Here is a 144,179-nt window from a genome sequence, read left to right as displayed (position 1 = left end):
TTATTTTTTTTACCATTCTGTGGGTTGAAAGTGCAGTTCTTATGTTCGTCTCTCCTGGCCCCATTCTTGCAGCTGCATCTTGGGCTTGATGCAACAGAATGGCCTCACTTGTGTGTCTGGGGCCTCGGGTGCGATGGCTGGAATGTTGGAAAGAAATGGGCCTCTCTTTCCACCGGCTCTCATATCCTGGACTTCTTCTCAGCATGGTGGTCTCAGGCCAGAATCCCAAGAGGACCAAAGTGGGAGCCGCTAGGTCTCTTGAGACATCACCTCTGCTATGTTCTGGCCAAAGCAAATCAAAAGGCCAGCCCAGATTTAAGGGGTGGAGAAATAGGCTCCATCTCTTGGTGGAAAGAGTAGCAAAGAATTTGTGGCCATTTTCATCCACCACATGATGCGAAGACAGCAGCATCCCCCAAATGCTATGATACCAACTATATAAGAGAGTGTCAGCACAGAGCTAAAGAGTGGATGAGGAACACACGCGTATTCAAAGTTGTTTTTGTTTTTCTGGCTGTGGGGTACCTGGGTGATTTTGTGTTATTTCTAGAAAGAGAAGGTCAAGAGAAGAATCCTGAGGGTGGTGGAGAGAGTTCAGATCACCGAGACACAATAGAAGGAGCTAGAGCTGTTTGTCCTGGTGATGAGAAGGCTCAGAGGGGATGGGAACTGATTTCAAGTGTCTAGAAAACTAGTATGTGTTAGGAGGCTTGTTTGTGTGCTACCAGAGAGCAGAACTAGAATTATAAGCAGATTTGTCTTAATTTAAGAGAGAACTAACAATCAGAGATGTACATAAACAAGATGAACTACCACAAGAGATAACGAACTACTCTCCACCGGGGTGCACAAGCAGATGTCGATGACCACTGTCCTAGAAGGTAGGAGTTATTCATGCATCTGGTGGGACCTCTGGGATTTCTCCCAACTCTGAGATTTGATGATGCCATCCCCTTCTATGGATACCTTGGGCCTCTGTGATATGGGGATTACCCAACTGCCAGACCATTGGGCACTTTCCAGAGCCTCCATGCCACCAGTCACTCCCTGGGCTCTGCACAATCCCCAAGTGCTAGCTGGATGGCACAACTCTGCCCCCATCCTTAATGAAAGCCTCTGACAGTTTCGCTCCTTCACTCTGCTATTGTTCTGCGATTTCCTTCTGATGTTTTCCAGGAGGTGGAAACGATTTGCTTTACCTTGTCTGGGGTGGATGTGTTTCTTGCAGCCCAGAGACAACAGCCAACATTGACTCTTTTGCACTGGTTTATGGTGGGATCATCAGTAACTCTGCAAGGCGGCATCCACCCCATTTTACTTGGTACCTGGCTCACAGTTATGACCAGAAGGGTCAGTGGCAGCATCCAGTGTCACATGGCACCTCTACTTTGAGCTCAGTTTCCTTAAGAGTGCCCAAGGTGTTAACCTAAAGACGCATCTCGTCACTGAAGCCCAGGATAAGGACATGCTTCCTCCGATTTAGGGAACGCACTCCCACCATCCACACAACATGTGGGTGTTTTCTATGAGCCAGTGCTTACATGTATGATCCCAATCCCAGTAACACAATTCTATGGGGTGGCTACAGAGGAGATGATGGAGGCAAAAGAAGTTAGGTAACTAGCTCAGGGTCACACAGTTGCCAAGTGGCAGAAATGAATCCCAGACAGTCTGACTCCAGAGCCTGTAAACTTAACCATGGCACTAGAGGGGCTCCCACTTATTGAGTGCATTACATATTGTGGCAATGTCTTAAGCACTTCACATCCACTCTCTAATTTAATCCTCAGAACAACAGTTTTGTGAGATTTGTGTTATTATCTCCACTGTTCCAGATGAGGAAACTGAGGCTCAAGGATGTTGAGAAACTTGTCCAGGGACACAGAGTTGTGAGGAGCAGTGATGGGTGAAACGTGGCCCCAGACTGTTTGACATTCCTCCCACAGAGAGTGAGATCTCTACTCCCTTCTCTTAAATCTGGGCTGGCCTCGGATTGCTTTGACAGCAGAAAGGGGGCTTTGTGAATTCTAGACCCAGCCTTTAAGAGGACTGGCAGCTTGGTCTCTTGGAGCACTAGCTGCCGTGTAAAAAAATCTGACACCCCTGCTGGAGAGACCACGTGGAGAGGACCTGAGACCACACGGAAAGAGACAGGGGCCCAGCTGAGCCAAGCCATCCAGCTAACACCACGATGCACCAGATATGTGAATGAAATCATCTTGGACCCTTCTGACCTTCAGCTGGTCTTCAGTTGCCAGCTGAAGACCACCAAATGACCCCAGTTAATGCCACGTGGACCAAAGAATTGTCCTGCCAAACCCCGTCTGGATTCCTGACCCACAAAATCATGTGACATAAAATAGCTGCCACTACGTTTCCAGGTAGTTTGTTACAGAGCAAACTGGCATAATAGCAAGATTTGGGGATGAACCCAGGATATCTGGCTCCAAAGCTCACGCAATTCAGCACCAGGCTACGTAGATGACGTTAGCAGCCATCATCAGGCAAAAACCAACCCCGCAAGCGTTCTGCATGTTTTCACAGAACACCTGAATTGGTTCTATATTGCTAGACAGTTCAGAGACTCTGTCTACTGCCCCTCCCTCGGTTCCAGGCACGCTTTCCTGCATGTGATGACATAGGAAGAACCCAGGTGGGCTTCAGTGTTGCAGAATGGACACACGACACCAGAGAAGGTTCACTGTCAAGAGTGGGAGAGAGTCCATCACAACTGCCCAGAAGGAAAGGGAGCCGAGTTGTCCTAATGATAGGGTTCCTAGGCTGGGGTCCAACAAATACCAACCCCCTCCCCAAAAGAACAGGGCCAAGTAGAAAAGTACAAACTATATAGCAGGCCCTGAACAGCCCTGGAGACACAGAGATGACAAGGTAGGGGAAAGAACTGGGAACAGGCAGCCTTGAGTTCAATCCCAGTTCTGCTGATTTCCTGCTGTGCAACCCTGGGAAAGTCACTTAACTTTTCTGACCACCTTCTCCCTTTTAACAGTGAGAGAGAAAATATTTAGCCTTCAGTGTTGCTCTGAAGAATAATATAATCTGTGTGACATATTGTTTGGCATGTAGTAAGAACTCATTAATTATTAGTTTCCCTTGATCCTTACCCAGGGATTCAGAATATCACTTAGCTCTTTTTATTTCTCCAGTATTTCATGGTTTCTGATCATTAGTATTTGTTATCATTAAAAGGGATCAGGGAAGAGGGGGAGAGAGAGGAGAGAAAAGTGAAATCGGAACCGCATCTCCTTTTTGCAACTAACCAAAGCAACTTACTACCCACTGACAGTGAGGAGCTGGGCCTCAGACCTTCATCTGGCCGCCCAAGCCAAGCCTCCTCCGAGTCAGCCACCTCTGCCCAGGCACCTTGTGATGGGGGGGAGGTGCGCTGTGGCCAGGCGGCTCACGTATCTCCTCTCTCCCTGAGCACATTTGCCCGAGACCTGTTTTTAGCAGGCTGCTCAACCGTGCCCTGTTTCAGTGTGAGGTCCGCTTGCTGGTGGTTGTCTGTTGGTCCTGCCGCTGTGGTGTGATGAAGACTCTGCCGGGGGTAGAGAACAGGTTGGGGGACGCCCTCAGTTCAGCTGCTGGAAAACCATTTCCCGACACGGGGTCTGGGCTCTTGCTGCTGCAGTTAATGGGAAACAACAGCTGTGGATCTCACCATCCGTCAGTCAGCAGGAAGGAGGACAGGGACCCAGGGAGCTCGTTCAAGTTCCGTCTTTGTAAGGGCAAGAACTGGGGAGTGGCTTGCACCACCTCCACTTACAAATCATTGGCCAGAACTCAGTCAAGAGACACATCTGGCTGCAGAAAGGCTAGGAAAACCAGGCTTACCTGGTACCTTTGTAATTTTGGAAGAAGGGGAGAATAGATACTGGGGAACGGCAAGAGTCTCCACCCACTCCCCCCTTCCAGTTCATGTCTAATACAACAGTATAAATATGCAAATTTTTGCAAGGAAAAAAACAACAACAAAGTGATACACTCAGAGCAGCAGGACTTTAAAAATATAAAGATCAGCAACTTGTGGTGCCAGAAAGCAAGGAAGCACTCAAAAAACAAAAGGATGTCAGACACAGGGACCAGCTTGAAAGAGCACCCAATGGCTAAAGCTGGGACAATTTGAGCGACAAAATAAATAGCGTGGTACTGGATTACGACCCAAAGTATAGAACATGCATGACATCTTGGTATAAATTAATGATTCAGTATCTGGATAGGGGACAAAAGACAAACCTTCCTTACAGAAGAATTCCAAATAATGCAAGTAGACACTCCACCCTTAGTAGGTGGAGCTTAATTCTCGCCTCCTGTGGGCTGAACTTAATGAACACAGACTGGAAAGGGGGAAAATAGTCACTTTACAGTGGAGAAACCTGGCAAACACTACCTTAACCAAGTGATCAAGGTTAACATCACCAGTGATGTCAGGTCAATATCCTCTACCCCCCAACAGGATGTGATAGGAGGTCCTCCACCTCTTCAGGGTTCTTCCTAAAAACTCATAAGCCCACTCTAATCATGAGAAAAACACAAGATAAAAACCCACCTCTGGATGGTTTGTAGGTTGAGGGACATTCTACAAAATATCTTATACCAATACTCCTCAAAATCGTCAAGGTCATGATAAACAAGGAAAGACACAAACTATCACAGACCAGAGACGGCTAAGGAGACATAGTGACTAAGTGCAAGGCAGGGTCCTGGGTTGGATCCTGGAACTAAAAACTGTAAAAACGACTGAAATCCAAACAGAGTCTAGAGCTTAGTTAATAATAATATACCAATGTTGTTTTCTTAGTTTTAACAAAGCACCATGGTAATGTAAGATGCTAACAGGGGAAACTGGGTGGGCGTATGTGGGAACTCTCTGTATTTTGTCTTCACGACTTTTCTATAAAATCTAAAATTATTTCACGATAAAAAGTCTATTACTATACGTGTATATGTATATTACTATTTGCATATATATGGGTATTGTATATGTTACGACAATACGTGAATACGTGTGTGTGTGTGTGTGTGTGTGTGTGTGTAAAGATGATCCAGGTCCAGATTGAGTACCTTCACATCAGTGCCTTTCAGACTTTTCCAACTGGGACATCTAGTGTAAGAAATTCTGTTTATGTTGTGTACACATATATATTACTGTACCACCCACAGTGCATTCTGATGTTTTCTCTTCTATTCCATTCTGATTTTTCACATGCTGCTCTCACCCCACTAGTGAGCCTCTCCCTGGGACTCTGCCCACGTGACCAGCTCCCCAGCCTTATCTCCCACCCAGCCCAGCACATTGCCAAAGTGCCATCACTCATACCTGGAACACCCATTATACAGATACTGAAATAGTTCAGACCTTCGCTTTATATGAGTCTCTGCCCAAACACCACCTCAGCCCCAGAAAGTCATTTCCTGACTATCCTGTCTAAAGTCACACTTCCTCCATAATCCTGTCACTCTCTGCCCTGTTACCCTGCTTTCTATGTCTTTGTAGCACTGATCACAACCTGATATTATGTCCCATGTATTTGCCATCTATTTGCGTGTTGTGTCTCTCCCTGACAGCCCCATGAAACGTGGACTTGATCTGTTTTGCTCACGCCTGTGTCCTCCTTCCTGGTACACAGCAGCCACTAAGTAAATATCACTTTGTTGACTTCACTAAATTTCTAAATGCAAGGAGAGAAAGCACGGCTTGACTAAACCTTGAATTTTCTTGTCCTCCCTTAACTATGGACTCCAGCCAGCTTCTCTGGTCTCTTGAATTGGTGTTGAGTTCTCTGCAGCCCTGCTGTGACCAGGCCCTGCAACCTATGCCTCTCCTTCTGCCCCCAGCATGCACTCAACTTTTATTGACAAGCTGGCCCCTCTCTGCTTCCATCTGCCTGTGCCTCCAGACTTCTCGGCCATCTTTTTTATTTCCAGCAAGAGTAAGAGAGGAAAGAAAGGATGAGGAGAAAGATGATGCATTGGCCTTCTCTATCACTGTCTCTCTTGCAATTAAAAAAAAAAAAAATGTCACTCTTGGCCATCAGGCTTCTACAGGGCTCACTCATTCCATAGCCTCTGACTCTGGCATTCTCTGCGGATGTCCAAATTGTTCCTGTATAAAATGACTGAGGAGTTCTCTTTAACTACATTCTGTAGCTCAGTGTCTTCTGACTAGATACCAACTGCTTCTGCCTCCTAAAGGGCTGTACGTTTCTTCCCCTTCTGCCCATTTTGCGGGGAGGCTTACTAGTAGTTTCCTCATAATTATGGGTTTTAAAAAGGGGATTCGATTGTTCAGTAGAAAGGACCAGGAGCATGGCAGTGTGAGTGATGTGCACAGTGTCTTAATAGCTATGTAAAGGGGAAAGTTGGAAAGCATGTCTCCAGTTTTTGCTTGTAAATGCAGAAGATACTGGGAAAATACACATAAGGAATGAATAACAATGGTTCCCTCTGGAACATCCCTTGGGAACAGGGAAAAATTTCACTTATTTATTCCAAGCACTTAATCAATCAGTCAATTCTAAAAGATTGGCCCTTGCAGGTGGACAAGAAGGTCCATGCAAGTTTTGTTTTGGAGAACGAAGCAGCTTGTCTGTTTGTGGAAGGCGTGACGTCATAGAGAGTGAAACTGAAGGGGATGAAGTTGATCTTTGATACTCGGGGCCGTTTTAAAAACTTTGTAAGCCCCAGGGACTCCTACTTTTATTATATCAAATATGTTAAAATGCACTCACATCCTACATTAAATATAATTTTGCCCTGAAAATTTGAATGGAGTTTTATAATTTTACTTTAGAAATTATTTGGCTGTAATATTTAATTTGCGATTGGCTACGATTTGTCAGGAGTCATTGTCTCTCCTTGGGAATTCTTAGGAATGAGAAGATCTAACCCACAAATTCTATTCAAATGGAATGAATATTTATAAATGCTAAATTAACAATGAATGAATTTGACATGTTATATTTTACTGACATTTAATTAAGTACATGTTAATTTTGTTTTACTGTTTTCTTTTTGTATTTGGAGCCAATAATTTCTCTTTGGATCCTACAAGATGCAATGGCTTCTTTGATATGTGTCCCACACTTTTCCTTCTGGAACCTCTGGCTCAGGGTAAGGGAGTCCTGAGTCCCCTTCTGCCCTCTCCAATACCCCAACCTCTCCCCAACCTCCCCAGCCAACTGTCTTCAGAACTGTCTCGTGCTCAAGCTCTCCTCCTTTATTCCTTTTATTCTTTTTTTTTTGGTTTTTGGCCGCGCCATGCGGTATACGGAATCTTAGTTCCCCGGACACGGATCAAACCTGTGCCCCCTGCACTGGGAGCACGAAGTCTTAACCACTGGACCACGAAGGAAGTCCCTCCCCCTTTATTCCTTAACCGTCTTCCTTTTATCATCTTTCTTTGCCACCTAAAAGATTTTCCCATAACACTATGGCTCTGAGCTCTGGGCACTGCTGACGTGCTAATGCCCTAAGTGGTTAATAATTCACGGTCCGGGCAACATGATGACATCTTTTCATAGTTACATTTTCATTGGGTCTTTTTGAAGATACATCTGAATTCAAAGGACTTCTTTTAATGATGTAAATTCAGGGTTTATTTTTAGGAGACATTTCTGGGCAGGTGCAAAATCTTTTGGGAGTAAATTTCCAAAAAAAAAAAAAAAAAAAGGAAATCCTTTTCTCCTGGGATCTCACAAATTAGTCAGGGAGATAACGTATGTACTACATAACCGTGCCATAAGGTAGACAGCACCATTTAGGGAAGTGTAAATGAAGGACTGTGAGAGTACATAGTAAAAGGACTTGCTTCCAGCTGCAAGAATCTGGGGAGGCTTCCTGGAGGAGGTGACATTTAAGTTGGACTCTGAAGGATGAGTAGGATTTGAATGAAATTCTGGAGGCCTCCTGCTTTTGGCTCTGTCCCTCTGGACTAGCCGCTGTTCACAAGTCACTCCAGCAGAGGGCAGGCTGAGCAAAGATGGGATGGAAAGTCCAATCTTTTGGCCAAGTCTCTCATGCTGGTCTCAGCACACCCTGAACTGTCTGGACAGCTCCCTAGACTTACGAAAAAGGGTGAGTCCTCTCTATGTGAGTTTTGGAGTTATTTTGACCCAAGTGTGGGCTCCATATTTACACCTTTAGCTTTGCCTGAAATTGATACCGAGTTTGCATTTTCCATCATTTTCCTGTAGCTCAGGGCATTCCAAAGACTGGTGCCTCCTCTCCTTGGCCACTAATGATGCCCCTTCTAGAGAAGCCAGGCCAGGCAGATTTCAGTGGTCCAAGCTGGGCAAGGGGAGAGGAATGCTTCTCTAGGTTGCCATGGAAAGAGGTTCAACTTTTCCTGCCACCCCTTATTTTGTCCCTTCTCCATAAAGAACTGCAGGTTGCTTTGGAGCTTGAACTTTCTGCTATCTTAGGTCAAGTGATTTACTAAAGAAACATTCCCACTTCTGTAAGGAGCTGGGGAAAGCAGAATAGGGAAGGAGAAGCCAGTGTTTGATTTCAGGTGAAGTCCCAGCCTAACCCGGCGGGGAGCTCAGGAATATAATGTGTAGCCCAACTCGGGGCAAAGGGACTCTTCCTTCATACTCCTGCACCCATCAATCACTGGCTCCCACTGACCCAGGGGACGTAATAAACTCACAGGCACTTCTGACTCTTGGTGCCTGGCTGAGACAGCTCCCACAAGCCTTGTTTTACCCTCTGATGACAGTTGTTGGCAGGAGCCCTTAGGAGTGAAGACAAGTAGCCGGCGGTGGACACGGAGCCAGTGAGGGGACCTGAGGGGGTCAGGGGCAGCACCGATAGCACCTGCTACTCTCTGCAAGGTCCCTTCTATTTATCAGTCTCCCCATGACTGAAGACTTTGTCCCCCCAGGCAGAGCTTCTGGGAAAAGCTATGAAGATTTCAAGGCCTCTCATCCTCCCATAAGGGACGTTTCCCAGTATCTCAGCACCTCCTTTGTGGCTCTCAGGAACCTAGATGCTCATTGCAGGCCTTCCCATCGCTGTCCCAGAATCCCTCCTTCCTTAGCTCCTCGAAACTTATCCCTCCAGAGTTCTCTACTCCAGGCAATCTTCACTTCAGAAAGCCCCATGTGCGTATGAATGGCAGAGAAATGCTCCAAGAGGCAGTACGTTTTATCCCGATGACCCTCTATTTCACTGAAGAGTCAGTTCTTTGAGGGCAGGGCTGTGCCCTAGTCACCATCCAGGCTGCTTACTGTGGAGTCTCCACCTGCGGTTCACAGACGTCCAGCGTCAGACTAACAGGATGTGCCTGTAAAAATATTAACCCTCCTTCCCCTCCACACACGCCAAAGAAGCCTGGAAATCTGTTTTTTTCCACAAGCTCCCTACCTGATTATGGTGTGCATTAAAGAATGAGCAGGGCGGGGCCTTCAGAGAACTTTCTTAGCAGTGACCCTGGTGGCCGACTCCCTCCTCTCCATCAAGCAGCATCTCGCCCCACCCAGCACTCGATTCCCTGCATCTGCTTGACTTTTTCTTTTTCCCATCACATTTATTACCTTATTTATTATGTCTGTTGCTTCTAGCCTCTGCCGTGTCCCCACTGGAACTAATAAGCTCCATGAGGGGAAAGATCTGTGTCTCCCTGACTGGGGTGCTCCAGTACCTAGAAGGCAGCATCTACACACTGCAGGTGTTCAAGAAATATTTGTTGCATGAATGAATGAAGCATTTCTGTGGAGAGGCACCAGTGCAGCTGAAGACAAAGATTATTCCACTTCTATCTTCTTTCATCATAGACATTGTTTTGGGGGTTCCCAAGGCCACCCTCAGGCTCAATGATTCACTGGAAAGACCCACAGGACTCAGAAAAGCTCTTATACTCACAGTTATGGTTTATTACCATAAAAGGATACAGATTAGAGTCAGCAAAGAGGGAAAGAGCATGGGGTGAAGTCCTGGAGAAAGCAGGCTCAATCTAAAGGTGTCCCTTCCCAGTGGAGTTATACGAGGATGAGAAACTATGTGTGACAACACATGCAAAGTATTGCCAACCAGAGGAGCATATCCAAGCCTTGTTGAGGGGTTTTATCAGGGGCCAGTCAGGTAGGCATGCACTGCCCAGTGGCTGATCTTAGCTACCCAGGCTCTAGCTCCCTGCCCCATAGAGGTCAAATTGATACGCATGGTCCAGGGCCTCAGACATGCAAAAACAGGTATTCACCAAAAGTCACATTGTTAGCATAAACTATCTGGTCAAACTGATACAGTGTGGCCCAAGGCCTCAGGCATTAAAAAAAAACTCTTGTCAAGCAGGATACTCCAAGGGCTCAAAGCTTATCTCCTAGGAGCCAGGTCAGGGGCCAGTCCAGAACCAAGCCTTTCCTTGGAATGTGCAGAGTTTGAGGAACCCAGGCCTGCTGAGTTAACCTTTCTGCACAGACATCAATAATCAGACACTCAACATGGACCCAACAGAGGCTGTTCTGTAACTGATCTCTTTGGTGTTGATCTGACTTCTACTTAAACGTCATTGTACCTAATTAGCATATACTTGCAGGCTAATTCTGCCTCAGAGTTGGGCTATACGTTCATTTAACAAAGAGTTACCAAGCATCTACCATGTGCTAGATGCAGTGTTTCACTGGGAATGCAAAAATGAGCACAATAGACCTCGTCTCCGTCTTCAAGAAGTTTAGAGTCTAGTCTAGTTACAGGCCAGTTTTTGGACTTTGGCATGTAAAGGATTCTTCTGAGATAATCTATTTCAAAGGTAGGCAGGGAAAAGGGACCATGGAATCAAGATAACAAATATATGAGTGAGAAAGCTCCTCCCATATGGTCAGCTCTGCCCCTTGAACCTGCTGCTGCAAATCTTGGGGATCCTCCGGTGGCTTGTCTGAGGCCAGAGATTTGTTTGAAGCAAGGTTGCCTTCTGAGATAAAGGGCAGCCAGAGAATATCAACGCTGTGTCCATATGTATTTATCAAATACTTTTATGGCAGCTACTGTGCGCAGTACCCACTGCCACCCCATGCCCCTGTCTGCAGCTCCTGCCATGCTCCTGATGCAGGCTGCGTGTCCTGGGAAGGGTATCAGACACCACTAGCTCTGCCCCTGGAGCCCCTTCTGGATCCAGTGCTGTCTTACTCTCATATGCCCATCAGCTTAACCCTCCCATCCCAGACTCATGTCCTCCTTGGCCTCTCCCTAACCGGTCCCTTTCCTTACATCCTTAGAAACCCTCTTTCTCATAGGAACATACTCCCGTTTAGTCTTGAACTTTCCTTCTGTTGCTTCTGGCACTCTGCTTTCACTGAAGCTCAGCTTTCCCCAGATGTATTGGTTCTCAGGTAATCCATGAAGTGGAGATAGAATCAGTCTGAAGTCTGAGAAGCGAGCTAGGTCAGTAATAAAGTTGGAAACAGGAGTTCAAGAAGAAACACCTAAGGGCAGATCTGAAGGTCCCAGAGTCACATTTCAGCGGACGAGAAAGAGGTGAGGAGCTCTAAGACATGTGGGAAGGGATGATGGACCAAGGCGGTAACAGATGAAATTGCAGGAGCTTGGGAAACGCAGAGCCACCATGATTAGCCCTTAGGGCGCCTTTGTGCAAATTTGAAAAAGGTCCTCCTTCCCCCACCCAAATGCAGCCATGTTGGGGCACACAGCATGGTGAGTGGAGTGAGAGCTGGGTTCCAGCTCCCATTCTCCCTATGACCTGGGCACCTTTCAGGGCAACCTGTGTGTGAATACACAGAGTGACCCTAGGAAACCCCAGGGCAGAAGACGCAGCCCTGTCTCCCTTCTCCTTCCCAAGTGAGATCAGCCAAACCAAGTCCAAAGGCGGTTTGGCAAACTTACCCACACCAGGCATTTCAATCCAAGGGGCAGGGCAGACACAGCTGTGGAATTTGGGCTGCAGTAGTTTTCAGAGTCTGGTGGCCATCTGGGTGGTGCCCTGGAAGGGCTCTACCAGGAAAGAAAGACCTTGGAAACTCATCCTGGAACTAGTAGGAATGAGGAAGGTGTAGACTTCCAGCCTAATGCTGGGGCCCAATGGCTGCTGGGCCCCAAGAACAAGGGAGCCAGGCAAGCAGATCTCCATGTCATTACTTGCTGTCCCTGCCCTCACTCCATCCTCCCTGAGATGCCCAAGTCCCACATCAATGCCAGCACCTCAGATTCTGTTACTCTACATCATTTCTGTATCTCTCAGTTCAGCATCAGCTCTGCTCATACGCAGTAAATGCTTGTGGATTAAACACGGAGACTCATTCTCTCTGTGACCATCATTTGTATGATATTTATGCACTACAGAATAAACATTAAATACATAATATGTACATTGTATTGTAGCAGAGTAATTTCAAATATATCATAAAATGATGGGGATGGAAGTGATCTTAAACTCATTGAAATTCAACATCCTCTCTTTACAGAGAAGGAAACTGATACCCAAAGTAGAGGAGTGTCTTACCCAGAGTCGCACGGCTAGTGAGTGGCAGAGCTGGGATGCGGAGATGAAAGAAAAGTCAGATGGGGAGTGGAGTTTGGGCCCGGCAAGCAGGGAGAAGGCTCACTAGTGGTTGAAGTCCCAGGCCTTGCCTTTGCTCCTGACCTGTGTGGCTAAAGCAGAAAGGGAGATTCTGAGTGTGAAATAATAGAAAAAGTGTAGATTGGTCTCTGCTCCCAGTTCCTGGCACAGAGCTCTTAAAAACCTTATAATTTCCTGAGTTACCAGAGCATCTGACACAGAGCTCCTAAATCCCTTGAAATTCCCTGGGTGATGGGAGCATCTTTTGTTCTAATGAGGCGACCCTGGGGGGGCTCCTGGATGGGGGCTGATCACTAGGAAGACCAAGTCACGATTAGAAGTGTGGAACTACCAGTTCCCCCCACCCCCATTCTCTGGAAAGGGGAGGGAGACTGAAAGTTGAGTCAATAATTGATATTCCTAAGTGATGAAACCTCCATAAAAACCCCAAAAGTACAGGGTTCGTAGGGCTTCAGGGTTAGTGAACATATTCATGTGATGATACCTCAGCTCCACGGGGACAGAAACTCCTGTCTTGGAGACCCTTCAAGACCTCACCCTATGTATCCCTTCATATGGCTGTTCACCTGTAGCCTGTAAAATATCCTTTGAGATAAATCGGCAATAGTAAGTAAACTATTTTCCTGGATTCTATGAGCCACTCGAGCAAATTATCAAATCCAAGGAAGGGATCGTGGGACGTTTGTAGCCAACTCGGACAGAGGTTGTGGGTAACCAGGGGACCCACTACTTGTGATTGGCATCTGAAGTGGGGAAGGGGGGACAGTCTTGTGGGACTGAGCCCTTAACCTGTGGGGTCTGTGCTAACGTGAGGCAGTTAGTGTCAGAACTGCCTGGTATGGAAAACCCACACAGCTGGTGTCAGAAGTGATGTGGGTTTGGGTAGAGAAAGAACAGAAGAGCTTTTCCCTATTCACTGAGCATGCCCAGTACTGAACAGAAAATCTCTCGCCTCCAGGATGTGAATCTCAACAGGGAAGCGGGAAGTTGCTCCCTAATAAACTGGTGGTATTCGTGGGAGGGTTTTCCCTAGAAAATGAAGAAGTCCCCCAGAATCTGGGCACAGATTTTCTACATTTTAAAATATTTCTTGAAGTTCCTATTTCTCTTGAAGTGCACCTGTACTGTGCTCAAACAGCAGGTACAACCCTGAAAGTAGGGAACCCACTCTTTCTTTTCTCCATGTTGGGAGGTCTGGAGGAGGCCCTCACCCAGCCTGGCATCCGTTTCTCTGGACCAGGAAAACTTGAGCTTTTTGGCACGGGTTCTGTTGAAGCCCTGGGGGCTGATGAAGAATCTGGGCTACCCCTACCTGTTGCCAGTAGGTGCTCAGTCTGGTGAGGAGACCGAGCTGGAGATCCTGTGATCCTGCTCAGGGAGGCTCAACCATCTCAACTCAACCCAAACCAAGGGGTCCCAAACCATGACCCCACTGCAGCACAGCACATTGCGCAATGGGCGTGCTCGCGCCCTGCCGGGGGAGTATCAGCTGGACTATCAGGCCCGCTCACTCCCCTCCAGTTCAGGACAAACTGAATGGAAGAAGAGTTACTTTCTGGGGAACTTGGGTGCGTTCCAACCAGACAGCCCAGGCAAAGGAGAGAGGAAGGACAGGCTCCTGTTCTCCCCCTAGGACCCCAAGGTCTGTCCTCTTGTGTTTTGACTGATTCCGGTGCATCCCACTCTAAGGCACTGGCAGATAACCTTTCTTTCAGATGCACTCTTGTGGCTGGGTACAGGGGCATTTTGGCTTCTCCACACATGGAATCACATGCCTCTAAAGCGGCTTGTGACCTCCAGGAGCTGGGATGGGGGTGGGGAGAATCTCTTCCTATGAATGTGCACAGCTGGCTCTCTGGGGGGTGGGGATATAGAGTAGGAAAAGGCCTGATTAGTATTATGAAATAATTATGAAATAATTATGAAATAATTATGAATTATAATTATGAATATGAATTATAATTATGAATTATATTATGAATAATAATTATGAAAAATTATGAAATAATTTTATATTTGGATAGTGACCATCTGGTTAAAAGGCTTAAGAAAACTTCCTCTGGGGAATTCCCTGATGGTCTAGTGGTTAGGACAATGCGCTTCCCCTACCAGGGGGCATGGGTTTGATCCCTGATGGGGGAACTAAGATCCCGCAAGCTGCCCGTGCTGTGGCCAAAAAAAAAGTTCCTCTGCAGGCTCTGGGAGGTAAATTAATGTAATGGAAAGAGGAAGGGCTTTCCTCTACTAGGTGGCATATCTGCCACCTCGTAGCTGTGTGATTTCGGGAAAATTATTTAGCATCTCTGATCTATAAAATACCACTGATTATACCTTCTATACTGTGCTCCATGAAAGGTTTCTTTTATTTTAAACTATGTATAGCCCAACAGATCCATATACTTCAGCCAATTCCAGTTCTCTGGTGAGGCTGAGAGTAGTAGGTAGACGGGAGAGCAGCTGGAGGCGGGAGAGGGCTTTGCTGGACACGCGCTGGGGGGAGGTGATGTGAGCAGGAACCAGGAGGGACCCGGAACTGGGCGTTGAAGAGAAGAGTGAGGCCCCATAGTGTCCCCTGAGACATGACACTCCTGGTGTGTTTGCCCTGTGCAAGGGGAGAGGTGGGTGAGAAGGAACCAGTGGGAAGAATGAGGATGGGAGATGTGGGGAGGGGCTGTGTTAGAGGAGAAATAGGTGGGAAGGACAAGACCCGGATGCGGGTGGATGACCAGCTCTCATCACCTCCCCGGGGAAGCTGGCGACATGACCAGTAGTGAGATATTCGTCATGCAGATGATGGAAGGCTGATCTGGAGGGCTAGATCAGTCCCTTCTTCCTCTATGGGTGTTCATTTCCACCCTTTCTGGTTGGGATACTGCCAGTGGGATGAAGACCCCAGTTCCAGGGACTTGATCTGCAAGGCCACAGCGTCTGGGGGTGCGGCTACCACAGCAGTACATAACACAGGCTCCCTCTGGTTAGAGTTTTTCCAATAACTCATTAAAAGCCATACAAAGCTGAGTCTGTGACGACATGAATGGAACTGTGTTCCCTTCTGCAGGCAGATCAGAGGCCACAAATCCCTTATTTTGGACTTTCATGGTGGTCAGTACGCCAAGTCTGGGAGACCACACATGGACATAGGCACCAGGCTGCCCCTAACAGCGTCCCTGAGGGTCTAGGTCCTGTGAGTGACTTCTTCACCCTCGTGCTGCTGCCTCAAGCTTTCACCCACTGGATTCCAGTCTCCAACGTGCCTGGATCCTCCTTGATGTCTCTGGTCCTCTAAACAGGGTTCCCCGGACTTGCACCTGGCCCATCGTCTGGGCTTGTCCCACCTCTGTGGCTCCTGGTTCACCACAGAGTTGATCCTGCCAAGCAATTCCTGCCCTCATTAAAGACTCAGGGGACATCAAACTTGGAAGAGAGTTAAGAAACCATCTAATCGTATTTTCTAGTGATCCCACTCCTGGGCATGAAACCAGAGAAAACTATAATTTGAAAAGATACATGCACCCCAGTGTTCATAGCAGCACTATTTATAATAGCCAGGACATGGAAACAGCCTAAATGTCCATCGACGGATGAATGGATAAAGAAGATGTGGTATATATATACAATGGAATATTGCTCAGCCATAAAAAAGAATAAAATAATGCCATTTGCAGCAACATGGATGGACCTAGAGATTATCATACTAAGCAAAGTAAGTCAGACAAAGACAAATATCATATGATATCATTTATATGGGGAATCTAAAAAAATGATACAAATGAACTTATTTACAAAACAGAAATAGACTCACAGGGACTTCCCTGGTGGTGCAGTGGTTAAGAATCCACCTGCCAATGCAGGGGACACAGGTTCAATCCCTGGTCCAGAAAGATCCCACATGCCACGGAGCAACTAAGCCCGTGCACCACAACTACTGAGCCTGCGCTCTAGAGCCTGTGAGCCACAACTACTGAAGCCCGCACACCACAACTACTGAAGCCCGTGTGCCCTAGAGCCCGCGCATTGCAACTACTGAGCCCACACGCTGCAACTACTGAAGCCTGCACCCTCTAAGGCCCGCATGCCACAACTACTGAGCCCACATGTTGCAACTACTGAAACCTGCGTGACTAGAGCCTGTGCTCTGCAACGAAGAGTAGCCCCTGCTCGCTGCAACTAGAGAAAGCCCGCGAGCAGCAACAAAGACCCAATGCAGCCAAAAATAAATAAAATTTAAAAAATAAATTAAAAAAAGAGAGAAGTAGACTTACAGACATAGAAAACAAACTTATGGTTACCAAAGGTGGAAGAAGAGGAGGGATAAATTAGGAGTTTGAGATTAAAATATATACACTACTATATATATAATTGATAACCAACAAGGACCTACTGTAAAGCACAGGGAACTATACTCAATATCTTGTAATAACCTATAATGGAAAACAATCTAAAAAAGAATGTATGTGTATATGTGTGTGTGTATAACTGAGTCACTTTGCTGTACACCTGAAACTAACACAAAATTGTAAATCAACTATATTTCAATAAAAATTTTTTAAAAACCCATCTAAACATGGCCTCTCATTTATACGGACGAAGAAACTGAAGCCCAGAGGAGGAAACTGAAGCTAGCAAACGGCAGTCAGGCCAGAATCCTGTCTCCTGACTTCCCCTTTCCCAGAGCCATGTGACGACCGTGAGGCTGGGGGTCCTTTACAAAGTTTTCCAAACTGCCCATCCTGTTAGTGAGATCAGCCTCCCCCCTCAGTGTAATGGGCTCATTTGTGTCAGCCCCTTCTAGACCGGAAGCCCCGTGAGTTTGTTCACCGTTGTGTCCCAAGCCCTAGGGGCAGTGCCTGGTTCGGAGTAAATGCACCAGCATTATTTGTTGAATCAATAAGCAAGTCAGTGTAGATATGGCCAAACCAAATGACTCAGCCCTCAAAGTGGTCATTTGGGCCTAGAAGCTGAATGAGCTGAACCAGTGTGGTCAGAACAACGAACAATGATGTGGTTTTGAGCAACAGTGTGCTTTGGACTCAGAAGGATTTGGGTTTGAATCCTAGCTCTGCCATCTACTGGCTGTACATCACTTAACTTTCTTAACCTCAGTTTCCACACCTGTAATAAAGGAATAACAATGCTTACCTCAAAGAATTGTTGTGAGAGTTAAATGAATCATGCATTTAAAGTACTTGGCTCAGTGTTTGACACATCCTGAGTCTTTAAAGTACAGTAGCTTTTTATGTTAGAGATCCTACATGAGCAATGATGTTGGTCCTACCCGGATCTCCTTCCAGGAGCGACCCCTATTTACAGCCTCTGCGTCCCACGTGACCTTGACCTTGGACACAGCTGACTGGACCAGGGTAGGGAATTAGTAGGGGTCAACCTCTTCAGTCCCCCCTCTTTGTGGGACCTGGGCCTTCCAGGCAGTTGCCACCTTGTAATGAATGCTCTCTCCCTTTGGCCACTGGAGGAACCAAGGCAGTTTAGCTTTGGGAAGCCATTGGCGGAGGGTGACTCAACACTGCGAGGAAAGGCTCCCAGCCCTGGATCAGAGTGAGCAGCTCGGCGCTGCTGCCTTGAGGTCCCCAGCGAGCCAATGCCATCAGCACACAAGGGTGCTGGCCCAGCGCAGAGCGGAGCAGCACAGCGTGTCCACAGAAGTGACGGAGGTGGCAGCGGCAGCAGGGTCTCGCTCAGCAGTGGGCGTGCAGCTTGGATATGAGGTTGTCACTGAGGTCACCGTGTTCATGAGCAGACATGAGCCGGTTCTGGGGGTTTTGAGAGGGCCTGGAGGTCCTATAATAGCAGGTGGGGAGCAGGAGGCAGTCAGAAAAATATCCTTTTGTGTCCTTATGGAACCCCAAATTTTAACCTAGACCCACATAATCAGGGACCCACATAACCCAAAAACCCTGCTCCAGAGCGGTGGGGATTCGAAGTGCTGAGGCCCTCATCCTCCTGCTCGGCCTCAAAAGCAGACAACTACATCCCACTCACTCTCTTCCCTGCACCGTTTGCTCCTCCACTCGACTCAGACATCTGTTCCCCACCCACTCCTTCATCACCACCCTCCCATCTCTCATCCTCCTCCCGGGCGATGCTGTCTGTCTGTGGCACCCGCCCTATCCCTGTCACGGAGTCATGGGCCCGCCCGTCCATCCTCCCACACCTGCAGGTTCCTGGCCGGCGTCCACCCTGCACCCCTGCAAGCTGGGCACGCCCTGGCTCCTGAGGCAGCGGATTCCACTCTTGGTTAGCCCTAAGTTCCAAACCTTGAGCCCAAATCGGCCTTCCTAGAAGAGAAGCTGGTTCCAGTTATGTCCTCTGGAGCTCTGTCAAACGAGTTCACTCTTTATGCCTTTTGCTCAGACGTGTGACATTGGAGTGATGTCCACTCCGCCTGTGTGTCCCCCACATCCAGCAGCTTTTTTCCTTCAATTCTGCTCCCTCACCTGCCCTTCCTCTCCATCACCACTGCCCCTCCTGATCCGGAGCCTCACCACCTCGTGCTGGTCCACCCACATCATTTCCCCTCTTCCAAGCCTTCTTCCTCACTGCCACGAGATGAATTTTTCCAAAAAGTCAACGAGCAAACGTCTCCCTTGAGATAGTGGCTTGGAACCTATAGTAAGGTTCTCCTTAACCTGGCGTTCGAGGTCTTCTTTCCTCTGTCTCCAAGTTCATGTACAATTGCTTTCTGACACAAAACGCTTAACTGCAGGCAAACCAGACAAATTCACTGTCATCAAAATATTCCATTAGCATTCTTGCCTCTGGGACCTGATCTATATACAGTCTTCTTTCTCTCCTCTCCTTCCTTCTCTCCTGTATCATCTTTGGAGGCCTCCCTGACTACCTGGGCTCTAAAAGGATCCCCTTCTACATCCCACAGAACACACAGTCCTCACCGCTGTGCTTTGTAGGTCCTCTGAGAACTTTTATTCCCCCACCCTCTTCATTGGTAGGCACTCAACACATGAGTTTTGAGGACCAAGATGAGATCAACCCAGTTGCCAGGACTCCCTGAGTCTCTCCTCCATTTTCTTCAAGTGTTCCTCCTCCTCTGTTTTTCCAGCAGCCTCTGAAGAAGACACAGGAGTCTCTGTGGGGTCTGACCACCATCAGGTACCATGAAACCACAGTTTCCCTGAGCCAAGGTAGGGAGAGGGATGCAGTGGATTATGATGCAGCAATTTGGCCACCAACAATGATTTACCCAGGCTCCCCAAATACTTGATCAGCCGTTGAGTTCTTCACATCTTAACAATGTATCCTAAAGTTCCCCTTCTTGAGAAAATGTTTCCAGTATTGCTCAGAAGTGACCATTTCCCTTGGCCATTCAGAGAAAAAGAAAAAGGAAGGAAGGAAAGAAGGAGGGAGGGAGGGAAGGAAGGAAGGAAGGAAGGAAGGAAGGAAGGAAGGAAGGAAGGAAGGAAGGAAGGAAGGAAGGAAGGAAGGAAGGAAGGAAGAGAAAATGGTTGCATACCTGCCATATCATAGGCACTCTTTCTGGAATTTTTGTTTGTTTTCTCAACTTTGCCTGCTGTTTAAAAGTCACGTAACTGGTATGTTCTCTCATTGCACATTTCTGTAATAATTTTCTCAGTCTGCCCTTGTCCTTTTCTGTATATATCAGGGCATGTGTTTTAGATGCAGACCCCATAGTTGGAAACCTTATGAAGCCTGTAGAGAGTGGCAGCTGAGGGCACAGATTCCACACACACGAACATGGGCTCACTCAAGTCTCTGCTATACCAGCTGTGTGGACTTAAATACTGTAATCTCTGTGAGCTTCCCTTTTCCTCAGCTGTAGGAGAAACAGTACCCATTCCATGTATTGTGAGGATCAGATCACGTACACGTGGTGCATTTAGCCGGGCACGGCACACACACAGAACAGATGTTGGCCACTCTTGCCAGTGATTCTCTGGCGAGGGCTTCAGCCCTGCATGGTAGGTTATGAGGTGGCCAAGGAAGGCTTTTGATGGTGATGATAGAACTGTTAAAAGAGGACACGGAGGCCCCTCTGACTCAAAATTAGAGCTAGAATCACATAGCCCAAAGTTACTAGAAAACTTACCACTACTTTGAGCAGTCAAGGTCTGGGCATCTTCTCTTTACCCACTGTGCCTATTAGGGAAATCAGGTGATAGTTTATTTTGTAATTTCTGAGAGTGCCGAGGGGCTCTGGGGACTCTAGTAAGAATAGAGAAATGGCCATTACCCTTTAGGGCTTGGGAAGCCCCTAGTCACCCCGTCTCTCCCCTCTGCACCTAGCGAGTATACCCCCAAAGGTCTGAATGAGGCTGAATGAGGAACGGATGATCTTACACTGGGCTGGCGCCCTACAGCCCCAGATGGAAGCTGAGCTGGGGAGCATGGCTGAGACCAGGAAGCCTCCTTCCTGCGTTAATACCTATAGACCACACAGACACCGTGACCCCTTTCCCCTAGACTCTAGGGGGCCCACTCCACCACACAGCTGCAAGACCGAGGACCAGGAAGGCAGGAGAGGGGTGGACCCGCTTCTAAAGGAGGCACAGAGGGCGCGCAGGGAGGGGCCGGCCTTACGTGCTTAATTAATTTAGTCTTTGCCATACACCTATAAAGTAGGCGGTATTACTCCCGTTTTGCAGGGAAGAAACTGAGGCACAAGTGAAGCACGTTGCCCCAGGTCACACAGCTGTGAAGGCAGAGCGGGACTTGAAGGCAGGCAGGCTTGTTCCTGGCTTCTTGTCATTTACCCTGCCACTTGCTGGGAGCCTCAATCACACCCCCTTAGCCTCCTGACAGGGAAGCTCTGTACTTCCCTCCACTTGTGAGCCCTGACATCCACCAGACAGGTGAGATTGCGGGGGGGTGTGTTCTGCTAGGGACCTTTGGGGGCAATGGTTGAAGGAAGGAGCAGTGGAATACTTGCCCATTTTTCTTGCAAGCATGTACCTGTGAGTCCCAGTAATTAAACACAACCAAGAGGTAAAAGGGGTGAACTTGTGACCAGGTCTGTAACCCAGGGATCAGCCTTGGACATCATAAGACAACTAGGCACGTCAATTACTCTGTCTCCCTGGCCCTTGTCTCCTTCTAAGAGAAACTGACAAGTCACAGCCCTTGCTGAAGGAACATCCCTCAACTGCCATATTTTTTACTGCTTGACCCTAATTCTCCCCCAGTTGGCCCAGGGGTGGTCCCAGACCCAAAGGCCCCTGATTCATAGGCTGGTCAGGGACCTACCATGTGGCTAAGAAATGATGATCAGAGACCAATTACATTCTCAATCTTGGGAATCTGATTCTGGAAATACAGAGATGGTGAAAGCTGTGAGCCACAGAGATTGAAGCTGAAAGAATCTGGAGATGGTTAAGGCTGTGACAGGTTAGGCAGAGAGACGCTGACATTGCAGAAGGGCTGTAAGGTAGAAGAACATATACAGGGGAGGGTGAGAATGAGCTGGTTTGAAGTGAAGCAGACACAGACGAGCTGAGTCAGGCCAAGTTGAAGGTGAAGCGTAACAGCAGTTGACGTTCAACCCTGCCTGCACATAAGGATCATCTGGAGAGAATTTAACAAACGCCAGTGCCTGCACTTATCCCCAGAGAGTCTATGTAATTGGTGTGGAGTGGGGGCCGGGCATTAGTAGGTTAAGAATCTCCTCAGGTGACTCTCAGGTAGAGGCAGGTGGAGAACCACTGACCTGCGGGGGGGCTCCCAGGCCTCCTGAGGATCCTTGTTGCTGCTGCGGCCTGGCTCCAGCTCTGCAGGAGGCCCCGTGGTTCAGATTCTCCTGGATCCTTTGGCAGACCCTTTTGGATATTTAATTGCTTACAGCTCCTGCCTTATCCCTTGATGACAGAATCCTAATTTTGTACAGGTATTGGAGCAGCAATATGGTCAAGGAAGATGGGCTCAACCCCAGAGGATGAAGACAATTGGTCCTAGCCAAACAGGACAATCCCGTCCCCTTCTCCCATCTTAGAGATGGGTATGTGACCCAGTTCTGACCAACGACATGTTGCGGGGGGAGACCTTCTGGGAAAGGTTTTCCCCTTTAAAAGGAGAGGGAGAAGCTAGTGAAATGCCCCCTTAGCCTCTCTTGTATTGGGGAGTTATGCTGCCTGATGTGATGCCTGGAGCTCCTGGAGCCATCTTGTGACTATGAGGGGAAAACCAAGAGAACTGCAGAGAAGCTGACCAGAGCCTGATGTGACTGCTGCCATTAACCACCCAGGAACCACCCACCTCCAGACTTCTTGTTACTTACTCTACGCTTACTGTGTGCCAGGTGCCGTCCTAAGCGCTTTTCATGTCTTAATGCCAGGGTCCCCAACCCCTGGGCCGCGGACCGGCAGCAGTCCGCGGCCTGTTGGGAACCGGGCGGCACAGCAGGAGGTGAGCGGCGGGCGAGCCAGCGAGCGAAGCTTCATCTGCCGCTCCCCGTGGCTCGCATTGCCGCCTGAACCACACCCCGCCCACCCCCCGTCCGTGGAAAAACTGTCTTCCACGAAACCGGTTCCTGGCGCCAAAAAGGTTGGGGACCACTGTCTCAATGGATGAAAGCTGGCTCCACTCCCTGCACCTTCCCATATACCACCCACTATTCAATGCAATATGAGCACGTCTCTGTGAGACAGAGTGACATAACATGTACAGAGCCAAAGAGAACAAAAGGCCTCAAAGCTGGCTCATCCGGTGTCCACAGCCCGCTTGCCCTGGCTCTCCTTACTGCAAGATCCACACTGGGCTGGTGCTCAGGATGCTTCCATCTGATGCCCTCCTGGTCACATTCCACAAAGCCGGCTGACTGGCTCTCCCCCCACCCTTGCCTTTCACCCCCTCACTCACCTCTCTACTCTTACTGCATTGCTTCCCTCTTTCCCTTTTCTCCATCCCTCCAGTGACTGGATTTGAGAGGAAGAGAAATGGAGCACCCCTGCCCTGCCCCCTGCCCCAAACCAAAACTATCTGGAATGACAGTAGATTTTTAAAATCTGGATTTCTATGCAGCGGTTGAGTCCTTAAACATTAGCAATTGGTCTCATCAGCCTGGTTGTACCTCCAAAGCGGGCGTTCTTTTCATGCTGTCCTGTCCCCCCACCCAAACATAAATCTAAGTGGTCCCCAAAGAAAGGGCCCTCTAGCCTCTTCCATGGCTCTGCCTAGGGACTGCTCAGGGTCTGCACCCAGAGGTGTACCGGCCCCTCTTCAGGCCCGCTCAGCAGACCCCACGCATTCCCCCACCTTCATAACTGCCCTTCCCAAGTTTGGAAGGTGGTCACCTTGGCTCAGCCCCGCGGTTCGAGCTCAAAGAACACCACAGGTGTGAACAGTTACACAGACTTTATTTTTCACCCATTGAGCACAGGAAGGTCTGGGCAGGCAGAGGTGTCACCATCACCTCCCCCGGTTCACAGACACAGGCCGTGAGACTTGGTGGTGAGGGAGAAGGGTCCCATCCCTACCGCAGATCGCTATGGGATTATCACGGCGACGCATTTGTTCTCGGTCCTATTTACACCAGGGAGTGTGGAGAGGGTACATTTCTTACACCAAAAATATATACTTTGGAATCTCTAAAACAAAAATATCTCTATCTCTACAGGACACCTACTAGAAAGAAGAACACAGAAAACGAGGGAAATGTACCAGCACCTCAAGCCGTCCCCTTCCGTGGGAAGGTCGCTCTGCTCTCCACCTGACACCATGTGCTTGGGAGGGCAGCCGTATCTAACCAATCAGACAGACAGACAGACACAGATCAACGAGGGGGAGGCTTATCATCTTGGAGGAGTGAATATGGGAGAGAGGCGTGGGGAGGAGGATTTTGGCCTCTTTTGCAAAAGGAGTTAATTGCATATTCAGTTTGGTACTTCTGTTTCCAACATTATTGCACGTGTGAAAAACCTGCATGTTGGAGTCAACTGCAAACCTGCTAAGAGAACCCAAGCTCTGCTGATTTCTGCTGGGCTCGGGAAAGGGCTGTGAGTGGGCTCGTTCTCTCTCAGAAATATTAACGCCATCAGCTAGAAGAAAACTTCTGTATTCTCCAATGCTGAAAGTGGGTTAAAGAAAATGCTATTCTTTTTCTTTCCAGAAGGATCAGAAACCATTCCATTCCCTTTGAGCACAGAATCTTCTAAAAGAATTATGCCTAATGGATGAATCATGCCACTTTCTGAATTTTCCTCTTGAAAAGATTCACGTGACACTCCTTTCCTCTTTCCAAGCTTCAAGCAATCATATAGTTACTTCACACCTCTTTTGGTGGTGAAAATCAGCCTCCTTTCCGATAAAGAAATGTGAACTGAGTCAACTACCCATTCTCTATAATTAATGCAAGACCCCAAGGGCACCAAGAATCATAAAGAGTAGATTTGGCAGAAAAATCCCTTCTATTTGGTTTTGGAATGTCTTTCTCTATTTACACTGAAATATGGATGACCCTGAGGGCTTGAGAATCCTTAGTCCCTCGTCCTAAATAAGGCAAATAACCATAAAGTCTCACCTTTTTGAGAAGCCCCAGAACCGTCCAGCCTCCTCCCCCTCTCACCAGCCCTAACTGGCCGTGGTGGTTAGGACCTCTGACCAAGAACTTCTTCCCTCCAAGGAAAACTTGAAAGACTGAGGAAAAGGCAGAAAGGACGGGAAAGAGTACACGAAAAAGCTGAGTCAGTACAAGGGGGCAGAACTTAGACGCTGTCTCATTTGGCCAGTCAGGGCCAAAAGGAAGGATTTCTACCTTAGGAGGCCTGGCAGCTACAACCAAAAGAAAGTCAAGAAGCCTGAGAACATCCGATGCATGTTGAATGTCCTGCCAGGATATGGCTTGGAAACCTGAGAAGTCTGAGGAAAATGCAGTAGCAAACTAGCAAAGAGTGATTAAAAATCCTCGGAGGTGGTACTAACTCTCCAGCAAAAGGAGACATTTAGAGAAGCTGATTAAGTAGCAGAGAGAACATGCTAAATAGTATGTCTGATGCTGGTTAAAATGAAAGCCACGGGCCCTGGGCTCAAGCCTTCTCCTATGCATCAGGAAAACGTGGAGACTCCGAACATGGACACTGAGGTCGACAGAGAAGCTCCCGGGAGAATTACTGATTCCTCTATTAAGAGAGAAGACTAGAGCACTGAGTAGGTAGAAAATAAAGTCGAACTGGGAATTGTGTTTTTTGAATGACCAGAAACCAGATTCCCCAAACCAGAGACCTCTTGAAGGTCACAGTTGTCAGCCTGAGATGTCAACAAAACCTAAGACTTAGCATATACCAGATTTTTATCAAATATTTATGACTAATTTAAAAGCCAGTCACATCTCAGACAAATAGAAATAGCAACTATTTATAACATCTTTTTAAAATATATGGTTCCCTACCTCTTTACCCCAAAGGCAAATTTATACCAACAAGGAGAGGGGGATAGGAGCTGAGTGCAGTAAAGGCCAGCCCTCCTGATAATCCCATTATCAGAAGTCTGAAATCATATACAGCTACAAAGAACTAGCCTGCATTTCCTGCAACCAGACATGTTGAGCAATTTCACAGCATATTTCTGCTGGCCTTCACCTCCTATCTAAACCAACCCTTCCGTAAGTCATGGGCTAGGACGTAACCCACCCACTTAGTGATGCCAGTTCTTCTGTTTAGAAGCAAGATTCCACTCACCATCATTTTCTTAAATCCCTGGACTCCCTCCCTTTCTACTCTCCACTGCCAGCCTATCAGGGCATTGCCCTGCCAACACTCAAACGACTCCTGAAATTTCCCCTTGTCAGAAAAGAGGTGGACTACTTCTCTGGCCCAAGCAAGCCTGGGCATGGGAATTACCTAACTACCTGCTTTCTACCCCTAAATCAGTTTCTCCTTAATGTTGAGCTTAAACACCTTTTTCTAAGACTAATCTACCTGTATTTGCCCTCAGGCAATCCTATCAGAATAGAGAGGGGAAGCCCTAGGAGGGAGAGGGACCACGTCCTTTTGATGTCCCCACAGCTTAGGTGCACGAGGTTGTTTAGCAGCAGCAATGAAATCTCACGGATACACTCTCGCTTGTTGGTTGACACACGTGCGTACACACACAGGTACATACGCGTGGCTGACGCTCCACCACCAGTCCCAGTTTCCTACCCTAAACACCCGACCCCCGCACCTGACTCTGCAACCCAGAGTCACCAGCCACTGAGCAGGGAAGCAGCCAGGACCGGGGCTGAGGGACGGGTGGGACTCGGCAAAGATAAGAGACGAAGAGTAGGGAACGGTTCCTACCACGAGATGTAGCACAAACGAGGCTGGCTGTTGTTTGAAGAAAATCTAATAGCCTAAAAAGACTGGCACAGCCTTCCAAAGTGGCTAACGTTCCAAAGGCGCAGTAACCTGGGAGGGTCTGGCTCAGGAAGCGCGCTACACAGAGTTAACAAAGACAAGCTCCCCCTCTCAGGAAGCCTGCCCGCACAGGGCATCACAAGACGTCAGCGTGTGAGTAGAGAGATTTTTTCTGAGTGACTCTGTCACGTAGTCCTGTTGCATGATGGATTCTTCCCTGCTGTATTCCTCGTAGCCACGCTGAGGCCAGGGGAACAGGTGAAGCGGTCACCACCCTCCCTATACAGAAGTGGCAGGAAAAGATGGGCGGGGCAAGATGGGGGAAGAAAAGCGGGGGATGTCCTCAGGGAACAGAGAAGATGAAAAAGGAGGCAAGCTCAAGGAAGCAGAGAGGGACAGGGAAAGTCAGCAAGAAAGCTTTTCCCAGTGACAGGTTGCCTTATGATTTTTCTAAATTAGGTAGGTAAACGGGTACAGTGTTACATTTATCCTAAAGTGATAAAATGTGAAGCTTTGGCTCTCAAAGATTTTAATGCCCATGTAGTTCAAAGAAGCATGCCTGTTCCTGTCTGCACCATATGAAAGGATGCCGAGGCTGTCCCTGAAACAACCTTGTGAGTAGAAATCAGACAAGCCAGGAACAATACCCACAATTCAAAGGGATGTCATTTTAATATTTGAAAGCAGCGTGACGTTCAGCCAATAGGCACTGGTATGGCCACACATACTGCTTGTTTACAGCAGGCATCCGTTCTGAGTGGTTGGTGCCCATCCTGTACCAGTTGTTAAATATTTTGAAGATCATCTGTGTATTAAAAGGACTGACTCTAAGAGATAGGGAAATAGGAAAAGGCAGGATTCCTTCAATATCAAAGGTCCTAAGAGTAAGACTACATTAATATATTTATGAGTCTAAGGAATGCAAAATTCAATAAAGTTACGTAGCCAACTCTTCACCTATGAAAGGAGAGCACACCGAGGGACGGTCCCACTGTACAATTATTTTCCAGGATGGAAACTGAACTGATCAGATCCCCTGGGTACCGACATGCTTGCTAGTCACATTCTGTGCACAAAGGAAGGGAAAGTCTATACACAATGGAGCCCAAACCCTCGATATTCATTGCAAAAGAGAAGAGGAGACAGAAACTATAAATATAGTTTTAAACTAAATACCAAAATTAATTTCACCACTTACAGTTCATTTCCCAGTGTGGCTTTTTACATCTGAAAGTCAGAACATCTGCCAACAAAAAAATCCAGGATGATGAAGGTGGTTTGGTCCATTGGGTTGGTGATGGTTTGCTACTAAGGCAGCTAAGGAGACGTTATGTAAGCACTTGGATCTCTCCAGGAATGGAATCAGAGTGTGTTCTCAAGAGACAGCAGCAGGACATGGATGTTTCCACAACATGGCCAATTAAAAAACCTTATCTCCTTTTCTACTCACAAATGACTACATTCAAACCTTTCCCAGATACCTAGAAAGCAGACACTATGACAAATCTTCAGCCTAGGAAGTCCTTCCTGGTGTCTAAACTAATTCCTTCTGTAGCCACTGAAGCTTGTTCTCTTACTCTATCAATGAAGTCAAGAGGAGCTGCTCATCCTCACTCACCACCACTGATTTTCCCCCAGGCCTTTTCCTGTCTGAGCTAAGCAACTTCAATGTCCCTCTTGGCCCTTTCATCATCCAAGGTTCTTGCTGAGCTATGCGGGCTGCTGTTAGGGAGCGATGAAAATGCACCAGGCCGGAGGCATCTTCTGGCTGTGGTGGTGAGCACTGCCAACGCCCAGGGCGCTGACCCTCCTAGGAGCAGACCCTCCTGGTGGCCTCTGGGTCTGACCAGCATCCCCCAGAGCAGGCAACCAAACCAAGGCCCGGGGCTGCCCAGGACCCTGCAGTCACTATGGGACTGGGGAGGCTTCCTTTTCCTCTCCGCTCTCCTCCTACTTCCTCACCCTGTCCTTGAGCAAGAGGGACCTCACTGAGGAAATCCTCAGTGGCAGAATGGATCCATACGGCTCAGCAGGCCAGCAGAGGGTTTCAGAGGAAATGTCTGGCAAATGGGAAGCTGGGTCTTCAGTGGTGGCAGTCCTGAAGAGAAAGAGAAGGAAGAGGAGAAGTACCAACGGGAGGTGGTCTTCTGCTTCCACACTCATACCAGGCAATGCCCTCCGACGCACACCACCAATAACTGAATGCTCGCGTGGCTTGGACAGGACCAAGGACAGGGCCAGACTTGGGCTCGCTTCTTCTCTGAGACACTCGTCATCTTCTCTGTAACCAGAACTTCCCTGTGGCACCTCACGGCCCACATCCTCCATCTCAGCAAAGACTTTTAGTTGAAGAGACTGAATAAAAGTGTTACAATTAGACAAAAAAGGGAACACATGATTCATTCCTGCTTTTAACACAATACTTTGAAGATGTCACCACAATTTGGATCTGGCTATATTTTAAGTTCATTTACAAGTAGACTAGTTCTCAACTAAAAATAACCATGTGCGTTATACATTTCGACAGCTGCCTGGATTTTCCTCTGAAGGAAACAAGATTCTATATTTCACTCACATTCAGTACAGACTTCTTTTAACCCATTCGATGAAATAGCCCATCACTACCACCCACTGGTGGCTGTGACTTTCCAAAGCACATCAGTTTCTCCTCAGAGCAGCTGTATGAGTGAGACAGTTATTATTACCCCCATTTCACAACTGAATAAACCGAGTACCAGAAACAGTGGTCTACCAGGTTACACATGGAATTAATAGCTAAGCCAAGTCCCCTAACCTACCCTACGGCTTTATTTTATTTTTTTAACTAGAAAAGTTGCCTTTAATAAGACCTAAGATTTTACCTTCGGTTATCTGATGACTTAGTGTTTGGACCAAATTATTCATGTAATTTGAGTACATAGCCTACTTCAGTGTAGGCAAAAATGCCTCAAGTCTTTCCATTTTTTTCATTAACCAGATTAAAAATTGATCTATGCTACTGACAAACAATACTCAGAATTTAGTTTCCAAAGTAAGAAAACCGTTACAATTTAATATTTCAAAATCTTTACTTGACAATAATTCTCATTATGGAATAAGTTAAATAGGTTATTAAAGTCTGTATCAATACTATCAACACTATCCAAATATTTTAAGGATTTTCCAGTTTGTGTGGTTGCAATAACCAAAGAGATGCTCTACAGATTTTGAAATGGGAACTAGAAAGAGGATTAAGGGAACAAAACAGATAAAGCAAATTTCCATTCCAAAATAATTCCATCCTGACTTTGGGCCTGGGTAAATGGGCAGCTCAAACCAGCATATCTGCTCAAATAGTTAGAAAACATTTTTGCTTTTCTTAGGCTTATAGCTATTCTGTGGGGTTAGCAACAATCCTAGATGTGCTATTAATGGATAAATTCAGCTTTACAACTAAAACATATTTTACTTTCAACATGATTGCTAGTTTTAAAAGTCAGAAATAAAAATCAGCAATTATACCTCTTTTCCTTTGTGTTTCCAGAATTCATACTGAGAGCTTTCCAGACTGTGGTTTTAGGCATTTCATCAGATATATTAATCTCAGAGGGGTCACATCTGAAATCAATGCTTAGGACAGTCAATGTCAGACATACAAATAAGGTCTACATCTCAGTCTATGATGCCCGCTACCCACCAGAAGGGAAAAGGTGAGGCGTGAGGGAGCTTGTCGCACAGCTCTCGGGAGCACTGGGAACCAGATGGTCGGAATGTCGAGAAGCAAGGTGGCCCGTGAGTCAGAGCTGAGGGCTGGGCCGGGGTGCCGGCTAGCGGCCAGCCCTGCCCCCCACAGTTCTGCTCTCCTTTGAAGGGCCCCTCTGGGGATGCTGGTGACAGCGCTATGATGCCGGAAGTGGCAGCAACAGGAGCTACCACTTAGGGAGCGCTTGCTGTGTGCCAGGCACGGTGCTAAGCACTCTTTGTTCATTTTCTCATTTACATGGCCGGATCTTTTCCATTTGTAGTTTACAAAGGACTGTTACAATATATTATCTTAACTATCACAGTATCAGAGATTATTAACATCCTCATTTTGAATGTGTAGAAACCAAAGCTCATAGGGTTAAGAGATTGTCCAAGGTCAGACGTCAGTAAGTGGAGAATCAAGACCTTGAATCCAGTCCTTGGTCTCCTAGACCCACCCCCTCACCCCCCACCCCGCCAGTACTCTAAACTCTTCCACATGCCAGACTCTCCTTCTAAAAGGCCAAGAGGGGAGGCAGCACCTGCTAGAGAAGGAACATGAGTCCTGCTTTGCCGTAGAGAATGCAAAGCCTATGGCTCCTTTCATGACAACTTACAGAAAGTTTCTTAAAGATCAAAGATTCCATTTCTTTGGGGTAAGTTAAAAAAAATTGAACTCATAGCAACGGAGAGCAGAATGGTGGTTACCAGAGGCTGGGGGGTGGGCGAAAAGGGGAGATACTGATCAAAGGGTACAAACTTTCAGTTATGAGTAAGTTCTGCAGACAATGTAAGGCAGGGTGACTATAGTTAATAATAATGTATTGTACACTTGAAATTGGCTAAGAAAGTAGATCTCAAGTGTTCTCACTACACACAAAAAAGAATGGTAAGTACAGTAAGTGATGGATATGTTGTTAGTTTAATTGTAGTAATCATTTTACATATATATATATAATGTTACACACCTTAAATATATACGATTTTTAGCAGTCATAAATAAATAAATAAATAACCAAAGAAAAGACTTTCCTCATCTCCCCCTCAGTATAAACCACAATCAATTCAATAACTCAGCAGTAAATTATCTAGCATCTAGATAACCCAGATCCCCTCTCTCTTCCTTTTCTGTACCCTCTCCACCTCTGAGCTTCTTTCAGCTTCTGTGTTCCTCTTCCAAAGCGGAAACAAAACACCAGGAATGAAACCGCAAATGGACCAGTTTAGCTTCCTGTGATTTGTGGTGAGCAACAGGTTCAACAGATCAAAGGGCTAAGATCGCTGGCAGAAGTAAGGAATTTGGGGAATCCCAGTTCGGTTCCCCCTTGGCTCCTAGGACTGTAGCCGCCATGAGCCAAGCTGGAAGGGGCTGCCTCTGCCCAGCCCCCAACGGCTTGCCTAAGCATGGGAATTTCATGCCCACCAGGCTGAGAAGCAAAGACTACATCCTATTCACCTTTGGAAGGTGGCAGAGAGAGGCAGAAGGACCACTGGTTTGGGGAGCACATGGGCTCCCGTAGCTCCGTCCTCCTGTGATTCCCAGCACCTGGCATAGTGCCCAATGCATGGTAGGCCCTCACAAAACCGGGAAAGGAATGGTGTTTTCACAGGCTGGAACCGGGAGGCTGAATGTTTAGCTCTTTATACCAGCAGCTGCATTTGTGACACAGCCCCCATCACAAAGCCAGAACATTTACACAACCACCAAAACAGTCAACTCCTTGGGGCTGGGGGAGTCTTACCTGAAACTGTTGTTCTTTCCAGGACTACTTAGTAACTTCCTGCTCTCTAAGGGGAACTTGTCTCCCCCCATTTCTAACATTTTCTCAGCCTCCTGCAAGAAAAGGAGACATTATTTTATCTTAGATCAAATGAAACCAATAGTCTACACCAGCCCATTTTTCAATCACCATAATTTCTACCTAATTTTCTCTCACATTTATTATAAGAGAGTATAATTATGGTCTTTCATAGATCTGACTCACCACAAAAAGAGAGACAACCCAATATCTGTACGTATGGAATAGTATTAAAAAAAAAAAAAAGAACCTGAATCTGAGTAAACCTTTAAATACAACTACCAATTTACTGGAAACATAGGAGACAGAGAACATGTTAAATGATACCAAAAGTTATATTTAGTAAAATCTAAATGGCAGGAAACCCTGTAGGTCAAAGACAAAAAAGACAGGAGGGGAACCCCAAAAGAAATTTTTAAAATATATCAACCAATTGCAATATATGAACCTTACTGGATCCTGATTCAAACGGATGTTTAAAAATAATAATAAGGGGGCTTCCCTGGTGGCGCAGTGGTTGAGAGTCTGCCTGCCAATGCAGGGGACACGGGTTCGAGCCCTGGTCTGGGAAGATCCCACATGCCGCGGAGCGACTGGGCCCGTGAGCCACAACTACTGAGCCTGCGCGTCTGGAGCCTGTGCTCCGCCAACAAGAGAGGCCGCGCTAGTGAGAGGCCCACGCACCACGATGAAGAGTGGCCCCCGCTTGCCACGACTAGAGAAAGCCCTCACACAGAAATGAAGACCCAACACAGCCGTAAAAATAAATTTAAAAAATAAATTAATTAAAATAATAATAATAATAATAATAATAATAAGGCAATTGGGGAACTATTAATACTGACTGTTCTTTCTACCTTTGTATATGTTTGAAATGTTCCACAATAAAATACACACACACACACACACACACACACACACACACAAAATGGAATACTATTCAGCCATTAAAAAAGAAGAAAATCCCACCATTTACAACAACATGAATGAAATTTGAGGGCATTATGCTAAGTGAAATAAGTCAGAGAGAGAAAGACAAATACTGTATAATCTCACTTTCATGTGGAATCTAAAACAACCGAGGTCATAGAAACAGAGAGCAGAAATGCCTGGTGGTTGCCAGCCATAGGGGGCAGGGATGGGTGAAGGTGGCCAATGAGCTGAATAAGTTCTGGGGATATAATATCCAGCATGGTATCTATAGTTAACAATACTCTATTGTATATTTGAAAATTGCTGAGATTAGATTTTAAAATTTCTCAACACACACACACACACACACACACACACACACAAATGTGAGTATGTGAGGTGATACATGTGTTAAGTAACCCTATTGTGGTAATCATTTCACAGTATATACATATATCGAATCATTGCATTGTACACCTTAAACTTACACTATATTATATATCAGTTATATCTCAATAATGCTTGAAAAAATAATACAAGATTTTTAAAATTCAAGATTTTAGGAAAATAATTGCTTTAAAATGAATTTCAAAGGACACTATTTCAGGCACTAACTGTATTTGGAAATACTTTCAGGCTCATTCTTGGACTGGTATTTTCATTTTGCTACACATCCATTCTTTGCACGTATAGGCCACTGATTGAAGGTCCATTGTGTGGATGGCAGATGCCAAGTGCTGAGGGAAATGAGGAAGGACAGAAAGTCCTATGCAAGTTATCTTTGCGAACCACAACAACCCCTGCAGTTAGGTACGTAACAAATACTCTTGGAAGATAATAGGTTTTGTATACTTGTCAAATTAGACCTTTGGGAGAACATGAACCATTTGCTCTGATAATAAGAGTGGATTCCACGTTCATATTCTAAGTGTGAACCTGATGAGTAGACCGTAGACAAACAGAGGGAAAACAACCGGTTATCAAGTCTGAAGATGAAGGACAGACATCAGCTAAGAATATCTTTGGAGTAATCTTCCCCACTCCTAAACATAACCCTTGCGATTCGAGACATGCTGACTTTTCACGTGGCCCTTCCTATGTTCTGTAATTCGAAGCTGCCCCAAAGTCTGCAGTTGGCGCAAGAACCATGACCTCTTCCTCCTTGGCCTTCTTTTTGGCATCATCCAACTTCTTCTTTTTGCTTTCCGGCATGAGATCATCTAACCAGCTCAGCTCCCGCTTAGAGAAACAGAGATCCATGACTTTCCTGACAAAGACCAAGGCCAGAACCTGAAGAAAAATAAAGAAAGTGAATTAAAGGGGCTCATTTCCTCCCTGGAGTTTAAAAGCAAAGTCTTATTTTCACAGCAGACTAGAACATGTCAAGCAAGATCAAACTCATAATAATCATAATATTTGCCTTTACTGAGGCTCTCTGAACCAGATACTAAGTTAAGTGTTTTCTATACAATAGTTTATTTAACTCTCATCATAACAACCTTACAACTTAATGATTCCCTAACTGAACTAATTTAATTCCTTTATTGAAAAGAGGAACACTTCATCGGCAGATGGCCCTAGGAGCTGCCTTCCCCTGGCCTGAGGCCAGCAGGAAGGGCTACCGGGCAGCCTCAGGGTGGCGAACCTCTCCAGGAGATGGCTTTGGTGGGGCCAGCCAAGCTCAAACCAAACATGGGTCACCAGGCGGTGAGAGGGCCTTGAAGGGCCGTCTGGATTTCCTCTGATCCTCTGCCTATACATTTACTCACAAAATCCTTGCTCTATGCCTGCATCATGGATCTCTAGTGATTTTTGTCTCTGCCCTCTGGCCTGGCTTGACACTCATTTTATAAATGAGGAAACTGAGGCCCAGGGAGAGAAAGTGACTTACCTAAAATCTGACAGCTAATTTCCTCAATGGAAACGACCAGGGATCTCAACTGCTGCCCCACTTTCTCCCCATGAGGGCCATTGCAGCCAAAGGAGAACCAATAATAACCCAGAATGACCTGCCTGGACTGACTGGTATTCACCAGCTAAATTGGGTGACTGGACCAGGCATGGAGCAAATCAGGCTAATTAAACTCATTTCTCCCTAATTTCAATGACTATTTTCCAAAAACAGCCAAAATTGATAGTATCCCTTCCAGGAGTTGCCAGGAATTTGCTATTTCTTTAACCAAACACTCAAGCCCTGAACATAACACCCAAATGCAGAACTCTACAGGTATTCTGACAAAATTGAGAAACCCATCAGGAGGGTATATATCTAGGAGATTAGGGGAAAAGAACCCCGAAGATTCCTCACCCTTGAATATTCTCCCAGTAAGACAGAGTTCAAAAGTACCTAAATGAGTACCAGACATTACCCTCATTGGCTTTTCCCTTTTGAGGCCCACCCTTTGGGTAACTTTCAAACAGCCCACTGAAATCTCAGCATCCTCATGACACAGAGTGAGCCAGCGAGAGGAAGGCATCAAGAGGACAAGATGGAACAGTGAGGTGGTCAGGTGGCAAGAATTTCATCATCACCCTGGTTTTAGAAAACAGGTTGTCACCTGTTGCTGAACCACACAGTTCAGCTTTCCTGCTCTCCTTTCCAAAGCACTTGCTTCAGTTAGAAAAGAGGCAAGGATGTCCCAGTCACTTATCAGTGCTAGACCAACCTCTTCCTCTTTCCCAGTGGCTTGAAATGGTGCATTTCCACCACTATAGACACTTCTGATTGCAGCAAGTTCTAAATAGGAACCATATTGCTTTGAGGTAATATGGAAGTTACTGCAAACATGAAGAGTCCTCTCCATGTCAGACACATGAAAGAAAGAGAGAGAGAGAGAAAGAAATTCAGACAGACAGACAGGCAGACTAGTAGCCTTAAAAGTAAACATGGTAAAAAAAAAAAAAAGTAAACATGGTAAACTACTACACACATGCATCCACCCCTCAAGGTCCCCAAAATAATGCTGCTCCTGCAAAGACCGACCAAAAAACAAAAACTCACCATCAATAAAGGATTAATATCCAGAATATATAGAGAACTCCTAAAACTCAACAAGAAAAAGACATACCACCTTATTTTAAAACGGGCAAAGGACTTGAATAGACATTTCTCCAAAGATGATATACAAATAGCCAATAAGCACACGAAAAGATGCTCAACATCACTAATTATTAGGGAAATCAAAACCACAATGAGATACCAACTCACACCCATTAGGATGGCTGTTATCCAAAAAAACCCGCCATGCCACAACATGGATGAACCTTGAAGACGTTATTACGCTAAGCAAAACAAGACAGTCACAAAAGGAAAAATACTGCGATTCCACTCACATGAGGTAACTAGAGGAGTCAAATTCACAGAGACAGAAACTAGAATGGTGCTTTCCAGGGACTAAGGGGAGGGAGAAATGGGGAGTTATTGTTTAATCGGTACAGAGATTCAGTTCTGCAAGATGAAAAACGTTCTGGAGGTGAATGGTGGTGATGGTTGCACAACAATGTGAACGTACTTAATGCCACTGAACTGTACACTTAAATATAGCGAAGACGGTAAGTTTTACGTTATGTATATTTTATCACTGTTTTTTAAAATAAAGAATAATACCTTTTAAAACTCACCATCATTGGAAAGACAATGGCAGCTGGAGATGCCTTGATGACCCAGAGCAGGATGAGGCAGGTCAGCTGGATGAGGGTGAAGAGGTGCACTTTGCGCAGCGGCACGTGCCGAAGGTAGATGAAGTCTGGCTGGTGCTTTGCAGGCATCCCAAAGAGCTTCAGACGATCAAAGAACTGAAAGGAGGGAACTGGCATTTATTTTCAGGTGGTTTCTCCGGGCCTCGGTAATCCCATTCATATCTCTTATATCACCTGCTCCGAAAGGTGGGCAATACCGTTTCTACCTGACAGAAGGGGAAACTGAGTCTCAAAGAGAACAGGTAATTTGCACAAGGTTGGTAAGTGACAGTCAAAATTTGAACCTATCTCTTCTAATTCTGGGTTCAGCTTTCTCTCTCCTCTCCCACGCTGTAGCTCCTGAGAGAGATCTTTCTCAGGGAGTGTTGAAAACAAAATAAGCCAGTGGTATCTTTCTGCTTAAAAGACCAAATCTCTTATTTGTTCTCTGAGGAGTTTGGAGCTTTTCACTGATTATTTAAACTAAAAAGATAGGGACTTCCTTGGTGGCATAGTGGTTAAGACTCTGCGCTCCCAATGCAGGGGACCCAGGTTTGATCCCTAGTCAGGGAACTAGATCCCACATGCATGCCGCAACTAAAAAGTTTGTGTGCCACAACTGAGGAGCCCATGTGCCTCAACTAAGGAGCTGGCAAGCCACAACTAAGGAGCCCACCTGCCACAACTAAGACTCTGCGCAACCAAATAAATAAATAAATAAAATGTTCAAAAAATATATATATTTTTAAAAAAGTAAAAAGATAAAATGAAATCTCATAGGGCTTCCCTGGTGGCACAGTGGTTAAGAATCCACCTGCCAATGCAGGGGACACAGGTTCGAGCGCTGATCGGGGAAGATCCCACATGCCACGGAGCAACTAAGCCCATGTGTCACAACTACTGAGCCTGCGCTCTAGAGCCCGTGAGCCGCAACTACTGAAGCCCACGTGCCTAGAGCCCGTGCTCCGAAACAAGAGAAGCCACCACAATGAGAAGCCCGCACACCACAAAGAAGAGTAGCCCCCACTCGCTGCAACTAGAGAAAGCCCGCGCGCAGCAACAAAGACACAACTCAGACAAGAATAAATAAATAAATTTATTTTTAAAAAAAGGAAATCTCATAACATTCTGGATATAGAAAATATGACCATCTTATATAATAAAAAGAAAACAGAGTCCCAAAGAGATTAAATAACCTGCCCAGGAGTTGGAGGAATCAGGCTCCCTGACTTCAGACTATACTACGAAGCTACAATGATCAAAACAGTATGGTACTGGCACACAAAACAGAAATATAGATCAAACAGAACTCGGCAGAAAGTCCAGAGATAAACCCACGCACCTGTGGCCACCTAATCCATGACAAAGGAGGCAGGAGTATATAATAGAGAAAAGACAGTTTCTTCGTAAGTAGTGCTGGGAAAACTGGACAGCTACACGTAAAAGAATGAAATTAGAACACTCCCTGACACCATACACAAAAATAAACTCAAAATGGATTAAAGACCTAAATGTAAGGCCAGATACTATAAAGCTCTTAGAGGAAAATATAGGCAGAACACTCTTTGACATAAATCACAGCAAGATCTTTTTCGATCCACCACCTAGAGTAACGAAAATAAAAACAAAAATAAATAAATGGGACCTAATTAAACTTAAAAGCTTTTGCACAGCAAAGGAAACTATAAACAAAACGAAAAGATAACCCTCAAAATGAGAGAAAATATTTGCAAATGAAGCGACTGACAAGGGATTAATCTCCAAAATATACAAATAGCTCACGCAGCTCAATATCAAAAAAACAAACAACCCAATCAAAAAATGGGCAGAAGACCTAAATAGAGATTTCACCAAAGACATACAGATGGCCAAGAGGCACATGAAAAGATGCTCAACATCACAAATTATTAGAGAAATGCAAATCAAACCTACAATGAGGTATCACCTCACACCGGTCAGAATGGCTGTCATCAAAAAATCTACAAACAATAAATGCTGGAGAGGGTGTGGAGAAAAGGGAACCCTGCTGCACTGTTGGTGGGAATGCAAATTGGTACAGCCAGTATGGAGAACAGTATGGGGGTTCCTTAAAAAACTAAAAATAGAGCTACCATGTGACCCAGCAATCCCACTCCTAGGCATATACCTGGAGAAAACCATAATTCGAAAGGATGCATGCACCTCGATGGTCACTGCAGCTCTATTTACAACAGCCAGGACATGGAAGCAACCTAAATGTCCATTGACAGAGGAATGGATAAAGAAGATGTGGTATATATATATATATACAATGGAATATTACTCAGCCATAAAAAGGAACAAAATAGTGCCATTTGCAGAGATGTGGATGGACCTAGAGACTGTCACACAGAGTGAAGTAAGTCAGAAAGAGAAAAACAAATATCGTATAATATCGCTTATATGTGGAATCTAGAAAAATGGTATAGATGAACTTATTTGCAAAGCAGAAATACGAGTCACAGATGTAGAGAACAAACTTATGGTTACTAAGGCGGGGGCGGGGTGGGATGAAATGGGAGATTGGGATTGACATACATGCACTACTATGTATAAAATAGATAACTAATGAGAACCTACGGTAGAGCACAGGGAACTCTACTCAGTGATCTGTGGTGACCTAAATGGGAAGGAAATCTAAAAAAGAGTGGATATATGTATACATATAGCTGATTCACTTTGCTGTACAGCAGAAACAAACACAACATTGTAAAGCAACTCTACTCCAATAAAAATTAATTTTAAATAAATAAATAACCTGCCCAAAGTCACATTAGAACTCAGTGTATAAGAGTGACCACTAGGGCTTCCCTGGTGGCGCAGTGGATAAGACTCCACACTCCCAATGCAGGGGGCCTGGGTTCAATCCCTGGTCAGGGAACTAGAGCCCACATGCGTGCTGCAACTAAGAGGTTGCATGTCGCAACTAAGAGATTGCATGCCGCAACTAAGGGGCCAGCGAGCCACAGCTAAGGAGCCTGCCTGCCACAACTAAGACTCAGTGCTACCAAATAAATAAATAAATAAATATTTTTTAAAAAAAAGAGAGAGTGGGAATGATTAAAAAAAAAAAAAAAAGAGTGACCACTAGACATTGTAAAATAACAAAGAGGAACGAGCCACCAGTATAAGAAGTGGCTAAATTATCAAATTATCTGGGTACCCAAGTTAGCTCCTGATTCTCTCTGTTCAAAGGACTCAGAGGAATGAGTTGATAGATGGGAAAAGGCAGAGCGTGACAGGAAGTAATACCTGCTTACCTGGAGCAGCTCCCACGACTCCCCAATCTCTTCACCAATGTACCCCCAGTTAAACCCGCCCCCCCGCCTCACACTTTAGCCTGGCACTAAACCTAGTGTTGTCCATGTGTGGAAGCCAGTTTAGTTCTTGACCAACCTTTCAGATCTAAGTTTACCAGCATCTGACAAAATGTGTTTAATACGTGCCTGATAATTGTCTGTTGAATAACTGACGAATGACTGGAACCATGACATTGAGTCAGGCCACCCTGAAAGTCTCTGTGCACTCATGCCAACATGACCCTATTTTGCCCAATGTCCAAAGAAATGTCTAAAATAGCTGAAGCAGCAAGACTAGGAAATGGTTTCTCAAGAACTGGTTTGTGCTCCCCTAGGGAGGCTGTCTTTCCCTGGTCAGGACAGGTGAGCTCACCAAGAGAAGACATTGCCTGGCTGAACCATGAAATACCTGAATTCCCTGTAGTGAAGACACTCCCATGTAGAGGAAAACTCCATAGAGTACCGGCATCGGGATAAACTGAAGACGAAAGGGCAGAAAGGGCAGAAATTAAATTTGGTATCATAGCACACTCAAGATTATATAAACTTCCAAATCTCCAAGAAAGAAGCAAAGTCACAAAATCACTGCATAGATGCTGCATTCGTTTCTGCTGCCTTTACATGATTTAGAAGTAGAAGCAAAAACAGAAGCTGACAATGATAAAAATCATTTTGTTCTGAAATGAAACGATTACACGTAAGTGTAATCTGGTCCTGGTTAAATCATAGGTCTCACATCTTCTCCCCATCTGGCTCTTCCTCCTCCAGGGAAATGGGCACACACACACACACACACACACACACACACACAAACACACACACACACACACATCTCTTTTACAGAACTGAAACCTTTTAAATCTTTTCTAGTCGCAGAATCATCTCCTCAGGGATTTGGTGTATTTTAATACAGACTAATAACGTTTGCTTTTTTACTAACCAGAGACTTGAGGGCAGGAGTAGGGAGGTTATCTTATCAGCGAAGGAATAATTTGGGGAGAAATATCAACATTACTCTACTGCACTTGAATATACATACACACTTACCACATTATATCAATCTAGGTAATTTTCAGAGCAACTTTATGAGGCAGAGTAATGAGGCCTATGGAATCAAGGCAAGGAAAGTCTTGTTGCAAAGACTAAACTCGACTTGCTTTTATTCTGAGGCTAAAGAACATTCCCAAACATAATTCTTCTTTGAACTAGAAAATCCCCACTGGATTTTACGTTGCTCCAGCTCTAGAGTGAGTAGACATCTCAATTTGGTGCTAACCTGGTTGGAAGAACTATTGAATGGTTTCCTAAAAGAATCCCCCTGAGACAGTTACAGGAAGGCCAGGCAGTGCCCACCACCAGGCCTCCATGGTTACATTCCCAGAGGAGCAGCGACCTTTGGGCTCCTCCAGATGGCACCTAGACCGGAGGCACCTAGGGCTGGGGAGAGAGAGGGGAGAAGCAGGCAGGGCCATGAGGAGGGTTGGCAAGATTAAGTGGAAGGTAAGAGGACAGGAAGATGGTTCAGAATCCTTTCCCACCTCTCCCACTTCTCACCCTTAAATAGCATTTGCAGTGCAGGCTGAGGTGGTTGACAGTTCATCAAAAAGAGGGAGAAGGAGGCAAAGGAGATAAGTGAGTGCTCCAGAATGGTTGGGGCTTGCAGATAGAGCTTTCCTTTTTATTCCATTTTTCCCAGATGCAGGTCTTACACCCACCAAAAAAATTTTTTTTCTCATTTTCAAGGTGGCTCCATCTGTCCAAAAATCCTCTTTTCACCCACATGTCACACCAGCCACTGCCCATTTTTCTGTTCCACTTCACAGAAAAAAACCTCTTGAAAGAGTTGTCTGCCCACATGCACATGCCCTTTACTTCCTCACCACCTATTTACTCTTCGGCCCCTGTCATTCGGCTTCTGCTCTATTGTTCCAATGAATCTGCTCTTGTCAAGTCCCGTTAGGCCTCCATGTTGCCAGACCCAATGGCCTTGATTTAGTCTTCATCTTTCCAGACAGTTTCTGACCAATCACTCCCCTTGCTTGGCTTCCCTGACATCACGGCCTCCTGGTGTCCCCCCTCCGCCGCTGGCAGCTCCTCTGAGTCTCTGTTGCTACCTCCTCCTCTACCCAACTTCTAAATATCGGCTCTCGCCACGATAGTGAGAGGCCCGCGCACCACGATGAAGAGTGGCCCCCGCTTGCCGCAACTAGAGAAAGCCCTTGCACAGAAACGAAGACCCAACACAGCCAAAACTAAATAACTAAATAAATAAAATTAAATATCGGCTCTCCTTAGACTCTGCTCTTCTCTCTAGTCCTCCTCTTTTATATCTACCTTTCTCCCTCATCCACTCCTTTGGCTTTCAATACCACCGATGTGCTGTTGACTCCCACATTTATATTTTTAGTCCAGAAACCTCCTCTAGCCTCTTCACTCAGATGCCTCCCCGACATCTCACTCAAATCTGACCACTGCCCACCCCTTACAAAATCACTTCCTCCTTCGTACAGTCTTCTCCCTCTTAAATGCCACCACTCTCAACACAGATGGTCAAGTCAGAAACCCAGCAGGCATTTTGATTTTTCCATTTTCCTCACCCCATTCCATACCCAGTCGACCAGCAAGACCTTTGGATCTCCTCCAAGATATCTATGCATCCCTACTACCAACCTCCTCATCCAAGCCACCATCCTCTCTCACCTGTAATAGACTCACCGGTCTCTCTGCCTCTATTTTTCCTCAACCCTAAAAACTTATTCTCTAGATACCAGCCAGAGAGTCTTTTCAAAATACTAAACGGATCACGTCCCTCTCCTGTTAAAACCCGTCGAAGGTTACCTTTACCAGTGTCAGCGAGGCCCTGCATGATCTGCCCCTGCCCACTCTTCAATCTCATCTCAGTGCTCTTGCCTTAACTCAACACCCTTGAGCCCCCGTGTCTCCTAGGACACATATCACTATTTCCCACCTCAGGGCCTGTCTAGACTGCTTTTCTCCCTTCCCCCATGCCCTCTCCCACCATCCATGGCATGGCTGGCTCCATCTCATCTTAAATACCATCTCCTTAGAGAGGCCTTCTCTGACCACAGTAACTAAAACACCTCCCCTTAATTCTCTAGAGTACCACAGAGCACTATATATTACCTTTCATCACATATCATATTCTGTAATTACCGTGTTTGCTTTCTTAACTAACTTTCTTAACTACATCTTATCTGTCTTATCCCACTAGAATAAATTCCTTCAGGGCAGGTATTTGTATGTGTATCTGTTTGCCGTAGTGCTGTATTCCCAGCACCTAACAGGATTCCTGGCACCAATCAGGCACTCAGTATTTACCTAATGAATGAATGAACGGTTACCTTTAATATAGCTGTCATGAAGACTGAGCAGCCCATCAGCACAAAGATCATAAGGCCTGTTACTCTCTGTTCTCGGATACCCAAGAATTTGGGCTGTTCTCCAGGGGCAGAGCACTCAGATTCCAGTTTGAGGCTGTTCACATGTGTGATGGACAGGACAGTTGCAGCCACAAACCAGGGCAGGCCCATGATGGAGCAGACACCCAGCATGACGGCCACCATCAGCAGGTCCAGGTGGTAGCCACATCCTTTCTGTGGGGAAACAGAGTCTCCGTCACCATCAGTGGGCTGGCTGTAGTGGGACATAGGACAGTGAGCTAAGAGTCTCAGGCCCAAAGCAGGAAGGAGTGTATGGATAAGAAGGAAGGGGTCCAGAGATTCCAGCAGAGTCTTCCAGCCCCTCCTGGTTTGGAGGGAACAGAGAAGAAAGAGAAACCTTAGCTGGTCTTACACATGCCGATATCCAATTTTTATTCAAGTGCCCCCAGATCTCACCCTGAGTCTCACATATTCAAAGATTCATCCTTTCTTGGCAGAGTAAGCAGAGACCAAGCCACATCTTGACCATTCTAGAGGGTAGACCCTACAGGAGTCAGAGATAAACAGGTTCCTACAAACACTCCCCATTCCTTGCCAAGTCTGGATGTTGCCTACTCTAGGGAAGAAAGGAATAGAGATGAGGCATGAAGCCTCTCGCTAATAAATGTACTGGCACCAACCCTACCTCCTAGAATCCTTGGGCTCAAGGTTCAGTCTGGAAACCTCAATAATGGACATCAATGAGAGAATACCTGTTTCTAGGAACCAGTGGCCCAAGCCCTGACCTGAACATCAGGAACATAAGCCCGACCCAGACCATGTGGCTACATGGGGACCACCAGGAATTCTGCCCACCAACCTCCCTCACAGGTTTGAGAGAAGAGTAATGGACTCCAAGCTTCCTTCACAGCATACAATCATGCTCTACCCTAGTTTCATCTCCAAACCAATCTTTGTCATTAATGGAGGGATTGGAAACCCCTGGAAACCCCATATGAGCTCCTTCCACGATTGATTTTATCCAGGTTCTACAGTTCCTGACCTAAACAGGCTTACCCTAAATTTAAAAAAAATATAATAGGCTGCCATTATTAGTCCTTCTAGGTCAGAACTTCTTGTTACCTTGAGTTTGTGTTCCTTCCTGTTAATGATGACAGCTGTGATCTGCTGGTCCATGAATATCAAGATAGTGCAGAGAAGAGCTGGGATAACTGCAGCTACCACAGTCCACCAGGGATTGGGGCCAATGGGACTAATAATCCACCCTCGATCATCCCGTGTTGGCTAAAGGGAAAAAAACAAGATTTTTGTATTTTAAGTTAACTATAGTCATTAGGGCAAAACAGATCAAACTGAATCACAACAACCACATTTCTTTTTATTCCTGAATGAGAATCCTTTAAAAAAAAAAAAAAAAAAAGCATGGCATACAGGAAATCTATGGCCTTGTTCCAAATCCCCTTTTGAAAGAGTCAGTCCTCAATTGTCAACTTCTTATGGAATATTCATTACTACTTCACTTCCTTCCCCTACTCTCCAAACCCCTGTGTACAGAAAAAGTGACTTTATCTCAACATTAGCCCAAGTAAAATATAATTAACAACAAAATCTGTTGTCAAAAAAGAATTTAACGACTTCCAAAGACAAATATAAATAACTTTGATTATCCTCCTCACTGCTCCCCTCCAGAAGCCGTATAATGTATGTCTACAGAACAAATAAAGGCAACGTAGAGCCAGTTGCATGGAATTTCAGGGGACTGGTCCAAGGACCTCTTCCCATCAGCAGTGAAACAGGGGTCCAGGCACTAAAGACTTGAGAAAGGAGCCCAAGACTGCTGAACTTGGGGACTTGTGTGATCTAGGACTCTCTCCGATGTCCCTGTAAGACCACTGTTCATAAACCTTATTTGGGTGTTTGTAAAATTCCTAAACTCTCCTAGATCTCAAAAAAATGCTAAGGTACTCTGAGGAAGAAAAGTTCACTTTGTTTGGCGAGTAGTGATGGAGGATAAAAGGCCAGGGGTACGAATTGGCCCAGAATTCACCAAAACTCAATGAACAAAGCAAAGACTATCACATCCAAAGTATTTGTCCCATATTGGTTATGACTCTAGGATTCAAAGACTCTTCAGTAATGTCACCAAGTCTCAAATTATGAATAGCTTAGGTTCTGAAAGTTTACAGAATCTGTGTTTCCTTAGTAACAATGTTCTAAGTGGTAGTTAAATTGTTAGGTCAACACAAAAACTTATTAAACCCTGACTGACATTACCCCATCAGTAATAGTACTAGCCTTCAGATTGGGTCTTGGTCACTGGGGGCCATGTGGTGTAACAGGGAAGAAGAGAAGGAAGAAAATTTCTTCTCTGCTTCCTGAAAGTGAGGCCTGCCAATGAGCAACACTTTCTTTGACATTCTCCCATTTCCCCTCTCGTCTCTCCTGCCTCCCAGAGGCCTTCTTCCCAGACGTCCCAGAAATTCAGTGCCTTCTGACTATCTTAAGCCTACCCGTCAGGGAACATTTCCAGGGATTGCTTAATGCTCCCAGATTAGTTATTTTTACACAAAATCCATTCCTCCCGCAGGGTCGACCTCAGCCAGGTATTAGAGAAAAAGCTGACTGCACTCATTCACACAAAGGTGAGAATGACATATTCTAGGACGTATATATTTTTAAAGAGGGTGTTTTTTAATCCCTCAATTTCTAACTGGTGGCATTTCAGTGAATTGAACAAAATAAAATTTAAAATTTTCAAGCAATATGGGAAAAGGTATTTTTAACCAGGCCTACTTCAGAGAGAGAGAGAGAAAGGGAAGACGAAGGCCGACTGTGCCGGGTGTTTACAAGATAACGGCCTACGTTCCGGCTCCCTCCTCCTCCCCAGCCTCCCCCATTCTCTCCTCTCCTGGCTCCTCTCCGGTCCCTGGGTTTTCTCTCCTCTCCACCCTGTGGGGACCTAGGGAACTGAGCTCAGCTCTTCCATCTTCTCGGTTTCCTCAGTTAGTGCCCCCAAATTGAAATAGATTTGGAGTCCCCATGTTTTGATCATTTGTTTTACTTTTTTGTATTGGTTTTTGGATAAACAGTATAGATTATAGAGAGATATACAAACAATGAATTAGGGTTGAAGAGGTGTCACGATTACTCTGGTAGGGGCCCTAGACTGAGAATGAAGCTCCTGGGCCAGCTCACCTCCTCATAGGGCAAGATTCTTGAGGGGCGGGACAGAGGCCTACAAAGAGTCTTTTCATCTTTCCTGATACCCTTATACGGCTGATGCTCAATGAAGTGCTGTTAACCAGACTTGTTCCAGAGACTCATATTTCCACAGTCTCTGGTATATATTTACGTAAATATGCATATTCCATTGTTTTAAAGCTTCACATATTAAAAACAATAAGTAGCACTAATGAAAATAAAGAATACCTTTCACTCATTAAACAACGTTAGATTTTCTGACTTTTCTGACTTGAACTCAGCCAAGCCTGAAGAGTTTGCTTTTCTGAATGGTGAGGCATGAGGAGCAACGTTCAGATTTAGAGGACTAAAAAATTCATGATCAGGATGGGGAAAGGCCTTTGAAATAACTTGGGACCAGATTCTATGAAACTACGTAAGGGCATCAAGTACCCTGAGATCTGTTTACCTTGAACACACTGGGAACCTGAAGCTTTGGTGATGGGATTCCAATCAAAAAATCAACAATCACCATGGTGAAGATAGTGAGGAAAACAGCAAAGTCACTCACCATGGAGCGGACCTGGCACAAGAAAGGATTGGAGATGTGTTTCAGTAGGTTAAATACGATAGAAAAGACTCAGGTGTTAAAAGGCTTAAACATCCTCAGAAGAATGCTTTAATTTTATGGTTCAATTAATACAAGCATTTTTAAACAACAGGACACTGTTAACATGCCCAAATTCATCCTCAAAGTGTGGATAGGATGGGAGAGAATGAATCCTCTGACAAACTCTACCGGAACCCACTCCAAACTCTGAGGAGTTCTGTTTAGAGCATCTAGGCCAAGCATTTAGAGAACAGTTCTGAGAACTTGGGATAAGATTTCCTGGGACCAGCAAGGTCCAGCTGTGCCAGCCAAGAACCTCTCAGCAGCACTACTCCTCTTCTCTCTCAGACCCAACATCGAGTCCATCTGCAAGTCCTGTTGGCTCTGCCTTCAGCTCATGCCCAGAATCTGAGCCCCTCTCACCACCCCCATGGCTCCCACCCACATCAAAGGCACCAGCAACTCTTGTCTCTGTAGCCGCAGCAGACTCCTAACCCTGCCTCTGTCCTTATTTAAAGCTGCTGGAGGGACTTCCCTGGTGGCGCAGTGGTTAAGAATCTGCCTGCCAATGCAGGGGACACGGGTTCAAGCCCTGGTCCGGGAAGATCCCACATGCTGCGGGGCAACTAAGCCTGTGCACCACAACTACTGAGCCTGCACTCTGGAGCCCACGAGCCACAACTACTGAGCCTGTGGGCCACAACTACTGAAGCCTGCACGCCTAGAGACCGCCCACCACAACGAAGAGTAGCCCCCGCTCTCTGCAACTAGAGAAAGCCCACGCGCAGCAACGAAGACCCAACGCAGCCAAAAATAAATAAATAAATAAATATTTTAAAATTAATTAATTAAAAAAAATAAAGCCGCTGGAGTGATCATTTAAAACACAGGTCAGATCACATCACTCCTCTACCCAAACCCTGAAATGGCTCCTCATTTCACTGAGTTAAAAAAAACCCAGAGCCCTTCTTGGCCCGTGAGGCCTGCACGCACTGGCATCTTTACTGCTCTGACCCAGCTCCCAGTGCTCCCTGGCTCACTCACTCTGCTCCAGCCACACAGACCTCCTTGCTGTTTCTTACTCACGCCAGACTCACTCCCACCTCAGGGCCTTTATACTTGCTCATCCCTCTGCCTCAACTGCTTTCCCTCCAGGTAACCCAGTGGGTAGCTCCCTCCTTTACGTTCACTCAAATATCACCTTCCCCATCGGATCTTCTCTGATGCTCCTCCTTAAAATTGGTCACCACCCTCCATCCCAGCACTTCCTGTACTCCTTTCCTACTTTATTTTTCTCCATAGCACTTATCACCGTTTTGCCCCTTAGGGGACTGACTCTCCCACTCTATAGTTTAGTGGAGCTTTAATAAAATACAATGCCCCTCAAATGCCCAGTGCCCACCTTAATCTGAACTTCCAACGAGACAGAACCAAATATATCTTAGCCCCCTGTAACATCACTGACACCTTCATCTGACTTTGCTTTCCTTTGAAACCTGACGTTTCCAGCTCCCTTTCCCTGGTTTTGTTAGTTCTCCTATGAATGTTACATAAATTCTCTGAAAATGTAGCTGCCCCACCATGAAGCCCATCCTGACCAGCCTGGGGCCCAGCGCCCTTCTCTCCTCTAAACTCCTATGGCCCTTATGGCATCTAACTATTTACTACTGTCTCCTATGGGCATGGTTGCTTCATGGGTTTCCCCTTCCTATCTGATGGCAGGGACCATATATTTTATAAAATCGTGTAATAGCTTTATTGAGATACGATTCACATGTTTTACAGTTTGTTTTATTATTTATTATTTTTTTATTGAAGGATAGTTGATTTACAATGTTTCAGGTGTACAGCAAAGTGATTCAGTTCCATATATATATATATATATATATACACACACACACATATATATATTCTTTTTCAGATCCTTTTCCGTTATAGGTTATTATAAGATATTGAGTAGAGTTCCCTGGGCTCTACAGTAGGTCTTTGTTGTTTTATCTATTTTGTACATAGTAGTGTGTATGTTACAGAGGTCATATTTTAAACTTCTTCTGCATCCCCTGTAGCACTCGACCTGGGCCTGAGCAAGTAGTCAGTACACAGCTGCCACTTGTTCACAATTTGTTCAGACTGGAAACACGCCCCAGAACTTATTCCATATGCGCCTCCCTTAACCATTGTGTAGGTTGACTGACGTCTGAGACTGTGTTTTCGTCGTGAACGTGTGCACAGTAAATGCCTCAGCCGCTGAGCCCTCACCCATTCACACATCCTGCTCTGCAAAGGCGCCCGACTGAAGACGTACACACAGAAAAACCGCCATTTCCTCCTGACTGATCTCCTCCTCAAAGCAAAGACCCCTTTAGCCACTCTACGCTTGGCCTCTAATTCCACCCTGCCAAAACCAGTCACGATACAAATAACGCCATCTGCGTCAGGGAGAGACGGTTGAGGCTTCAAACCGTCATGCAGACCAAGTCAGTGATTTCATAAGCTATTGCCAGAGCCATCCCAGGGAGGAGACTCTGGGGTCCCCTACACATCCCAAGCAATCATCCCAATTTACTATCTTCAGGAGCCAGCTCCAGCTACTGCTCGCTCGCTACCTGCCCCAGCATGCTGGAAATGAGACTTAATCGCTCTTAGAGAACACGATTACCACCTTAAACTCACCTGACACTTTTCAATCAAAACCTCTTAAGTATTAACCCCTCATCCCACACCACACATCTATGAAAGAGGCTGCTGGACACAGGAAGAAGAGAAGGCCACGGCCTCCAAAATCAGGTCATTTGGAGCTCGGCGCCTGCCAATCTATTCAGAAGCACCATGGAGGCTGACAACAGGCTCTGTTATATTAGAAGTCTAACACAGAAGAAATGCAAGAGCATGCTACCTACTCTGGTTGGGAAATAGCGGCTTGTCTTAAATGTCTTCAAGGTGCTGGAGAGGATGAAGGTGGTGAAGAAGAGAATGCAGGACCAAAAGAGCACATCGGGAGTATAGGGTCCATGGTGGCCGCACGCAGAGCCCGTGAACTCTCCATGCATCTCCTGGCACTCCTGAAGGAACAGGCATTCTGGGTGATGAAAGGCAGGCACGAGGGAGGAAACAGCTGCTGAGTCCACCAGCACTGTCATCCCACGGTTGCTGGGAAGCTCAGGCTGCCTGCAGCACCTACTTGCCCGTCGTGTAGTTGTGGGGCTCTTGCTTGCAGGTAGAGTGACTACTTAGAGTCCTAACTAAAACACTTTTGTAAAGGAAACCAAACTGTCTCAAGAAAACACGAGGTTCTAGGAGGGCCCTAGCAATCTGTATTATTTTTATTACAGAGGACTTCCAAAATTGAATGTTCTTCGAGCCCCACAAAACCTGGATGTGCCCCCCTACCCTCTCTGATTTCATCCGCCCACATCCTGAGTGCAGGGCCACTGGGTGGGATCGTGTGGGAGAGAAGAGAGAGGTAGTCCTCCTTTCCCTTTACACAGAGAGAATTTTGAAGGGGAAAGGAAAGTCAGTAAGAATAGTTTTAAAAAAGCTTTATTTCTGTAAATGCCAGAGCTTGCTGAAGGGCTACCCCACTTCTACCTAGAAGGTCCCCTTAAACCTGGTGGTCACAAGACTGAGCCGCCTGGCAGCGCCCAGACTTACACTAACAGTCAGGTTGGCCCAGTGGACTTCTGTTGTCACGATGTTGTGGTCCTTCCAGTACTGTAAGGTGTGATTGTTTGGATTCTCTGGGAGAGTACACCTGCAGCTGAGGGGAGAAGAAAAAAGATTCCTAAGGGAAGTAGTCAAGTATTCAATTAAATATTTCTAGCCATGACAGGGCTGCAGGCACTGCCAAAGCCTACATTATTTCTCCTTTGCCCACTTCAGATCCTTGAGGTTGGTTCTATTCATTGAGACCCAACCACACTCTGATTTTTCAGTCAATCATTACTAAAATTGGGCTCAAATCGGCATGTGGGTCTTGGATTAAATTGTGCTGACAACCAAGTTTGGCATCTGATGTGGTAGTTTCCTCGCTTAGTTTCTATCTCTTAGGCTCTTCCTATGAAATTCACTCAACATAGCAAGGAGGACCAGATACACCGTTCAGCTCTCAACAGCCTCCCCAAGCCTAAGTATCTTGCTCCTTAAACCTGCATCACATTCTTGCTCTAAAAATCAGAGCCTCTTGGAATTATGACGGAAGCTGCATTATCCCTGGTAATATCCCACTATCTTGACCATTCCCTGGCTTCCCCCGGCCTCGTCTCGCATCCAAACCAGAGCAGACCAGACCTGTCCCACTGGCCACCAGGTTGCTTCCCAGTCCCAGCATGCTTCACTCCTGAACTGCCTCCCAGTATACTCAACTGATACAGCCATTCCCACCAACTTTGTTTCATCTCTGATTTTAATGAGCATGCCTTCTAAGGATATAGCATCACAGAATTAAAATTCAAAAAGATCTCAATAGGTAATAACAATAGGAGGAAATCAACAAAATGAAAATAGGGAAAGCCATAAAGTCCTACATTTAGGTATAAAAAAATCAATTTCAAACTTGGAAACAACAAAGATGTCCTTCAGTAGGTGAATGGATGTACTGTAGTACATCTAGACAATGGACTATTACTCAGTGCTAAAAAGAAACGAGCTATCAAGCCATGGAAAGACATAGAAGACTTTAAGCGCGTATTACGAAGAGAATGAAGCCAATCTGAAAAGCCTACATACTGTTTCATCACAACTATATGACATTGTGGAAAAGGCAAAACTACGGAGTAAAAAGATCAGTGGTTGCCAGGGGTTGGGGTGATGGGGAGGGATAAATATGAAGAGCACAGAGGATTTTTAGGGCAGGGAAACTATTCTGTAGGATACTATAGTGGCAGATATGTCATTACACATTTGTCAAAATCCACAGAATGTACAATGCCAAGAGTGAACCCTAATGTAAACTCTGGACTTTGGGTAATAATGATGTGTCATTGACTGCAACAAATATGCCACTCTGGTGAGGGATGCTGATAGTGGGGGAGGCTGTGCGTGTGTGAGCAGTGGGTGTGTGGGAACTCTCTGTACTTTCGGCTCAATTCTGCTGTGATTCTAAAACTTGCTCTTAAAAAATTAAGTCTATTTAGGGACTTCCCCGGTGGCACAGTGGTTAAGAATCCGCCTGCCAACGCAGGGGACACGGGTTCAAGCCCTGGTCTGGGAAGATCCCACATGCCGTGGAGCAACTAAACCTGTGCGTCACAACTACTGAAGCCTGTGCACCTAGAGCCCATGCTCCTCAACAAGAAAAGCCACCCCAATGAGAAGCCTGCGCACCACAACGGAGAGTAGCCCCTGCTCGCCGCAACTAGAGAAAGCCCGCGCCCAGCAATGAAGACCCAACGCAGTGAGGAGGAGCTTCAAGATGGCAGAAGAGTAAGACGTGGAGATCACCTTCCCCCCCACAAATACATCAGAAATACATCTACATGTGGAACAACTCCTACAGAACACCTACTGAACGCTGGCAGAAGACCTCAGACCTCCCAAAAGGCAAGAAACTCCCCATGTACCTGGGTAGGGCAAAAGAAAAAAGAAAACACAGAGACAAAAGAATAGGGATGGGACCTGCACCTCTGGGAGGGAGCCGTGAAGGAGGAAAAGTTTCCACACACTAGGAAGCCCCTTCACTGTGGAGGGGGGGGGGGGCGGGGCGGGCGGGGGGCGGAAACTTCGGAGCCACAGAGGAGAGTGCAGCAACAGGGGTGCGGAGGGCAAAGCGGAGAGATTCCTGCATAGAGGATCAGTGCCTGAGCAGCACTCACCAGCCCGAGAGGCTTGTCTGCTCCCCCGCCCGGGGCGGGCGGGGGCTGGGAGCTGAGGCTTGGGTTTCCGAGGTGGATTGCAGGGAGAGGACTGGGGTTGGCGGCGTGATCACAGCCTGAGGGGGCTAGTGCGCCACAGCTAGCCGGGAGGGAGTCCGGGAAAAAGTCTGGAGCTGCCGAAGAGGCAAGAGACTTTTTCTTGCCTCTCTGTCTCCTGGTGAGCGAGGAGAGGGGATTAAGAGCGCTGCTTAAAGGAGCTCCAGAGATGGGCACGAGCCGTGGCTATCAGCGCGGACCCCAGAGACGGGCATGAGACGCTAAGGCTGCTGCTGCCACCACCAAGAAGCCTGTGTGCAAGCACAGGTCACTATCCACACCTCCCCTCCCGGGAGCCTGTGCAGCCCGCCACTGCCAGGGTCCCGGGATCCAGCGACAACTTCCCCGGGAGAACGCACAGCGTGCCTCAGGCTGATGCAACGTCACGCTGGCCTCTGCTGCTGCAGGCTCGCCCCGCATCTGTACCCCTCCCTCCCCCCGGCCTGAGTGAGCCAGAGCCCCCGAATCAGCTGCTCCTTTAACCCCGTCCTGTCTGAGCGAAGAAAAGACGCCCTCAGGCGACCTACATGCAGAGGAGGGGCCAAATCCAAAACTGAACCCCGGGAGCTGTGCGAACAAAGAAGAGAAAGGGAAATCTCTCCCAGCAGCCTCAGGAGCAGCGGATTAAAGCTCCACAATCAACTTGATGTACCTGCATCTGTGGAATACCTGAATAGACAACGAACCATCCCAAATTGAGGAGGTGGACTTTGGGAGCAACGATATATATATTTTTTTTCCCTTTTTCTCTTTTTGTGAGTGTGTATGCGTATGCTTCTGTGTGTGATTTTGTCTGTATAGCTTTGCTTTTACCATTTGTCCTAGGGTTCTGTCTGTCCATTTTTTGTTTGTTTTTTGTTTTTAGTATAGTTTTCAGCACTTGTTATCATTGGTGAATTTGTTTTCTGGTTTGGTTGTTCTTTTACTTTCTTTTTTTTTAATTACTTAAAAAAAATTTTTTAATAATTATTTTTTGTTTTTTATCTTAATAACTCCTTATCTTTTTCTTTCTTTCTTTCTTTCTTTCTTTTCTCCCTTTTATTCTGAGCCGTGTGGATGCCAGGCTCTTGGTGCTCCGGCCAGGCGTCAGGGCTGTGCCTCTGAGGTGGGAGAGCCAAGTTCAGGACATTGGTCCACTGGAGACCTCGAGCTCCACATCATATCAAAAGGCAAAAATCTCCCAGAGATCCTCCATCTCAACGCCAAGACCCAGCTCCACTCAACGACCAGCAAGCTACAGTGCTGGACACCCTATGCCAAACAACTAGCAAGACAGGAACACAACCCCATCCATTAGCAGAGAGGCTGCCTAAAATCATAATAAGGTCACAGACACCCCAAAACACACCATCAGACGTGGACCTGCCCACCAGAAAGACAAGATCCAGCCTCATCGACCAGAACACATGCACTAGTCCCCTCCACCAGGAAGCCTACACAAACCACTGAACCAACCTTAGCAACTGCGGGCAGACACCAAAAACAAGGGGAACTACGAACGTGCAGCCTGCGAAAAGGAGACCCCAAACACAGTAAGTTAAGCAAGATGAGAAGACAGAGAAACACACAGCAGATGAAGGAGCAAGGCAAAAACCCACCAGACCTAACAAATGAAGAGGAAATAGGCAGTCTCCCTGAAAAAGAATTCAGAATAATGATGGTAAAGGTGATCCAAAATCTTGGAAATAGAATGGAGAAAATACGAGAAACGTTTAACAAGGACCTAGAAGAACTAAAGAGCAAAGAAACAATCATGAACAACACAATAAATGAAATTAAAAATTCTCTAGAAGGGATCAATAGCACAATAACTGAGGCAGAAGAACGGATAAGTGACCTGGAAGATAAAATAATAGAAATAACTACTGCAGAGCAGAATAAAGAAAAAAGAGTGAAAAGAATTGAGGACAGTCTCAGAGACCTCTGGGACAATATTAAACGCACCAACATTCGACTTATAGGGGTCCCAGAAGAAGAAGAGAAAACGAAAGGGGCTGAGAAAATATTTGAAGAGATTATAGTTGAAAACTTCCCTAATATGGGAAAGGAAATAGTTAATCAAGTCCAGGAAGCACAGAGAGTCCCATACAGGATAAATCCAAGGGGAAACACACCAAGACACATATTAATCAAACTATCAAAAATTAAATACAAAGAAAAAATATTAAAAGCAGCAAAGGAAAAACAACAAATAACACATAAGGGAATCCCCATAAGGTTAACAGCTGATCTTTCAGCAGAAACTCTGCAAGCCAGAAGGGAGTGGCAGGATATATTTAAAGTGATGAAAGGGAAAAACCTACAACCAAGATTACTCTATTCAGCGAGGATTTCATTCAGATTTGACGGAGAAATTAAAACCTTTACAGACATGCAAAAGCTAAGAGAATTCAGCACAACCAAACCAGCTTTACAACAAATGCTAAAGAAACTTCTCTAGTCAGGAAACACAAGAGAAGGAAAAGACCTACAATAACAAACCCAAAACAATTAAGAAAATGGTAATAGGAACATACATATCGATAATTAACTTAAATGTAAATGGATTAAATGCTCCAACCAAAAGACACAGACTGGCTGAACGGATACAAAAACAAGACCCGTACATATGCTGTCTACAAGAGACCCACTTCAGACCTAGGGACACATACAGACTGAAAGTGAGGGGATGGAACAAGATATTCCATGCAAACGGAAATCAAAAGAAAGCTGGGGTAGCAATTCTCATATCAGACAAAATAGACTTTAAAACAAACACTATTACAAGAGACAAAGAAGGACACAACATAATGATCAAGGGATCAATCCAAGAAGAAGATATAACAATTGTAAATATTTATGCACCCAACATAGGAGCACCTCAGTACATAAGGCAAATACTAACAGCCATAAAAGGGGAAATCGACAGCAACACAGTCATAGCAGGGGACTTTAACACCCCACTTTCACCAATGGACAGATCATCCAAAATGAAAATAAATAAGGAAACACAAGCTTTAAATGATACATTAAACAAGATGGACTTAATTGATATTTATAGGACATTCCATCCAAAAACAACAGAATACACTTTCTTCTCAAGTGCTCATGGAACATTCTCCAGGACAGATCATATCCTGGGTCACCAAATCAAGCCTTGGTAAATTTAAGAAAATTGATATCGTATCAAGTATCTTTTCCGACCACAGCGCTATGAGACTAGATATCAATTACAGGAAAAAAATCTGTAAAAAATACAAACACATGGAGGCTAAACAATACACTACTTAATAACCAAGAGATCGCTGAAGAAACCAAAGAGGAAATCAAAAAATACCTAGAAACAAATGACAATGAAAACACGACAACCCAAAACCTATGGGATGCAGCAAAAGTAGTTCTAAGAGGGAAGTTTATAGCAATACAATCCTACCTTAGGAAACAAGAAACATCTCAAATAAACAACCTAACCTTACACCTAAAGCAATTAGAGAAAGAAGAACAAAAAAACCCCAAAGTTAGCAGAAGGAAAGAAATCATAAAGATCAGATCAGAAATAAATGAAAAAGAAATGAAGGAAACGATAGCAAAGATCAATAAAACTAAAAGTTGGTTCTTTGAGAAGATAAACAAAATTGATAAACCATTAGACAAACTCATCAAGAAAAAAAGGGAGAAGACCAAATCAATAGAATTATAAATGACAAAGGGGAAGTAACTACTGACACTGCAGAAACACAAAGGATCATGAGAGATACTGCAAGCAACTATATGCCAATAAAATGGACAACTTGGAAGAAATGGACAAATTCTTAGAAAAGCACAACCTTCCAAGACGGAACCAGGAAGAAATAGAAAATATAAACAGACCAATCACAAGCACTGAAATTGAAACTGTGATTAAAAATCTTCCAACAAACAAAAGCCCAGGACCAGATGGCTTCACAAGTGAATTCTATGAAACATTTAGAGGAGAGCTAACACCTATCCTTCTCAAACTCTTCCAAAATACAGCAGAGGGAGGAACACTCCCAAACTCATTCTACGAGGCCACCATCACCCTGATACCAAAACCAGACAAAGATGTCACAAAAAAAGAAAACTACAGGCCAATAGCACCGACGAACACAGATGCAAAAATCCTCAACAAAATACTAGGAAACAGAATCCAACAGCACATTAAAAGTATCATACACCATGATCAAGTGGGGTTTATCCCAGGAATGCAAGGATTCTTCAATATACGCAAATCAATCAATGTGATACACCATATTAACAAATTGAAGGAGAAAAACCATATGATCATCTCAATAGATGCAGAGAAAGCTTTCGACAAAATTCAACACCCATTTACGATAAAAACCCTCCAGAAAGTAGGCATAGAGGAAACCTACCTCAACATAATAAAGGGCATATATGACAAACCCACAGCCAACATCATCCTCAATCGTGAAAAACTGAAACCGTTTCCACTAAGATCAGGAACAAGACAAGGTTGCCCACTCTCACTACCATTATTCAACATAGTTTTGGAAGTTTCAGCCACAGCAATCAGAGAAGAAAAAGAAATAAAAGGAAGCCAAATTGGAAAAGAAGAAGTAACACTGTCACTGTTTGCAGATGACATGATACTATACATAGAGAATCCTAAAGATGCTACCAGAAAACTACTAGAGCTAATCAATGAATTTGGTAAAGTAGCAGGATACGAAATTAACGCACAGAAATCTCTTGCATTCCTATACACTAATGATGAAAAATCTGAAAGTGAAATTAAGAAAACACTCCCATTTACCATTGCAACAAAAAGAATAAAATACCTAGGAATAAACGTACCTAAGGAGACAAAAGACCTGTATGCAGAAAATTAAAAGACACTGATGAAAGAAATTAAAGATGATACAAATAGATGGAGAGCTACACCATGTTCTTGGATTGGAAGAATCAACATTGTGAAAATGACTATACTACCCAAAGCAATCTACAGATTCAATGCAATCCCTATCAAACTATCACTGGCATTTTTCACAGAACTAGAACAAAAAATTTCACAATTTGTATGGAAACACAAAAGACCCCGAATAGCCAAAGCAATCTTGAGAACAAAAAATGGAGCTGGAGGAATCAGGCCCCCAGACTTCAGACTATACTACAAAGCTACAGTAATCAAGACAGTATGGTACTGGCACAAAAACAGAAATATAGATCAATAGAACAGGATAGAAAGCCCAGAGGTAAACCCACGCACACATGGTCACCTTCTCTTTGATAAAGGAGGCAACAATATACAGTAGAGAAAAGACAGCCTCTTCAAGAAGTGGTGCTGGGAAAACTGGACAGCTACATGTAAAACAATGAAAATAGAACACTCCCTAACACCATACACAAAAATAAACTCAAAATGGATTAAAGACCTAAATGTAAGGCCAGACACTATCAAACTCTTAGAGGAAAACATAGGCAGAACACTATGACATAAATCACAGCAAGATCCTTTTTGACCCAACTCCTAGAGAAATGGAAATAAAAACAAAAATAAACAAATGGGACCTAATGAAACTTAAAAGCTTTTGCACAGCCAAGGAAACCATAAAGAAGACGAAAAGACAACCCTCAGAATGGGAGAAAATTTTTGCAAATGAAGCGACTGACAAAGGATTAATCTCCAAAATTTACAAGCAGCTCATGCAGCTCAATATCAAAAAAAAAAACAACCCAATCCAAAAATGGGCAGAAGACCTAAATAGACATTTCTCCAAAGAAGATATACAGACTGCGAACAAACACATGAAAGAATGCTCAACATCACTAATCATTAGAGAAATGCAAATCAAAACTACAATGAGGGGCTTCCCTGGTGGCTCAGTGGATGAGAATCCGCCTGCCAATGCAGGGGACACAGGTTCGAGCCCTGGTCTGGGAAGATCCCACATGCCGCGGAGCAACTGGGCCCGTGAGCCACAATTACTGAGCCTGCGCATCTGGAGCTTGTGCTCCGCAACAAGAGAGGCCACAATAGCGAGAGGCCCACGCACCGCGATGAAGAGTGGCCCCCGCTTGCCACAACTAGAAGAAAGCCCTTGCACAGAAACGAAGACCCAACACAGCCATAAATAAATTTTAAAAAAATAAAAAAAAAAAACTACAATGAGGTATCACCTCACACCGGTCAGAATGGCCATCATCAAAAATCTACAAACAATAAATGCTGGAGAGTGTGTGGAGAAAAGGGAACCCTCATACACTGTTGGTGGGAATGTAAATTGATACAGCCACTATGGAGAACAGTATGGAGGTTCCTTAAAAAACTAAAAATAGAACTACCATACGACCCAGCATCTCACTACTGGGCATATACCCTGAGAAAACCATAATTCAAAAAGAGTCATGTACCACAACGTTCATTGCAGCTCTATTTACAACAGCCAGGACTTGGAAGCAACCTAAGTGTCCATCAACAGACGAATGGATAAAGAAGATGTGGCACATATATACAATGGAATATTACTCAGCCATAAAAAGAAACGAAATTGAGTTATTTGTAGTGAGGTGGATGGACCTAGGGTCTGTCATACAGAGTGAAGTAAGTCAGAAGGAGAAAAACAAATACCGTACGCTAACACATATATATGGAATCTAAAAAAAAAAAAAAAAAAAATGGTCATGAAGAACCTAGGGGCAAGACGGGAATAAAGATGCAGACCTACTAGAGAATGGACTTGAGGACACGGGGAGGGGGAAGGGTAAGCTGGGACAAAGTGAGAGAGTGGTAGTGTATATAGGGACATATATACACTACCAAATGTAAAATAGATAGCTAGTGGGAAGCAGTCGCATAGCACAGGGAGATCAGCTCAGTGCTTTGTGACCAGCTAGAAGGGTGGGATAGGGAGGGAGACGCCAAGAGCAAAGAGATATGGGGATATATGTATATGTATAACTGATTCACTTTGTTATAAAGCAGAAACTAACACACCACTGTAAAGCAATTATACTCCAATAAAAATGTTAAAAACAAAAAAAAAGAAAAAAAAACCCAATGCAGCCTAAATAAATAAATAAATAAATTTATTTTTTTTAAAAATTAAGTCTATTTAAAAAATCAGTTCCACACATATTAACATAAAATCACTTGAAGAGTTGGGGAGTTCTAGCTTCATATCAGCCCTATATGAATCGACAGTGGAATGCAACGGAAATATAAGAAAAATACCATCTTGAGCTTTATTAACAAGAACTACAGTATCCAGATTCAAAGTCTACTCAGTCCAGAGCTGGTCACTTTTGTCTGTCTTCTCCCACTAGAATATAAGCCTCATGAGGGTAGATCCTTTGTCTGTCATGTTCACCATTATGTTTCCAGAGCCTAAACAGTGCCTGGCACATAGTAGGTGCTCAACAAATATTTGTTAAATGAATAAATGAATGATTAAAAAAGGTCAAAGAATGAACCTTACTCCAATGCCAATGGGCAATCCAGAACTCTAATGCCAATCAGCAATCCACTAGGCTTCAAAGATTATACTCCCTAATGGTGATTATTCTGTAATAAAATCATTTTTAAATTCTAATGCATGTTTTATGAGTCCTGATTTTTAAAGGGTGAATGAAAGGACAGCTAGAATGTAGGAAAGTGTATCTGTGGCTGGTTGGCAGGCACTTCCATGCAGTGTGCCTTCCGCTCAGGCAGTTTCAGGTTGACATTGTTCACTTCACAACCAGACCTTCCACATCAGAATGGCACAGCCAGAAGGAGGGGACTTGATGTTCAAAGCTAAAGGATGAGGAGAATTCTATTTAGTCATAATTTGGAAAACACTACTCCAGAGAATAAATGTTTATAGGACCAGACTCTCCTAGAGGGTTGAAAACACAGCCAAATACTGTGTCCCTTTTCCAACTGATCCAAACCATACTGAATAACCGAAGAAAATACAATCTCTTGAGTTGAAATCTAGGTAAGTAAGTAGATTTCTAGATCTTTAGCCTACAGAGTAAGAGACCTGTGATCTGTAAGGAATTATTAATATTCTCTACCTAATAATTCCTGAGTAGCCTATATGTACTTACAGAGATCTTGATGTGGTCCAAGGCCTCACAAGTCCTTGCAAAAGAAGTTCTTCCCAACAACTAACTTGAATTCTCCCTGCTACATTTGCAGCCTACTTTTGTCTCAATGCCTGGACCCAAAAGACATGCTCTGGAAAGCATTTCTCAAGTCCCCTCTGAGTTTCACTCTTAATCCATCTTCCCCATCATCAATTTTTTTTTTTTTTTATAGTGAATACAGAGAGATGTCAGAGGAGCTAGTTAGAGTAGCAAGTATTTATTTATTTATGGCTGTGTTGGGTCTTCGTTTCTGTGCCAGGGCTTTCTCTAGCTGTGGCAAGTGGGGGCCACTCTTCTTCGCGGTGCGCGGGTCTCTCACTATCGCGGCCTCTCTTGTTGCGGAGCACAGGCTCCAGACGCGCAGGCTCAGTAATTGTGGCTCACAGGCCCAGTTGCTCCGCGGCATGTGGGATCTTCCCAGACCAGGGCTGGAACCCGTATCCCCTGCATTGGCAGGCAGACTCTCAACCACTGCGCCACCAGGGAAGCCCCCCCGTCATCACCTTTGACTGTTCTCCTCTGGCAGGCCCCCAGGTCTCCACATCATGTCTGAGCTCTGTTTCCCAGAGGGCCAAGATACTTCCTTAACAGAAGCTACAAGTACTGCCTGGCACACTACTTCAGCCTTTATACTCAGGTCCTTCACTTTATTTTTTAAAAAAAAGAAGAAGCAGAAAGCATACTTACTAATACAGGCTAAGGTGGTCCAGGTGACTGTGCATGTGGATGGGGTAGGTCTCTGCCAGGTGAATCAGCTTTTCTATTGCTTCATAGATGAAAATAATGCAAATCAGGGAGGCAAACGCTTCTTCGGTGAAGCGGGTAATGTAGCAGACAAGGGAACTGGCGTCAGTTGCCACAAGGACAATACACAGGAAGGCGGTCCACAGTCCGATACAAGCTCGCAGGGAGAGGTATGAAAGAGCATAGTCTCTGAAACAAAACCAAAGTTCATCAAAAATCAGGGGTGGATGGCATTACATTCTGACCCATTGCATTACAGGCAAAGGGTCAGAAACGTGGTTAGTTCATCTCTCATTATCACTTCCAGTACTGCAACCCAGTTTGTCCCAAATTCTGACTGCATTTCACTCCTGAAGGCTGCCCTGGGACGGTGTGACAAAGATTTGCTTTATGGGTGGTATTTGCCACAGCAAGGACAGAGACAGTGGAGGAGGTGGAAACTGTCCGCCACACACTTCTGCCATCACTGCCCGACGTGATTAAGATCCTATTCTCGCAGTTAAGAAAAAGGAGCTGGCCCTTGTTCCACATGCTCCTACTTCTAATACAAAATGAAAGAAAAAGACTTTATAGGAAAAGAAGGGAAACGAGGGCATTGCTGACCCCCATCACCACAAACAATATGAAAAGGGAGTATTAGGTCAAATTCAAAATTGACTGGAACAGACAGATATCAAAAACAAACTTATGGATACCAAAGGGGAAACGTGGGAGGGAGGGATAACTCAGGAGTTTGGGCTGAACATACATACACTGCTGTATATAAGACAGATAATCAACAAGGACCTACTGTATAGCACAGGGAACTCTACTCAATATTCTGTGATAACCTATATGAGAAAAGAACCTAAAAAAGAATGAATGTATGTATATGTATAACTGAATCACTTTTCTGTACACCTGAAACTAGCACAACATTGTAAATCAACTATGCTCCAATTTAAAATTAAAAAAGAAAATATCTGTATAATAAAAAAAAATTTTTTTTAATTTTTACATAAAAATTGACTGGACATACTGTATAGCACAGGGAACTCTACCTAATGCACTGTGGTAACCTAAATGGGAGGGAAGTCCAAAAGGGAGGGGATACCTGTATGTGTATGGCTGATTCATTTTGTTGTGCAGTGAAGGCTAACACAACAGTGTAAAGCAACCATACTCCAATAAAAATTAACAAAATAAAAAAAATTGACTGGAAATGGAAATGGAGGAGTTTGGATTAGCTAGGGAAAGTGTTTTTAAAGATTAAAAGTCAAGACTTCAATAGTGGTTGAAGGACATTAATAAAGCTCTTTAAGGCCAAGAGATCTGCTATTTTAGGTATGGTTCTACCTGGGGGCAGGGCAACAGACCAAACAATGTTCTTCGCTTACTTATACTCACCTAGGACCCTGGCATTCAACCCTAACAGCACACTAACACATCCAGATAGAGTTTTCAGAAAACCAAATGTCTTACTTGCAGAATTTGAACAAAATCTTTTCGAACACAAGCACTGGCCCAGTACTTCCAAGGATGGTGAGAGCCTGTCCAGCAAACAAGGAATAGGCAATCCCAGTCATGGAGGCGCCAAACAAGGATTCAATTGCACTCTGAGAGGGGAAGAAAAGATTATCTCTGAGTCCACAGCCCAACTGCAGTGAGTGATGCAGGCTTATGTTCATCCCCAACTCAGCTCTCCGGTGTGCCTGACAAGTCATTTGCTTGTATTTCGTCTTAGCAAGAGTGATGTGTACACAGTCTAATCCTCCTCTAAACGGATACCACTTTGATAATTCAGGTGCCCAAATCCATCCACATATGATTCCTTGACTAAGTCCTGTTCTGCATGACTCAATTCAGTATTTATAAATATACATAGAAAAGCACAATGATACCATTCACACTACGGGCTGTCATACAGAGTCACCTTAAATCTTATTTGCATATGACATTGATATATCATTTTCCATCCTTGGAGCAATGGGCAATGCAACTGGGCAATCAGTTACTGAAATTGATATTCAAGCAGAAGAGGGTCTGTTCTAAAGGGAGAGCTGTGCCGCTGGCTGGCATGAAGTCAGAAGACCACAGTAATTCAGTAGGAAGAATCCAATCTCCTCAGTCCTCGCCCAGGGAATTTTCCCCCCCAGTGGGCTTGGCTGCCATCATGAAATTTTTACTCTTGTTTGGGACCATTAGAAGTGGTTAAAAGTTCTTACTATGCGCCCCTCAGTGGCTTCTCCGAGCAGTCCCCCAAAGGTGATGACAGGTGACATGCAGGCGCAGTACAGGAACAGAAAGGAGGCCAAACACTGTAAGCTGAGTGCGTCCCGGTAGTCGCTCCAGTACCAGGGGGCCTTCCGCTTGATGTCCAGCACCAAGCCCCCAAATAGCCTGCGGAAACACGGCAGACAGGCCTCTAACGCAGTCCCTCTCCCAGGAAAGCGTGTCAACAGCACACATCTGAAAGCACTTCAAATGTGCTCTGAATAGAGGTAATATTTTGGCTTCAATGTGACCCCAAGTTCAAGAGGTCTCTCTGGGGCCAGCATGGATTCTATCTGCAACCAAGGGCATGAGTTCAAATGATTATCCCAAGCATAAAATGAATTAATTTGGGTGTGCATATTACCCATTCAGTAAAAAGTTCCCAAAATTCAACATGAAATTAAGTATTAGCTTCAAACTTCAAGTTCTGAGATGTTAGGAAGAAAGGTACAAAAGCATCAGGGTATTAAAATTGTTAGTTTTATTATACATTTTCTAGATAAAAAAGCCCCTATCACGTGCACTTTCTTACTCTGAACAACTACCCACCTTACTCTTGAGGAATTAGCATAATAACTCATTCATGCAGTTGACAAGTAGTAGCGGATACTTCATGCCAGGCACTGTGCCAGGTATTGGAGATGCAGCAGTAGCAAGGCAAACACAGCCCTTCTCTCTAGGACCAACAATCTAGTGCAGGGGACAGGCAGTGTTGTGAGGGAGCAAATGGCAGCGAAGAACAGGAATGGGCATTGCAGCGGAGACTGGAGAGTGAACCAGGAGTTAGCCAGCTGAGGCAGAGGGGCTGGCATGGACGACACCTAGGGATGAGAGCGCATGGCGGGCTCAAGGCGCTCAAAGAGTTATGGCTGGATAAGACCGTGTGAGGGGCAAATACCAACAGACAAGGCTGGAGATGCTGGAAAAGGTGAGTCACAAAGGTCTTGTAAAAAAGGAATTAGAACTTTAGCCCAATTGTGTGTCAAGCACTGAAGGACTGTAAACAGGGAAGCAGCATAAGTAAGCAGGCATTCTGGGAGGATCACTCTGATGGGGGGTGTAATGAGTGGAACGTAGGGCAAGACTGGAGGCTGTGGATTGGAAAGAGGAGAAGTGTGTGTATTCAAGGGCTAATCAGGAGGCAGAATTAACAGGACTTGGCGGCAGGACTTCAGGACCCCTCTCCACTTCCCATGCATGAGACAGATCAAGAGCAAGGTGTCCTACACCAAGGAGGAGGAGTATTCCCAGACTGGGGCACTTTTTCTAAGAGTGGAATCGCTGCACCAGGGTAAAAGCTGTTAGGTGAGTAACAAAGAGAGCCATTCAGCGTTCTACAGGACAAATTACCTAGTTTCTTCTACACATGAATGACATAGATAAAAAACAGGAGGAGAGCTGTTACAGAATGGGAACATAAAAACCAAATGCAAACCTCCATTGGATCCTATGTCAAACAAATGAACTCTAAAAAGATGTTGCTAAGACAACCACAAAAAGGTGAATATGGACTGAGCATGAGACAATTTAAAGAATTATTGTTAATTTTGTTAGATTTCATAATGGCATGATAGCTGTTTTTCAAAATGTCCTTATCGGACAGGGATACCTGCTCAAGTAGTTACAGGGGAAATGACATGCTACTGGTGATGTGGTTTAAAATAATCTAGAAAACATAAAAACAAAACAATTAAGTGGGGGAGAAATAGATGAAACAAGATTGGCAAAATGTTGATAACTATTGATGGTCACGTGGGGGGTTCATTCCACTGTCCTCTCTTCTTGTTTATGTTTGAAATTTTCTATAATAAAAAACTAAAAAAACAAAAAACAAAAAACCGAGCTACTCTCTCATGAAGGGAGGCTTGGCTAGTTCTTTCTTTCTCTTTGCCCTGGTGTCACACAAGGCCTGGGACCTGTATGGCAGGGGAGAAGGCCCAGCCAGCTCTCTTTCTCCATTCAGAAGCCCCCTCTCTCATCTAGCAGGTGGACACAGGGCACATGCTGTTCTATTTGACCCACTTGCTCTTTTCCTCTGGTTTGGGGGGCACAGTTGGGATTCATCCTTTTACCTTACAGCAGTAACATCACAATCTGGGTCTGGGTTTAGGGGAGAAAGGCAAAGCCAGCCTTGTGACCTGCTTTGGTTTTAGCCTGTCTAGCAAACCTAGCTGAGGTAAGGAGCCATCCATAGGGTCTAACCTAGAGCGTAAGAGCTCGGCCTCAGGGTTTGGGACCAAGGTTACAGTTTGTAATAAAATGTCACTTGGTCCTGCTTTCTCCTCTGAGTGGATAGCCCCTCAAGGTCCTTACGGGCAACCGTGATTAGTCTGGGGCAAGATTCAAGTGTTTCTAGGTCCTTAGCCAACACAGAATCTTCAGTACCGTGTGGATATCACCTCCCAATCACCAATGACCTTCCTCTGAAGGGTATTATTCTGGGAGAATTACCTTCTACAGTAATGAGCCTCACCCTATGATGCTGCCATGACTGGTCCTCCTGGATGAGGCAGGCTCATTATTCAGGGAGGAGTGTCTGTGAGTAATGGGCAAAAGATTTATGTGAAACGGATTGATGAGAAGCCACAGAAAGGGAGGACATCTGTCTGCCTAGTGATTGAAAGGGGAGAGAAAAGATCTGAGGCTCCTATTGATGGTATAACTATAAATTAACAAAATGATTTCCGAATACTGTTTATGGCGTCAGCCTCATCCCTCACTCACGCAGACCGTAATAGCACATCTAGCACAGACAGTAATCAGACATGGATGCTTCCCTCCACATTTGAGACTTCCTTTCCCTTTCAACACTACCCTTGGTGTTCAAGTTTGGGTGGGGGGGGATGGGCAGGAGGCACACAGGGATATGAATTTAAGCTTGACGCAAGAAAGGACTTACCCGTGTAGAGGGTCACTAGGCTCTGGAGCACTGACTTAGGAAGCCCTCTCAGGAGGGCTTTAGGGACAGGCCAGCCATCCATTTGTCTGCTGTGCTTTGGAAGAAACCTGTTTGAAGTGTGGGGGGCGATCATCGAGACAGCAGCTCCTGATTCTTCTCTTCATCAACCCTTCCCAAACGTGGCCTCCCCAGTGAGGTACACAAATCTACCTTGGAAAACCCCTTTGCAGAGTATCCTCTCTGCTGTGAAGCTTCTGGCCTAGGAACACTCTAGTCAGACTTTCCTCTTCGTTCTGTATGGGAATGCCTTGGCATCATGGCCTATGTCAACATCAGGGAGGCCCAAGACACTGTCTCAGCCCTGGCTTGGCAGGTCAGATCATACACAACTCAGACCGTTCTCAACTTTGCCTCCTTTCCCACCTTCTTAGAGCCTACACTACCGCATCTTAAATACCTCTCCATCCGACGAGGATGGCACCCCCAGGTTGTGCCCCACCCCAAAGAAATACAGCTAAAGGTATGAAGAATTATAAAGCCCAGGCTAATGCATTTTTAGTCGGTGAAGTCCAGGAAGGTCCAGAAAATTCTAGGATGTCCATCCGCAGGGGAAGGTTCGCGTTCACCCCTACGTAATTTAAGATTGGGAAAAGAGCCGGAGCTGGCATGAACTATGATCCCCAATGCGAGCATTAGGTCACCTGGCCTAAAAGGCTACAAGGGGAGGAAGGTCATGTGTCTTGAGGACTGAGGAAAAGTTCCGGAGCTCAGGAAGAGGCAGCATCTCCCACAGTAAGCACAGTGAGGCTCTGCGTCCAGATGACCCTTCCTTTCAGCTTTGTCAATTCCAGCAGCTCCCCACTCAGCATTATGGGAGGACTTCCTCAAACCCCATTTGAATTTGTGAGTAAAGGTACTTGGTGTTGCTGATTAAGTGTCTGTCGGTCCTGGCTCTACGGGATTTTCTTTTGGGATGATAGGCACCATTTCCAAGATTCTATAACTGTTGAGATCCAATCTAATGAGCTCCCAAACCCCCACGTGGAATTGATTATAAGTGACTGCCCACCTAGTTTATTCTCCTCTTTCTGACACCGAAAGAAAGATGAGATCTCACCTCTGCATGGATTATGTGTTTGGAGGAAAGCTGTTGGCTTTACAGTCAAAAGGATAAATCATAACTCTGAAATTCTATCAAATCCAAACCCAAGACCCTTCCCTTAAAAAACACCACCTTGGGACTTCCCTGGTGGTGCAGTGGTTGGGAATCCGCCTGCCAATGCAGGGGACACAGGTTCGAGCCCTGGTCCGGGAAGATCCCACATGTCGTGGAGCAACTAAGCCCGTGTGCCACAACTACTGAGTCTGTGCTCTAGAGCCCGCGAGCCACAACTACTGAGCCCGTGTGCCACAACTACTGAGCCCGTGCGCCTAGAGCCCCTGCTCCCCAACAAGAGAAGCCAAAGCAATGAGAAGCTGCGCACCGCAACAAAGAGTAGCCCCTGCTCACCACAACTAGAGAAAGCCCACGCGCAGCAACGAAGACCCAACGCAGCCAAAAATAAATAAATAAATAAATTTATTTTAAAAAACCACCACTTCATCTAAGACAGTCTCAATCCTGGAAACTATTCTAAAGACAGATGCTTCCTTCGAACTGCTTCTCAATACCAGGCCTCCCCACCCAATTCGGACCTCTTCCAACTGTAAAGAAAATGTGAAACTTACTCTTGGAGCTTGCTCCCTCTTTTCAGCGACCCCTTCCATCAAAAGGCTCCTCCTTTCCTCCGGTGATCCCTCCCCAGAGCCCAGTTATCCTTCCCCGCCCTCTAATACATTCCTTCCACCAGATGCATACTCCCCAGCAGGACACTGCTCGTTAAGTGCCATTCTCTCCTGCTTCTCAGTCTCCTCTCCTCTCTCTCCCTGAATTTCCAAGAATGCAAAAATAAATCGCTCTCCACGATTAAAAAAAAAAACAACCTTGAGTTTCCATTAGGCAGGGTACTGAGGATAGGGAAATAAGGAAAGCAACTTCAAGCAAGGAGGAAAAAATAAGGTGAGAGCAATAGAACAGAGGACAGTAAAAGCTCCTTTCCATCATCTGAGTCCTGTCCTGAGAATCTCCACCCAACAGATCCTTCTTAGACATAAGCACAACTTACAGAGCCAGAGCCATAGACTGAACCTTCTCCCACGATCTGCGGGACACCTCTGGATGCCACTCCAACCCAAAATATCATCCTCTTTTACTGCCTCCCTACCTGGAATATAAAGCCTCCCAGCCTGGGGACCTGCTTTCCTCACCTACCATAGAGAACCTCCTCCTTGGACATCTGTCCTAAAATCTGGGTCCAGAAGAGTAGGTTGCCTATTCTGAGACACACACCTAAAATAGTACCTATTTCCCTACCTCAAGGGGTTTCTTAACTTAACCATTCAATATTTATCCATACCTTGTCCATTCATGCTACAGAACAGACATCATTCTAAAAGCGTTCATTCACTCATTCATTCATTCACCAGATATTAATTGAGTGCCTACTCTGTGCAGGGCACTGTGCTGGGTGCTACGAATATAATGGGGTCCCTGCCCTTATGGAGCAAACATTCTGGCAGGAAAGACAATGAATCAATAAATAGTAATAAAGTATGATCAGTACTATAACAGGTGGCTGGGGGGAGGATGGCAGGTGGGCAGGGGACAGAGCTCAAAGCTGGGACACCGCCTAGCAGGAACACCTAACCTCCCCTAAAGAGTGTCCTGCAAGGCTCTCCAAAGGAAGTGACACCTAAGCTGCGTCAAAGGATAAGAAGCAGTCAGCCAGGAAATGAGGAAGGGGACAAGTGTTCAAATCAGAGGGAACGTGTTCTGTCTCACCTCCTGGGGGAAGGCCAGGAGGTGAGACAGAACATGTTAGGTGGTTTGAGAAATTTGAATGAATGAATATAATATTTGATATATTTGTAATACTTATAGTCAGTGGTTCCACTTGAAAAGTCATTCCCAGCCAATAAAGATACTACAGAGAAGAAGGCTGAAAGTAAAGAGGATTACTCATTCCTTTATACAACTTCTGTCCGGTAAGCAGTATCAGCTGTGAAACATTCCAGAACTTACCGCCCAGTGCGTTGAAGTTCTGGCCCGCTGTGGCCCCCATGTGGTTCCGGTTCTATGTGGCAAACATTTCCATTTGGAACTCCAGGCATTTTCCTTTTCTCCTTTTAACAGAAGACCGCAAAATTAACAAACTCAGCCCCGTATTCTGTCTTTCCTGCTGGGGGGTGGGGGGGATTGGTGATGAGAAAATCCAAAAGCAGCCCCAAAATACCCAATTGTTTGTTATAGCTTTCAAATGCATTTACCGATTTGGAGGAGTTTACTGACTTTCCTGAAAAAAAAAAACCTCTCCTTCTCTCCGCTGATACCTAACTCTGTCTCACCCAGAGACAGAAAAGTGGAGGCTTTGGCATCAGACGTGACCTAAGTTCAAGTTTCAAATCTGTGTGTAATCTTTACCTTAAAACCTTGAAGATAGTTTTTTTATTCCTCATTTGTAAAACAAAGAATAACAATACCTATATGGAGATGTTACTGGGAGGTTGAATTAGCATATGTAAAGCACTTGGCCTGGGGACTAATGTACAGTAGAAGTTCCCTTCCATCTTTAACCTCTCAAAAAAAGTGTGAGGGACTCTATTTGCTCTCTCTGTACAACTAGCTCTTTTCATTTAATGGCTTCATTCATGATATGCTCCCAAGAAATGTCCTCTCCTCTCCTCTCTGCCATTCTACATCAATCTTTCAAAAGTTGGCTTAAAATTCATCCCAGGGTAATCCTGACTGACCCCATCACACCTGAGCCAATCTATGTTACTGCATATTCATATTTTATCACTGTTCTGACATTCTAGGTGCCCAGAAACAGAACCACGTCTCAACTTATTTAGCACACACGCACATGGTCTTTGCTTTGTCCATGGTGTGCACTCAGTAAGTGATACTAAGCCACCACTGGCTCATGTGCATACATTACCTGGGAAGGGACGTTTTTGGGTGGCTCAATTCTAATGGAGGGGTCCCACTCCCCTGGAGGCAGCACCGTCACCTGGTCTAGGAACTCGTCAATCCCCGCCAGGAGATCGTCCCGCTCTTTTGCCTTATATGCCACATCATGAAAAATCTACAGAAAAGAAAAATATCCTCAGGAAAACTAAAAGTCACTTTACTTAAAACAATCACCAATGGATATGGTGAAAGACGGATAAAACCTCTTGATTTTCATCTCGGTCATGGGGATCTGAAATGTAGATAACTTTAGCACTTAGAGAAGTGCAAGGATAAAACAATAAAAAAATGAATCTGAAGATGAGATGAGTCAAAAAGAACTAAATATATGTCTATTAGTTTAGAAAGAGATAAGATGACTCTTAAGTTTTATAATTCTGTTATCTCCTCAAAGAATGGAACAAAAGCCAAGACGCATGAGGAATTTTCCTGATCATAATGGGTAGAAAAAACTGGATGGAATTCCTAATAAAGGTTCCTCATGAAATATGCCTCCAAACCAAAGAGAGCTGATAAAACACAGCCCATGCCCCTCTGCCTGCTAAGACATATGCCTTTTCAAGGCCTTACTTTGCAACTTACCTGAGCAGCACAGTCCTCAGCAGGGATGTAGTGGGGGTTCAGGACCACGGCAGCCGAAGCATCAAGTCACCCTGGTACATCCACATGACAGTGCCCGAGAGCATCCCCCTGACCTTTATACTAACTGGTCTCATTTACGTGAAATGGGGGTGAGGTTTCTTTATGTAAATAGCTTGGATGCATTTAATTAACCATCTTCTAGATCTAGAAAGTTAAGTCAGCCCTTAATATCTTTCTCTCTAGGTATCCTACTTGGCAAAAATAATTTTCCCGGAGAAAGATTTCTCTGCATCCTTGATTATTCAAAAAGGGAGAGATGACAGAGGAAGAAAAATCCCCCTGAGGGCTTGGTCCTCAGAGACGTGACCTGCACTGCTTTCCAGCAAACATCACGATTATAATTATTTTATCCCCAATGACTAGCGCAATGCCTGGCACAGAGTAAATGCTCAATAAACATTTACAAGATGAATGCATGAAAAGCAGAAGTGGTGTGCATACCTCATCTGTCATGATGGTGGCCATGGATCTGCCAATCTCATGGTACTGCTGACCTTTCCCTCCTGGACCCAGTAGGATAAACAAAAATCTGGCAACACACAAAAAGGATTAAATTATGTAAGTAAATATAAAGAAGTGGCATCTTTCCTCTCTAAACAGCAGAACATTTCTCTTTCCTATCAAACAGAAATCATCACAGAACCTTCAATAAAAGGAGACAGACTAATGATGGAGCAATATGAGTAGCCTTGACCTAATAGCTCCACTGTAGGCATGGGAAGCCACCTGTACAACTCCATTCAATAGTATGGTTATAATTCTCAGGGTTTCCATAGCCACAATTCCTTACTATAGGAAGGACACTTTTTCAAAACATGGCATTGTAGTGCAAATTCAAGGTTATCTGAATCTCATTCATTGCTCTAATAAGAAAATGATGGGGAGAGGAGAGGGATAAGGCAGTTGAAATGATCAAGCCCTGTAGAGGAGTCTAAATCGTGTCCCAGATATCTGAATACTCCGTAATTAATGGGGCCCTGAATCACCACCTTCAGAGTGCATGAATAGCCTTTTGAACAAATGTGGACATACTTGCAAACCATACAAATCCTGCCGGAACTGTGGAAAGAGACATCAATACCTTTGGTCAGAGACATTTCCCTGGGATAGAGCTTGGCAGAACAGGGAGAGCAAGACAGGCTTCCCATCCCAGCAAGCAAGTGGCCCTTGAACACTCTTTGGTTCTCCATTTCCAAGGTCATAGAAACCGAACTGTCATAGCCTTAAAAGTCTTACAATTCTTCCGCACAGAGGTTGATCAAATATACCCCAGTTTTCTGAGATCATTGCTGAATTTTAAACAGCATTCCCCAAATTAATTAATCCTCCATTTTGGCATTAGCTGGTTTCTTCCACCAGAGCCCACACAAACCTGCACACCAGACGGAACGCACTGAGCTTTGCGGTCCAGGTCTTTACCTTGTTGGGATGGGCACTTCTGTCAGGCCCGAGAGAAGGACTGCCGGAGACAGCCTCACAAAGGCGACAACGGGGCGGTCCAAAGAGTCCACCTCTCCAACCAGGACATTCGAGGCCTCTGCCCCAGTGGGAATTTTCTTCATGAAATGAAGGTCGACCTGAAAATCCAAAGCACCCCCTGACAGTGTGGGAGCCATCACCTCACGCATCCATCACCCTCCTCATAACTGACATTCATAAATCATTTTTGATTTAACACGTTTTCTCATACTACTTCACTTAATCCTTACAATAGCTCTGTAAGGTCTAATTAGCCTCACTTTTTATTTTAAAAAATGGAGCCACTGAGACCCAGAGAAGTGAAGTTGACTTGCCCAGGACGACAGAGCTTCTAAGAAAGAGAATTTAAATCCAGGGGCTCTGATTTGAATGCCATTACACCATGCTTCCCCAAAGAAGAATGTTTTTGAAGCTCCAGGTCGAATTATTTCCATTTTAAAATACTGGAATGCTTTGTCGGAGGTTTCAGGGAGCCTTATGAGCTGAGAAGTGTCGTGACACTATCTGCATTTTGGAAAGACAGTGTCGGGGAGAGACCAGAGCAAGGAGAGGCTGGCGGCAGGGAGATCACGGTTTGAGCCGGAAGCTGCGGTTTGAGCCGGAAGCTGCAGGGGGCCCTGCTCCTGCGGGAGGCCTCAGACACCAAGCCACAGTCCCCAAGAAGAGTTTCAAGCACAAAGCAGTTTTAGGAGACAGTAGCAAAAATACTGCTTCTGCAGAACCCTTGGAGGCTAAGAAGGAGCTACTGGAGAGCAGGTATCAGAAAATAGTTCTGAAACACCAGGAGGTGTGTGGCAGGGAGGATTATCAGTGGCTAGTGGGTTTCAGCATGTTGAATCTGGGGAACAAGCTGATGAGTCAGAGAGGTCTGGGCTGGAGAAGGAAGAAGACATGAGCAGATGGGCCTCCTTTTCTGCAGAAGGGGCTCTGGTCCTGGAGAAAGGGTGTTGAAATGCCAAAGCTTATCCAGCTTCCAGCAATGAGACTCTGGGTTCCACTAGAGATCTGCTTAGGCCTGTAAACCAACTTCCACGTCTCTGCTCACCTTGCTTACGTCCACGGGACTGTGTTCACAATTCATTCCATTTTTTACTTCAAGACTTGTAGTTGGAACGGACTGAGGAGACACAGTCTGACCTATTTGGAGAAAATCAAACAGAATTCTCCGAGTCCTGCCCTTTCCCCCTTTGACACGCCCCGTCCATCATCAGCTGGCTGTGACTATCTCCTGCAAAGTCCACATAGAGAAGTGGTCCAGATGACTATGAAGCGAGGACCCACACATACCTATCTCCTTACCTACCAGTTAGCAGTAAAGGGGGGAACAGAGGTCTTACTACTCCTGCACCCTCTTCCTGAACCATCTGTGATCCTCTTTTCTTCCTCTATTAAAGGCAGTAATCCTTAACCAGGAGTGCATACCATAAAGTCCTATGGAGAACTTTTCAAAAACTTAGACTCCCAGGCACATCCCCTGCACACTGTGATTCAGTAAATGGGGGGACAAGGAGACCAGCATAGATTAGGCCTCAGAAAAGGAAACTAGTCAGCAGCTGAAATTCACTGAATGTTTACAACCCACCAGGCACCTGGCTCCAGGGCTTTACATGTATTAATTTATTGAAGCCTCACTATAGACTGAGGGAGCAGATCTCATTATTATCCTTATTCTACAGAGGAGAAAGTAAGACTTAATGAGGTTTCGGAGGTTGCCCAAGGTCACACACTTTGCAAAATGTGAAGCCAGAATCTCCAGCCTGGAAATCTGACTCAAGAGTTTACACTACTGCATTTTGCCTCCCTAATCTAAGACATTTGTTTACTTCTAAAAAGCTCCAGTTGAACTTCTCTGGCCCCGAATTATCCCTAATGTGGCTACCTCCCCAAAGCCACATCAGTTCTGAGGCCATTCTGGGGCACAAACTTCTCCCCTGGGGTCCACTGAGATCTATCTGAGGCATGCATCCCTAGTGCCACAAGAGATGACCGTCACCAGCCCCAGCCACCCATCGTGCCTACCCACCAAAAAGGACTGTGTCTAAGTGAGCATGAAAGCATATTAGAGAAATATAGCCCCTACCCTCTAGTAACTCAGCATCTCCAACTAGTTCCTAAATGTCTTATTAATCAAAAGAGAAAACAGTTACTCCTAATAATCTTACCATGTTTATCCATTGAATGTGGATCAGATTGCTTCTTGCCAGCCTCAGCAAAGGAGCGAACAATGGGGATGAGGTTATTTCTCTTCTTTTCATTCTGATGATGATGCTTTTTGAGAAGGGCTTCCCGTACTTTAACCCTCATGCTGTCATTCAGGTCACTGAACAGTTCCTGCTGGTCCAGGATCAGGTCTGGAAAGCAGGTGCTAACATGAACACTCAAACTGATGGTCAGTGAACCCAAAGAGACCAAGGTCAAGTGGGGTGAGGGGCAAGGGACAAGGAGTAGGGGGAAGCAGTTCTACCAGGGTCACTGACGTACAGTCTCTGCTTCAGGGCCTGAAAGAGCTATTTGATGATAGCAGCTGTGACACATTATACGTTATTCACGTAACAAATCATTATTATTAGAAATGGAAACTATTGAGCATTTGACATGTGCCAGGAACTACACTCTGAACTTTTTACATAATTATCTAATCTAATCCTTATAAAAAACCCTGAGAAGTAGGTGGCATTATAACAATTTTTACAGATCAGGAAACTGAGGCCCGAACATTACAAAATTCCCCAAGGTTTCACATCTAGTAAGTTGCAGAGCTGGGGTTCAAACCCAAGACTGTCTGACTCAGAAGTCCACATTATTACCATTTTGTTCTGCCATCTGCCAAAGTTCCTCTACGTTCCCTTTCTCAGAGATTTTAACATTGCTGTGATTGTCAAGAGAAACTATAACTGTAGAACTCCAAATGACTATGTAAAGGTGGAACTTCCAAGAATAATTAAGTTGTTCTTGATTAAGCACCCCACATAATTACCACCAAGCATCAACCTTTACCTGCCAAGCCCGGCAGAACTGAGGGGGAAAAAATCCCAATACCTGCTACTGAGAGGCAGTCAGCACAGCAGTTAACAGCATGGGTTCGAGCGCTAAAGGTCCACAGTTATCCCACTTCTACCACTTTCTGTGTGATAACCTCTCTGTACCTCAGTTTCCTCATCTGTAATATGGAGCTAATATTATCACCTACCTCAGAAGGTTGTTATAAAAAATTAATAAGATGTATAAAGTGCTGATTCACAGTAAACACTTGAAACTGTTTACTTATCCTTATCACTAACATGAATACCTCAGGTACCTGATGTGAAGAACCACAGCAGTTTTACTTCAACCCTACATACCCATCCCCCCACCTCCCCAAAACTCCAACCTATCTTCAACTCCAACTCCATCCATGACTATCCAAGTGCTGGAAGAAATAAAGAAAGAAAATCTATTTTAAATATTCAAGTGGAAGATCCAGGTTTCTCTATCTTTATCCTTTATATTGATTGGTTCCTTGCCCCATATTATAAACATGCTTCAGGATCCTTCATCTTGGAAAAAAAAAAAAAAGGAGAATGTCCACCCCAGGTCTCCCTTTATCTACTGCCTCCTCTCTCCCTCTCTCTTTCTCTCTCTCTCTCTCCCCTATTTCTTAAAGTTCTCAAAAGAAAAATTCCTCACCCCCTGCAATTTGGCTGCCTCAATGAAACTGCTTTTAATAAAATCTTCAACAACCTTCCAGTTGCTAAATCTGGCAGATGTTTCTGGTCCTTACCTAACCTGACCTCTCTACAGCATCTGACACTGATGAATTGAAACTCTCTCCTCTCTTGGCTTTCATAGTGGGTAGAACGGTGCCTCCCCCACAAAAGATACGTCTATGTACTAACCCCCCAGAACCTGTGAGCGTGATCTTATTAGCAGAAAGGGTCTTCCCAGATGCAACTAAGGATCTCAAGATGAGATCATCTCTTGGATGATACTGACAAATATCCTTATGAGAGAGACACAGATAAGAAGTCCAGGTGAAGACAGAGGCAGATTGGAGTTATGCAGTCACGAGCTAAGGGACACCTAGAACCACTAGAAACTGGAAGAAGCATGGAATAACTTTCTCTTAGGGCCTTCGGAGGTGACACCAGATCCCATCAGTACTGACCCCTCCCTGGGTCTCCATGTGATCCCAGAGAGGCAGAATTACTTGGATACTTGAAATGGAGAAAAGTTTGGAGAAATCTTTATTTAACCTGTCCAGCCAAACAAAGCCAGGCTGAGGAAAATCCTCACATGCACCCAGGTGTTTATCAAACTCCATTCCTAAAACATAGTAACTTACACTCACCTGTACCAGGCAACTCCATCAGACACCTCCCCTTCACGTCTTGCTGAAGAAGTGGGGATACTCTGGCTCAACTTCATACGTGTCTTCCCTAGCTGCCATATTTTAAAATCTTTCTTTCACTGTAACCCCCTTTTCTCTGCACAACTCCCAGTTGCCCCTTTCTCTAATTATTACCAAACCAGTGCTCTTTTCTTGCACCCATGGCTATTTTCCCCACTAGAAGGGGAGCTCCTTGAGGACAGAAATTGTATCTTATCTTTATTCCCCTGTGCCTAGCACATTATCAAGCATTAATAGATACAAAATAAACGTTTGCCGAATGAACAGGCAAATGGAAGACTTCACACCATGTCATTTGTATCCCATAATAAGCTGGGGAATAAGTAGGGTAGTTTCTTAGTTTGAAACCCATCCCATAGCTGAGGGCGCTGAGGTCGGGAAGGTAAGTGACTTGCCCAAGGACACACAGCCACTTTCTTCTTTGCTCTACACCACTCTTCCTAATTGACACAAACATTCCTCTGTTTTCTCTCACCTAACCTTACCTGAGATTTCTTCTATGCTGTTCGCATGCATATCGAGAAGGACCGTTCCGTTAATAAGGCAGCTCCTTAACTCAAAGAGACTATGCAGTGAAAGGGTTGCGACGTACGGCTTGCTCCAGCGCTCTCCCCCATCCTCAACATCTTCTTCAAACTTCAGCCACCTGGAAGCGTTACAAGCAACCAGATGTTAAAGACAGAAAATGAGGACTTTTCAGGAGAGAGTTTTTAACGTAAGCCACAAAGAAAGATACCCAAATAATCATATTGAACACTGTAATCTAATCTATACGTTCAGGATACACTGGTAAGTGAACAAAGTAGGTTATAAAACAGTGTAAAACTGATTCCATTTTTCTTTAAAGAAAAAATTTAAAATACAAACACACACATGTATAAGACATCAAATGTTATATTCCTCATTATCCCTGGCTTGGTAGGATTTCACATAATTTTCGTCTTCTTTTTGCTTATCTTTATTTTCTAATTTTCTATAGTGAGCATGCATTGCCTAGGCAATTAAAAAATAACAGATCTAATCTATATCATCTGGATACACTGACAAATCACATTAATAAAATGATAATATTTATCTTTTTAAAAAGCCTATCTGGGACTTCCCTGGTGCCGCAGTGGTTAAGAATCTGCCTGTCAATGCAGGGGACACGGGTTCAAGCCCTGGTCCAGGAAGATCCCACATGCCGCGGAGCAACTAAGCCCGTGCGCCACAACTACTGAGTCTGAGCTCTAGAGCCCGCGAGCCACAACTATTGAAGCCCGCGCGCCTGGAGCCCGTGCTCCGCAACAAGAGACGCCACCGCAATGAGAAGTCCTCGCACCGCAATGAAGAGTAGCCCCCGCTCGCCACAACTAGAGAAAGCCAGCGCGCAGCAGGGAAGACCCAACGCAGTCATAAATTAATTAATTAATTAATTAAAAACAATAAAAAGCCTATCTGTGTGACCTTCAGACGTTGGCAAAGACAGAATGACAAGGCTAATTGCCTCCTTGCTTGGTACCAGGTTGACTGGCTTGTTTAATCCTCTCTACCCAGGGAACACACCCACGGATACAGCAGGTATCCAGGAAGCGCTGTTCCAATGAGAGGTGGAGCCACGCTTTGCTGGTTACCCACCTTACCTTCTTCCCCGAGGCTCAGGCACGCTGGCTTTGCATCACCCAGAAGTCTCACTTGTTAGTCACTGGAGGAGCCCTAGACATGGCCCTGGTCAATCTGAGGGCTCTTCTGGGGTTTGGGCCTTAGACAAGCATAGTCACTCTACAACTAATCCAGGGGGGCCTACTGTCAGGCTGGCTATAATCCCAAAGGTGTCTGTGAAGTTGGACTGTCCTATAGGATGTCTCAAAAATTCTGGAATTTCCAGTGAATTAAAACCCAAATGATGCTATGGTTCATGCGCAGGAAAAGGCTGGACCTACGCTGTGTCTGCTGGGCTAGGTCTAAACCAAGGGGGCCCCCTCAGGCATCTTACAAGCCAGACCTTTAACATCAAGAGCCCAGGAACTAGTGAGAGAGGACCGCCTTAACGTTCTGTGTTTCTGTCACCCATCCCGGGCTCAAGGTCAACTGACATAGGTATTACCACAGACATGACAAAGAGGCCAACATCAAGACTTCCCACAGAGGACCCTAGAACATCAGTCCCCATGTCAGTCGTCATGTCTCCCATGAAGAAATAAAAGGCAGGCAGGCCTGTCACTCACGGAAAGATACACATCTGCCTGCCCGAGCAAATCCTGACCCAGGCTACCTTAGGGCCTCACCTGGCCGTCTCCTTCCACTCGGCGTCCTCTCCCTCTTTCAGGCAGATCTCATCCAGTTCTGTGAACAGCTCGTGAGGCACGTGCTCTTCATCCTCCTCAGTGCCAAGAATGAACTGAACACGCTGAGATGGTGTGTCTGGAAAATCAGCCACGGAGAAAGGTCTGCTCCCAGCCTCAGCTTAGAACAGAAATAGCATCCTGCCACACTCAGCGCACCTGGGGGCCTCACAACTTCAGGAACATGCAGAAGATAATCCTGAACTCAGGTCAAAAAGATTTCTTTATTCCCAGAAAAAAAGCTATTCTTTGGAAGCAGTTTCATGGGAGGAAAAAATTATTAAGTAAGACCATTTGAAGAAAACCCATGAGAAACTAGAAATCTGATGAATTTGATCAAAAAGAATGGCTAATTCTCTAGCAAATGATTTCACCTTCTATGATATTGATTTGGGGGGCCTGAACTGTGAAGTTTTCAGGAAGGTACTTTTGATTCTCAGAGGCATTTCTTCTTCTTGGAAGCAAGCTGGGGAAAGTCTACGGAAGAGAATCAAGACCACCCCCTGCTCCATGTCCATCCCACAGCCCTTCGGCCTCACCAGGCCTCCCAGCATGGACACCCACCCGCCCTCCCTCCCGAGGTGTTACCATGGGCCAGGGCCTCGGGGCCTTCCTCCCCCTGGCTGGCTCCCTTGCCCCGCCCTCGTCTCCGATGCTTCTGGCCATGGGTTCTGTGGTGCCGATGGCTCTGCCGGCCCAGCGGCATCCGGACCCCCACGTACAGAGTCCTATGACCTGAAAAGAAGCAGAAGGTCTGTGGAGAGAACTCCTTTAGGAAAAGGAGGCTAGTATATTTGAGAGGGGAGAAGAAAAAGAGTACAGTCCTTTGGCCTGGTCACAACGCTATAATGACAAAACTTCAAAGACCTTCAGGACTGAAGCTGTAGAGATGGGGGAGTTGAAGGTCTCAGTCCTGTACGTGGCTGCAAACCTCACAGGAATGTTGTTAAGATCAAAGGAAATAATGGGCGTGAACATGATTTGCAAACTGTAGAGTCCGAAACAAACGCTAGTTGTTGCTACTACAACGATTTGAGCAATTGATAAAACGTGATGCAGTCACGCCATGACACCTACAGCAGGTCTTGGCAGGGAGGCCATTTGAGAAAGTGGTTAAGTGCTCAGGTCAACCTGCCCAGGTCCAAAACTTGACTTCATCATTCACTAGCTGTGTGACCCTCAACAAGTTATCTAATCTCTCTGTGACTGTCTTTAAAAAGGAATACTGAAGCTTATTCTTTAAACTCAGAAGATTTTTGTGAGAAGCAAGTAAGAAATGTAAGTAAAATGCTTAACACGATGCCTGGAATCAGTTTTAGCAGCCAGTAAATTCCAGGATCAGTTTCCATTATATTTTTTCTGCACCATCTAGAATAGCAGTGAGAGTACTAGTTACAAATCGTAAGGGGCATAAGGCTGGGAGCATAAGGGAGAGATATTAAATATTTTACAAAAAGAGGGGAACACAAGAAAAGGAGTGATCCCATAGTGTTCCTCTCTAGTTCCTCCTTCCTACTTTCTCATTCCATCCATGAACATTATTTTGTTTTGTGCCTGACGTCCAGGCCTCTCTGACCTCCACCTGGTTTCCCCGGTCTTCCTGGTGAGCCTGGGGCCCAGAATCAGGAGCTGCAGGGACGCTACACCTGGATACACAGAGCAGTGATCCTCCCCCACTTCTGCCCAGTTACTGCTGCTCGACACTCTGGATCTCAGGCTGCCCCCGCACATCTTCCACCACAGGAGCTGTTACAGTCTTTAGTCACTGTCTTCAAATCCACAACCGTACCCACACTTCCTCTGAGCAGCTGACCTTGCTTCATATTGTACTGAAAAGACAGGCCCTGTCCTGGGAACTCCCTCCATTGTCAGTCAGGCTCACTTTCCTCCTCCAGCTTTTCCTCTTTTCCAGGCTAATGAGCATCGCCTCCCACCCCACTGGGCCCCACTCCATCAGTTATCCTCAGTCTCTCCTTTCCATCCATCCCTTCCACGGGTTCCTCAAGTCCCTCTTACCTAAAAAGGAAATATTCCTACCATATGACCCAGCAATTCCACTCCTGGGTATAGATCTGAAAAACACAAAAACACTAATTCGAAAAGATACATGTACCCCAATGTTCATAGCAGCATTATTTGCAATAGCCAAAATATGGAAGCAAACTAAGTGTCCATTAACCGATGAATGGATAAAGAAGATGTGGTACATATCTACCATGGAATACTACTCAGCCATAAGAAGAATGAAATAATGCCATTTGCCAGCAACATGGATGGACTTGGAGGGTATTATGCTAAGTGAAATAAATCAGACGGAGAAAGACAAATACTCTATAATATCGCTTATATGTGGAATCTAAAAAATGCAACAAACTAGTGAAAAAAACAAAAAAGAAGCAGGCTCACAGATATAGAGAACAAACCAGTGGTTACCAGTGGTGGGGGGGGGGGGGGGAGGAGGGATAGGCAATATAGGAGTAGGGAGAAAAAAGGGTTATTATGGGATTATATGAAATCACGTGTGTGAAACTTTTGCACACTATAACGATTTAAAGAATCTTTCATTCAATAAATAAATAAATATTTTAAAATAAAACTAAAAAAGAAATGTTCCCAGTGCAGTGCTATTCTCCCAAGTTTCTGCCTGTCCCCTTCCCTTCTCCATCAAGTCATGTTCAAGAACAGTGTACCGACCCAGCTCCCTTTCCTCACCATCCCCTTGTTCCACAGCCTCTGCATGTGGCCGCTCTCCACTGAAACTGCCCTCATTAGGGACGCCAAAGCCCACTAAATCACCAAATCTCTATCATCTTACGCCTCTCTCAGTTCAATTCAAAAGACTTTCTGGAGAGCCCACCATGCTCCAGGCAGCAGCCCCATCCCTTGACTACTTCCTCCCCTTGGTGGTCTGGGCTTCCCCCACACCTGTACTACTGCCTTCCCTGGCTCACTTGCACTCCTCTGACTGCTTCTCCAGCCTTACCACAATCCACCAAAGGAAGGTTCCCCAGGTTTCTGTCCTTGGTCCCTTTCTTCTCTCTTTTTAGTGATATTTGCTCTCCTGATTTCAAAGTTTACTTCTGCAAATGATCCCCAAATCTTTATCTCCAGTGACTCAATATGTTCCAAAGCAAACTCACCATCCTCCAGCTCAAATCAGACTCATACTCACTTCTTCTATGTTTCTGTTCATGGCATTCTCTCAACTTTCCAGGCTTGAAATCTCAGCATTACCTTGGATTTCCACCTTGCCCCTCAGCACTCCATCCCATAGATTAGGGATGTCAAGTCTTTCTCTCCTCCCACTTTGACAACAGCAGGGGCCTCCTTCCTGCCTCCCCCACCAATTCGATCCTACAAACAAATCCTCCGGAAGCACTGCTCTGATCACGGCTCACTCTTACAGTCGGGACCCTTCATGCTCCAGCATGCTCGGGCCCCAGCCCCCTTTCTAGTTTTTTCTTCCTCTAGAACAAATTATACATTCAACAGGGAAACAAAGGGAAAGCTCTCTAAAAGAACTGAGTGATCATCTCAAGAGAGATCAAAGTGGAAATCCCACACATGCTCACACCAAATAAATGTTCTGGGGGGAAAAAATCTAGAGATGTACACCTTCTGCATCTACACCAACAACAGAACAGTCTGTGTTTTTTTTTAATAATTTTTTAAATTTTATTTATTTATCTTTGGCTGCACTGGGTCTTCATTGCTGCTTGCAGGCTTTCTCTAGTTGCAGCAAGCGGGGGCTACTCTTCGTTGTGGTACGCGGGCTTCTCATTGCGGTGGCCTCTCCTGCTGCAGAGCACGGGCTCTAGGCACACGGGCTTCCGTAGTTGTGGCACGTGGCCTCAGTAGTTGTGGCTTGCAGGCTCCAGAGCGCAGGCTCAGCAGCTGTGGCACACGGGCCCAGCTGCTCCGCGGCATGTGGGATCTTCCCGGATCAGGGCTCGAACCCACGTCCGCTGCATTGGCAGGCGGGCTCTCAACCACTGCATCACCAGGAAAGCCCAACAGCCTGGTTTTGACTCCGTCTCCTCCTCATGGCCTCAGCTGATGCTCCCACCCTCACCTCACACTCTCCTCCACCTAAACCAAACTGCTCTTCCCCAGATGTACCAATGCTTTCCGGACACTGACTTGCCTCACTCCTTCAAGATTCATTGTAAATGCACCTTCCTTCTTGGTATTCTTGCTGATCCCCCTGATCAGAGGTGCTGCCTCCTTCCTGTAAACCCTGAGTCCTTGGCTAGCATTCTCTTATGAACTTATCTTATGCCTTGCATTAAAGTTAGGCATCTATCAGTCTTTCTCCCGCTATTCATCTGCAAGCTCCTCAAAGTCCCAGGTCAGACCTTCCTCCTCCTGGAATCCCTCACATAACAAAGCACGGTATCTTCCACATGGTCATCACTCCACAAATATTCAGAAAATGGAATACCTCCTAGGTGCCTCCACCAGGAACATAACCCCTTAGGATCCCCTCAGGAGTACACAACCTGAACTAAGAAGGCCTCTGATCTGAAAGGGGTCACAACAGGAACATGTAACCAAAGTGAATGTGTTTAGAGTGGATGAAATACTCACCAGGGCATGGGATGATTGAGAAGGTCCTAGCCAGCCTGAGGATGGAGAGCTTATTCCAGGAAGAGTTCCTGGATAAGGGGACTTGTGGAAAGAGTTACCAAGGAAGACTTTTCATTCTCTAAGAAATTTTTTTGGTCCAATCAGTTCCCACAAACATTAGCCAACCACAGCACCTGCCTTTTGAAAACACCAGAGAGACAGGCAAAAATGAAAACAAGCCCCAGCAGGACACAGAGCTAAGAATGACCGAGTGGTTATCAGAAAGCTAGGCATCAGTTTCTAGGCTGGAGACTTGGAAGCAGGGGCTTGGATGTTCTGAGTGAAATCAGAAAAGAAGACAAACAAAGAGACACTGGGAAATGAATACAGCACCAATAAAATCCAGTCCATCTAACGGGATTCTGCAGCCCAGTGACTTTACTAAACCAATCCTGTGGTCACTTTGCTGGCCTTTCAACTGCTCTCCTACCCACACAGTCTTCATCCCCCTCATCCACCTACCTACTCACCTAAATTCTGCCTTCTTTCCAGTCTTTTTTCCAGTTATTGTCAAACCTACTCTCTGGGGACTGTGTGCAAATACAAGTATTCATTTAGTAAAAACTTATTAGAAGATGTAATTTTAGAATTTATTTTTTAAAATAAGTATGTACACACGTACAGAGAGCAATCATTAGTGAACTGGGATGGAACCTTGCAGAGCAGGACAGAAATCACAGGGGGAGCCCACCCTGCAGATGGAACCTGGGCCTTCCGACGCGGAGTACATTCCGAGCACACTGTCTATCAAGCATGCGCACAGAACTCCTTAGCTCACAGGGACAGACGGGTGTCCCATCCCCTGGGCTTCAGGTTGACACAAAGTCAGTAACCGCGGGGGGAGTCTAACATGTGGAGCACATGCAAGCCTTTTTTATTCAACTTGTAACTAAGGCCAAATGGCTCTTACCTCTGTTAAAAACTTATTAGAAGGTACCAAACTTACTCTAGGATTCATTAGTCTAGTAGTTAATCAGCAATAATGATCTGCCAGGAAAGACGGAAAAAGCCATTCCTCTAATTAAAGCCACTGCTCGGTGCTCTTCCGGGCTGCGAGAGTCCACTGAAGTAATCATGAACTATTGCTCTTTGTGAGTTTCTCTTTGGAAATCTGTCCTACTGTTTGCTTTTGACTCTTCCCATGTATATAAAAAAAAGCGATGTTATGGTTTAATGCACCTTCTCCTGCTGATGGAGTTAATTTTTGCAAAAAAAAAAACCACGTTTACAAGTCTCTAACAATGTCCAGAGACTACATCTCAGAAGTAGTTCTGAAAATGGTTTATGTCACGTGGTGTAGAGGGTATAGAACAAAGGGGAAGGAAGACCCAGAGCTTTATCTGCAGCCGCAGAACCTTGTATCATGGCACACATGGCCAATTAAAACACAATTAGAACAATTTACTTGTCTTCCATCAGAGTGGGACTGATTTTATTCCACGCCTTCAAGAGACAGCACTTCCCTGAGTGCAGCCTCACTGAGCCCTAGGGCTGCCCTCGGGGTGAGTCAGGGCGGGGCTCACAGCACAGCCGATCCTACAGCAAATCCCAACTGCCTCTTCTCTCCAGAGCTACTTGAGAACCACATCAGGCCTGAGGAGTGGGCACTGTTTGTCCTCCATTGCCTGTAGTGTTTTTTTTTTAAGCGCTAACATAAATAAGATTCTAGTTTTCAAAAAGGTTTCTATGTATAAAGGACTGTTTTCCCCTAGCAATGCCATCATCACAGACGGCCTTCTTTTACAGGAAAATGGAGACTACGTAAGGAACAGATGATGTCATATTGAGAAGATGCTCATACTGCCAATTACGCAGCTGAACTCTGTGATGGAACCCAGTCCTCGGGATCCAAGACTGTTTGCCCAGGCTTATTATTCTACTCCCAAGTAGATAAGAGGGTTCATAAATGGTTACCTCTTTGCTGAGGGCAAAGGTCTAGTGGGCCCAGACAACTAAACTAAAAGTAAAAGTACCCCCACGGTACAGTGAGATGGTAGGGAGGCAATAGGATTATCAGGGCAGAAGGAGGGGTGGGGCAACACATAAAAACGTTCATATGATGGAGCGAGAAGTTGAGGTTGGGTGGTTAACACTGGGTACCGTCCTCCCTTGCAGGCAGTGTGGCAGAGTGGAAAGAGCAGAATTCCATCCCAGCCTCACCTGCTGTTAGGCTAGATGACCCTGAGCAGTTTCCCCATCACCCTGCCTGGGTTGCTGTGAAGATTAAAAAGACAACTTGTACACAGTGCCTAATCAAATGCCTGTCACACAAGGGTCATTCAACAAATGTTAGCCTCCCACCTCTACACCCATCCTTCTTCCCCTTTCTCCCAACTGCTGAAACCCACACTGGCTCCTCTTCCATCTGGTCAAAATAACTTCGAAAGCTTGACCTTGATATGTCCCAACTCCACTGACCTCCACAGAGCCACCCACATAAGTTCTCGTGGTAACAGACCCAGAGGATGAGTCAGCCTCTACAGCTTTGGCTCTCTCATCCAAAGGACAAGTTTTCTCTGGGGACTGTACAACTTTGATGAAAAAAAACAGCACAGGAACAAGCAGTACAGAGAGAACACTTCACGTGCTGTCTCAGTCATTAGAAAGTTGCTGTATCATAGCCTTCAACGTTGCAGGAGATGCTGCAGAGATTGCACAAAGGCTTTTGAGCCAAATGTGGGTTCTCGTTCAAGCTATAGTGGACACGAGCCTTTCTTTAATCAAACTGAGCATTGCCATCATTATCAGGAAACTAGGCTCCGTGGGAGAAAGGAAAGCAGAAGGACAGCACAAAAGGGTCATGGGGGGAGTGGGGGTGGGAGAGGAGAGAAAGGAAGAAGAGCCTTGATAAGGTAAACTAGATAGAGCAGGTCATTTAATTAAAAGGCCTCTTCCTTCCCTTCCACTTCAGTGGGTTTTTATACAACTCTATGCTGTGAACTCTCAGCAAATATGTTATAGGTGCGTGTGTGTTCTCCCTTTTCTTGTTTAGATGAAAACACCAGGCAGAAATGGGTATAGTTAGAATGGGAAGAGCATACATTGGAAATGGGGCAAAAACAGGGTTTTATGGCCAAACTGAGTTTTTAAACCTATTTGTATTTTATTTTCTTTTGTGTAAATTTGTATCTATATTTCCAAGCAGTTGTCAAGAATCAATAAACTGATCTGAGTGCTTCACATTCTCAAGGAATAGGTCATTTATTAATATTTATATTGGACTTCACTGTGCTGAAAGCACTGTCTCACAAGCTGTCTACTAGATCCTAACAGTAAGACAGGTATTATTATCCCTACTTTTATTTAACAGATGAGGAAAATGAGGCTAAGTGAAATTAAGTGATTTTCTCCCAAGGTCTCACAGCTCGTGAAGAAGAGTTAGGACTCCAGCCCAGGTCTCCGGATGGCAAAGCTGCTCCTCCCACACCAGGCTACCTCTTGCTGACTTCCCTCAGTACACAGCACAGCAGTGCTTACCTTCCAACTCTTCTTTCTCATAGTGGATGTTGAGAATTGTACTGGTCCCACCCTGATCCACCACAGCTTCTTCATCTGGTCTCTGTTGAAACAGAAATTAGTAGCCACAGTAATACCCACACATTCATTCAAACACTCATTCAAGGGAATTCCCTGGCGATCCAGTGGTTAGGGTTCCACGCTTCCACTGCAGGGGACATGGGCTCGACCCCTGGTTGGGGAACTAAGATGCCGCATGCTGCGCGGCCCCCCCAAAAAAACACTCACTCAAGTACCGTGTGTATGCCACACCCTTTATGCAACACTGAGGGGGAAAACCCAATGGTTTACAGGTATTTTTAATTTCAATCTCACAATATCTCTGAGATGCAAACATGGCAGCCATTCTTTCTCATTTCATAAATAAGCAGCCCGATACTCAGAAAACTTTAATTACTGCCCAAGGTGAGAAATATGGTAAAAGGCAGAGCGAGGACTGAGTCCAGGTCTTGTGACTGCAGATCCCGTGCCTTTCCCACCCCTCCCCACTCCACCCATACGTCTGTATAACATGTTGGCATTTTGCAGGTGGTGTCAACCACATTGTCTCATTTGGTACAAGCTGGTCTCCTTGACCTCTCTGTTTACCACTCTGTCCTTGAAATTCTCCACCCTGCTCCTCTGTCCCATCCTAAGTCTCATCTCCTTCTTCTAACCATAATTCCCAAGGAAAAGCACTCTATCTTTTGTTTCCCACGCTTGAGCCTTACAATTTCAACAGTAGCCTGAAGCTGTGACGATTAGTATCTGACAAACCGCCAGAATGTCACGCCTCAAGATCCATGTGTCTAAAACCCAACTAATCTGCCTTCCAAACTAGTACCCTGTGCCCATTTATTTACTCCTACCCATGACTCCATCATTTCTTAGTCCACATTTGAAATTTCAAACTTATTTATTCATCCATTCCATGTACTGAGTGCCTATCATATGCCTTCCAGGAAACAGTTCTTTTTTCTTATCAAGTCCTCGTTTGCAATTTCTCTCGAATTCACTCTCATCTCTCATCCTCTCTATCCTCCACTGTCCAGCCCTTTCAAACATAGAGGACATTTTTTCAGTTATGGAACCACACTCATTTTCTTCCCTGAGGGCTGCCCCTCGGCCTAGAACTATCACCCTCTCCCTGCTACTCCCACGTCCATCACCAGCAGCTAACACTTATTCATCATCCCATAGATCTCAGCCTAAATGCACTTCCTTAGAAGGCTTCCCTGACTACCTCCCATTAGTATGCCCCCATAGCACACTGTATTTCTCCTTAGTAATGAAATGTCTCTGCTCCTTAAGGGAGGGACCATATCTTTCTTCCCGTTTCCCCAGCACCCTGCAGACTTTTCACATAGTAGGTGCTCAATAAATCTTCGTTAAAAGAACAAAGATAATGGTATCTACCTTATCAAGACCCTCACCAGGAAGATGGCGGAGTAGAAGGACGTGCTCACTCCCTCTTGCGAGAGCACCAGAATCACAACTGGCTGCTGGACAATCATTGACAGGAAGACCCTGGACTTCACCCAGGAGGATACCCCACGTCCAAGGACAGAGGAGAAGCCACAGTGAGACGGTAGGAGGGGCGCAATCAGAGTAAAATCAAATCCCATAACTGCTGGGTGGGTGGCTCACAGACTGGCGAACACTTATACCACAGAAGTCCACCCACTGGAGTGAAGGTTCTGAGCCCCACGTCAGGCTTCCCAACCTGGGGGTCCGGCTACGGGAGGAGGAATTCCTAGAGAATCAGACGTTGAAGCCTAGTGGGAATTGATTGCAGGACTTTGACAGGACTGGGGGAAACAGAGACCCCACTCTTGGAGGGCACACACAAAGTAAGGTGTGCATCGGGACCCAGGGGAAGGAGCAGTGACCCTGGGGGAGACTGAACCAGACCTACCTGCTGGTGTTGGGGGGTCTCCTGCAGAGGCGAGTGGTGGCTCTGTTTCACCGTGGGGATAAGGACACTGGCAGCAGAGGTTCTGGGAAGTTCTCCTTGGCGTGAGCCCTCCCAGAGTCTGCCATTAACCCCACCAAAGAGCACGGGTAGGCTCCAGTGTTGGGTTGCCTCAGGCAAAACAACCAACAGGGAGGGAACCCAGCCCCACCCATCAACAGTCAAGTGGATTAAGGTTTTACTGAGCTCTGACCGCCACAGCAACAGTCAGCTCTACCCACCACCAGAGCCTCCCATCAAGCCTCTTAGATAGCCTCAACCACCAGAGGGCAGACAACAGAAGCAAGAAAAACTACAATCCTGCAGCCTGTGGACCAAAAACCACAGTTACAGAAAGATAGACAAGATGAAAAGGCAGAGGGCTATGTACCAGATGAAGGAACAAGAAAAAAACCCAGAAAAACAACTAAATGAAGTGGAGATAGGCAACCTTCCAGAAAAAGAATTCAGAATAATGATAGTGAAGATGATCCAGGACCTCGGAATAAGAATGGAGGCAAAGATTGAGAAGATGCAAGAAATGATTAACAAAGACCTAGAAGAATTAAAGAACAAACAAACAGAGATGACCAATACAATAACTGAAATGAAAACTACACTAGAAGGAATCAATAGCAGAATAACTGAGGCAGAAGAACGGATAAGTGACCTGGAAGACAGAATGGTGGAATTCACTGCTGCGGAACAGACTAAAGAAAAAAGAATGAAAAGAAATGAAGACAGCCTAAGAGACCTCTGGGACAACATTAAACGCAACAACATTCGCATTATAGGGGTCCCAGAAGGAGAAGAGAGAGAGAAAGGACCAGAGAAAATATTTGAAGAGATTATAGTCGAAAACTTCCCTAACATGGGAAAGGAAATAACCACCCAAGTCCAGGAAGCGCAGAGAGTCCCATACAGAATAAACCCAAGGAGAAACACGCCGAGACACATAGTAATCAAAGTGGCAAAAATGAAAGACAAAGAAAAATTATTGAAAGCAGCAAGGGAAAAACGACAAATAACATACAAGGGAACTCCCATAAGGTTAACAGCTGATTTCTCAGCAGAAACTCTGCAAGCCAGAAGGGAGTGGCATGATATACTTAAAGTGATGAAAGGGAAGAACCTACAACCAAGATTACTCTACCCGGCAAGGATCTCATTTAGATTTGATGGAGAAATCAAAAGCTTTACAGACAAGCAAAAGCTAAGAGAATTCAGCACCACCAAACCAGCTCTACAACAAATGCTAAAGGAACTTCTCTAAGTGGGAAACACAAGAGAAGAAAAGGACCTACAAAAACAAACCCAAAACAATTAAGAAAATGGTCATAGGAACATACATATCGATAATTACCTTAAACGTGAATGGATTAAATACCCCAACCAAAAGACATAGACTGGCTGAATGGATACATAAACAAGACCCATATATATGCTGTCTACAAGAGACCCACTTTAGACCTAGGGACACATACAGACTGAAAGTGAGGGGATGGAAAAAGATATTCCATGCAAATGGAAATCAAAAGAAAGCTGGAGTAGCTATACTCATATCAGATAAAATAGACTTTAAAATAAAGAATGTTACAAGAGACAAGGAAGGACACTACATAATGATCCAGGGATCAATCCAAGAAGAAGATATAACAATTATAAATATATATGCACCCAACATAGGAGCACCTCAATACATAAGGCAACTGCTAATAGCTATAAAAGAGGAAATCGACAGTAATACAATAATAGTGGGGGACTTTAACACTTCACTTACACCAATGGACAGATCATCCAAAATGAAAATAAATAAGGAAACAGAAGCTTTAAATGACACAATAGACCAGATAGATTTAATTGATATATATAGGACATTCCATCCAAAAACAGCAGGTTACACGTTCTTCTCAAGTGCGCACGGAACATTCTCCAGGATAGATCACATCTTGGGTCACAAATCAAGCCTCAGTAAATTTAAGAAAATTGAAATCATATCAAGCATCTTTTCTGACCACAACGCTATGAGATTAGAAATGAATTACAGGGAAAAAAACGTAAAAAAGACAAACACATGGAGGCTAAACAATACGTTACTAAATAACCAAGAGATCACTGAAGAAATCAAAGAGGAAATAAAAAAATACCTAGAGACAAATGACAATGAAAACACGACGACCCAAAACCTATGGGATGCAGCAAAAGCAGTTCTAAGAGGGAAGTTTATAGCTATACAAGCCTACCTCAAGAAACAAGAAAAATCTCAAGTAAACAATCTAACCTTACACCTAAAGGAACTAGAGAAAGAAGAACAAACAAAACCCAAAGTTAGCAGAAGGAAAGAAATCATAAAGATCAGAGCAGAAATAAATGAAATAGAAACAAAGAAAACAATAGCAAAGATCAATAAAACTAAAAGTTGGTTCTTTGAGAAGATAAACAAAATTGATAAGCCATTAGCCAGACTCATCAAGAAAAAGAGGGAGAGGACTCAAATCAATAAAATCAGAAATGAAAAAGGAGAAGTTACAACAGACACTGCAGAAATACAAAGCATCCTAAGAGACTACTACAAGCAACTTTATGCCAATAAAATGGACAACCTGGAAGAAATGGACAAATTCTTAGAAAGGTATAACCTTCCAAGACTGAACCAGGAAGAAACAGAAAATATGAACAGACCAATCACAAGTAATGAAATTGAAACTGTGATTAAAAATCTTCCAACAAACAAAAGTCCAGGACCAGATGGCTTCACAGGTGAATTCTATCAAACATTTAGAGAAGAGCTAACACCCATCCTTCTCAAACTCTTCCAAAAGATTGCAGAGGAAGGAACACTCCCAAACTCATTCTATGAGGCCACCATCACCCTGATACCAAAACCAGACAAAGACACTACAAAAAAAGAAAATTACAGACCAATATCACTGATGAATATAGATGCAAAAATCCTCAACAAAATACTAGCAAACAGAATCCAACAACACATTAAAAGGATCATACACCACGATCAAGTGGGATTTATCCCAGGGATGCAAGGATTCTTCAATATACGCAAATCAATCAATGTGATACACCATATTAACAAATTGAAGAATAAAAACCATATGATCATCTCAATAGATGCAGAAAAAGCTTTTGACAAAATTCAACACCCATTTCTGATAAAAACTCTCCAGAAAGTGGGCATAGAGGGAACCTACCTCAACATAATAAAGGCCATATATGACAAACCCACAGCAAACATCATTCTCAATGGTGAAAAACTGAAAGCATTTCCTCTAAGATCAGGAACGAGACAAGGATGTCCACTCTCACCACTATTATTCAACATAGTTCTGGAAGTCCTAGCCACGGCAATCAGAGAAGAAAAAGAAATAAAAGGAATACAAATTGGAAAAGAAGAAGTAAAACTGTCACTGTTTGCGGATGACATGATACTATACATAGAGAATCCTAAAACTGCCACCAGAAAACTGCTAGAGCTAATTAATGAATATGGTAAAGTTGCAGGATACAAAATTAATGCACAGAAATCTCTTGCATTCCTATACACTAATGATGAAAAATCTGAAAGAGAAATTATGGAAACACTCCCATTTACCATTGCAACAAAAAGAATAAAATACTTAGGAATAAACCTACCTAGGGAGACAAAAGACCTGTATGCAGAAAACTATAAGACACTGATGAAAGAAATTAAAGATGATACCAACAGATGGAGAGATATACCATGTTCTTGGATTGGAAGAATCAACATTGTGAAAATGACTATACTACCCAAAGCAATCTACAGATTCAATGCAATCCCTATCAAATTACCAATGGCATTTTTTACGGAGCTAGAACAAATCATCTTAAAATTTGTATGGAGACACAAAAGACCCCGAATAGCCAAAGCAGTCTTGAGGCAAAAAAATGGAGCTGGAGGAATCAGACTCCCTGACTTCAGACTATACTACAAAGCTACAGTAATCAAGACAATATGGTACTGGCACAAAAACAGAAACATAGATCAATGGAACAAGATAGAAAGCCCAGAGATTAACCCACGCACCTATGGTCAACTAATCTATGACAAAGGAGGCAAAGATATACAATGGAGAAAAGACAGTCTCTTTAATAAGTGGTGCTGGGAAAACTGGACAGCTACATGTAAAAGAATGAAATTAGAATACTCCCTAACACCATACACAAAAATAAACTCAAAATGGATTAGAGACCTAAATATAAGACTGGACACTATAAAACTCTTAGAGGAAAACATAGGAAGAACACTCTTTGACATAAATCACAGCAAGATCTTTTTTGATCCACCTCCTAGAGTAATGGAAATAAAAACAAAAATAAACAAGTGGGACCTAATGAAACTTCAAAGCTTTTGCACAGCAAAGGAAACCATAAACAAGATGAAAAGACAACCCTCGGAATGGGAGAAAATATTTGCAAACGAATCAATGGACAAAGGATTAATCTCCAAAATATATAAACAGCTCATTCAGCTCAATATCAAAGAAACAAACACCCCAATCCAAAAATGGGCAGAAGACCTAAATAGACATTTCTCCAAAGAAGACATACAGACGGCCACGAAGCACATGAAAAGATGCTCAACATCACTAATTATTAGAGAAATGCAAATCAAAACTACAATGAGGTATCACCTCACTCCTATTAGAATGGGCATCATCAGAAAATCTACAAACAACAAATGCTGGAGAGGGTGTGGAGAAAAGGGAACCCTCTTGCACTGTTGGTGGGAATGTACATTGATACAGCCACTATGGAGAACAATATGGAGGTTCCTTAAAAAACTAAAAATAGAATTACCATATGACCCAGCAATCCCACTACTGGGCATATACCCAGAGAAAACCGTAATTCAAAAAGACACACGCACCCGAATGTTCATTGCAGCACTATTTACAATAGCCAGGTCATGGAAGCAACCTAAATGCCCATCAGCAGACGAATGGATAAAGAAGTTGTGGTACATATGTACAATGGAATATTACTCCGCCATAAAAAGGAACGAAATTGAGTCATTTGTTGAGACGTGGATGGATCTAGAGACTGTCATACAGAGTGAAGTAAGTCAGAAAGAGAAAAACAAATATCGTATATTAATGCATGTATGTGGAACCTAGAAAAATGGTACAGATGAGCCAGTTTGCAGGGCAGAAGTTGAGACACAGATGTAGAGAATGGACATATGGACACCAAGGGGGGAAAACTGCGGTGAGGTGGGGATGGTGGTGTGCTGAATTGGGCGATTGGGATTGACATGTATACACTGATGTGTATAAAATTGATGCCTAATAAGAACCTGCAGTATAAAAAAACAAACAAAACAACTAATACTAAACTTTTATTGGGTTATTTGTATGGAAATATGTTAATATAAATGTTTCAGACATTACATGAAATTTCTAAAAATCTTATATTTGTATTTGTATGGGAGTATGTATGGAAATATGGTAATATAAATGTTTCAGACATTACATGAAATTTCTAAAAATCTTATATTTTGTATTTGTATGGAAATATGTATGGAAATATGTTAATATAAATGTTTCAGACATTACATGAAATTTCTAAAAATCTTATATGTTCTGGTATAATGTTATAAGTAATAATCCTAGTTATTACTTTAAAATGTATATCTCAGAAAAAACTAATTTTCTTGTCAACTGCATTATTATGAACTTTCATCAAATCTTTAACCGTGGTCATTTTTAAGTCTTTTGTCATTTACAGACAGTTCTGGGTGTACTCTGATGATTTTGCAAATATGTTCCTATAAAAGGGTTTCATCTTCAAGAAATTCATGGAAAAGACTCTGACAAGTACAGGTTTCTGGTAACTGACTGTACTGCTGAACTGAATGAATAAGAATTTTCAGAACTCTAATGAAAAACTGATGAACTCATAAAAGTGCTAACAAAAGATCAAGATGAAAAAAAAAAAATTAATTACATGGGACTGAGTGAACTGATGAGGATGAGTATAATTTTTGTGACTTTCTGTCTGAATTTAAAAAAAAAAAAAATCCCACAAGGACTCAGAGGCAAAGAATATACAAATCAATTTTCACTGCAAAGTAAAGGAGCTGTTACAGTGGAGGATTACTGGACTGAATGTCAATATTATGACATAGTATGAGTGTGTTTCATGTTTGGTAATTGCAATCATTGTTGCTTTTGTTGTGGTCATCCATGTACAATGCTTGGTGTCAGTCTATTTATCTCTTGTAAAAATAAAATACAGTGTGTGTGTGTGTGAAAAAAAAAAAAAAGAATTTATGAAAACAATTCCATTTTTAATAATGTCAACATCAGTATTTAGGAGTATATTTAATCAAGGTACAAGACTTGTTCTTATGTATGTAAAGTTGTATGTTTGAAATTACTGTAAAGTAAATTACTTTTCAAAAAAAAAAGACCCTCACCAGATCCTGAATTATTTCAAATAATTATTTCCCTGACAATCAATTTCCTTTACCAAACCTGCAGCTCTAGCCAGGCTCTCTGATCCTGTAGGCACCATACACATTCCACACTGTCTGGTCATCTAGCAGGTCCTTCCCCAACTCTCCAGCACCCCAAATCCTCACCATCCTTGTAGATCCTGCTCAAATTTCCAGCTTCCGGTTCTAATTTTACTGTTTTATAGTTGACCACCTATGCTCCCAAATAAGACAACCCTGAACATAAAGCAATCCATTTTCCCAATGAAAAGATTCAAAAACAGTTTTCGAGGCCAAACTTCTAGGGAAGTAGATAAAATAGTCAAATGTCAATTTACAGTATTTTATTTATGAATTTAGTTTTATAGGCATATTTTAAATTATATATTATTACTATCATGGAATAATCTCCAAGATATAATATTAAGTTTGAAAAGCAAGGTGGAGCGGCCGCCCCCGGAGAGCTCGGGGAGCGCAGGTCCGACGGCGACGGCGACGGCGACGGCGACGACGGCGGCGGCGGCGGCGGCGCCAACGGCGCCAACGGCGCCGACGGCCGCAGGCGCCGCCACCTCCATAGCTGTTTACCCGGCTGCATTGTGGGAGTTTGACCTCCGTCGCCGCCAACCGCCGCCTCAGCTTTCGCCACCGCCACCGCCGCCGCCGCCGCCGCCGCCGCCCACGCCATGGGACCCGTGACTGACGACGAAATCATACGGAAGCGTCTCCTAATTGATGGAGATGGCGCTGGAGATGATCGGAGAATTAATCTGCTAGTGAAAAGTTTCATTAAATGGTGCAACTCTGGATCCCAGGAAGAGGAATACAGCCAGTACCAACGTATGCTGAGCACACTGTCCCGATGTGAATTTTCAATGGGCAAAACTTTGCTGGTGTATGATATGAATCTCAGAGAAATGAAAAATTATGAAAAAACTTACAAAGAAATAGAATGTAGCATTGCTGAAGCACGTGAAAAAATTGCTGAGTGCAAAAAGCAAATTCTTCAAGCAAAACGAACACGAAAATATCACCAAGAATACGATGCATTGGCAAAAGTGATCCACCGTCATCCAGACAGGCGTGAGACATTAAAGAAACTAGAGGCTCTGGGAAAAGAATTAAAGCATCTTTCACATATTAAAGAAAGTGTTGAAGGTAACCTGGAATGGAAAAGGAAACAGTTTTACGTTCTTCTTAGTATCCTCTATGAACTTAAGCAAACACTGGAAAATGATGAAAAGCTCTCAAAGGTAGAAGCAGCTCAAGAAACAAGCATGGAAACTGATCCTAAACCATAGACCAACTAACCACTCACCATTCCCAAGAATATTGAAGTAGCAACATGATCTTAGTGTGTTCAGAATTTGTTGTGCTCTTGAGACATTTAAAGTTTTGGCAGTGAACTACTTTGCTTTTAAATGTTAATGCACAGTTCATTCATATTTCTTCACACAAAGGAAGATGACTTCATTATATATTTGTTTTTATTGAAATGCCTTTTTTATACTTAAAAGGTAGGAAGCAACATCCAAAAATGTTTAATAAAATGTTTTCAAGCCAGATATGTTAGTGCTCGTTGGTATTCTAGGTAGTTTTTAACTGGTAACATTGATTTGCTCACAAAATAAGTGGAAGACAGTGAGAAGGTGGCATTTCTAGGATGTATATGAGAAAATGAGTCAATTTCTGGAAATCGTTACCACTTTTGAAAATGAAGGCCATGAATAGGCTCTCAGGAGGGCTGTGAACTTGTGAAATTATGTGCAAAATGTTTGTGATGTATGCTTATTGTGGGAGAGGTTCAGTGATAGTAAGAATCACTGATATCAGAGGTAATTACAAGATGCAAAGTAAATCAATATGTATTACTTTCTAGATCTCTGTCCTTTATACTTGAGCAATGTGGTTGTTAAATGTTTTGTTGAAATGTTTTCTCTCTATCGTTTTGTTCTGTAGGAGTCATTTTCAAGAGTCTTGCAAAAAGGATTTCATGATCTTTTTTAAAAATTAAACTAAATCTGAATCACTTGTAATTGTCTTAAGTATTGAATTACATGTCTAATACTTGTTAGGTTCCATCCTTATCCGTTTATTTTAGTTCAGAAACATGGCACTTTGCATGAACCATACCTTAATAATGTTACATTTTTGTAATTTTAATACAAACTCGTATCTTTAAAAAAATAAAAAATAAAAAAGATAAATAAAAAGCAAGGTGGAGGAAACTGTTTAATTTGCTAACTTTTATCTAAGAAAGGGTGTTGGAACAAAAACATCTGCTTACACTTAAAAACATACAAAGGAAGAATGAGCCGTAAAAGATGTTTTTAAATAGTTTCCTACAGAGGAGGGAGGCAATGGGGTAAAGAAGATAAGGATAAAAACTAAATTTCTTTGAAGATAACTTATTTTGCACATTTTTTACGTAATTTTAAAACAAAATTAATTAATTTTTAAAAAACCAAAATTTTACATTTTAAAAAGCAATTCCCACAAATCAAAAACAAAATGAAAAAAAAAATAAAAAAAATAAAATAAAATAAAAAAAAAATGAAAACAAGTGCCAAACTGATGGCATAACTATTCCAAGAGAACTTATTCCAAGTAACTTTATACCATAAAGTTATAACTGACTGAACGTTCTTAGTGACATATATCCTAAGGACAAAAGGAATTTGAAAAGATCTTAAACTGCTTTTTAGTTGTCATATTGTTGGTCGTAGTGTTGGTGTTATTTTTCTGAGACTGTTGTGTATTGTGAGATAAAATAAATGAGTGATTATGTGAACTTTCTCTGGCACTCTCAGTGTGACTGAGATCTGGGGTTCTCAGAAGGTGTGAAAGCAGATACAGTTGCAGGACACATAGTCCTGAATTTGAATTGGAAGCACTGGAAGTATCAACAATGATATATTTTTTAATGCTTTAAAATTTGTAAATTTATGTTTCCTAGCTCTGTCTAGACTAAAGGCCTAGAAAAAATGATCAGCCAATAGCAATAAGTATCATTAGCACCTAGATTGTGGTCTCTTAAAATGCCATTTTCTCTTAAAAGACACTCAAAGACAACGAGGGTTGTGTCAAAAGGACTCAGGATCCAACTTAGAGAGGTCCCTTGCCAAAAACAGGACAATTTGAACATTCGTAAGGGTAATAACTGTAACAGACTGAATATATCAAATATGTTTAAATCCATGAGTTCACCATGTCACTTTAAAAATTAGCTAATTGGTCAACATTGGAGGATAATACTAGCAAACCAACTCATTATTTTGCAAAATAGTAAAAATTTATCCCGGCTTTCCTATTTAAATTGTACCATAGAGTGGTACCATAGAGTAGATGAGAGAAGCTTCTTATTATAGAAAAGAATAAATGAAGAAGGAATGTTAGAATTAGAACATCGCCATTTTGCAATCCCTAATGGACTGCATTGATTTTCAAGGCCACTAATATCACAAAAAGAGAAAACCAGACACTGTGTGCCTCCTAATGGGAGACCTTATCACCACCCATGAAGTAATCTCACCAAATAAATTGTCCCTGAATCTGATCAAGACTCTAAATCCAAATACCAATTTACCGAAAATACAAAGAAACAGAGTTCAGTGGGAAAAAAATACCACAGGAATATAATCAGCAAAACCCAGACAATGGAAAACTCTACAGCTATAGAACAAATCCTCTCCCCACCATCTTTTTTAAAATAAGTAATTGCAAGAAGAGAAAGAGAGAGAGGAAGGCAAAACCAATAGGTTAAAAGAGACAACAAACCAATCTCAATATGTGGACTTAATTTGAATACTGATTTAAACTAACCAAAATAATTTTTAGTTATTTATAAAATAATTTTTAAAGTTATGACATTTGAGACAATCAGAAATTTTTATCTTTTATGATATTAAAGAAATTATTATTTTCTCTTTAGGTGGTACTATGCTTATTTTTTAAAGAATCCTTATCTTTTAGTATTCATACTGAAATATTTACAAACTATTACAGATACGTAAAATAATGTTAACTTAGAAATACTACTTTTCTCACATTTTATAAAGTAATGTTATTCAAAATCTTCAGATACATCTTTAACATCAATGTTTTCCTCATTACCATGATGCTTTGAGTCAATTTCCCAGAGCATGTCAGTTTCACTTCCATCTAAGTTGTAAAGACTCTCATAAAATAAGTCAAGTCCTTTCTGAAGGATAACTTTTAAGTGGAAAAAACTTACCTTTATTTTACACTTATTTGTTATCTGTGAATTTCCTGACAGCAGGAGTCACATATTTTCATCTTTTTGTTCTCCCAGAGCCTAATACAGTAGCTTACCATTTTAAGTAGCCTGTGCTCCTGTAAGTTACAGGAGGGTAGGTACTGTGTCTTATGTTCACCACTATGTACCTAGCACCTAGTACAATGTCCAGTATGTGGTGGGTATCCAATACATTTTTTTTTTTTTTTATATAATGTTTTGGAGTTTCCCACAGGCAATGTTTGCTGATGGGGTAGCAAGGGAGTTTATTTATTCTCATTTTTATTTTTTTAAAATTTATTTATTTATTAATTTTTGGCTGTGTTGGGTCTTCGTTTCTGTGCGAGGGCTTTCTCTAGTTGCAGCGAGCGGGGGCCACTCTTCATCGTGGTGCGCGGGCCTCTCACTATCGTGGCCTCTCTTGCTGCAGAGCACAGGCTCCAGACGCGCAGGCTCCGTAGTTGTGGCTCATGGGCCCAGTTGCTCCGCAGCATGTGGGATCTTCCCAGACCAGGGCTCAAACCCATGTCCCCTGCATTGGCAGGCAGATTCTCAACCGCTGCACCACCAGGGAAGCCCTCCAATACATTTTGATGAGTAAATATTTATTAGTTTTTTTAACTCTTTCTCATATGATCATATATTTCCTCATAAAACTTCACATATATGTATACCTATATATTACTCGTATATACATATATACGAGTAATATATATATATAATATATATACAATATGTATATAATATATATTATAATATATATACTATATAATATATATAATAATATATATTATATATTATAATATATATTATATATAATATATCATATATTATATATATTACCTATATATACCTATATATACCTATATATATATACCTATATATTATACCTATGTATACATATGTACGAGTAATTTTTCATGTTGGCTTCCCCACAGGTTTGTAATATCTGGAGGGCAGGGACCAATTAATTACAATGCTTAGTACTGTCCACAGACACCTCACACAGCATAGAACACAGCAGGAATCTGGAGCGGGGCTGTAGTGCAGAGGGAGGGATGACTGACTTCTTGACTCTAAGACTATAAAAGCAAAATATAAAGAGCAAGGTCAATCATCTAAAATATTCAGGTTGAAAATCAACTTGTTGTTTGTTTCCCTAGTTTAGATGGGTTAATCACAGTCTAAAGTCACTGAATAAATGTTCATCCACTTTCTTTGTCCTGCCAAAGAAAACAGAGCCATTGTCAAACACCATCAGCCAGAGCATTTGAAAGGTCAGGCTTGAATGTGAATGTGTGGCCCTCGATTGGATCCTGGTTCAAATAAGCCAACTATTTTAAAAAACTATAAGGTGCTAACAGAAATTAATCAACTGGATGGGTATATGATTATATTAAAGAATTACTGTCAATTTTTAAGTAAAATAATAATACAGGAGTACATCATTTTATTATGCTTCACTTTATTGCACTTCACAGGTATTGTATTTTTTACAAATTGAAGGTCTGTGGCAACCCTGAATGAAGCAAGACTATTGGCACCATTTTCCAACATCATTTGCTCCCTTCATGTCTCTGTGTCACATTTTGGTAATTTGCAATATTTCAGACTTTTTCATTATTATTATATTGTTATGGTGATCTGTGATCAGTGATCTTTGATACTACTATTGTAATTGTTTTGGGGCGCCACATACCATGCCCATTTAAGACGGCAAACTTAATCGATAAATGTTGTCTGTGTTCTGACGAGCAGTTCCCCATCTCTCTCCCTCTCTTCAGGCCTCCATATTTCCTGAGACACAACGATATTGAAATTAGGCCAGTTAATAACCCTACAATGGCCTCTAAGTGTTCAAGTGAAAGGAAGAGTTATACGTCTCTCACTTTAAGTCAAAAGCCAGAAATGATTAAGCTTAGTGAGGAAGGCATGTTGAAAGCCGAGATATGCCAAAAGCTAGGTCTCTTGCACCAGTTAGCCAAATTGTGAATGCAAAGGAAAAGTTCTTGAAGGAAATTAAAAGTGCTACTCCGGGTTTCCCTGGTGGCGCAGTGGTTGAGAATCTGCCTGCCAATGCAGGGGACACGGATTCGAGCCCTGGTCTGGGAAGATCCCACATGCCACGGAGCAACTAGGCCCGTGAGCCACAGCTACTGAGCCTGCGCGTCTGGAGCCTGTGCTCCGCAATGGGAGAGGCCGCGATAGTGAGAGGCCCGCGCACTGCGATGAGGAGTGGCCCCCGCTCGCCACAACTAGAGAAAGCCCTTGTGCAGAAACGAAGACCCAACACAGCCAAAAATAAATAAATAAATAATAAAAATAAAGGAATTCCTTTTTTAAAAAAAGTAAAATAAATATCCTTCTTAAAAAAAAAAAAAAAAAAGTGCTACTCCAGTGAAGACACGAATGATAAGAAAGCAAAACAGCCTTACTGTGATGTGGAGAAAGTTTTAGTGTTCTGGATAGAAGATCAAACTAGTCACAACATTCCCTTAAGCCTAAATGTAATCCAGAGCAATGTCCTAACTCTCTTCAATTCTATGAAAGCTGAGAGAGATGAAGAAGCTGCAGAAGAAAAGTTTGAAGCTAGCAGGGCTTGGTTCATGAGGTTTAAGGAAAGAAGCCGTCTCTATAACATAAATGTGCAAGGTGAAGCAGCAACTGCTGATATAGAAGCTGCAGCAAGTTATCCAGAAGATCTAGCTACCTCAGAAAATCGATGAAGGTGGCTACACTAAAGAACAGATTTTCAGTGTAGACAAAACAGCCTTCTATTGGAAGAAGATGCCATCTAGGACTCTCATAGCTAGAGAGGATGTCAATGCCTGGCATCAAAGCTGCAAAGGACAGGCTGACTCTTGTTAAGGGCTAATGAAGCTGGTGACTTTAAGTTGAAGCCAATGCTCATTTGCCATCCCCAAAATCCTAGGGCCCTTCAGAATTATGCTAAGTCTATTCTGCCTGTGTTCTATCAATGAAACAACAAAGCCTGGATGATAGCACATATGTTGACAACATGGTTTACTGCATATTTTAAGCCCACTGTTGAGATCTACTGCTCAGAAAAAAAGATTCCTTTCAAAATATTACTGCTCATTGACAACGCCCCTGGTCACCCGAGAGCTCTGATGGAGATGTACAATGAGATTCATGTTGTTTTCATGCCTGCTAACACAACATCCATTCTGCAGCCCATGGCTCAAGGAGTCATTTTGACTTTCAAATCTTATTATTTAAGAAATACATTTCATAAGGCTGTAGCTGCCATAGATAGTGAATCCTCTGATGGGTAGGGGCAAAGTAAATAGAAAACCTTCTGGAAAGGATTCACCATTCTAGATGCCATTAAGAACATTCTTGATTCTTGGGTAGAGGTCAAAATATCAACATTAACAGGAGTTGGGAGGAAGATGATTCCAACCCTCATGGATGATTTTGAGGGGTTCAAGACTTCAGAGGAGGAAGTAACTGCCCATGTGGTGCAAATAGCAAGAGAACTAGAATTAGAAGTGGATCCTGAAGATGGGACTGAATTGCTGCAATCTCACCATGAAACTTGAACAGATGAAGAGTTGCTTCGTATGGATGAGCAAAGAAAGTGGTTTCTTGAGATGGAATCTACTCCTGGTGAAGATGCTGGGAAGACTGCTGAAATGACAACAAAGGATTTAGAATATTACATGAACTTAGTTGATAAAGCAGTGGCAGGGCTTGAGAGGACTGACTCCAATTTTGAATGAAGTTCTACTGTGTGTAAAATGCTATCAAACAGCATTGAAGGCTACAGAGAAATCATTCGTGGAAAGAAGAGTAAACGGATGTGGCAAACCTCATTGTCTTATTTTAAGAAACTGCAACAGCCAGCCCAGCCTTCAGCAGCCACCATCCTGATCCATCAGCAGCCATCAGCATCAAGGCAAGATCCTCCACCAGCAAAAAGATTATGACTTGCTAAAGGCTCAGATGATGGTTAGCATTTTTTAGCAATAAAGTATTTTTTAATTAAGGTATGTACATTTTTAGATATAATGCTATTGCATACTTAATACATTACAGTATAGTATAAACATAGCTTTTATATGTACTGAGAAACCAGCAAGTTTGTGCAACTTGCTTTATTGCAATATTCACTTTATTGCGGTGGTCTGGAATTGAACCTGCAATATCTCCAAGGTATGCCTGTATTGTGATATGGTGATTATGTCATTTTTTTAAAAAAAGGGCCCAGGCTTCCCTGGTGGCGCAGTGGTTGAGAATCTGCCTGCCAATGCAGGGGACACGGGTTCGAGCCCTGGTCTGGGAAGATCCCACATGCCGCAGAGCAACTAGGCCCGTGAGCCACAACTACTGAGCCTGCGTGTTTGGAGCCTGTGCTCCGCAACAAGAGAGGCCGCGATAGTGAGAGGCCCACGCACCGCGATGAAGAGTGGCCCCCGCTCGCCGCAACTAGAGAAAGCCCTCACACAGAAACGAAGACCCAACACAGCCATAAATAAATAAATTTTTAAAATTAAAAAATAAAAAAAATAAAAATAAATAAAAATAAAAATTAAAAAAGGGCCCTTAATCTTAAGTGAAACATACTTAATTATACGATGTCTGGGATCTGGAGAATGGGTAGACCCATAAATGAAACAAGATAGGTTGTTTGTTCATTGTTGGAGCCAGGTCACGGGGTACTTCAAGTCTCTCTACTTTGGGATATGCTTAAAATGTTCCATAAATTTCAAATATATTAAAGTTTGCTTAAAATCATAAAAAATGAAAAGAAAGGAACATCAAGTCTCATTGGTCTGTGCTTGCTGCAGATTCCTCACCAGTTGATTATTACTTCCTCTGATACCGTCATTATTTATGGCTGAGAGGATTTCTTAACCATGGATTTCCAGGGTTCCTATGTTCCTATGGGCTTCAGAGGATTATGTGTGAGCGTGCATTTTTCTCGGGAGAGGGTCCATAACTTTCATCAGATTCTCAGGGGAGCTTGTGACTCAGAAAATATTAGAATCGTGAGAACCACACTGTATAAGTTTAGGAGAAAAAGGAAAGGAGGGAGGGAGGGAAAGAGAAAGGGAAAGAAGGATGAACTAGAGAAAAGACCCTGTTTCTGTATGTCTTACTGGCTCATGAGAATGACCCACTATGTAAATGTGAATTGACTTGGGTGCCTACCTGAAGGACTAAGTAAGATAAAAAGAACCAAAAGGGTTAAATACACATTAAAACATTGAAACTGCAAGGCATATCGTGAGAAAGAAAGCACTGTTATAAGCCTTGACAAATGAATGAATTATAGCTGAGTAGCAGACCAGATTCTCACTTACAGTTAATGGACAAATTAAAAGGCAGGCGTGGGGCTGAGTCTTACATAATGGCCCCAGATCCTTGGAGCAGACGCAGAGGCTGCAGGCGAGGGGGAAGCAGCAGGCAGTGGAGCCCACCTTGAGCCCTCTCCCTGACCCCTCGCTGCGGCTCCACTCTGAACCTGCAGGGTGGTAGTACTGCCAGACTCAGCTCAGCCTCCTTTCCTGAAATCAGTCTCAGACTCTTTCACCTACAAAGCCCCTTTCATCTTTTTTTTTTAATTAATTAATTCATTTTTTTTTTGGGCTGCATTGGGTCTTCGTTACTGCACGCGGGCTTTGTCTAGTTGTGGCGAGCAGGGGCTACTCTCCGTTGCGGTGCACAGGCTTCTCATTGTGGTGGCTTCTTTTGTTGCGGAGCACGGGCTCTAGGTGCGCGGGCTTCAGTAGTTGTGGCACGTGGGCTCAGTAGTTGTGGCTCGGGGGCTCTAGAGCGCAGGCTCAGTAGTTGTGGCACACGGGCTTAGTTGCTCCGCGGCATGTGGGATCTTCCCGGACCAGGGCTCGAACCCGTGTCCCCTGCACTGGCAGGCGTGTTCTTAACCACTGCGCCACCAGGGAAGTCCCCCCCTTTCATCTTTTATCCAATGTTTTCAGATAACACCCTCCTACCCCACCCACCCAACAACAACGAGTCAAGTATTTATTGAGTTCTGATACACAATCATTTTAAAATCAACAAATACAGAAGTGACTTCCAGGGTTTCTAATCAACAAACTGAGTCACCACAATTAGTACTGGGAACAAATATTTACTGAGCACTTACTGTATACCTAGCATTGTGCTTTACACACCTTACCTCACTTAATCCGCACAACAGTCCTAAATCAAGGCTAAGTAAGATCTCACAAGAGTTAAGTGAGATAGAAGGAACGTCAACTCAAGTCTCTCTGTATTAACATTATATACTACAGTGCATTAACATCATACACTAACATTGCCAAAAGCAAAGAACCTGGTCATTTTAGAGAGCTCTGGTCACCTAATCATGGATTAATGTCCACAGTGAAAACAGCTCAAGATCGTCATATTATTATCTTCTTAAATCCTTGTACTTCACGCTGCCTTTGCTGACCAGAATTCCAATACTTCTCCATCTCCTTATTCACTTCCCACTCCCTCTTCATCCAGAAAGCCCATGAATTCTGACCCCCTGTAGAGCCCATCACTCAATCTGACCCACAGATCCCCAACTCTCTAATGCCCTCAATTTGACTTCCTCACTGAATGCAGACAACCTATAGCAAGAAAAAGGGGTTCCATGAGGATGTGTGCAGCTGTTCTAGACCCCCTCAGTGGCCGTGAGCTCCTGAACACCCATGAGCTTCCTATTCTGACTCTTCAGCAGCCTGCTAGGGGCCTAAAATTCCAAAGTAGCTCTGGTTTCTCAGTGACTTTTTTATTGAACCCCACTTGGAGTCACTCCTGTTCCATACAACTTACTAGTTAGCACATCGTGGTTGGCAGAATAATGGCCCCCAAAGGACTTGCACATCTTAATCCCTGGAACCTATGAATATGTTACCTTACACGGCAATGGGGAATTAAGGTTGCAGATGGAAACAGGGTTGCTAATCAGTGGACCTTAAAATAAGGACATTATCTGGATTATCCAGTGGGATCAATGTAATCACAAGGATCCTTAAAAGTGGAAGAGGGGGCTTCCCTGGTGGTGCAGTGGTTGAGAGTCTGCCTGCCAATGCAGGGGACGCGGGTTCGAGCCCTGGTCTGGGAGGATCCCACATGCCCCGGAGCAACTGGGTCCGTGAGCCACAATTACTGAGCCTGCGCGTCTGGAGCCTGTGCTCCGCAGCAAGAGAGGCCACGATGGTGAGAGGCCCGCGCACCACGATGAAGGGTGGCCCCCACTTGCCACAACTGGAGAAAGCCCTCGCACAGAAATGAAGACCCAACACAGCCATAAGTGGATAAATAAATAAATAAATAAAAATTAAAAAAAAAAAAAGTGGAAGAGGGAGGCAGAAGAGTGGAGCTGGAGAACGAGGTTTGATGACAAAAGCTGGGTCTGAGAGATGCTGTGTTGCTGGTTTTGACTGTGGAGGAAGGGAACTGTGAGCCAAGGAATGCAGGCAGCCTCACGAAGCTGAAGAAGTTAAGGAAACAGATTCTCCCCTAGAAGCTCCAGAAAGAAACAGCCCCGTCCAACACGTTGATTTTAGCGCAGTGAGACTTGTGCTGAACTTCTGAACTGCAGAACTGTAAGATAATCAATTTGTGTTGCTTTAAGCCAGTAAATTTGTGGTCATTTGTTAGGGCAGCAATAGACACTAATACATACATTAATGGCTTTCTAACTAGCAAAACCAGAGTAAACTTGTTACTACCTTACAGGAAACAACCAACCTCTCCATTATCTCAGATTTGCTGCTGTTACCTAGCAGCAGATTTAGAATAAACACATTGCTTTTCTGTGTCCTGATTACCACTGTGGCAGGCTTAACTGAGAGCCCTGTCTACCCTGCCAAGGCAAACCATGAGGTAAGACAATTATCTACAAGTTCAGAAGGAAGTAAATTTGCAAACTGAATTGTCCCCCCAGCATGCCTCAATTCTCTGCTTGGCAGGAAAGTCCACACCTCTCCTACTGAAGCTCCCCAGTAGAGATGGTAACGCCAGATAAAGAGAATGCTCACATGTTCCCCAATTCCCACACAGGAAAGGAACACCTAGTGTGTGGGGAGGGGCTGGAGGCATATGGATTGTACATTGCAAGGCAGGAAGAGGAGAAGCTGCTATGGTTGATACTTTTGTTCAGTAACATTCAGCAAATACATACTGACTGCTCCCCATGAACTGACCATGACTCTCAGAAAAGTTATCCGCTCTCTACAGAGCCATTCATTCGCTCAGCAAATATTTATTGAGCACAAACACGTGCCAGGGCCGCTGGGCACTAGCATCCGAGTTTTTCAGGTCTACTTTAAAACATGAAGTGTGACTCTCTTCCCAACCGCCAAGCTTCCCAGTTATCAGCCATTCACCAGGATTTGTTATTCTGAAGATTTCTTCAAAATCTCCCGTTCTGAGCCGGCCTGATTCACATAAAAGCCTTGGTAATTGCCCAAATTCACTTGCTCCCCGCTCCACCACTTGCACCCTCTCTGAACCTCCCTGCGGTTCCCAGCACCACTTGGCTCAAGTGCTGCTGGTTTCAACCTCTCCAGCCTTCTCTTCCAAAAATTCTTTCTGTTCAGTTCTGGAAGTGCTGATCGTGAGAATTTTGAAGCTGCAAGTTGTCCCTAGTTCCAGTCCAAACTAGGAGCTCTCCCTCAAGCTTTCTGATCTTCTTCCACTCTTACTATCCCTTTTAAGAGCTCACAGACTCCTAAAATTGCAATAACCACCTCCGGTGATCTCATCAAAATTCAATAATGCAGGCCTTCATTAACTCATCCTAAACTCCACCAACAGCCGCCTAGCTGGCCTCCTTCATTCCAGCTCTTCCCACTCTAATACATCCTTTGTACACCTTGCCACACGTATCTTCCCAAACACGTTTAAGTGCTCATTTTTAATCAGTCACCGGTCTAGGTGTCAGAGACACAAGCCACGGTAATGTAGAGTGATTAAGGACACTTCTTTAGAGACAGCCAGCTCTGCCACTTCTTAGAAGTTACTTAACCACTCTACATCTTGGTTTCCTCATTTGGAAAATAAGCATAATAAGGGCATGTAAGTTTCAGGGTTATTGAGAGAATTAAAGGAGACAATGCATGGAAACCACTTGGCAGCGTACCTGGCACATGGCAAGCACTCAATACAAGTTAACTTACATAAACAACATGAAAGGGAGCTGGCAGGTTAGCAGCAGAGATGAACATGTAGATTCCACAAGTTAGGGATGGAAGAAGTTATAGCATGTGGTGGTGGTTGTGAGCAAAAAAGACTGAGTGATAAATTCTGATGGTGACGTGGAGCCAGACGTTAAAGATTCAAATGGAATATTCTAGGTGGAGAGGAGGGGAAAAGTTTTCCAGCTAGAATACCTGAGCAAAGGCACAGCAGCAGAGAAAGGAGAGCTTTCGTGTAATAAAGCAATGACCATCTGAGGCTCTGGGCTGATACTGACAAGACCAGGAGCTCCTTAAAGAGAAGTACATTGACTTGGGACACAAGAGAGTCGTTCATTCACTCAGCAACTAAGCACAGATTTTATACCAGGCACTGTGTAGATGACAAGATTTTCAACCCAGTCCCTGCCCTCATGAAGCTTCTATTTGAAAAGATAATAATCAAGAAATCAAAACAAGAACACTCCAGATAAGTTATATATGCTATTAAGAAAATAAAGCAGAATCATATGAAAGAGATTAACTGTGAGTCGAGGCCAAGAAAAGCCACCCTGAGGAGGGGGCATCTGAGTTGAGTCACGAGAAGGCCCAGGTAGAAGAATGTCCACAGGAATGACAAGAACAACGTTCTTGAGGCGTGAAGGAGCTGGTCATATTGAAGGAACAGAAAGATAGCCAGTGCAGCGGTGAGTGGTGAGAGAGTGGAGGAGAGGTCGTCAGGGAGGGTGGGCAAGGCCCTGGTCACAATGAAGCTTGGTAGGACACAATAAGGAGTTTGGATTTTATTCTAAAGTGTACTGGGAAGCCACTGAAGGGTTTCGAGATAGGATATGACATCTGATTTGTGTTTTTAAAAGCTCTCTCTGGGGGACTTCCCTGGTGGCATAGTGGTCAAGAATCTACCTGCCAGTGCAGGGGACATGGGTCCAAGCCCTGGTCCGGGAAGCTCCCACATGCCGCAGAGCAACTAAGCCCGTGTGCCACAACTACTGAGCCTGTGCTCTAGAGCCCGCGAACCACAACTACTGAGCCCACACACCTAGAGCCCGTGCTCCACAACAAGAGAAGCCACCCCGATGAGAAGCCCGCGCACTGCAAGGAAAAGCAGTCCCTGCTCAATGCAACTATAGAAAGCCCGCGGGCAGCAATGAAGACCCAACACAACCAAAAATTAATTAATTAATTAATTTAAAAAAAAAAAAAAAAAAAAAAGCTCTCTCTGGGACTTCCCTGGTGGCGCAATGGTTAAGAATCCACCTGCCCAAAGAATATACAAATCAATTTTCACTGCAAAGTAAAGGAGCTGTTACAGTGGAGGATTACTGGACTGAATGTCAATATTATGACATAGTATGAGTGTGTTTCATGTTTGGTAATTGCAATCATTGTTGCTTTTGTTGTGGTCAAAAAAAAAAAACCCAACTCAATGTGACTTGAGGACAAATAGGAAATGTATTAACTCACATATCATTAAACAGTCCAGGGACAAGACTGGTTTCAGATTGAAAAAAAAAAAAAAATGATGCTTAGTGATTCTTCAGCATGATACTGGGTTAACCAGAATTTATTTTCTGTATATATGATATGCATATATACGTGTGTGCATGTATATATATGCATATATCTTTCAAATTGAAAAGAAAAAAAGAAACAGAAGTTCAAAAAAAAAAAAAGAATCCGCCTGCCAATGCAGGGGACACGGGTTCAACCCCTGGTCTGAGAAGAACCCACATGCCATGAAGCAACTAAGCCCTTGTGCCACAACTAATGAGCCTGCGCTCTAGAGCTCGTGAGCCACAACTACTGAAGCCTGCGTGCTCTAGGGCTTGCATGCTACAACTACTGAGCCCACGTGCTGCAACTACTGAAGCCCGTGCACCTAGAGCCCATGCTCCGCAACAAGAGAAGCCACCGCAATGAGAAGCCCATGCACTGCAACAAAGAATAGCCCCCGCTCACCGCAAATAGAGAAAGCCTGCACGCAGCAACGAAGACCCAACGCAGCCAAAAAAAAAAACAAACAACCTCTCCCTGGCTGCCATGGGGCAAGTGGACTGTAGAAGGAAGAGCAGGAGGAAACTGTTAGGAGCCAGCACAGTAGTCCAAACCAGAGAAAACAGCCTAGACTTAGGATATTTAGATGTGATGCCTGGAATCTCAGTTTACATCAAGTTACACAGTCTGCTCACTTTGCAACGCCTGCTCCCTTCCACACAGCTCAGTTGGCACATAGGAGGCTTAGTTGGTAACTTTCAATCGATTGACTGTGTCTCCCCCAAGTCACCCCCATTTCCTTTCCTCCTTCTACCCTTGTTTCTTTTCCACCCTATATCTCAAGTACCCATTTGCCCATCACCTGACTCAGCCTTTACAAGGTCCTGCTGTTCCCACTCCATTCTTTGCTCTCTCGTCACCCCACTGCCCACAAAAGTTTCATGAACTAGATATAAGAGATAATTATTTTCTGTCCTATCCCAGAAGCACTCAGGAATTATCGTTTTCACAGAGCACTAACAGAAGCCTGGGGGTTATTATGATCTTGACAATACAACTGGAACACATTCTGCATGTTAAGGACACTGTCTCCTCACATTCGTTCCAGCCTGTTCTCCCCGCTGCAGCCAGAGAAATCTTTCAGGAGGAGAATGTAATCATGATCTCGTTAGCTCTCATTCTCTCTCTGGCTCCTCTCTCTTTCTCTCTCTCTCTGTATGTTATGACCCCAGAGTACATCTCACACCATTCCCCTCATTGCTCCCTATGGCTCCATCCACAATGGCCTTCTTTCAGGTCTTCTAACCAGATGTGCCCCCTCTGCTGTTCTTTGTCTCCAAAGCCCTTTGATCTCCCTCTTCCCTCAGTTGACACTTATTCTTTAGATCTTTGCCCAAATTTTCCTCCTTAGCAAAATCTGTGATCTGAGGCCAAAGCTGGAACCATTGTGATATACACTCACAGCACTGCATATCTTCCTTTCTAAGCATGCATCACAGTTTATAAATAATACATTTATTTGTGTGACTGATTAAAATGGTTATTCACACACACACATACACACACACACACAGACACACTCAATGGGATCATCTAGTAGTAAACTATTACCAGGAAGAAGAGGAGTGAGTCAGTGATACACATTTTGCTACAAACTCAAGTTTTCTCTGCCTCTTTACAGAAACCATCCTGACGTCAACATGGTCCTTGTTTCAAGACCTGTCATCCTTCTGAGAAGGTCCATCATTCTCTTCACAGCCCTCCACTTCAGACTTGACCTCCCTTCAACACCTCTTTCCAGAGCAGTAACCACATCATCACGTGATGGGCACAGGAAAGGGGGGAGTGAGAATTCAATGAGCTCCCACTCCTATACTGGTTGCCACACAATAAACATCATTTTACAGAGCTCTTTCACAAACAGCGCCTCATTTCGTCCTCAAAATCACCCTGTGAGGTAAGCAAAGCCGATATTATCATTCCCATTTTGCTAGATGGGGAAACTGTGGTTCAAAGAGGCAAGTGACTTACTCAAGGTCACAAAGCCTGTGAGAGGCAGATGTAGGATTTGAACGTATAGTCTCTGACCCCTAGTCCAATGCTTTACCTTACATTAGCCACCCCAACAGTTGGGTTATCAGCTACTTAAACCTAGTTTCCTCATTCCTTTAAATAAACACCTGTTCCTGACCCCTTAACACTTCCCCAGCCCATTTCCAGTTCCCTTTCCAGAACTTGACAGCTGGCTGTGCAACGGGATGGAGGGAGTCATAAAGCTGACCACACTGACAAGGTTTAGGGTTTGGTCTCAGCCTCAAGTCTTTCTAAGCTCTTCCTCTGAGCCAGTGAGGAACCAGAAACCCCCAGAAATAAAAACACAAAGAGGAGACATGCCTCACCAGAGCAAGGTCCCTGGCTACCCTTTCTCCCACGTTCCAGGAGGACACGGCAAGGCCAGAAGCCAGCCTCTTTCCCAGCAAGGAGGATCCGAGGAGAACAGAGGTCACCGGCCGCGGGCCGTCAGGGCTCCTCAGCCGGCCACGCAAAGGATGCGGCTCCCCCTTTTGGCCCAAGGTCACCCATTCGCAGCCCGGGCCCGATCCCCGACCGCCCGGAGCGCCCCCTGGTGTCCCGAGCTGGCCTCCCCTCGCCCTCAGGGAGTGGCCTGCGGAGCCCCGACTCGGGGGCAGAGAAAGGAGGGTGGGCAGAGGATGAGGAGGCTGAGCCTCGGGGAGGGGCGGGAGGCGGAGCCCTACCTGATAGCTGAGGACGCCGTCCGGCTCGTTACTCCCGGCCCGCATGGCGGAGCCCAACTAGGTCTCGCCCGCGGGCTCCAGGCCGAACGTCAGCAGTCCACGCACTCTGGTCGGGTTTGAGGAGATCGCCCGAGCGGCGACCCCTACCCTGGAGCCAACAATCAACCATCAGCCGCCGCCGCCGCCTCCATAGCCGCCGGCCCGGGAGGCCTCGCCGCAGCCAATCAACGCGCGGCCTGTGCGGCCAATCAGGGCGCGGAGCACCGGAGGACGCTGTCCGGCGGTACCCTGGACTACCAGGAGGAGGAGGAGGGAGCCGGGGGAGCCAACCGCTCTGGGGCCCGGTTGCCATGGAAACCGCCTCCCTCCCTTCAGGGGCCTCTGGGTTTGAAGGTCCTTCCGACTGCTTGCTAGAGATTGAAAATTTCGTGGTTCTATTTGAGGATGCACCTGACCCTTGAAAACGGAGAAAGTGTCGGTTTTGTCTATCGTGATTTTGTTCCTTGGGTGTTGATTTTTAAATTCTGGGGAACCATCCCTTGGGGTTGCAGAAGGAAGGAACTGAGGGTGAGGGGGAAGGGCCTTCTGAAATTACTTGTTAATCCGCGAGCTAGTGGCCAGAGTAAAGAGTATTAACGAGAAGCAGGCAGGCAGTGATCCGATCCCCTCCATGGACTCACTGCAGTTTAGGTCTTCTCCCTGGGTCTCAGGTTGGCAGTACAAGCACAGAGTTGAGCTAAAGATGATTGTTGAAATAATTCCACAAAAATGCTTCCAGCTTTTCCGAGAAATGATCTAAGGCAAATTATTTAACAACGGAAGAACTACTGATCTAAGGCAAGGTTAGAAACCCATGAGTAACACATTCAGTTTGATTTGGGTTTAAAAGAAAAGAGAGGCTGGCCATAATCCAGCCAATCCTCTGTCCCCAAGAGAAGTAAAGGGGTTTTTGCTTTATGTCCACTATCAGACTGTAGGTGAGTCCACATTATTAAAGGAAAAAGAACAGTTGCAAGTCATCCTCGGCCTCCAAAGAAGTTACACTTGGGGAAAATAGTATGGTTGGTGCATGTTAAAGTTTCAACCCCTGCATACCACTCCTTGTGTTGGCCCTAAAATCTGAAACAAGGTTGTGCTTCAGTGTCCCTGAGGCAGAACCATGTTTCTGGTCTCCGGTTTAAGGCCTTGGTCCTGTTTCTTAGTGTTCATTGCGACAGTCTCTTCCCTAATTCATCACTTCACTAATCCTGTCCCTTGAATCTGGAATTCACCCCCATTTTTGCCCATCGAAATCTTAATCATCCTTCAAAGTTAGTCTCAAAGGCTACCTCTTCCAAGAAACCTCAACTCTCCCCAACACACCTAGGAGATGTTATCACTCCCTCCTCTGAATCTTCATAGCACCTCATAACTTTCTTATAGCAGTTACCATGCTGTGGTTAAGTACTTTCATTAAATGTTGACTTTAGCTTACTATAATATTGTAAGTTTTTGAAGGCAAAATTATTTTTCTTATGCCCTTCTGTATACTCCACAGAGCCTCAGAAGAATGCTGGGCACATAGAACATAGCTATAAATGTGTAAGTTATACAAGTTGTATAAATATATATACATAATTTATAAATACATAAGTGAATATATGTGCTTTTAATTCAGTCTAACCAAAAACATATTGAACACCTAAGTACAAGCCCAAATGGCACTGAAGATGCAGAGAAATCTAAAATAAAATACAGGGAGTTCCCTGGTGGCACAGCGGTTGGGAGTCCGCCTGCCAATGCAGGGGACACGGGTTCGAGCCCTGATCTGGGAGGATCCCACATGCTGCGGAGCAACTAGGCCCGTGAGCCACAACTACTGAGCCTGTGCCCTGGAGCCCACGAGCCACAACTACTCAGCCCAAATGCCACAACTACTGAAGCCCACACGCCTAGATCCCGTGCTCCGAAGCAAGAGAGGCTACCACATTGAGAGGCCTGCGTGCCGCAGCGAAGAGTGGCCCCTGCTCGTTGCAGCTAGGGAAAGCCCACGCGCATCAGCGAAGACCCAACGCAGCCAAAAATAAATAAATAAAAATTAATTAATTAAAAAATAAAATAAAATACATATCTCCAAAGGGCTTACAGTCTAATCAGGGAAATAGGATATATGTTAATATGATGACAAGACAATAGAACATAAAACAAGAGCCATATGAGTAACATAGACAACAAAGTTTATAAAAATTCAGAAGAGAAAACGATCTTTATGACTTGGGACACTTTAGGAACACGACACAGAGGACATGGGTTTGGGCTAAATCTGAAAACAGTCGAGCCAAGGTAAGGAGAGCAAGCATCTCAATTCTTGGGCAAAGATTTGACAATAGGAATGCACATGACCCATTCAGAGTAGCCACAACTTGGACCAAAGCAGAAAGTTATAGACAAGAGCAGTAGGAAGTAAAAATTGTGGTAAAGAAAAAACTATGGCCAAATTATAGAGAGCCAGCTAATTAGTTCAGACTTTTTTTTTCTCTCATGTGATAGAAAGTAGGACACTGCTGAAAATTTTAAAGAACACTTCCATGCACCAGGCCCAGGGTTTAAATGCACCGTGTCATTTAATATTCCTAACTCTCCATTATTTCTCCATTTCACTGGTAAGAAAACTGAGGCTGAGAAGTTTAGCAGCTTTCTCAAGATTAAGCAGTCATTAAGCTGGGATTTGATCATTTATTAATTCAGAACATATTTACTGAGAATCTATGTATTCAGCATTGAGTGTTAGGGAAACACCAATAAAACAAACAGGGTCTTGACCTCTTAAGACTTACAATCTAGTGGGGAGACAGCAAACAAATAAAAAAAACAAGACAATTACAGGTTATAAGAGCTGCTGTGAAGTAAATTGCAAAGTTATGTGATAGAGTAATGGGCATGGGGGTGGGGAGAGCTACATTAGATGGGGTGGTCAGGGGGGCTTCTCTGAGGAGGTGAGGAGAGTCTCATCTGATGAGATGAGTCAAGGATGAATCTGTCTGATTCTAGAGTTCTTGGCCACAGTGCAACACTGTCCTATATAAATGGAACTATTGCTGAAATCTGCCACTGGGGGCAAGATGGGTTAGAGGGGGAAACGTGAGGCAGGGGGTCATTTATACTGACTCTGGTAACGTAATTCAGGAGGGGCCAAGGATGGCGACCAAAGGGAAGATGTGTCCTCCATTCCCCACTCCCTAGAAAGCCAGCTCTCATGGTGCTCTCATGAGAGTGGGCATGAGTGGTCAGGGCAAGGAGAATGAGGAGGTAGAGGATTCCTGGGAACTCTAGTGGGTCTGATTTTCCTCCAGTTCAAATGTAGAAAAAGTCAGAGCCTCTGGCCCTTGACTCAGGGTCAAGAGCCCCATCTTCTGGTCTGTTGTGCAAATTACAAAAGGAACTAGGCTGCCCTGAGGCAGCTGCTATCTGGGGCGCTGCAGATAGGCTCTCCCTTCCCAGGGCTGTTTTGGTCTCTCCTTCCCAAAGGAGGCTAGCTCACTTGGCTCCAGGCTCCAGGTTCTAGGCTCCCAACCACTACTGCTCCCTACACTGCTTGAAAAAGTGCAGATACGCTGCTCTCAGCCTGGCCAGCAAAGAGGCATAGGAGGAGATGGAAGGAGGATTTTTAGCCAAGGACACCACCTCACACTGATTATTCTTCTAAAGAAAGCAGAAAAAACAGCAAAACAGAACTCAGAAACTTCTGAGGACTGCACAGAATTCTCGGCCTAGAAGGAGTCATAAAATGGACAGGAAAATGCAAAATATGGGTAAAGACAGAGACCACACACACACACACACACACACACACACACACACACACACACCCCACAGGGAAGCAAGGAGGCTTGCAGCAACTCTATGAGGTAGGTTCTATCATCCCATTTTACAGATGAGAACACTGAAGACTGAGGCTTAGAGATGTAAGTTGCCCCAGTTCACGCAGCAAGCACAGTTAATAAATGGAGACACTGAGCTCTCAGCTCAGATGTATCTGATTGCAGAGTGCACACGCTTAACCACCTACTGCCTCCCATGGGGCTGCCTGGGCTCTTGTCCTTCCCTAACTTTTGTAGCCTCCCACCCTCTCTTCGTGGCTTCCAAATGTGGCTATCCTTCCAACTTTGTCTCTAGATCCTTCCTTCTCTAATACCAGTGTCCTTAGACTTTGGTGGGGAGAGATTAGGTCTTGAACCTCCGGGGACATGGTAAAATCTGTGGGACTTTCTTTTCAGGTAAGTAAAAAAAGCCCCAAATTTTCCACTAGGCACCTTACCTATATTATTATTTTTTTTTTTTTTTAGTTTATGAGGAACAAGAGCCCAGTTTTTTTATTTGATCATTTCTTGCGTTTGAAGTACTCCTCGATGACATCCTTGGCCTGAGACTCTTTGCCGTAGTCCTTAACCACCACACAACTGCAAAGGACCACTTTATAGGGTTTTCCCTCTGTCAGTTTTACAGAGGGCTACCCATTCCCCTAGTTTCTTGTCGTCATCAACCTTAATCAGGTTGATTTGGTGCTCAGTACAAAGGGCCTCCACGAACTTGACATACATAGGCTCATCACAGTTGGATGCAAGCACATAAAGATGGGCTTGGCGCTTGTCTAAGGCTTTAGCAGCCTCGCGAATTCCACGTGCTAGGCCATCGTGGATGAGGGCGGTCTTCAGCACCTCTTGCAAAGCAGTATTAACGTCCATTACACCTCCAGCAGCAATGCCTTCTTCGGCCATGGCGGTGGGTTACAGGTGGAGCCGAATCTTGAATGCACCCGAGCTTCCCCCTCCGCGCGAAGCAGGGAAAGAGCGCCTATATTATTTTTAAATATTGGCTGGAAGACATTGAAATTCTCTTATTCAGAGACAAAAAAGGCGAAAACATAAGAAACTCAGAAGGTCTGAGAAAAGTGTTCTCACATCATTGCAACCAATTTTTCCATCTAAAGCATCTTAATTTCTCCATCAACTTACCACATTTCTTGCCCTGTTTAAACTGTCAAAAGAGCCGCCAGGGCAGAGGTTCTAGTCTTTACTTACCGTTAGGTAGCTCCCAATTCCCAGCTGCATCTTATACCTGATTTGCTTTCTCCTGCTTCCTCTTACTTATACGTCTACACCCAAGGAAATGTTGGAGGAAAAGATGTCAGGATCCGAGGAATGACTTAATTAGGGCTCGCTGTGCGGTTGTCTGGGAGCATTTCCTGTGAAGGGAGGGGGGAGCGGGAGAGAGACATTATTCTATGTCAAGCTGAAAAGGTCATGCAGGTGCATGATATGCCTTCAGCTCTTACCAAGTCACAGCATATCTAAAGAGACTACGGGATACGATTTTCTTTGTTCACAGCACGCTGCCATCCTGGGACACTACACATCACAGGGAAGAACAATGAAGCGCCACAAAAACTGACTCTTGACTGGGAAAATCACTCTCCCTCCATTTGTCATCATCATCCTAGAAATTGCCTATACTGGGGACTTCCCTGGCGGTCCAGTGGGGAGTGCTTTCATAGCCATGGGCCCAGGTTCAATCCCTGGTCGGGTAACTAAGATCCTGAAAGTCACGCAGCCAAAAAAAAAAAGAAGAAAGAATAAAAGAAATTTCCTATACTGTACTCATTTACACCTTGCTCCAGACTAAACTAAGGTTCTGGTAGACGGAACCCACGTAAACTGGCAGAAAACTATGTTCTGCTTTCTCTGGAATCACAATTGAGATATTTGGACGGAGGCAGAAGGAGAGGACTTATAGAGGGATCAGAACAAAACAGAAAAGCAGGCCTTGAAGAAAAAAACTTTGGGATTTCCAGATCCACATAGGAAGGAAGTCATTCAGGAATTTAGGAGAAACAGGTGTTAACCAAGGACCACTTGCCAAGTCCTTGGTATCAGATTTGAACACATTTGTATTCATTAAATACATTTATCTTATCCGTTTCTAACCAAACCTAGCCCTGCTTAGAAACCAAGCCTGTTTACAGTGGTTTCACTCTGTATCTTATCTTCTTGGGGATAAGACCTCATGAGCTTGTTATGCTAAGTAGGGAAGTTCTTATTTCACTTGTAGCCAGTAGGCCTAGTATATCCTTAAGGTGGCTGCAAATTCAATGCCCCACATCTGTATAATTCTATATGCTCAATGTTTTTATCGCCTTATCTCATTTCTCTCCAACGGGTCTGTAAATGTACACAGAACACTTCACAGACTAGAAAGCTAAAATGTGCCTAAAATAGGGACTTGCCCAAGCCAGTTAGTAGCAGAGCTGGGTCAAGAACTACTCATGCTTTCCACTTCATTGTGTGGATTCCTAGAAATATTAATTCCATTCAGCCGTTTCCTGCATAAAGTTGAATTGCCTTCATTTGAACAGTGAATTGTGAATCTCCTTTAGAATTGACATGAACTCCCCATAGCAGAAACCAAGGGCTTCCCCTCTGTTACCCTTTCCCATCAGATTACAGTTTCATACAATTTCCACTTTGGAAAGCTTGTCAGTGATACCCATTCATTAGTTTACTGAACAAACTCTCATGAAGTTCTGAAAATAACTATTACTGCCTCTTATCTCCAGAAACATATTATCTGACATAGATATAAATTCAACCCAAGCTACTTCTACTCCCACTGAAACACCCCTTGAGGCCTTTTATTTTGCAGTTAATAAAAAAGAAAAGAGACCTATTCAGCATTTGGGCTGGGGCAAAAGGGACTAGACATAGAATTTGAATGTATCTCATGGTTTTACCTTTTTCTACCTCTAATCTTTTGCCAAATTGAAAAGGCCAGCCTCCTTTTTAAAGAAGGTAGAGTTTCTCTGGTCCTTTCTTATACAATATAAGAAAGAAAGAGTATTTGCTAGATTTACCACAAACAACGAGGACTATGAGATGGTCAGTCAATGAATAGCAGAGAAAAAAAATCCAGCCTTGAAGCAGATATAGAAACACTCAGCTTTGTTTGGGGTAGGCAAAAAGAACAAGGGCCATTACAATTTTTTTGTTTTGTTTTGTTTTTAATATTTATTTATTTTCTTTTTGGCTGCATCGGGTCTTAGTTGAGGCATGTGGAATCTTTGTTGCGGCATGCAGGATCTTTTCATTGCAGTGTGCAGGCTTTTCGTTGCAGCGTGCAGGCTTCTCTCTAGTTGTGGCAAGCGGGCTCAGTAGTTGCGGTGCTCAGGCTCCAGAGCACATGGGTTCTGTAGTTGTGGCACATGGGCTCTGTAGCTGCGGCACATGGGCTCTGTAGTTGTGGCTCGAGTGCTCAGGAGTTGCGTCACGTGGGCTTAGTCGCCCCGCAGCATGTGGGATCTTAGTTCCCTGACCAGGGATCAAACCCGCGTCCCCTGCATTGGAAGGTGGATTCTTAACCACTGGACCGCCAGGAAAGTCCCAACAATTTGATTATAATCTATATATCTGTTGGCATCTCTCCAGAACTTCTTGTCCCTGTTCTCTGAGAATTGTTGGAAGGGACATAAAAGTCCTATATTCCAACACCATATACAAAAATAAACTCAAAATGGATGAAAGACCTAAATGTAAGACCAGATACTGTAAAACTCCTAGAGGAAAACATAGGCAGAACACTCTTTGACATAAACCACAGCTATATTTTTTTGATCCACCTCCTAGAGCAATGGAAATAAAAGCAAAAATAAACAAATGGGACCTAATTAAACTTAAAAGCTTTTGCACAGGACTTCCCTGGTGGCACAGAGGTTAAGAATCCACCTGCCAACACAGGGGACACGCGTTCGAGCCCTGGTCTGGGAAGATCTCACATGCTGCGGAGCAACTAATCCCGTGTGCCACAACTACTGAGCCTGTGCTCTAGAGCCCACGAGCCACAACAACTGAGCCCGTGTGCCACAACTACTGAAGCCCGCCCGCCAAGAGCCCATGCTCCGCAGCAAGAGAAGCCACCGCAAAGGAGAAGCCCCTGCGTGCACTGCAACGAAGAGTAGCCCCCGCTCGCTGCAACCAGAGAAAGCCCGCGCGCAGCAACGAAGACCCAACGCAGCCAAAAATAAATAAATAAATTTATTAAAAAAAAAAAAGCTTTTGCACAACAATGGAAACCATAAACAAAACAAAAAGACAACCTACGGATGGGAGAAAATACTTGCAAAAAATGCGACCAACAAGGGATTAATTTCCAAAATATACCAACAGCTCATATATCTCAATATCAAAAAAACCCAAACAACCCAATCAAAAATTGGGCAGAAGACTTAAATTGACATTTCTCCAAAGGAGACAGGCCAACAGGGCACGTGAAAAATGCTCAACATCGCTAATTATTGGAGAAATGCAAATCAAAACTACAATAAGATATCACCTCACAGGGGTCAGAATGGCCATCATCTAAAAGTCGACAAATAATAAGTGCTGGAAAGGGTGTGGAGAAAAGGGAAACTTCCCACACTGTTGGTGGGAATGTACAATAAATTGGTGCAGCCACTATGGAAAACAGTGTGGAGTTTCTTTAAAATAAAAATAAAGTTACCATATGATCCAGCAATCCCACTCCTGGACATATATCCAGAAAAGACGAAAACTCTAATTTGAAAAGATACATGTACCCAGTGTTCATAGCAGCACTATTTACAACAGCCAAGACATGGAAGCAACCTAAGTGTCCATCAACAGATGAATGCATAAAGAAAATGTGGTATATAAATACAGTGGAATATTACTCAGCAATAAAAAAGAATGAAATAATGCCATTTGCAGCAACACGGATGGACCTAGAGATTATCATACTAAGTGAAGTAAGTCAGACAGAGCAAAACAAATATCATATATCACTTATATGTGGAATCTAAAAAATGATACAAGTGAACTTATTTACAAAACAGAAATAGACTCACAGACAGAGAAAACAAATTTATGGTTACCAAAGGGGAAAAAGGGGGAAGGGATAAACTGGGAGTTTGGGATTGACAGATATACACTACTGTATATAAAAAAATAAACAACAAGGACCTACTGTATAGCACAAGGAACTGTATTCAATATCATATAATAACCTATCATGGAAAAGAATCTGAAAAAAATGTATATATATATATACATATATATAAATGTATATATATAGCACTGAATCACTTTGCTTTATCCCTGAAACATTATAAATCAACTATACTTCAGTTAAAAAAAAAAGTGATGTGTACACACACAGAAGAATATTACATAGTCATAAAAAAGAAGGAAACTTCCAGTCATAAGATAAATAAGTTCTGGGGATCTAATGTACAGCTGGTGACTATAGTTAAAAATATTGCACTATAGGGCTTCCCTGGTGGCGCAGTGGTTGAGAATCTGCGTGCTAATGCAGGGGACACGGGTTCGAGCCCTGGTCTAGGAAGATCCCACATGCCGCGGAGCAACTAGGCCCGTGAGCCACAACTACTGAGCCTGCGCGTCTGGAGCCTGTGCTCCGCAACAAGAGAGGCCGCAATAGTGAGAGGCCCGCACACCGCGATGAAGAGTGGCCCCCGCTTGCCACAAGAAGAGAAAGCCCTCGCACAGAAACGAAGACCCAACACAGCCAAAAATAAATAAATTAATTAATTAATTAAAAAATATATATATATTGCACTATATACTTGAAAGTAATGTGATGTAATGGATTACCTTATTGTGGTAATCATTTCACAATATACATATGTATCAAATCATCATGCTGTATACCTTAAACTTACACAGTGTTATATGTCAATATAATAATATATCTCAATAAATCTGGGAAAACATATATTAAAAACTAATTCTTTCGAGAAAAAACAAAAGATAAACCATCAGCTAACCAAATCATAGTGTGGGGAGGGGTAGGTAAGTGAAAAAAGCATAAACGTGAAAAATAAGAGATGATATAAATAACCTCACTGATGCAAAGAAAATGTACTCAATTCTGTTTAAATAACTGAAAAACTCAATTAAATGACAAACGCTCTATAAAAAGAAAGATTGTTAGAAGAGGTAGAAAATCCAAACCATGGATAGGGAAAGGAAAGACAAGAAAGTTTCAAAGAAATACCCTCCATTAGAAAAGATGAATAGGATTTCCCTGGTGGCTCAGTGGTTAAGAATCCGCCTGCCAGCGCAGGGGACACAGGTTCGAGCTCTGGTCCAGGAAGATCCCACATGCTGCGGAGCAACTAAGCCCGTGTGCCACAACTACTGAGCCTGCGCTCTAGAGCCCACGAGGCACAACTACTGAAGCCCGCGCAACTAGAGCCCATGCTCTGCAACAAAGAGAAGCTACCGCAATGACAAGCCTGCACACGGCAATGAAGAGTAGCCCCGGCTCACCACAGCTAGAGAAAGCCTGCGCAGCAACAAAGACCCAACTCAGCCAAAATTAAATAAATAAATAAATTTATTTTTAAAAAGAAAAAAAGATGAATAAATTCAAGCGCAGATGCATTTCTGGGTGACTCTGACTGGAACAATCAAAGCCAGCACCATTCTTAATAGGAAAACAATAGAAGTATTCCCAGTAAAGTCAGAAACTAGTTAAAGATGACCACAATCACCAGTATTAATGGGTAGGGTGGAAATTAGCCAGCAGAACTTGACGACAGAAAAAAATAAAATAGATAAATGATCAGAAAGGAATAGATTAAATTATATTATTGTAAACCTGGAAAACCTAAGGGAATCAACTGAAAACTACTGCAAACAAAAGGCTTCAGAAAAGTGGCTGGGTGCAAGATTATTATGCAAAAATCAATAGCTTCCCTGTAACACAGAGCACAACTGATTAGGTAATAGAATGAGAGAAAAGATTCCCATTACAGTCATAGCGAAGAGATGAAGAGATCAAGCAGAAAAGTAACATGCAAGAATATGAAAACTACTACTGAGTGGCACAAAAGAAGTCTTGAGTAAATTGAAAGGCACACGCTGCATCTGGTAGGAAAAACTCAATTTTATTAAAGCTGTTAATCCTCTTTTTATTCATCTATAAATTACAGGACATCACAATAAAATTACCAACAAGGTTTATTTTTTTAATGGGCAAACAAAAATACCTAGGAAAACTCTGGGAAAAAAAAAAAAACCTGGGTCTCTAGTTAGATTGCTTTTCACTCCTTACCTGTTCTGGAAGGAAAACGCTCTGGAGTGAGCATTACACTGGGGACCTCTTTCCCTGAAGAATGGCTGTGAAAGAGCCCCCAAACAGGGGCTTGACAGGGACTCAGCTCTACAACCTCCTCCAGACCCAGCATCATTGCGGTGTGGCAGAGCCCCAGCTCCCTGGAGTCCACATCTTCCTGTAGCCACAACTGCAGGCAGCCTTGGGTCTGCAAGCAAAGAAATGTAAACACTGTGTTCCCGGGCTGTCACCCCTGAGCTGCACTTCAGAGCCCTGGGAGCTGCCAGGCTTTCCTTACCATCTGCAAGCTCTGCCGTTTGTCTGAGAGATGCTGCTATGGGTTAAGTTATGCCTCCACCCAACCAACAGCGACAGAAAGATATGTTTCAGCCCTAACCCCCAGGACCTCAGAATGTGACTTTATTTGGAAATAGGTGATTACTGCAGGTTGAATTAATTAAGATGAGGTTACACTGGAGTAGAGGAGGTCCCTAATCCAATATGACTGGTGTCCTTATAAAGTGACAGCCATGTGAAGACACGGAGAGACACAGGGAGAACACCACGTGAAGACGGAGGATTGGAGCGATATGTCTCCAGTCCAGGGAATGACAAAGATGGATGGCAAACCATCAGAAGCTAGGAAGAGTCAAGGAAAGGTTCCCCTACAGGTTTTAGAGTGAGCATGACCCTGCAGATTTCTCCAGAATTGTAAGATAATAAATTTCTGTTTTAAGCCACCCAGTTTGTGGTACTTTGTCATAGCAGTCATAAGAAACAAATACAGACATCTACAATTAGAATCTGTGCACTCCACACCACTAGGGCAGGAGGCTGCTTACCCGCTGGAAGTGGCCTAGTGGAAAAACCGAAAGAGTTTTAAACAGGGAATTCTGACCGGTCCAGCCAGGAGTGCAAGAATGACACACTCTCAGGGCAAGACATCGCTGCAGCACCCTCGTCCTTTCACGTGCCTCCAACTTTGCCCTGAGGACCAGCTGGCTGGGGCTGGCTCCTCATTATCTTTGGCCCCCTTCTGCAACAAGCCCGCCTACCCCGCACCCCTCTAGCTCTGCTGCTACTCAACACTAGTGACCACAGGGTTGCTGGGGAGAGAATGGAGCCTCAGAGGGCCCCAGGCTAAGCTTCTGGATCTGCTCTGGCAGGCCAAGGGACCTAGAGCACTAAATCCTGGGGACAAGCTGGGGCATGTTATTTGTACTCCAAATTCTGGGGGCCACCCAGGTCACACATATGCCCCTCCCTCTATTTGTGTCTCCCCCACTTGCCCACCTGGCAAGCTTCTACTCATTCTTCGCAAACCAGGTCACCTCGCCTCTTCCTCCAGCAGGGAAGTTAATCATTCCCTCCTTTGTGCCATCCTGGACCTCCTGCATACATCCCTCTATTACAGTACGGCTCTTATCTCATTCTAGAAGGTTTGTGCAGTAGACGGATATCTCCTCACAGATAGGGACTGAGTTTTCATCTCTGATCCCCTAGCGCCTACCACTGCACCCCACGCCAGCGATGCTTTACGGCTTCCACGGAGCTTCCACGTGCATTAACCATTCCAACTGTGGATAGAATGTTAGGACGTTCTTGCTTACGCCAGGACAGACTTTCCCTCCTGGGATAATTTGATTTGTAGCTGGTGATCTCTCTCATTAAACAAAGAGCTCCCTGAGAGAGAAATGCTAGTTCTTTGCCCTCCTCCGGTCCTAACCCCATTTACACAAAAGTCGCCTTCAGTAAATGGAACTTCAGCTGTTGCTGTCCCCACACTTCCTACATTCAGGGAAGCACCCTGATAACCCCATTAGGTCTTTCTGGTGCTTTCTGACCCATGCATCTTCAGGGAGCCAGGCAGTCCAATTTGTTTAATGCTATGTGATCTGCTGCACCCACACCACATTTTATGGTCTTAATTCCATTTATTATAGACATTGTGATATGGCTCTGTTTTTCTGAAAAGCAGGTCACCTCTTACTCTAGTTATTTAGCCATCAGCCCTCTCCTAGCCGACAAGAGTGGGGACTTTTTACATCTCTTTTCTCGTAATGGATAATAGTGCCTCCTGGAATAAGAATCAAAAACCTTAATAATGTTCATAGCCTTTGATCCAGCAAGTTCCACTTCTAGCAGGAAACCCTAGGAAAATGGCCAAAGATTTGCACAAAGGAAGGTTACAGAGGCACTCTTTATATGCAACAGGGAAGACCTCACTAGGGAACTCGGTACAATCTCTCCAAAGCAAACATGGGGGACATGGTTGGCCACAGAACAGCAACAGGCCTGAACCTAACATAGTAATGAAGTGGAGAAATGGTGAACTCTCTGCTCACCCAGCACTAACAGGGTCTGAGGCACACCATGTCCTGAGGGGCTTAGGGATAGGCCAGACCCTGCAACAGCCTCTTGCCTCTCTAGACTTGGGGACGTCTCCCAAGCAGAAGCCCTCCAGTTCCCTGGTCTCCCAGCTATCTCCAAGTCCTACCTGGGAAATTGTCTGGTTCAAGCATATCTCACAGGTTAAAGCCTAGAAGGATGGGTGGTCCATCCCTCCCAATCTGTAAGTGCCCCCCATACCCTGCCACACTATGAGTTACCACTCAACTCTCTCTGCTCCTTGGAGAGTCAGAAGTGTCCTTTCCTAAGTTTTTCTTAGGAGTTCCTCTCTGCTTTCTCTCTGCCAGGCCTGGTTTTAAATGAACATAGATAGCCCTTTTACCTCTCTCCTATAGCAGTAAGTTAATTCACTGCATCATATTGTTTATTGGTCAGATTCTTTGGGTTGCAAGTAACAGAAACACACTCAAACAAATTTCAACCAAAACAAGAAAGAAGGAAGGAAGGAAGAGAGGGGAAAAAGGAACAGAGGGAGGGAGGGAGGGAGAGACAGTAAAGGAAAGGAAAAAATGGAAAAGAAAAGGAGAAAAAGAGAAAGTGGAAGAAGGGAGAAATCGAGGAATAAATGACTTCAGGTATAGCAGGATCCAGGAGTACAAAATATAACATTAGGGTCCTCTCACACTTTACCTTTATTCTTTGCTTTCTCAGTGTTGTCTTCACGCTCAGGCTGACTCTCCTTCCTCATGTAACAGCAAAGATGGCCATTAGCTGCTCTGAACTTACATCACCTTCCCAGCTAATGATTCCATCAGTGGTCACGTGGGGTAGGGGATCAGAGGTGTGGGGCCGGGGGGAGGGGGGTCAACTTTTTTGCTAGTTCCAGGAAATATCTCAGGAAAGGCTCTGAGTAGCCTGGCTTGGGTAATGTGCTGAACCCTAATCTAATCACGGTGGCCAGAGGATCTTTGCACATACGTATGATATACATATACATAAATATACATATTTACATTAATTTCTGAGCCTGCTTGGACAGCAAGGTGCAAAGGGGTCCACTTGGAAGCATCCTGGACTCTGGAATTCACGTTAGCCTGAACACTGATCAGGAACAGCACACTTTCACAATCAGAGTTCTGAACTGCCACGTGAAGAAAATTCCGGCCCTTGTTATCCACCTGCTCGGCAGCCCCGGACTCTCGTTTCAGGATGGCCTCGCCACCTTGTTGTTCTTGTAGGTCACGGCACAGGCAAAGGGGGTCAGGCCCTGCCTGTCTCGGACATGCAGGTGGATATCAGGGTGGGAAATCAGCAGCTGAATGATGACGCCGTGTTGCTTGCTGACGGCCACGTGGACAGGCGCTCTTCCTTCTGCATCCTGTGCATTTACAGGGGCACCAAACTCCAGAAGACACTGTGTCGTCCCTTGCAGCCCCCAGGAGGCTGCCAAATGCAAGGGGGTCTGCCCATCTCTGGCCTCTTCCTCTCCTTCTCCATTAGCACCAGGTTGTCTGGGACTATTCACATCGCAGCCACTGCGAATAAGAAAGCAGGCGATGACGATAGTGAGAGGCCCGCGCACCGCGATGAAGAGTGGCCCCCACTTGCCACAACTAGAGAAAGCCCTCGCACAGAAACGAAGACCCAACATAGCAATCAATCAATCAATCAATCAATCAATCTTTAAAAAAAAAAAAAGAAATGCTGCAATACCATGGAAACTGGTTTAAAAAAAAAAAAAAAGCAGGCGATGGGCTCGTTGTTTTCATCAATGGCTCTGTGCAGCAGTGCCTGAAGGCACCCACTAGGTCCTGGGCCCCAGCACGTGGCATCACAACCACGTCTGACCAGAGTGGATGCGACGTCCTCCAGATTATTTGCCAGCGTGAGCCACAGTGGGGGGTTCCCCTTCTCATCTGGCACAGACGTGTCAGCTCCTCGGGTGCATATGGCATCCGCGACAAGGGGAAGCTGATTTCTGATGGCCAGCTGAAGAGCCATCTCCCCATCCTGAGTCCTGACGTTTATGTCCGCCTGGTGCTCCAGGAGAAAGAGCGTGTTCTTGCTGTCCTGCCGCTGCATGGCCATGTGCAGCAAGGTCTGCCCGTCTGACATGGTGTCGCTGATGCAAGCCCCGGAGCCCGGCAGCTGGGCTGCGATTGTGTGCACGCCAGTCCATAATGCCAGGCCCAGCACAGTTTGGTCTCGGGAATCCTTGAGGCTGAAGTCTGGAATAATTTGCAGGTTGTTGGTGGCATGAAGAGCATTAGCTTTTTGCTCCAGGATGACAGACACCACATCTGGATGATTATAGGCAATCGTCATGTGCAGTGGTGTCTGCAGATAGACGCTGCTGTCTGCTGAGCTGGGCAAGGATGCAGGCTCCTTTGCTGAAGGCAGGGCCTCCTCCGTCTGTAGGTCCACCCTTGGTACTGGGGAGTGAGGTGGGCCTTATCTGAACTCCATGGACTAAGAATCAAAGGTGGTTCCCTGAAGACATGCTAGACAAAGAAGAAAGAAGGTCCTTTACACTCGACTGGCCCTGTCCCAGTCTCCGTCTGTCCCCGTACATAGTCAAGCTCCCCAGTCTCTCCTGCATCTGGTGAGGAGTCAACCTCACAGACTGACAAGTTCATGCTCAGTAGGCAGGCCAGGTCCTAGGCAGTCATCAGTCTCCTCCATGCAGCTCCTGACATCAGATCTGGGTCTACTCTTACGGCAAACAGCAACAGTGGCTAAGCAGGCAGATTCCTAGAGTTTGTCCCTGAGTCTGGTTTCACCCTGAGTGAAGCCCCTTCCCTTGCCTCTGAGGCAGAGATCACTGAGGCAGGCTCTGGACAGAGACGGGAACTCCAAGACCGCTCCGGGTGGCTGTGCAGCTTGCGCCCGGCTCGCGCTTCGCTTGCCAAGCCACGCCCTGACACAGGTCTGCACCTGCCCAGAGGAAGGGGGGCCTGCTCACAACTCATAAGGCTCTTTACGGACTAACAGCTGCCTGCCTGCAGCACGGGGACAGATAAAGGGAGACAGATTGTCCCACGGCTGATCCAGGAAGAATTTCAAGGCTTGGAATTTAGACCTGGGTCACCTGGCTTGAGTAACAGAATGATTGCCTGATGAGGTATTTTTGTTGTTTCTGGGTGTGCTGTGCCTGGGGTATAAAGGCAGCCAGTCTGCAATTCTGCACTCCTCCATTCTGGCAGACGTCTTCCTGCCCGCTGGCTGCCAACGTCACCAAACTCTGAGAGATGTTTCTCTGGGAACTGACACAAGAGGCCATGGGGAGCAGCAACTGGCCACCTGGATGTACCCTGGTCTCATTTCTATCCCTTGGACTGCTTTCAGCTCCTTGGGGAATAAGCCAAAACAAAAGAACTTTGAGCAGGATCCAAGTGGTCATTCTTGCCCAGCCTCAAACCCAGACCAAAATCCACAGTCAGCCAAGCTCATCAACAAGCTGTGTGGCTCCTGCCCAAACGCTGAAAACAGTAAGTGAGGCTTTCTGGAGGAGTTATGGGCACGTACCAGGAAAGCCATTTATTATATTCTGAGCACATTACAAGTGATTTACATGCATTATCTCATCAAATTCCACAACAGACCCACCTCAATATCTTCTTTTTAAAAAAGAGAAAACTGAGGTTGAACTATTTGCCCACGATTACAGAACTGCCAGCTAACTGAGGGACCCCATGCCGTCCCTCTCCAAGTCCTTCCTTTGCTTGGGGGGAGTTCTATCAGGGCTTCCCACCCCATATACTGAGATATGCCTCCCCCAGAGCATCTGACTGTGGGGTAACCCTGTGAAGAATGGGCGAGGTGACCTGGCACCTCCAGAACGTTCCCTGGGCTCCTACTCTCTGGTCCCAAAGGCAAGAAGTGCATGAGCCCCAGCTCCAGTGCTTCCCTCCTCTGAGACGTCTCAGAGGAGCTGCTCACGTGGGCAGCAGGCTAAGGCTCCCATTCAGACATGACTTCCTCGCCATGGGAGTTAAAAGATGAGGGTCATATCAGCTCTGAGGTTCTCCGACTCCCCAGGTAGGATTGTTTCCACTGTTGTGCTCCAGGTTCTGTAGAAAATTCTAGTTTTTGTACACTCAAAGCAAAATCTGAATGTCCTTAGAGGAGGTCTGAGTCCCTTTGGACTGGTGCCCCCTATCTTTCCCTTGGCTCCAGAAGAGCCCACTGAGTTATCTCACATAACAGATACCAGGATAGGATGGACCCCATGAGCAGTATAAGCTCCAGCTCAGTGGTGTCAGTGGTGGGGACTTCCCTGGTGGTCCAGTGGCTAAGACTCCGTGCTCCAATGCAGAGGGCCCAGGTTCGATCCCTAGTCAGGGAACTAGATCCCACATGCCGCAACTAAGAGTTCGCATGCCACAACTAAAGATACCGCATATCACAACTAAAGATCCTACACGTAGCAATGAAGGTCCTGCACGTGGCAATGAAGATCTCACACGTGGCAACAAACATCCCACGTGCTGCAACTAAGACCCAGCACAGCCAAATAAATAAACATTAAAAAAAAAAAAACACAGTGCCAGTGGTGGCCCAGGTTCTGTCATCCCTTTGCTCCACCTTGTCACTGTGTGGGCTTTGTTCTCAGATAGGCTTTTAAGGGGCTGTCTTATTCTTGTATCTGTTTCATTCCAAGGAATGGAAAGCTTTCCCGCAGACCCCCAGTAGACACCCTTCTTTGCCCATCACTGGCAAGGAGATCACCATATTGAGCTAATGGCCAAGAGACCAAAAATGACAGAAGGTCAAATACCCTGACCACTACTGCCTTCAAATTCAGCACCTGGGGCTTCCCTGGTGGCACAGTGGTTAAGAATCTGCCTGTCAACGCAGGGGACACGGGTTCAAGCCCTGGTCCAGGAAGATCCCACATGCTGCGGAGCAACTAAGCCTGTGTGCCACAACTACTGAGCCTGCGCTCTGAAGCCCACGAGCCACAACTACTGAGGCCCGTGCGCCTAGAGCCCGTGCTCCGCAACAAGACAAGCCCCGTCAATGAGAAGCCTGCGCACCGCGACGAAGAGTGGCCCCCGCTCGCCACAACTAGAGAAAGCCCGCGCACAGCAACGAAGAGCCAATGCGGCCAAAAATAAATAAATTAAATAAATAAATTAAAAAAAAAAAATTCAGTACCTGTGGGCTCCTCAGGGTACTGAACGCCAGGACAGGATAACACATTACAGAGCCCATCAGGGTCCTAAGTCTGTCTCCATCTCCCCACAGTGGGGCTTCTCCTTCTATTCGTGAGGCATCCTTGTTTTGTACCTGGTAAGTCACCTGGTAGTTTGGCAAGCCTGGAATAGTTTTCCGTAAACCTCGTGTAACAGCTGAACCCCATGATATCTTAAGTCTTGATAATTAATAAGTGGAGCCAATTATCTTTTCAAAGTTTAAGCTCATCCCTCGTTATGACAATAAAATGCTGTCCCATCTTACTGCAGTCTGGAGGACTGTACTTATATCAAGGCACCACCTCAGGTCTGTCTTTTCCTGGTAGTGTAAGATATAAAGGAGTTCATTCATGCTCCTCTGAGGTCCCGTTGAAAAAAATTATGTGATATAAATAAACTAGATAATCCACATCCCCAGTCATCTTTTCCATGGAGTGGATAAAGGGATCAGAGGTGTCCTGGGGCATCCCTTCAAATCAATAAAATTCCATGAGTAAGTAAGAATGTGGGTTTTTTCCTCACCAACTATAGGTGTTTCTTAGTACCACTCCTCACCAAATACCACCAACTCCCTGTCTGGCAGTGGGTCCCACCTGTGAGAAAACCTTTACACATTCCCATGTGCTGGACTGTTTTTTCCCACTACTACATGGGGGGTGGGCTGGGGTTGTAGGCCTTGCTGATAATTAGCAGCTCTTTAAAGAGCTATAAATCCATGATTTCAAACAATAAAATCTATCTTAATCTGCTCTCAGCAAACATAACTTACATTCCATTCGTGGAGAAAGAAAAGGTTATTGTAGCTTAGGGCTTCCCCTTCAGTCTCTCCTCCTGATCACTGGCTGTTTAGAAATCCCCAAGATCAAAGCCCTCTGGATCTATGCAGATCCAGGTCAAACCAACCCAGGAGAGGGCAGAGGAGTAGTACTTGGCTCTGTGTGGCCTCTGCCCACTCTACCCACCACACCTGGGGGGAAGGACGACTCTGTACTTACATGCTGCCTTTGGAGAGTGCCAACTTTTTTTTTTTTTGAGAGTGCCAACATTTTTTAAAGGTTGGATTTAAAATCAGACAGAGCCAAGATTCAACCCAGGTCTCACTCCAAAACCGTTTTCTCTTTGCCAAAATCCTATGCTGTTGATAGGTCTGTCTACCTAGAAAACCCAAGAGAGTCCACTGGAAATCTATCAGAGCCACAAAGGGAGCTCAGTAAGTTAATTGCTTTTAAAATAACTTTAACCACTTCAGACAACATAATGAAAAAAGTTACTATTTAAGGTACTTGCTAAAATCAGGGTGACTCCTTCTCTGGGCTGTGTTTCTAGAAAGAATCAAAAGAAACTGCTAACAGTGGCTGCTTCTGGGGAGGAAAACTAGGTTACCAGGGATAGGAGTAGTTCACTATACTTATGAACTTTTAATCATTGTGCCATATGCACATTACCTATTGAAAATAAATAAATAAGATTCCATGGGAATTAAGAAGCAGTGAGGCAAAAACTTCAGGACACTAAGGGGACATTAAAAATCAGGACATTAGACCTGCCATTCAGTTATTCCATCACCTCTCCTTTACTTTCAATCTGAAACAATATTAAACAACATTCCAGTGCCATCATATATATTTCAACCTTCTGTAAGGAAATGTATTGTCTGTTCAAATATCTAAGAAGATAGGAACCTCCTTTCTTATTTTTTAGGGATAGATAACAGAGGTTTTGCAGTTAGCTGGGGGAGAGTTTATTCTTATATTTTTGTCAGGTTGAGATACAATTACCTTTGTTTCAGAAGGTTCAATGTGCATATCTCCTTTTTTAAAAAAAGTTATTGAACAATAATATATCATAATTTTCATCAGAAAGAGTTCTCATAGCAAAATCTTGCAAGCATGTAGATGTTCTTCACAATTATTAAATTTCTCTTTTTTAAAAAGTACACACAGATCCTGGGTATCTTGAGTGCTTTTAAGAAGAAAATCATGTGTAATTTAAGTAGAAGTGTCCTTAGTCATAATGCACCTATCCCACATGTTTCCCAAGAGAGTAAACAATTATTCATTGTATGATATAAGGAGGCTTCAGTTATATAAAAGAAAAATGGGGGAATTACCTGGTGGTCCAGTGGTTAGCACTCCGTACTTTCACTGATGAGGGGCTGGGTTCAATCCCTGGTTGGGGAACTAAGATCCCGCAAACCGTGCAGCGAGGCCAAAAAAAAATTAATAGAAAAAAACATGGACATGGGGTCCACATTTTTTCTTTTACCTCAGGCTCCAATATGGCTCAGCAGAGCACTACTCTTTGTTTTAAATTGTTCATATTTTGTTCATCATAGACATCTTTTGCACTAATTTTGATGTTTTTAAATATTACATTATATACTACTTGATTACTGAGTTTTTGGTGCCCCCTTCAATTTTAAACCCAAAGCACTTGCCTCGCTTTAGAGTACTGGCTCTGCCCTGTCATAATCCTTTTTACATTTATCAACCTCCCTTCCTAGGTTAAGGGTGTCCTGAGGAGAAAGTAGATTGTTTACTTTTGTGTCTCTGGTCCTACTCAATACCTAGCACAGAGCTAAAGCATGGTGGGCTAACACGGTATTGTTGAAGGTAGGAAGGGAGGAAGGACAACAGCTAGTGATAACGACTGACATCCTAACATTTATTGAGTGCTTATTGTATACCAGGCACTGGGTTAAACATTTTACTTATTTAATGTAACAACTCAACAGTAAAAATATTATTTTTTACAGATGAGGAAGTTGAGGCCCACAGAGCGGAGTGAATTGTGATGCATGAGTGACTACGGCAGAACTTGGAACAGCTCTGCTTGGGTTCCTAAAACATTTCTTTTTTTTTAATTATTTATTTATTTATTTTTGGCTGTGTTGGGTCTTCGTTTCTGTGCTAGGGCTTTCTCTAGTTGTGGCAAGCGGGGGCCACTCTTCATCGCGGTGCGCGGGCCTCTCTCGTTGCGGAGCACAGGCTCCAGACGCGCAGGCTCAGTAATTGTGGCTCACGGGCCCAGTTGCTCCGCGGCATGTGGGATCTTCCCAGACCAGGGCTCGAACCCGTGTCCCCTGCATTGGCAGGCAGACTCTCAACCACTGCGCCACCAGGGAAGCCCCCTAAAACATTTCTTGCTTTGATGGTTTCTCTTCAGAGCACGGGAATGAGATGAGAAAGAGGAAGGGGGAAATAGGGAGAGAAAAGAGATAAACGGATGTAACAGAAGACCTGAACTATCCCATTGTGACATCAGTTATCTGCTCCACCTGCACAACCATCCCTAAGGCATCATTAGTCCTCACAGATAAGAAACTGAGACTAAAGAAGTTCAAGGGACATGTTAGGTTCCTTCCGCTGGTCAGGCACCTGCAGAGGGCGGGGGAGGGGTACAGTCTGGGGTTGGGGGGAGCCTGCCCTCCCTCCTGACCTCCCTGGGGTGCTCGTGGCAGCTTCTCCATCAAACTTTCCCTCCCAAGTGAAGCCCGCACCTCCTCCTGGTGGGCAGGTCTCCTTCATTCTGCCCCACCCGGAGGTGGGCATCCCCTCGCCAGGGACCACAGGCATAAGGGAGAGACTCAATAAGGGCCGAGGCTGATGTCAATAGCCTCCCAGAGCCGTTCTTGTCTCGCTTGCTTCCACCGATCTGCTCCCAACCACACTTCCTGCCCTAGTGGGGGAAACCCCCTGAAGTACACTGCTGTGAAAAGCGAAACTTCAGAACACCCAAAAACAGAAACTAAAATGGCCAAGAAATAAGAATAAGATTCTGAGAAAAGAAAAAAAAAAAGAAAGAAAGAAAGAAAGAAATTCACAGGACTTCTTGAGGAGTGGGGAATCCAGGCCTGTCCTGCAGAAGAGTTTAATGATGGAAAGTTTCAGTCACGAGTAGGCAGAGATGATTTCCAGATAGGAGTGAATGAAATGTATCTTTCACTGTATACCTTTTGCTACTGCTTGAATTTTTTTAACCAGGTGCCTTTATAACGTTTTCAATTAAACTATTTTTTAAGTGGCCTGCCATGCAGTCATCATTCTGTGTGGCTTGGCTCCAGTCCTTCCTGCAAGGACAGAACAGTTCAGTCATAGGACTTCCCTGGTGGCGCAGTGGTTAAGAATCCGCCTGCCAATGCAGGGGACACGGGTTCGAGCCCTGGTCCAGGAAGATCCCACATGCTGCGGAACAACTAAGCCCGTGCGCCACAACTACTGAGCCCGCATGTTACAACTACTGAAGCCCACGCGCCTAGAGCCCGTGCTCCACAACAAAGACAAGCCACTGCAATGAGAAGCCCACGCAGCACAACCAAGAGTGGCCCCTGCTCACCGCAACTAGAGAAAGCCTGTGCACAGCAACGAGGACCCAACACAGCCAAAAATTAATTAATTAATAATTAAAAAAAAAAAAGAACAGCTCAGTCAGTGTGGTCACACATCCTGTGGACTACATGTGCCTCCAAATCAGGCAGCTCATTGTTCTGAGGACTCAAAGTCATGTTTAAAATCAGAGTCAGCTAAAGTAAAACTGAATAAGTAATTTGCTTCCAGAATGTGGAGCACACAACACAGACCAATGCTGCTTCCTTGGGCATCAGCCTCTCAGGGACTCCGGGATGGGGTTAGCAGTCATGACTCTGTCCTGGGGAAGAACTGAGGCTGTGAGTCCAGACGAGCCCATCACCCTCAGGTCAGGCTGGGTCCTGACTAAGGCTCAAGGGTCAGATCAGGATCAAGAGGAAGGGTGGTGCAAAGACTATAGGGTGAGACGCGCACAGGAGTGTCGAGCCCCCGGAAAGAGAGAAATGAAGGGCAGCATCCCACAGTCTTCAACAGGAAATGCCCTTATTCTGAGAAAAATAGCTGTGGAATCAGGCAAGTGACAAGGGTGGCAGCTGGAGCAGTGGGAATGAGAATGAACCCTGAGGGTCTGTAAAGGAACCAAAACGGATGATCAAGGCAAACTCTGTAGAAAGTCCCTGTTTAGGAATTTAAACCCCAGACAGAGTCTCTAATGTGAAAGGAAGGGAGTTGGGGGGGTGGGGGTGGGGATTACTCAGCTGCTTGGTGTTAGGGGAGGAGATAGGTGACCAGGCTGAGAGTGAGTGGATGCCTCCATTTTCTACCCCTTTGAGAATGTCCATCCTTCACCTGCTTCCTGATCTAGTGTGGCTAGGCAAGATCTTCTTCTCCATGCTCCACTGGCCTCCTCTCTCCAGAACCCATCACTGGAATAACTCTGGCCTCCTTCTGAATAGCTCAATTCTACCCTGGGGTCCCAGATTAGAAAACAAGGTTACTTCTCTCCATCCAACTGTTAATCCCCAGCGACTTCCCCTGCCCTTCCCAGTTCATGTCACAACTGCCTTCTTGCTCAGATCTACCCACCCACGCCCCTGCTCCCAGGTCTTACAGACTTAGAAATACAAACTCGTTTAAATATCAAAACAGAAGAAAAACAGAATTGGTGGTCGAACTTTCTACGCCAGAAAATTTCCAAATTATCGGCTATTTGGAGCGGTCCTTCTCTATTACTGAGACAAGGACCCAAAAGATTACATCACAGAACCTTAGAACTGGATTGAACCGGTGAGCAGCCCGAGGGGGATGATTCAGAGCGTGGGTTTAGGAACTGAACTTACTTATTTGGATTCTGCCTCTACTCGTTCAGTGGTTCTCAAAGTTGAGCATGCACCAGAATCACCCGGAGGGCTTTTAAAGATAAAATTGCTGGGCCCCATCCCCAGAGTTTCGGATTATTTAGGTCTGGGGGTGGGGCCCAAAAATCTGCATTTCTAACAAATTATCCGACGACGCTGACGCTGCTGGTCAAGGAACCACACTTTTGAGCAGCACTTGCCAGCTGTGTGATCAGCCGCCTCCCATATATATTCCGGACAATAATCGTAGGTATTTGCTAGGGCTGGGATTTACCTGAGACCTGGCACATGAAGGCTTTAGCATTGTTCGTGGCACACAGCAAATTCCCTGCTCTCACTGTTGGATGGAGGGGAGGAGTCATTTGCTCAAGACCACCCAGCCGATGAGAAGCAAACCTGGGACGGAGCCCAGGGGCGCCTCTCTGCCCGGCTCTGAGTGCTCCGGCAGCGCAGCCCCTGAGGCGGCGCGCCACACGCTGCGGTTCCGTAAACAAGCTGCTTCCGCCGCCGGCGGCTCGGCTAATGCCTGTCGTCTTTGGGGTGGCTAGGACCCTCCAATCTTTACCGGCGCTGAGAACCTGGCCGCGGAGACTGCCCCCCGGGGTTTGCTGAGATCCGGAGAAGCTGGAGCAGCCGGTCTCCCAGCAGCGGCGGCGGCGGCGGGCTGGGTGCATAAGGCCGGGGGCGACCTCGGAGCAGCCGGGCGTTCCGCTGCGCGCTGCAGCGCTCGGGGGCGCGGCGGATGGCCGCCTGCACCTGGCCCGGGGAGAGGCGGAGAGGACGCGCCCCAGCGGCCGTGCAGGGCCCGCCCCGGCCCCGCCCTCCAGGACTTCCCGTCGGGAAACCCGCGACCTCCACGGCCGCGCGGCTGTGGCTCTGCCTGGGCTCGACAGGTAAGCAGCAGAAGCAACCCGCGACCCTCCCCCGGACTTGGAACCCAGAGCTCTCCTGCTTGTCGGGACTTCCCGCCAGTCGAGCTCGCTTCTGCCAAGTCCTTGCTCCCCACCTCCCCCCTCGGCCCACCTTCTACTCCTCCTGTTCTTCCTCGCCACCCGCGACAGTAAAATGAAGGGGCAGGACCGGGCTGGGCCATCTGTCGTGGTGGCCTCTAGCTCCTCCCTCGGTAGGACCCCCTCTACCTTTGCGCCTTCCTGAAAGGATGAAAGAAAAGCTCAGGTCTCTGGGACCTGGAGGGGTAGGATGAAGAGGGACTGGCCACCGCACTCCCTCGGGAACCTGTGGCCTCTGCCCTTCACCCACCTTCACCCACCCATGCCCCCGCATCCCTTCTGTGCCCCATCTCCCCACGTTGGGCCACCCCCTGTTCTCCGCTACAGAAAATCTTTCAGAGGTTTCCTCCTGCCGGTGCCACGCTGCCCCTGAGCAGAAGGGGCTAGTGAGCGGTGAGAAGCCTCCCGGTGGGCGGTGGGCGCAGGGCCTCAGATGTTCTCCCTCTGGAGGCTTGGGCCTTTGGGGGGCGGGAGCTGTGTACACGGTATTGTGGGGAGGGAGTCTGATGGGTGTTCATGACTGTGACTGTCACCAACTTCCTGATTTCCTGTCACTTGTTCCAAACCCCAGGCTGACCGAAAGGAGAAATAGTTTGTTACTTGCCCCCAGAGCCAGTCATCCCAGACCCTAACCTCTGCAGCAGGTAGGACAGGGCTCTCCTGTGTGTATGGGGGTGGAGGGAGGGTGTCAATTTGCCAGCAAAGCGTAGAACAGACCCCGCTATTAGCCAACCACCCATTGCAACATTCACAGGAAGGGTTTTAATGCTGCCCTCTCAGGGCACTGCCAGACCCACACATGCAGTTTACAGACACTGCATGAAGTTAACAACTCTGGACACACCAAAGAACCTGGGGCTCATTTTGCCAGAGATGTGTGTGCACTACCCATGCCCCATTCTCCTCTCTGACGGATGAGCTGTGTCTCTGCCCATCACAGGAAGGGTGAAAAGGATTAGACAGGCAAATGCGTGTGATGAATAATACAAGCTAAGGTGAGGGGTTTGAAATATACTTTAGTTCAGATTATCCAGCAGAAGCCAGTATTATTGCAGGTACTTCCCTAGCTCCTGTTTCTCAACAATGACATTCACTTTAGGCACCCAGAGGTAACAAGAGAAAACTACTTTCAGGGGCACCAGGGCAGTAAGCAGGGCAGGTCTGTCAAAGGAACCATGAAGGATACTGGGCTGCCTGAGATGGCCTCATCCTTGGTAATCACTAACCACAGTTAGCAGAACAGCTGATTCCTACCCACAGCAGAATGGAAGAACTCACGCCTGAAAAGGGGAAGCCCTGAGGAATGTCAGATGCCCTCTGCGATCAAAAACATCTTAGCCCAAATTCAGTTGGGAGAAAACTGAACAGGAGATATGACCATGGGCTTAGCCCATGCAGCCATTGTCTAGAACAGAAATCAGGAATCAGAGGGGCAGCTCACCCTAGGGCAGAGGCAGTGGGTATAATGGAGGCAGAGAGCTGGCTCAGCTCTGTCACCAATTTAGCTGTCTAGCCTTGGCCAGAGCACATAAACACTCCCTGGGTGGGAGCAAATGAGGAGTATATGAAAATGCTTTGGCAACGCTCCAAGCACCAGCCAAGTGCAAGGCAGCACTTGGTGTCATGGTTAAGACAGTGGGCTTTGGAAAGACATGTGCTTGGGAGCAAATTCTGCCTCTGCCACTTCCTAGCTATGTGACCTTGGTCAGCTTACTAAACCTCCCTGTGCTTCAGTTTCCTTATGTGTAAAATGGAAAAGACAACTGTTGATAAGGTAAGTAGTAATATTAAAAATGGCGGTGGTATTGTCCTGAACCTCCTCTGGCTCCATGGATGTGTTCTGACATCTCCAGCCCTAGAAGTGAAGCTGAGGACCAAAGTGGCTTTCTATGTACCAGAGGGACCCAGTGACTGTGCCAAAGATTTGGGCGAACTTGGCTCCCCCTACACCCCTCTGCCCCTCTCTGGGAAGGCCCAAAATGTCCTTTCTCATTTGATGGGAATGAGAGTGAGGGTTTGAATAAATGGGAGGTCAAGTGCAGGGCACTGCCTGTCACTGTGTTGAGCTCAAAGCTGTAATTGTGCTGTGTAAAAAGGCTTGCCCAGTGAACAAGGATGGGCTCAGTCTGGGGAGAAAAAGGACTGTTACAAGACTCTTTTGTGGCACCTGAGAGCCCTGGGAGGTCAGGTTATTCTCCTGTGCCCTGTGCAACCTGGACCTGAGCCCTAGGTAGAGATTTGAAGAAAGGAAGAAACCCAATCCTCGCTCTCAGCTCTGCATATGATAGAAAACAAAGAACAGACGGATCAGGGCAGTGGAATTAACAACCAAATACCTCAGGACAGAGAGATGCTGCAGGGATCAGAAAGCTGGGCGAACTGGTAGGGAAAAGCATACTAGAGGCAAAAGATTGGGGGCTAGGATTTAAGGATTGGGAAGAAGAAAGAACAGAATCTAGGTGGCCCGATGTCTAGACTTGTTGGTTCTCCCTCCCCCATACAAATCTAGCGAGGAAGTCCCACATGGGGAAACATGGGCAGTGAAACTTGGAAACAAATACACCCAGATAGTGAGGGCAGTAAGATGCACCTTAGTGTAAGAAGGCTCCTTGGAGGAGGGGAGTTTCAGGTAAGAATTTGAGAGAGAAGGGGAACATGGCTTGCTTAGCAAGAATATAAGGGAAACACTTTGAAGAGGAAAAGATAGACAGTGAGGGTGAGTAGCAAACAGGAAGCAGACTGCCCAGCCCATGTTTCTGCTACAATCAGATGGCACTACAGGAATATGAATATGGCTCTTCTGATTGTGAAAGGGAGAGAGAGGCCTGAGGCAGAGGAGGCTGGCAGGCAGCGTCTGCTCATCCTCCAGATATTGGGCGATAAGAGCACAGTCTCAGATGACGGTTTTGAAAGTGGAGAGGAAGAGGAGGATCCAGGAGGCAGAGAATGAATCAGCAGGACTTGGGCGTGGGCATGGAGTGAACCTGATGTTGAAAACTGTTTAGAAACTCCGTGCCTGGGAGTAGGGCAGGGCCAAGAGTTGTTTCCAGGATCTCGACACTACTGGCAGCAGTTGGGAAGGCTGGCTAGCTTAGGGGGCAGGGCACAGACACTGAGTTCAGGGTGTGGCACGTTGAGTATCCAGTAGCCCTAGGCAGAAGTCCTACAGCCAGGAGCACCCTGTGCGGTGAGGACAGAAGGGAAAACTTCAGTTCTGTCCTCACCATCACCTGCCCACCAATCTGGAGACCAGCGCAAGCCTTCAGGAATACCCCTCCTGTTAAACTACCCCATCCGTTCCCCTTCCTCTGACAATCAAAGGATAATAAGACTCAATCCAAGTTCTTTTTTTTTGCCTTCTCTCAAACCCAGCCTGAAGGGTTCCTAGATAATTAGGGAATCCCAGCTCATGCCCACCTGGGGTCCTTCTTTATCCCTGGATTCCGAGGAGTCTCAAGGCTCAGTTTGAGATAGTTGCACATCCGTGCCTCACCTGGCAGGGCCTGGAGGTCCTCCAGTAACAAAAACCTGTGAGCTGTTGAACTTCCTGCTTGGTCACATATTATTTTGATTTTCAGTGACTTTTACAAACTTGGAATAAATCAAGAAATATTTACTGAGCACCTACTATATGCCAAGCATATTCTAGGTGTACAGTGTGAGTAAAGTTGGGTTGGGTTTTTCAATGGAAAAATCTGTTTGGGTAACTAAAGCTTAAAATATTATGCAAACAAAACATAAACCTACATCTGCCAGGGAGAAAACCTGACAGACTAGCTACTGAAATAACTTTCAGTGCATCTTTCTGGGAAAATAACCGCGTACTACAGCTTTCGTCTTGGGGGAAAGCTGAAGTGTCTTGAAAGTGTAATTATGGAGAAAAGTGAAAACCTCCCAGCATTCTGTAATTCAAAGGGTCAGAGGTGGGAGGAGGAGTTTGGAGCAGATAGTTTGCTACTTTGTTCACAGCATGAGAACAGAGGAAGTGAAATGCAGGCAGGGTTTGATGTCGAGAAAGTGCTGGCAGGGAAGAAAGGGAGAATCATTTGTCCAAAACAGCCTCTTGGCTCCCTCCCCCCAACCAGTAGCTTGAAATTGACCTGTTCACCACCCCCCCGCCGGCCCCCCCCCAGCGTGGTATTAACTCCTCCACACACATGCTCCCAGTGAGAGCGGCAACAGTCATCACTTTTCAAAGGATAAACCTGTAATTGAGCGGTAGTCTGACTAACCTGAGCAAACATCCCTGTTGGTGGTGTTGCCACTGCTAACTTCCTGGCCCCCACGTCTCCAGGAGGTCAGCAGCTCCACTGATTAAACAGAAAGAAACTT

The 144,179-nt window shown here is 44.9% G+C and overlaps 2 protein-coding genes and 2 pseudogenes across 2 annotated transcripts; 1 reads left to right on the top strand and 3 right to left on the bottom strand.

Moving 5' to 3' along the window:
* Positions 1-28,065: 28,065 nt before the first annotated feature.
* SLC4A8 (solute carrier family 4 member 8) lies at positions 28,066-114,690 on the bottom strand. The gene is made up of 25 exons (XM_068561875.1): positions 114,505-114,690; positions 88,383-88,464; positions 80,868-81,014; positions 80,223-80,358; positions 78,441-78,601; positions 75,731-75,919; positions 74,614-74,705; positions 73,509-73,666; positions 72,531-72,618; positions 71,416-71,562; positions 70,500-70,600; positions 64,431-64,605; positions 63,688-63,821; positions 62,170-62,415; positions 51,140-51,245; positions 50,389-50,550; positions 47,348-47,461; positions 44,821-44,982; positions 43,660-43,911; positions 40,707-40,775; positions 36,924-37,097; positions 34,455-34,592; positions 32,334-32,425; positions 30,370-30,465; positions 28,066-29,223 (listed from the first exon to the last, which is right to left on the bottom strand). Exons 1-25 carry the CDS (start codon positions 114,547-114,549, stop codon positions 29,211-29,213), a joined length of 3,279 nt encoding a protein of 1,092 aa, XP_068417976.1. The 5' UTR covers positions 114,550-114,690; the 3' UTR covers positions 28,066-29,210.
* LOC137775544 (THO complex subunit 7 homolog pseudogene) lies at positions 97,507-98,219 on the top strand (annotated as a pseudogene).
* Positions 114,691-118,840: 4,150 nt separating the features above from the next.
* On the bottom strand, positions 118,841-119,314 carry LOC137775257 (small ribosomal subunit protein eS12-like; annotated as a pseudogene).
* Positions 119,315-125,624: 6,310 nt separating this feature from the next.
* LOC137775799 (rabankyrin-5-like) lies at positions 125,625-140,121 on the bottom strand. Its single transcript, XM_068561947.1, is given in 9 exon segments — positions 125,625-125,633; positions 125,744-125,836; positions 128,991-129,199; positions 129,202-129,536; positions 129,731-130,409; positions 139,234-139,313; positions 139,403-139,717; positions 139,861-139,988; positions 140,098-140,121. Coding segments are annotated over 9 exon segments (1,872 nt in total).
* Positions 140,122-144,179: the final 4,058 nt, after the last annotated feature.

This window comes from Eschrichtius robustus, chromosome 13 (genome assembly GCF_028021215.1).
Source record: "Eschrichtius robustus isolate mEscRob2 chromosome 13, mEscRob2.pri, whole genome shotgun sequence".
NCBI classification, from domain to species: domain Eukaryota; kingdom Metazoa; phylum Chordata; class Mammalia; order Artiodactyla; family Eschrichtiidae; genus Eschrichtius; species Eschrichtius robustus.
The sequence above is the reverse complement of the archived record's forward strand: the minus strand, read 5'-3'. Positions and strand labels throughout refer to the sequence as shown.

What these genes read in the sequence shown, in the direction of transcription:
- SLC4A8 (XM_068561875.1), bottom strand. Translation starts at nt 114,549, where the DNA reads ATGCGGGCCGGGAGTAACGAGCCGGACGGCGTCCTCAGCTATCAG. An exon ending in GAGTGGAAGGAGACGGCCAG is followed by an intron (nt 78,602 to 80,222) that starts GTGAGGCCCTAA and finishes TAACGCTTCCAG; the next exon opens with GTGGCTGAAGTTTGAAGAAG. An exon ending in TCATGACAGCTATATTAAAG is followed by an intron (nt 40,776 to 43,659) that starts GTAACCGTTCAT and finishes TTTCGTCTTCAG; the next exon opens with TTTATCCCGATGCCGGTACT.